Raw genomic sequence first — 126,150 nt, forward strand, 5'->3', positions numbered from 1 at the left:
ATTCAGAGGGCGTAGACTTTGGCTCTGGCTGTTGAGTTTGTCCTTTGAGTGGGAGGTTGCAGGAATGTGTCTGGGAGTTTCTGCCATCTTGAATTATGGTGGAAATCTGGTGAGGTCTTGAGATCTCAGCCACACTCTAACTGGAGTCAGAGAACAGGTCCCTTCCCATTCTGGAGCCAACCCAGAACCAAAACCATAGAGGTGGACTTGAATCAGGGGACTCACATGTGACCCCAAACAACTGACAGCAGTTTTGAGTTAGGTTCCAGCATAGGCCTATCTCTCTCTCTCTCTCTTTTTTTTTTTTGGCGCAGGCCACTTTTCCTCCTTGTTCCTCAGAGAGATGTGGTTTGAGTGAAGGACTGGGAACCAGGAATGGCTGAATTCTAACCTTGTTCACATAACTCCTCTGTGCCTCAGTTTCCCCATAAGTAAAATGGGACTAATCCTAATCCTGTTCATTGGGGGTGGGGGTTGTGAGGGTTAATTTGTGTTTGTAAAGTTCTCTGAGGATGGAAAGTACTTAGTGTTGTTGAGACTGGTGTAGGCTAAAAATCAGACTCTGTTTCTATAAACCATAGTGGGAGAGTCCCCTATAGTGGCTTTGTCTCCCTTGAATGGCTGATACACATAAGACTATCAGAGTCTACCTCTGCTGCGATTTAGCTAGAGAGTCCATTAGCCCAGGTAGTCGAGGCTCATGCTTTTGCTCTTAGAGCAAAGATCTAGATCTAGAATTGCAGCCCAAATGGAGGCAATTCTGTTTAGTATTATGGCCGCACAGCACCATCTCTCTGCCCCCGCCCCCTCTGGTCTGCAGGATTGTCCCTAAAACATAGCAGAGCCCTGGGGGCATTGGGATCCCGGCGTTCCTTGGAATGGCCCCCAAGCAGGGGAGCTGTGGGATGACTCAAGGTGCTCGTGTGGGTCATGAAGTAAAACCAAGGCAACAAATCGAATTTGAGATCAGTCACCAGAGCACCCCCCCGACCACCAAAACAACAACAAGAATAATTTGAACAACATATTTTGAAAAATGGCGTAACCTTATAGATCCTCCTGAGGCTCCTTCTCATGGAACCCAATTATAAGCTGTCAGTTCTCATTATGGGAACGAGTGAACAGCTCAGCTTCTTAGCCCCCTAAATTTGGTACGCTCCAGAGCCTCTTTGTACTTTAGGTATAAATGCCCCCTGGGAATCAGACAACTGGGGATGGGACACTAGATGGAGAGGGCTCTGAGATACTACAGAGAATTCTTTCCCGGGTGTCTGGCTGGTGGGTCTTGCTCACATGCTCAGGGTCTAACTGATCAGCATATTTGAGGGCTGGGAAGGAATTTCCCTCCAGCTCAGATTGGCAGAGACCTGGCGGGGGGGGGTTCACTTTCCTCTGCAGCATGGGGCATGAGTTACTTGCTAGTTTGAACTAGAGTAAATGGTGGAATTCTGTGTAACTTGGTCTTTAAAAGAACAGTTGAGGACTTCAGTAACTCAGCCAGAGGTTAGGGGTTCTATTACAGGAGTGGGTGGGTGAGGTTCTGGGGCCTGCGATGTGCAGGAGGTCAGACTAGATGATCCCTTCTGGCCTTGGAGTCTAGGAGTCGAAAGCATTTTGACTTGCGTGAGAAAGGCAGGTGGAGTCTCTCTAAGAAGCCAGCATGCACTGGGGCCGGCAAATATTGGAGTGCACATGCAACATGAAAACTGTGTGTTTGTGTGCACAGCTGCGTGTATTGGGAGGGATCCCTTCCAAAGATTCTCAGATGACATCAGAAGAGCATTAAATGCAGCTAAGAGCAACTGTTGTGAAATTCTTTAACTAAACCACTCTTGAGCAGAGCCCATTAATTGACTGATCTAGGAGAAAGGTTTTGGGATCCATGCCCAGTGAGCCATTAACTTATCAAAAGTGCCCAAGAGATGCTAGAAATAAAAAGAGTCAGTGTGAAAAATGCAACGATACCTGCAATCATTACTACAGAATTCTCAATGAGAACTAGTCAGGAATTTTTTGACTAAACATTTTTTCCATCAGAAGATTCTAATTGATCGAAAATTAAACGTTTTGAGGGAATGAATGGCTTGATTCTGATGCATTTTCAACTCAATAAAAGTTTTGACTAATAACAGAGATTTGAAATTGTCATTGTTTTGTTTCACCATTTTCAAAATGAAAACATCAGTTTTTTTTCAGTTTGAATGACTTTTTGTTTTGAAATTTAGACTGATTTTAGTACAGTAATAACAAAATTAAATGCTCAAAACTGAAACAAACCAGTTCAAAATGAAATGTTTCAATGGGCCTGAAATGATTTTTTTTTCCCTGCGTTTTTGGTTTGTGAAAATTTTCAAGATTTCGACTTTTCCTCCCGATTCATGGTAGGATAATTGTTTTGACATCTTGAAAATTTTCAGGGGGAAGAAAACTGTTTCCTGCCCAGCTGTGTTTCAATCACTAGTGCAGAATACCGCAAAATGTAGCTGTTATCAGCATGGCCACTAACCTGCTGTGCCTCTGCCTCTGCCTCACACTGCCTCACACTCTTGTCCCACCAAGACAAGTGTTGATAAAGTGTATGAAAGAGACAAGCTCCCTGTGGTATCTCTCAAGGGCCGGTATGGCCCATCCAGGGCTCCATGCTGCGTTTGTGGGTTTCAGCAGTGCTCGGTGCTGTTGTGGAACCCTTCCCTTGTGGCAGCCTACAATGCTCTGTGAGTTCCTCGATGGCTATAAAAGAGCAAAGTGTGACAGAATACACCTAATAAACAATGAGATGTATGTGGACTGGAGAAACACTACCCTAAGATGATGTTCATCATGCTTCTTTGGGCTAGTCTACACTTACCGTCCGGGTCGACGCGGTGAGTTCGACTTCTCGGAGTTCGAACTATCGCGTCTGATCTAGACGCGATAGTTCGAACTCCGGAAGCGCCGCGGTCGACTCCGGTACTCCACCACTGCAAACGGCGGTGGCGGAGTCGACCTTGGAGCCGCGGAGTTCGACCCCGCCGCGTCTGGACGGGTGAGTAGTTCGAATTAGGGTACTTCGAATTCAGCTACACTATTCACGTAGCTGAATTTGCGTACCCTAATTCGAACCCCCTTTTTAGTGTAGACCAGGCCTTTGTGACTATCCCCAAATGTATGGAAGAGGAAATCTGTCTTGTGAATTAGTTCACTGGCCTGGGAGTCAGGTAATCTGGATTGCAATCCTTTGAGGCATCTGGCACTGGTCACTGTTGGAAGACAGGATACTGGGCTAGATGGGCCATTGGTCTGAGCCAATATGACCATTCTGATGTTATGATGGGCATTTATGTTAGATTTGAATACCCTGGCCACATTGCGACAAGATGATTGTCATGAAAAGGCAGAGGTAAGCGCATGGAAGAACCTTTCACTTTAAAATGTGATTTGCAGCTGAACATGAAGGATCAGGGAAGAGCCCACAGCCACTTTGGAAACACCGATGGCTTGGATCTAAGCTCAACTGACTGCTCAGGCACAGCAGGCTCTGGCACTGCACGGAAGGAGCTGAATACTTACTGCAAGGACAGCTTCTTTGGAAGGGCCTGCAGCACCTTTAAAATGATCTGCTCAATGCAGAGATGCCGCTCAGGTTAGAGAGGGCAGTTTCCCAGGCTTTACCCACCCATCGGGCCCGGATGCCTTTCGTGGACTTGTATGTTGCCAAAATTAAATTGACAACACATCATAAAAGAGAGATTTTAAAAAGTGATAAAAGAAAGACACACCCAGAGAGATCTGATTTTATCGAATGCAATTTAATACAAATGCTCCAACTCCTCCTGGTGAAAGTGGCCAACAACTTTGACGTATGATCCTAGAACTACAGTCACCTTCACTCATTAGATGACGAAAGCATGTAAGATGCAATCCTGACCCTAATGACGTTGACAGGTGTTGTGCCATTAACTTCACAGAGGCCAGGAATTCACCCATGGACCCTCAGTTTGGTGTTGGGTCTTTCAAGATCTTTCTGACATACCATCACTGGAGTTAATCTAGGCATAGTTGAAAAAGGCATTTCTTTCTGCAAGGTCCATCTGCCCCATCTCTACCTGAGTAGGTAACTGGCAAACCTCCAGAGGACCAAGGTTTGGTTCAGATAAACACCTAGAAGGTAGTAGGATGAACAGCTAGAGAAGTGCTGCTCAAAACGTGGCTCACAGAAGCTTTCCTGGTGGTCTGCAGAATGAACCATTGCTGGGTAACATCACATGGCAGGGGATTGGGAGAGATGGGTCAATGGAAGAATCTTTCTCTTGTGAAGTGGCTTTCTGAATGCAAGCGCTGGACAGCCACAGCAACATAAACTTTCCAAACCTCCTAAGTCTACAGATGTGGGATGGAAACCTCACTAACCCTCACTTCCTTGCAAGTCATCGGGATATTTCTGCAGTAAGTGGATTATTTGCTGTTTAGGCTACAATTACCCTAAAGGACTCTCTAGTGGTATTTTGGCACCTTCTGGACTCAGGTCAGAACCAGAAGTACAAGAGGAGGTGACAGGAAAAGCAAGAATAAGGTAAGAAAAAAGGTATCCCCACGTTTTTGAACAGATGTTTGATTGAAGGGAGAAGGTTGGTGACACTTTCTGAGCGAGAAACCCAAATGTTGAAGTTCTTACTCAGGCAAAACTCATTAGAAAACCCCCCATTTCCCTTTACCCATCAGAAAACAGACCCCCCCCCTCCATTCCCCTTTATCCCGTTACCCATCAGCAAACAGAAACAATTCCATAAATCGGTTGTTTCTTGTCTGCCGCAGCATCAAGCTCACCTGCACTACCCCACCCCTGCTACATGCGGAGATTGGGGGGGGGGAGCAGTCCATCCACCTGTTTCCATTGGATTTCTAGTGGCCTGAGGTGTCAGAGAAACTTGTATTAAAAACAAAAATCACAAACATGTCAGTTGGGGCCAAATGTGACCTGATGAATGTTTAACTCTCAGCCATCACCACAACAGGCAGAAGCTGCAGAGCGCTACAAAAGTCTCCCTTGCTTCCTTTACAATACTAATGGGACACTGAGCATCCTCTGGTCCATTAGCTGGAGCTGCAGGCACGCATCATCCCCAGACACTGTGCCACCGCCAAGCTCTCCATCTTCGGGGGCTGCTGGAGCTTGGAAAAACCAGCCCAGATAGAAATATGCTTCCTCATAACAACAGTGACTTATCGATCTTGTCTGCTGGCCCTCGTTTCCTGCCGTTAATGCCTCTGGCACCGCCCTATCGACCTGCAGCTGGGCCAGCCTGGGTGCGGGGAGAGGAGCAAGAGGCAGAGGCAACCCCCTGTTGCAGAAAGCGCCGCTGGCTTCTCCCCAGCACCACTTTCAGCCCCCATTGTTCCCGCCTCAGCCCAGATGCTCCATCCCCAGCCCTTCACCCTCTCTGCAGCTGCATGCTGCCAGTCTCAGCTTGTCCCGCAGGCCATATACATTACCTCCAGAGCTGCCTCCAGTCCATAGGCCTGGATCCCTGTTATAACCTGGGCTGGTATGGACCATTACCCAAGTGCATCCCTGTGCACCCCTCTCCCCCACCCACCCCACATTCTCCCCACACTGCAGCCTTGCCTGCCCCCCTCCCCAGCAATACCCCATCCCCACGCTGCAGCCCCACCTGCCCTGCCCCCTTCCCAGCAATACCCCATCCCCACGCTGCAGCCCCACCTGCCCTGCCCCCCTTCCCAGCAATACCCCATCCCCACGCTGCAGCCCCACCTGCCCTGCCCCCCTTCCCAGCAATACCCCATCCCCACGCTGCAGCCCCCCCTGCCCTGCCCCCTTCCCAGCAATACCCCATCCCCACGCTGCAGCCCCACCTGCCCTGCCCCCCTTCCCAGCAATACCCCATCCCCACGCTGCAGCCCCACCTGCCCTGCCCCCCTTCCCAACAATACCCCATCCCCACGCTGCAGCCCAACCTGCCCTGCCCCCCTTCCCAGCAATACCCCATCCCCACGCTGCAGCCCCACCTGCCCTGCCCCCTTCCCAGCAATACCCCATCCCCACGCTGCAGCCCCACCTGCCCTGCCCCCTTCCCAGCAATACCCCATCCCCACACTGCAGCCCTGCCCCCTTCCCAGCAATACCCCATCCCCACGCTGCAGCCCCACCTTCCCTTCCCCCCTTGCCAGCAATACCCCATCCCGACGCTGCAGCCCCGCCTGCCCTGCCCCCCTTCCCAGCAATACCCCATCCCCACGCTGCAGCCCCACCTGCCCTGCCCCCTTCCCAGCAATACCCCATCCCCACGCTGCAGCCCCACCTGCCCTGCCCCCTTCCCAGCAATACCCCATCCCCACGCTGCAGCCCCACCTGCCCTGCCCCCCTTCCCAGCAATACCCCATCCCCACGCTGCAGCCCCACCTGCCCTGCCCCCCTTCCCAGCAATACCCCATCCCCACGCTGCAGCCCCACCTGCCCTGCCCCCCTTCCCAGCAATACCCCATCCCCACACTGCAGCCCTGCCCCCTTCCCAGCAATACCCCATCCCCACGCTGCAGCCCCACCTGCCCTGGCCCCCTTCCCACCAATACCCCATCCCCACGCTGCAGCCCCACCTGCCCTGCCCCCCTTCCCAGCAATACCCCATCCCCACGCTGCAGCCCCACCTGCCCTGCCCCCTTCCCAGCAATACCCCATCCCCACGCTGCAGCCCCACCTGCCCTGCCCCCTTCCCAGCAATACCCCATCCCCACACTGCAGCCCTGCCCCCTTCCCAGCAATACCCCATCCCCACGCTGCAGCCCCACCTGCCCTGGCCCCCTTCCCAGCAATACCCCATCCCCACGCTGCAGCCCCCCCTGCCCTGCCCCCCTTCCCAGCAATACCCCATCCCCACGCTGCAGCCCCACCTGCCCTGCCCCCCTTCCCAGCAATTCCCCATCCCCATGCACCAGCCCCACCTGCCCTGCCCCCCTTCCCAGCAATACCCCATCCCCACGCTGCAGCCCCACCTGCCCTGCCCCCTTCCCAGCAATACCCCATCCCCACGCTGCAGCCCCACCTGCCCTGCCCCCCTTCCCAGCAACACCCCATCCCCACGCTGCAGCCCCGCCTGCCCGGCCCCCCTTCCCAGCAATACCCCATCCCCACGCTGCAGCCCCACCTGCCCTGCCCCCCTTCCCAGCAATACCCCATCCCCATGCAACAGCCCTGCCTGCCCTGCCCCCTTCCCAGCAATACCCCATCCCCACGCTGCAGCCCCCCTTGCCCTGCCCCCTTCCCAGCAATACCCCATCCCCACGCTGCAGCCCCACCTGCCCTGCCCCCCTTCCCAGCAATACCCCATCCCCACGCTGCAGCCCCACCTGCCCTGCCCCCTTCCCATCAATACCCCAGCCCCACGCTGCAGCCCCACCTGCCCTGCCCCCCTCCCCAGCAATACCCCATCCCCACGCTGCAGCCCCACCTGCCCTGCCCCCCTCCCCAGCAGTTCCCCCTGCACGCTGCTACATCCAACCTCTTCCTCCTCAAAACAGCCCCAAGCCCCCCTATGCTGCTACAACCTCCTCCTCCCCACGGCTCGGCCCCGCCTCTTTGATCCTTCCTGGGCACAACCACCCCCCACTTTCCTTCCCAGCTCAGCTCAGCTCCTCCCCAAATCACGCCCCCCTCCCCGCCCGGGTCCTCCAGCGCCTCCTAAGGGGGCGGACTCTCTGCAGCAGCAGCTCGGGTGCATTGGTCAATTTTCATGTCAGTTCCCCCCCCCCCGTCCCCGGGGGCTGTGGTTTCCTCTTTGAAATTGTTGCAAGTTTGAGGCGGGGGGGAGGCAAGAGCCGGAAAGTCTGGAGGTGCCCGCAGGAAGGGAGGGGTCCGGGCCCAAAGCGCCGCCCCCGCCTCGGTCTTGGATCGATCGAGCTTTGCAGCACGTGGGAAGCAAAAGTTTTCCTCCCCCCCCCGCCCCGCTGCCCGCCGCTGCTCCCCGCCCCGGGTGCCCGCCGGCGCAGCAGCTCCCCGGGACCAGGCTCGGGCGCCTCGCTGCGCCCTTTGCAGCTGCGCTGCTCCGCCCCGGGGACTTCGGGGCGGTCTGTGCCCCGCTCCCCCGCGGGCTCTGAGCAGTGAGAGGCCACCGGCCGCTGGGGGGAAACAGCCGCCCCCAGCCAGGGGCACCCGGGGACGGGAGGAACCTCGGGGATGTGTCGTTCGCGGGCGGCGTGTTCGAGCTTCGCCCGGCGGCTTTAGCGGAGGCGGGGAAGCGCCGCGGCTCCGGTCTCGGCATGGGGACGGGCATGTGCTCGAGGCGGCAGAAGGGGCTGCTGCAGACCGGCTTCTGCCTGGTGGCGGTGGCGTGCGTGGGCGCCGGAGTTTTCACGTACGGTCACCTGCAGCAGAAGGCGAGGAGCGCCGAAGCCCTGGCTCTGAAATTCAAACAGCAGCAGGAAGCTCTGTCCGCCCAGCTCCAAGGTGAGTGAACCCCCCCCCACCCCGTGCAAAGTGGGCAGCTGTAGGCTTCCCCCGCGGCCCTGCTAACAAGTGTTGGCTGCTGGTTGTAAACGGGCTCGGCTGCTGGTTTAAAGGGGGTTAAAAAGACACTGCTCCGGTCTGCTGCTTTTTTAACCTCCCTGTCTGGAAATAGGCTAACTGTGCATCTCAGGCTCTGTCTGCTCACAGCACTAAGAGTCCCCTGGGTCTGTGTTTAATTGCTGAGTTCAGTTACAGCTAATCTGCCCTGGTTTGTGTCCTGGTAATTTCTTCCGATCATTGGCACAAGCTTTATGTAACTTTATTTTTTAATTCTATCAATTGACTCTTATTTCGCTAGGCAGAATCAGACCCATAGTACCCAGCCCTTCTGGATGAGGAAAGTTAGGTGCCAGGATACCGAATTGTGGGAGGGAAGATGCTTTAAGTTATCATAACATCCGCTACAGCTGTTTTGAGCAAAGAAACCCCTTGAGTTTAGTGAGAACATTGATCTGCTGTTCCTGTAGTGTTCCTGCCTGTCTGTTTTGTTGTTGATGGATGCTAATATAATGCCACAGCAATGAGGCGTGCTTAGGCGGAATTGACTATGCCGGGCCCATCCCTGAAATCCAAAGGGAAATCGCTTTTGTGGGGCTGTCTCTCTCTCTCTGTAATTTTTCCAGAAGGACCACCCACTTAGACCGGCAGAGTTTCTGTCAGCAAACTTTTCTAGCAGCAAACTTTTTAAAAAATTTTGTTTTCCCCCTTTTCCTTCAAAAAAAACTCCAAACTTGGGAATATTTAATTTTAGCTACTGGAGAGATTTCCCAGAATGGCAGGATGGAAGACGCGTGTTGTTCTTGTTCTGAACTCTCTTCCTTTTCTAGATTCTGCATTCTAGACTTTTTGTGTCTCTGCTAAAACTAGAGCTCCCAGTATTAACACCAGCATTCTCCCTAGGGCCTGAGCCAGTCTGTATCTTTGTTAGATTTAGGTAGAGGGATTTATTCCTTCGAGACCAATTCTCTGGAGCCCAGAGCTCTGCATCTGTAGGGTGGACTCAGCTATGGAATGAATGCTCATAGAACACATTTCATATGGCTACACGCCACTCTATTCTGGTATCTCAAGGACAAGAGAATCACTTAAACATATTTCTTGTCATAAATAATAGACTAGATTCTGGCATGTAAAGCCGAGATTGTTCCTCGGACTCAGAACAGTTATGACCTCCATCAGATATAAAATTATATCTTATGGACGGTAGCCTGCATTGCTAAGAAGGTCTACTGGTTCCATCCCTGCCATTGCTTCAGCATAATCCTGCTCAAGGCATTTTCTTTTCTGGGTCAAATCTTCCAAAGTATGCGCATGCTGCATTGCATGCCCGCAGGTGCCACTGTGCATGTGCTCTGCAGAGCTTTGCATGCAACTCAGCACATGCTCTTCTTGCAGTTTGGACTCCGTGTTCCCATCTGTAAAATGGGTAGAGTGACTTTTCACCTGGGTGTAGCAAAGTGTAAATCTATGGAGTGCTGTGTATGTGCTCAGTACTTACAGTTCGCTTCTGTTTTTCCTGCTAATCACTTGTGGCATTAAGGCAACAGCTACAGGTAGTGCCTCCAGCACCACCCCACTAGAGGCCTCCCACGTGGACCTCTGATCAGAGGCAGCTGGGTCCAGATAGAAGGATCAGTAGTGCAGATATTCAGTCCACGTTATTTCTGCTGACGCTCACCATCGGGGTGGGGTGGATGTTAAAAGAATAAGTTGAGACCACCAATCTCTGGGACCTGGTTCTGGGAGCAGGACAGAGGAAGTTACTGTTATTCCACTCAGAGAAAGTTTGTTTAGATGCGTGGACAGGTAGCAAGTAACCTGGTCGCTTTCAACCCTACCACTAGCAAATACAGGCATTGCCATGGAAACCTTTCACATTTTGGGAACATTTTGTCCAGTTATTTTAAGAAAGATAAAAGTTTGATTCAGATTCTGCTGGCGAGAGAGTCAGAACAGGCTGGCATCTGCAAAGCTGTCAGCACTGTTCATAGGTACCTTCAGGTTCATTGGTAGTTGCACATCTTGCTGTCTAATCTCATGCTGTCTTCCCATACCTCCACCAGCAGCATTGGGCTGGTGCTTAAAGCCAGGGAGTGGGCTCAGGGTTTCTGGGGGCTGTACCCAGCTCTGCAGCTGTCTTGCTCTAAGACTTCGAGTGTGTCGCTTTACCCGCTCGGTGCCTCAGTTTCCCCCATCTGTGTGTAAAACGGCGACAGTATTTCACAGGAGGCTGAAGCAGGCAATGTTTATCCAGCACTCTACATAGCTCTTCCTGTCTCTCAGGTACTTCCTGTTCCCTGCATAGCCAGCATAGCAAGTGGCCAACACTTCTGGCTCTCCTGTAAATAAAGTTTTAAAGTGGAACGACAGGCCACAAATTATTGCCAGGGGAAAGTAAAGCGAGGGGAGGAAATGAACCTCTACTCCTTGCAGGGCTGCCCCGGAGCCAGTGACGCGTGGCCCATGTTATGGCCTCTTGGTTGGCACAGGGAAATGTATCTTCCCTTGCTCTGCTGTCAAACAGGAGCCAAGCAGCTGCTGAGATCGCTTTGGAATAAAATGGGCAGGGTGTGAACTCGGCTGCTTGTATCAGAAACGGGAAAGGAAGAGAGGGAGGCTTTATAAGTGTGGGGCTGCCTCCTGTCTGACCTAGTCTTGCTGCCCCCAAGCCAGGGCATGAACCATTGGGGCCCCCTGCAGCTGTGACCTGTGGGGCCTGAGGGGGAAAGCTTGCCTGCTGCTGCTCCGGATCCGAGGCACGTCTGGTGCCTGGGGGTGCTGGCGTGCGAGAGAAACTACAAGGCCTTCTGGCCCTTGGCTGGGCTCAGCTTTCCTGTCAGGGATGAGGTTGGGGGACCCGTAGCGGTTCAGTGCGAGGCGGTGAGGGGATCACATAGGAGCACTCTGTCAGGTTGCAGCCTGGCGTGCCCTGCCTAAGATCTCGTGCCCGCTGACGCTCCAGCTTCCCCCACCCCAAACTAATGCAGAGCCCTGAAGTTTTGTGGCAAGTGGCTTTAAAAATGCCTCGCTTTTGCCTCTTACCTCTCTCTTCTGTGTGTGTGTGTGTTGGAAGGTTTTAGATGCTCTTTCCCCATGACCATATTGACGGTGGAGACTGAGACTGGTGTGATCTTGTTTCAGTTATTTTACTAGCAAATGGTGCTGTCGGAGCATTGGAACAGAGGGATGGGAGGGATGTACTTACAACCCCCTCTGGTTCTCCCTGACCTCTGCCCTGTGGCCTGGCACATACACACACACACTCAACAGACTTCTGGGCGGAAGAATTCTCCATCTCTTAAAGAGCCGCCATCATACACGGGTGACAATAAGACTTTAATACTCGTACCCCAGCCACTGGGCATCTGTCATGTGTTTTGTTTCCTTTGCCACCACTCGTGATTAGAAGGAGCTGCATGGTAATGCTGGCTCTCATTCTGGTTTGTAATCTGCTGCTCCTTCTCCCCCTCCCGTCCCCATGTGTGATTTCTTGAGAGCGGCTGCAGTTTGGTGTTTTGGGAGGTGGAGGTTTGCTACGCCAGAGATGGCGCCAGTGTCACAGGCAGTGGGTGGTGACGTGACTGAAGCAATCTGGCAGGAGGACTCGATTTGATCTCTGTAGAGGAGAGAGCGGCAGAGAGAGAAGCTACCTGAGTGGTTAGCATGGGGGGTGAGGAGGAGGGGCACGGGACAAAGTACTGCATTGAAGTTTGTGTGGGACTTCGTGTGCTGTGAAACTGCCTGAAGTTTGCAGTTCTGAGATGTATGTTTGGTATCCTGTAGTCGCAATTGCTGCAAGCCCACTCATCCTAGCAAAGCACGAGCCATGGCTGGTTATTGTAACAAATCCAGGGCTACCTTGGAAATTCGCTGCCAAAGCTTCTGCTCCAAAGCCACTGGCTTCTTACTCCAGACTTGAACATAGAATCTCCATTAGCTGTTCATGCTGTAGGGCATAGGACACACAGCTGAATTCCTGATTCCTTCCAGTAGAGGTCAGTAAGCTATGACCTTAACCAGGTCATCCCATAACATTTGAAGTCTGAAACTGTAGATTTTTATTAAGGACAAAACAATTTGTGTCACCAGGTAGCTGAGGACATGAAACAACTTGTCATAGGAAAAGATGCACCAAGATTAACAGCAGAGTCAGTAAGGTGTCAAGGGCGCTCAGATCTGGCCCCATCTACACAGCTCATGTATGTTAGTATTTCTAAGCAAATCCTCCAGCTCAGGGGAATGTGTGTAATGGCAGGAAATGATTAGGAAAATCAAGTCCATTCTTTTCAGAAGTTCAGGGCTTTACATTTTAGTTTGCTTGGCAGCATGTGACACTGCTTTAGCCCTGGAATTCTGGCTAAACTCCAACTCTGTTAATTACAATCCGACCTCCTTAAATACCCTGCTGTAATTTCAACTGGCTACAGAGTTCTTCACTTCCTGCCCTAGGCTGCTATGTAAAACTACTCTGCTCTGTTAAACAGCTGCTGTATTCCACCTCGGAAATGGGTGAAGTGATCCTTCTCTACAGGATTTACTTCCCGGTTTGTGCAAAGCTTAATCCCTGTTTACAAGGTTCTGGTAGCTTTGCGTGAAAGGTGCTCTGGAAGGCCACGTTTGATCCTTCTCATTGGCTGCAAGGAAGGCTTACCTATCTCTTAAAGTACCTGGCCCTGGGAGTCAGGAGCTATGGGGTTTGTGTTTGGCTGTGCCACAGAGTTCCCGTGTGATCTGCAGCATGTCATTACCTAGAGATGGCCCTAAATTGTGACGTGTGGATTAGGATTTTTGGATCTGGGTTTCGGTTCAAGTTTGTCACTACATATAGCTGCTCCATGTCTCAGTTTCCCCGTTTGCATCATGGAGATAGTAGCACCTCATACCTTATGGGGCTGTCAGAGCAGACCTATGTTGCACAAAGGACATGGCTGAGTGAACACTTGGGTATCGCAGAACACATGCGAGTGTCTCTTCTGACATGAAACTTCCCTTGCGTGGTGCACCATGCACTTGGTTCTGCTGTAGTTCCTAACAGCACCGTGCTGTTTAATCAGAGTTGGGGGCCTTTGGTCTTGTCTGGGCTTGGCTTGGCAGCTGTTCCCACTGTTAGAAGGTGGTTTTGAAGTGACATATAAAGAAGGCGTCTGATTTTAGGTTTTAACCAATTAAACACCGATAAAACACCCTTGATTTAAAAAAAAAAAAAGTGTTTATCCAATAAACACCAGAAATAGTTACTTGTATCTAAGGGCTTGCCTGCATGGAGCAGTAATATGTTCTTTGGGGGTGTGATTTTTAAAGCGCATGAACATGCGCACTAATTGGTCCATGTAGACCCTGCTGGTGTGCGCTAGAAGTACTCTAGTGTGCTGTTTGAAAGAGTAGTATGTTATAGCACATTAGGGATCAATATGAAAGATTACTCATTATGGGTGTATACTACTGTCATGAGCAGTGTCTATAATACACATGATTATACAAAGAGAGAACCTTGAAAACTCCTGGTTTTGGACATCTACATAAAACTCAAAAATTGCTAAAAATCCCCCAAAGATGAAATGCATAACCCCTGAAAAACAGAAGCCTGACATATAAACACGCCCATGTGGTAGGGGTTTGTACTGACTGTGTCCAATATTGACCTCTCAGGTCAATGCATCTTGATGATCCGTTGATTACGTCTTGAAACTATCCGTGTTCTTGGAACTAGCGCCACTCACTGAAATACCCTCATGCAAAATACTGTACCCAGAGGGGACAGTTCCTCTTTGCTGCTCAAGCAAATGTAATGAACTTCGATGTGAAATTGTGAATCAGAGGGATCCTAAAAACCAGCGGTGCCATCGCTTGCCGTCTTCCAGGCGTCTTCGTTGCTAGCCAAAGCAGCCACACCTTCTTCCTGCTGGAACACCATGTCCAATCTCCCATCCCACCAAAGAGTTGTTACCATCCCTGGCTGCGTCCCGGTTTAACTTAGACTGGGAGTTCCTTGTGGCAAGTGAGAAACTCGCAAAGAAGGCCAGTGCAGAGAGGGCCTCTGGAAGGTGGCTGACCTTCTTCAGATGAGAGTGTCACTGACTGAGGCTCCTTCATGTGGGTCTGTGTGTTGACCTTGGCTTGGAGTGAGCAGGGCAGGGAGAACTCCTGCCCCCCCCCCCGGGTGACCTCTCGCTGAGGAAATAGCTGGATAAGTGCTTCTAAAAATATAGTTGTTATTGAAGACTTGCGAGTGCTGTGCCGGTGTTTCGGCTGGCTGAGCCACTCCAACAGAGGGGGGGCCTGCGTCGAAGGATGATTTCAGGCCCTCAGGGTGGAAAGTTAAACAGCAGTTCCTGGCCTGAGTTACGAAGAGCCTGTTGAAAACTGAAAGGATCACTCTTCTCCCCCCCCCCCCCCCTTCCCCTTCTAATGTACAGTTTTTCAAGAACCAAACTGACAATCAAGCAGCTGTGACAGTGAACTTTAACGCTTCCTGATCCCAGTACTGACAATCCCAAGGGTTCAAACATTATGAGGCGGGCCCCAAAAATCACAGGATTGACTTGAAAAACATGACAAGTTTTACACTGTTTGGGTTTCTGAGCCTTGAGGTTGCACTCAGGTCATGCTTTCAAGCTTTTCCCTGTAACCATGAGAGCTAGAAACTTTAACAAGGAGCTGAGATTCTCACCTAATCATCTGACTCCAGGAGCTGGGGCTTTAAAAAAAAACAAAAACCCCACCAGATAAAGAATCATGGAAATGTCAGGCTGGAAGGGACCTTGAGAAATCATCAACTCTAGCTCCCCTGCACTGAGGCAGGACCAAATAAGCCTAGACCATCCCTAACAGAGGTTTGTCCAATCTGTTCTTAAAAATCTCCAATGACGGAGATTCCACAACCTCCCTTGGAAGCCTAGTTCATGGGTTGTAAAACCTGCAGGGGAACGATTTAAAAAAGAGCCAAGCATTTCCCATGTTCTCAGGGTTGGCTTAGCGTCTAGGCCACAATTGACCTGACAGTGTCCTGGCAGAATGGACAATGCCTTTATCTTCAGTGGAGTCTAGAAGCACCAACCAAGACCGGGTCCCTATTGTGCTGGGCACAGAATAAAAGACAGTCCCTGCTCTGAAGAGCTTACAGTCTAAATAGACCAGATGGCCAAAGAGAGAGTTATCCCTATTATATAGCAGAGGAATTGAGGCACAGAGAGACTAAGTGATTTGGCCAAGGTCATACAGGGAGCCTGTGGCAGAGCGGGGAACTGAACCCAGGTCTGAGCCCTCACCCAGCATCTTACCCACCGGTCAAACGACTTCTTTATGATGTGAGTAGTAACCGACCGTCTCTTTGCTCTGTCGCTGCTGGGCTGTCTCCCTTGTCCCCCTCTTTCATGCTTCACTCAGCCACGTTAGCAGGCAAAACCTTGCTGGCAGAGTGAGGCCGGCTCCAATTTACTACAAGATTTTTGTGTTGTTGAATTGAATGGGGCGGGGAGGAGGGCACTTCTTACTGAACCGTTCTGTGGTTCAGGCGCGTTGTCGTGGGCCACGGTGCTGAGGGCTCTGCCAAGAATGAACAATGCAGGGGCTGTGCAGCATTGGGAACGGAGGCTCAGCGAAGCTGCAGGGCCTGGAATAGTTACAGGGACATGGAAACATTCGCAAAGGGTTGGGGCTCAGCTGCCTCCGCCTGCCCAGCTGTTTCAGTCACCTTCTCCCTATCAGCCACACTCCTTCAGGGGCTTGGAAGGTCCTTGCTGGTCCGTTGCTCCCATTGTTGATCCTCCCAGAAATACCCCGAGCGATGAGGATTCTGTGGAAACTCTATGCTGCCCAGCAAAACTTGCATGGCTGCTGTGTTTGCTCTGCTTACTCCCCGGGCAGAAGCCTTTGCTTATACACAAGTTCTGTCTGCCTGACACGGGACCAGTCCCGTTACTTCTTTGGGCTTCACTCTCGGGACCTTTAAAATCAGAACTTGTTGCCAGTTGATGTTGTGAAGGCCAAAAGTATAACTCTGTTCAAAAGAGGATGAGAGAAGTTCATGGAGGGTAGGTCCATCAATGGCTATTAGCCAAGATGGTCAGGGACGCAACCCTATGCTCTGGGTGTCCCTAAGCTTCTGACTACCAGAAGCTGGGAGTGGCTGACGGGCGATGGATCACTTAATTGCCCTGTTCTGTTCATTTCCTTTGAAGCATCTGCCTCTGGCCACTGTGGGAAGACAGGACACTGGGCTAGATGGGCCTTGCTCCGACCCAGCATGGCCGTTCTTACGATACTCGCCTGCCTTCACAAAGCACTTGTGGGACCTGAAGCTGACGTGTTGCAGAACTGCAGAGCGTGAGAGAAGCAGCCTGGCAGGGCTGCTGCTGGAGGGGTCCCCTTCACTCCGTTGGCTGTGCGTGCCCAGCGATTCTGGGGGCTGTGCGTTCTCACTTCGTTTTCTGCTCTCTGAGGGACCTGCCCTCCGGTTGGCTCAGGGCTCAGTAGATGTTTGAAGCAGGGAAAGTGGTAATTGTTTTTAACACAAGCTGCGCTTGGCTCTGTTGGCTTAGCTAGAGAGGAGGTGAGGGCCAGTGGTTAAAATGCATGTCTGGGCATCAGGAGATCTGGGTTCTAGACTGGACTTTGTCACTGACTCACTGTATGATCTCTGGCAGGTCATGTCCCTGCTCCGTGCCTCACCTTCCCCAGTTGAAAAAAAAGACGTAGCTCGGTCTACACTGAAAACTCAACAGCTATGTTGCTCAGAGCCCCGAAAAATTTTGTGCCCTGAGCACTGTAGTTAGGTTGACCCATCGCCCCCCCGTGTAGATTTGGGGATGGAGGGATTTTTCTGCTGACCTAGCTGCTGCCTCTTGGAGAGGAGGGTAGATGGACCTACATGGATAGAAAAACCCCTTCTGTCGCTACAGGAAGCGTCTACAGTATGGGGTTACGGAGGCCCAGCTGCAGTAGTATGGCCAGAACTGAGACTTAACTTACCTCCCCCTTGAGCGTGTTGCGAGGCTTTATGCATTACGTTGGAGGTGCTACAAAGGGGCCAGGTGAACGTCTGGTCTAATGAAGATCAGCGAATTTCACTCAGTGATTTCTGCATCGAGCCCCTAACTCCTGGCTGTGCTAGAGCACGTCTTTTAGGGAGGCTTCCAGTCTTGATGTCAGGACTTCGGAGTTGTAGGTTAAGCTCATGTCTATGTAATAGAGCCGTGTGTGTGTGTGTGTATACACTCCCCTGTGGGTGTATAAAATAACATACACCGACATGTACGTAACCCTAGTTTGAAGCTTAGCACAACTGGGTGGCTGCACAATAATATTTTAGACACAGTCAAAGCATTCCTAGCATTCCCTCTGATTCTGAGTCTCTGCTGCCACGTGTCCTGCATCCGTGGTATCCTGGCACCAAGCAGGCTGTGTGTATGGGAGGCTTTTGGATGAGGCGGGTGGGGGGAGGACATTGTTTTTGCCCACTGCCGTGTGATCAAGCAGATGATGTGACAGCCTTTCAAGATTGATTATAGACATCTGGGGATTTGGGCTGTGGCCTGTGCAATGTGTTGCAAGTGTGTGTGTGTGTGTGCACACACAAAAGGGCCCAGCTGTGAAAGGATTTTCTTTGGAAGCAGCTGTTTTATCCCCTCTTCCACCCAATCACAGCCCAGCACCATGCCCCAGCCTGGCCACGTCTCCTTTCTGGAAGCAGGGGGTATTAGCGAACCAGGAAGAGCTCTTGGGTAGCTTTCAGATTTCAAACTGGATTAAAATCATCATCCATCAGGAGGTTTCTTTGGCACTTTATCTGTCATGTGGCTGATACACAAAACAATCCTTCGCTTTCCCTCCGGGTTACCCTGTGCGCAGCATAGATGTTCTTTTGTGCATGCAATGGGAGAGCAAGCTGGCTGGCCCATTTATCCTGAATGGCTTGTGTCTGCTTTAGGACCAATTAATGGGTCGGGGAGTGGGTGGGTGGGAGGAAGCATTTGTCTGGCTGTCTCCTGCATGCTGCTGACACAGTTTCAGAGCAGCTGACCTGGGAGGCACTGGGCAGCTTGAGTCTTGCCGTGGATTCGGCCTGGAGCTGTTTCAGATTTGCGACAGATAGGAAGCATATGATTTAGCTGGCCAAAGGAAAACAAACTCCCAGGCTTCCTAGCTAAGGCACCAAAGCCGGCCTCCGTTGTGATAGAGGAGCATCTCCTTTGCAAACCTCCAGCCCAAGCAGCTCGTTTGCTGATGCTACGGCACAGGGCAAGGTATCAGAACCTGGAGAGAGAACTAGTTTGTATCCAGCCTCCGGGCACTTTTAATGCAACCGTGATTTGCTTATTGTGCATACATAGCAACTCGTCGCACCTTGAATGCTCCAAAGCATTTTACAAGTTGGGGTCTCTGTAGAAATAATGCATCTAGGGATCTTTCACCTGCCACTTAAATGCAGCCGCCTATGCTGTTGAATGCAGTAGCTGCATGATCAGTTGGGAATAGTCTCAATTGAAAGTACGGTGAGTGGCTGCTTTTAAGGTAGAAGGTCAAATTGGAATCACTCAGACCTCAAAAACTAACCCTCACCTTTTGTGAAAAGTCTTTACTGATCACACATGGTTGGAACATTCTACCTCCAGTAGCGCAGTGCTCCCCCAACACCATGCTGGTTCGATGCTCACGCAGAGTTCGTCCTACCAATTCACCAACACCCACTTTGTGCTGCACCCAGGATTTCCTTAGCATCCTCCCAATCCAATTATTGGCCTGGCCTGGCCTTGCTTAGCATGAGAGATCTGGTAGGGTTGCAAATTCTCATAGCCCTCAAGTAAGCCCTGGGGCATCCAATGAAATGCAGTGTCTGTGCGCTGGCTTGTTTCCACTGGAATCTTCAGTTCAAATCCTATCTTGGGCCGAAAGTTCAAATAAACGTGGTTTCCCTGGTCGTGCCCAAAGCTCCGATGGTGCGGCCTGGAATGACGGGTCCTCTTCAGTGGGAGGGGACAGAGGATTGGAGCAGCTGTAGGTCAGTGGAAGCTTGTGCAATGAAGACTCAGGTCAGCACTCTTGAGGCTCATTTTAGAGCAATCCCGCTTGGGATACAGTGGGCCCATAGTAGATTGACTGACTGAGCAGCATGACTTGTCTTCTGGACAGGAAATACTTCCCTCCACCCTGTTCCTTCTGTCTCTTGACCAGGGGTGGCTCTAGGATTTCCGCCGCCCCAAGCAGGGCGGCATGCCGCGGGGGGCACTCTAGCGGTCGCCGGTCCCGCGGCTCCGGTGGACCTCCCTCAGGCGTGCCTGTGGAGGGTTCGCTGGCCCCGCGGCTCTGGTGGATCTCCCGCAGGCATGCCTGCGGATGCTCCACCGGAGCCGCGGGACCAGCGGCCCCTCCGCAGGCATGTCTGCGGGAGGTCTACCGGAGCCGCGGGACCAGCGGCCCCTCCGCAGGCATGCCTGCGGGAGGTCCGCCGGAGCCGCCTGCCGCCCTCCCGCTGGGACGCCGCCCCAAGCGCGCGCTTGGCGCGCTGGGGTCTGGAGCCGGCCCTGCTCTTGACACACTTGCATGGCTCTCTCGCTGTCTTTCATCATGCTCTGTCTTCCTTTCTAGGAGTGTGTTTTTCCCCTGCAGGAATTTTTGTCAAAATCAACACTTTTTTTAAAATGGTTTAGAGCAGACTGTGATGAAAACAGCCTTTTCTGTCGAAAGAAGGTTTAGGCGATACTTTTCCGACTAGCTCTAGTTCCGAGCATGTCTCTGGCCACGGGTCTACTGTCACACCCTTGATTCCCCTTCAGTCTCTCTCCCTTGGCCATTCCTCAAGGATTCTCAGAAATGTTCAGCATTGGCCTAACTTTGCAAAACTCCCATTAATTCCTGCGGGAGCAGAATTGTGCTGGTGCTGAGGGCTTCTGAAAAGCCCACCTAGGATTTGCCTTAGCTGTTATGAACTTGCCGTTATTGCTAACGGAGTTCGTTCTTGATGGTTTTTTTTAAGGCTGTTCTTTTGTTTCACACCCTGTCCTTTAATGTCCCATCAAATGTAATTGTCAGGCACCTTTGATCTTATTCATTGATATACGCGGGGGTGGGGAGGCGCGGAATCGACCAATCCTTTAAAGACTTTGTTGCAGATGTGAAATTGCTCACTAGACAGATGCTCTTAGGAGATGAAACTCTTTGATCTCTACCAGCGTTGAGCTGGAAAGTCTTTTACTAGGTTAAGCTGATGACTTGGACCACCTGAACCTGGAGGTTGGACTAGATCATGACAATGGTCCCTTCTGGCCTTGGCATCGATGCACCTATGAATCTGAGCTATTGGTTGCAAATCCGTTCTCTGCCTGTGGCACGCAGTAGTTGAGTCTCCAGAGGGCTGGAACGCTTTGTTTGAATTCTGGTTGTTGGGCTTGGTTTGTGGGTGCTGGGGGGTGGCCTGTGTTATACAGGAGGTCAGAGTAGAAGATCAAGTCATCCCTTCTGGCTTTTAACTCTCTGACTCTAAAAGCAACCACATATGTAATCCACAAGTGCTACAGTTCCCGTTAGTCCGCTCTGGGCCCCGTCTATAACTGGACCCTGGTGTGGCTAGACTAGAAACTCGTATCATTGCCCCTCTTGCCTGGATAAAAGCAACGCCCGCAAAGAGGCGCTCTGGTTATTCACACACGTCTGTCCATTGGGCCCATTCACTAAGCGCACGGCTCTCTGTGTTTTCCCAATCCGTTGGAGTGGCAGTGGGCCGATTGGCCCTTTAAAGAGAAGCTTATGAAATACCAAGTAAAAGTTGTTCCTGCCCTGTAGCTGGGCCTCGTATCCCCGCTCCCCATGTCTGTGTGGGCTTTCACCAGCTTCCTTGCTGTGCTGGTGGGTGAAGGGAGGGAATGAACCGAACAGGGAATCATCAAGTGATCCATCCCCTGTCGTCCAGTCCCAGCTTCTGGCAAACAGGCTAGGGACACCTTTCTAATTGCTGGTAACCAAACCCCTGAGGCCCCACCCCTGCCCCAACTCTTCCCACAAGGCTCCACCTCCATCCTTTCCCCCTCTTCCCCCTGCACCCCATCGCTCGCTGGATCGTCTCAAGGAGCCTGCCTTCAGGTAGGAGGTGGCCCCAGCTGAGCAGGGGCTGGCGTGGGTTAATGACCCAGCACTGCCCCACGGTAACCGGACTTTTGGTTCAGGTGCTATTTAGGGTTGCCACGTCCCCTTTTTGAAAATCCGAGCACCTGGCAACCCAAAATGGCACCCAGACACAGACGCCAAAAACCAGACTGTCTGGGTAAAAACCGGACAGGTGACAACCCTAGAGTGCAGGGATTTTTTGCTTCAGAGGGACCCAACAGTGACTGTGATTATGATTGTGAAGGGCTCCTTGTTACCACAGTCCACAAAAGCATGCGCTTGGGCACAAAGGGTGCTTCACGGTCTCAGGGAATCTGTACCATTGACTGGCTGGCAAATGGCATGTGACACTTATACTCAATACATGGCATCCTTCAGAAAGCCATGGCTCTACTGGAGGGTCTGTCCAACAGTGCAACTAATCCTCTAATACAGTGGTTCCCAAACTGGGGTTCGTGAACCCCTGGGGATTTGCGAAATGTTACAGGGGGTTTGCAGGAAGAAAAATCCCTAATGGCAGACAGAGCTGTTCCTAGGGACCTCAGGCAGCACGGAGCCAGCAGCCCAGAGCTCCTGGACTTCCAAGAGCTAAGCAGATCAAAGCGAGCATATCTATCACACTTCAAGACTCCTTATAAGAAATGGAAAGGGAGGTGGATATTTTTTCCTGTTTTTCAAATTAAATGGGCAGCTAGTCTTGTTTTTTAAATTATTATGAAGAACAAGTTTACGCTTTGTTGTAACGTGCGTTGTTTGCCTGGACTGCTCAAGCCCTGAATGCTTGTGGAGGAGGAACTCTTTGAGTTGGCTTCTTAAATCCCTTCATGCTGTTTCACATCTGATACTCCTTGGTGAAACGTAGGAGTCTTGTCTTATAACAGGCTTAGTCAATGTGATACAAGCTACAAAAGTGAGATCTTGGAAGAGTGTTGCCGTTTTCATAATGTAATAAAAATACTGTAATGATAAATAATAATAAATAGTGTGTAATAAGCAAGTCATAAAATCAAATTTTATATTTCCAGGATCACTGATTTTATAATTTATACTCAGGTAAAGGAGAAAATCCCTAGAAAGATTCATTTTTAGGAGGGGGTTCGTGAGACTTGACATTCTAGTGAAAGGGGTTCACAGGTTGTTAAAGTTTGGGAAGCACTGCTCTAATACCATAGCGCGCATTTCACCATCCCTGAGAGTGGGAATCCTCTCCAGGATACCCAGAGACAGAGCTGCCAGCAGCCTTTCTGCAAACTCACTGGCAGGGTGGGGCCTTGCTTGTAGAGTGGGCTGCACCCTCTGGTACGCTCTGGCTCTTGTTTTATTACTGACGCCAGCTCATCGGTTCCCCGGCGGTGAATCTCTGACTTTGAAACCTCGCTTAGCCAATGGGACACCCTCAAGGGCGTCCTAGAACTGAAAGGGCTAAATGAAGGGAAATCTTCTCCACGTCCTCAAATGCCTGTGGGGCTCTTTCTGCTCTACCCGCTAATGGACTGGCCAGCTGGGAGCCTTAACGAAGGGTAAGGTCTTTATTCTTAGTTGCAGGAGGATTTTAGCAGCCGTTGAAGTAACTGCTAGTGCTAGCATTGGTTAGCTGGGCACTTACCACAGCAATTCATGCGGCTGTCCCACAGTGCCCCATGTCCCTGCCCCTTGGAATCAGTGGTAAAATTAATTCTCCCCCTGCTCTCGCCCCCTCTTCTAAATAAATATGTAGGTAGCTTGACCAGTTTATTTTTAACAAGAGAAGTTGTTTCCAGCTGTCCCCAATACCTTAAATTCCCCATCTGTAACTAGGGTTGCCATCTCTTCAGGTTTCCCCAGGGTTGTTGCCTCCCAGATCGCTGTCTCAGAAATCTGTCGGGGTGCTCAGTACACACTGCCTGCAGTCCAGTTTTATGGGCTCAGGATTATCCCAGATGTCCTGGAGTTTTTTGGGGTTTTTTTTCGTATGTACATCTGAGATGGCAACCCTATCGGTAACCTGGGGATAATGCTATTATGACTGGCTTTTGTGGGTATGCACCACTGCCCTCGAATGCATGGAACAGGAGCTGCTTACACGTGTCATACACTCTATACAGCTCAAGAAGATTTTCCATTAGCTCAAGTGGTGGGCTTCTGGAGCAGGAGGATGAGTGTTGTGACCACACTGCTGCTGTGATGTTCTGAATGGTCATGATAACAACCAAGAAGTTTCTAAGTGACCATAATTTGTTACAATATTCTGCCTACTGCATCACAAGGGTATTGTTAGTATTCAGTTAGTTAAGGGGCCACAATTAACTTACATTTCAATCTGTGTGAATAACGACTTTTCTAAGATGGAAGTTGTTGGGGAATCGTTTTCTTGAAAATAATCAGTCAAGATTTTAAAACCCATGTGGAAAAGTCCATTAGCATTTAATAAGGATGGAACCAATAAGGTTCTATAGAAGTTAGGCTAAAAAGCTACAGAGTTAATATCCATTGTAGAGAACTTCTTAAACCATCTAACAGAATTAAATGGAAAATTCTACTCTTGCTTCAGAATTTGATAAATCCGTTTGCAAATTCTATAGGAAGATTATCCTTCTTTATTGAATTCTTGAGGTGTTTTCCATATTTCAGTGATTGTCTGTCATTCTGAAGGATCCTTCACAAGTTTAAACAGATGGAGATCGATACTGAGTTGGTGTAAAATGTCATTGCTAAATCAGTGGGGTTATTAAAAGTTATACCAGCCAAGGATGTGCCCCCTAGTGAGCTAAATGATTCTTGGACACACATTCGTCTCTGGGGTGGAACACAGCAGTTGTTCAAACAGTGCACAGCAGCACTACGCAACAATCTAGGACAGGAAGTGAAGATGCCTGTATCCAGTAGCCTGCAAGTGGCCCTGATAGCAGCTGGGACCTCTACATGCTACTGTAGAACAAGTGTTACAATTCAGTCGCTGAAATATTCAGTCAGACCAGAAATGTGCAAAGAGTGAAGAAGCAGCAAGATGGTTGTGTGACAATGACATGATTTTACAAAGGCCCAGTATCTGATGACCTGCAAGGCTGCACTGGCTGGAGTTATACAAATGCCTTCAACACCAATCAACTTTAGGTCTGGGCTTGTGATCACAAATGAGCGCTGTTAATGCAGCCTTACCTGGTCCAGTATATTTTATAAATGGAATAGCCCCAAAATGCCTGTGTCGTCAGATGCTCCTGGTGTGGTGCTCTGCTCTGTTCAATGTTGATATCAATCGGCTGCGTGCGTGTGTTCCCTCTGTGTGCTGCCCCAGCTCTGCGCAGATCGCTGACACAGCAGACCCCGAGAGAGCCCCCAGTGACCACAGACTCTGATAAGGTATGAAGGCACCTGGCCCAGGTTTATTGTCAAACAAAGCACAGTAATAGTTCCCTCTAGACTGTACTCTACAGAACATACTACGAATATGTGCCCCCTGGCAATGGACTCAGCTCAGTCAGTGGCGGGACTTTCCACTGCCCCCTAGGCTGGACAAAGACACTGCCCCAGGGATGCATTCTTATACACAGGTACAAACAAGTTACACCTCACTCCTGACGCATTGAGGTACAACCCCTCTACGTAGCAAGGTGCCGCCTCTCACCTTGTACATGTTGGTTCAAACAAAACAACTCCGTCCATCATATTACCCTTGTGCCTCGTCTTTAGGATGGGTCAGCCTGTTCCTTGTTATCTGTGTGGAGTGTACGAGTATGCGAATGTTCTGATATCTGGTCTCCAGTACCTTTTAGGTCTGTCTCTCTTTGCAGCATCCGCCCTTTTCTTGCCAGCTTCTGTGAGCAGGGCCTGCCTCTGCTCACAGCTTAACTCTGCTTTATGTTAACAAAGACTTGACCATTACTTTAGTTCAGGCCTTAGGTCTCATACCGGGCCACTGATAAGGGTTTATGTTTCAAGGCCTCATCTTACTACAGCCTGATCATCTGGTAAGATTGCCAGGAAAGTTCACTAGCCTAAGTGCAAAAACCTACTGGATATTTTGCTCACTGGTCTTTTAAAAAATAAAAATAAAAAAGGCTAATGGCCTCAAGCAAGTGGGTAAGGCAGACGTCCCTTGATCTTGCGCACACAACCTGCAAGCTCTTGGAAAATAAAGACAATTTGAGTTGCTAGGTTCGGGCGGAGCAGCTAGGAATGGCTGGGTCTTGGAGCCAGCACAACAAGTTGGAACAGAGCCTAAGTTCAGGGGATGTTTATTCCTAGGATTGGAGCAGCTTAAAGGAACCTGTCAAGCTGTGGTGGTTTTTTAAAAATTCCACCACTTTTTATATCCCCTTGTGGGCTGGTAAACAAGGGGCCATAGGCGGCAGGTTTGTATAATTTTTGGTGGGGCCCAAAATGGTGGTGCCCCCCCGCTCCCGCCCTGTAAGCCGATATAAAATGAAGCTACAACGCGTCAGCGCCACAAGATTACAAGGGTCAATTAAAAGTGGAAAGTCAGAAGCAGCACTTGCCTACTTCAATATACGGTATTATATTTTGTTGCATCTGTTGTGATGAAGTGGGAATGTTCTTAATATTTTCTCTGAATACTGTGTGGGTGCCTCAGTTTCCCCTGCAAGATGCCAACTGAAGGTGTTGGGGACAAAGAGATCAGGTGGCCTCCTTGTCCAGAAGAGACACAGAGGCCAGAGGAGGGAGTGTCAGTTTGGAGCTGGCTGGGGAAATTGGGAGAGACCCAGAACTTGGTTCTGGGCTCCCCACCCCCCAAGATGGACCTGACAGAGGGGTTCTGTTTTCTGTACCAACAAGCTCTGTTTAAACTGTGTTCCCGTCATCTAATAAACCTTCTGTTTTACTGTCTGGCTGAGAGTCACATCTGACTGCAGAGTTGGGGTGCAGCGACCTCTGGTTGCCCCAGGACCAGCCTGGGCAGACTCACTTTGGAAAGTGCATGACGTGGAAGGGCATGCTGAATGCTCCGAGGTCAGACCCAGGAAGGTGTAAGCTTCTTGCCCTGGAGACAGTATGCTCCGAGAGAGGAGGCTCCCCCAGAGTCCTGACTGGCTTTGTATGGAGATGTTCCAAAGCATCACAGCATCCCCTTCCACACCGTGCACTTCCCAGAAGTCCGCACAGGCACTGACACTCCCTCCTCCGGCCTTTGTCTCTTTTCCAGGCATTAGGAGGCCACCTGATCTCTCTGTTCTCCAACACCTTCAGTTGGCACCTTGCAGGGGAAACTGATTTGGGAGAAATGAAGTAAAAGCTGCCCAAACCGAGCTTGAGCACTCCTGAATTTTGAGGTGTTCAAATCTGGAAGGCAGGTGCTGGGGGTGGGAGAGGGCTGTGGGCTCCATGGGGGAGCATGGCAGCAACTGTCTGGAGCTGCATGGAGCCAGATACGCTGGTGGCACAGTAAGCGGTTTGGGGGTTGGAGAAGAAGTAGGGAGTTCCGGGGGGCAGTCAAGGGACAAGGAGCAGGGGGAGTTGGATGGGGCAGAGGTTCGAAGGGGCAGTCAGGGGACAGGCAGCAATTGGATAGGCATGGGAGTCTAAGAGGTTTATCAGGGGACAGGTAGGGGGTGCGGTCCTGAGGGGGGAAGTTGGGTGGGGTCTCAGGAGGGGGCAGTTGGGGACAAGGAGAAGGGAGGCTTAGATAGGGGCTGAGGTCCCAAGGGGCAGTTAGGGGCAGGGGTCTCGGGAGGGGGTAATTGGGGAACAAGGACCAGTGGGGCTTAGATAGGGGGTGGAGGTTCTGGGGGGCAGTTGGGGCAGAGGTCTGGGGAGGGGGCAATCAGCGGACAGAGGCTGGGATTCAAAGGGCTCTGGGCTGCTGGCAGCCGCGGGGATCCCAGAGCCCTTTGAATCCCAGCCCCGGCTGGGAGTCAGAGGACTCTGGGCTGCCTGCAACCGCAGGGAGCCCAGAGCCTTTTAAATCCCAGCCGGGGCGGGAATCAGAGGGCTCTGGGCTGCCCGCTGCGGCGGGGAGCCCAGAACCCTTTAAATCTCAGCCGCTGCTGGGATTTAAAGGGCTCTGGGCTGCCTGCAACCGCGGGGAGCCCGCAGCCCTTAAAAACTCAGCCGCGGCAGGGATTTAAAGGGCTCTGGGCTGCCTGCAACCGGGGGGAGCTGAGACCCTTTTAAATCCCAGCCGCAGCCGGGAATCAGAGGGCTCTGCGCTGCCCGCTGCGGCGGGGAGCCCAGAGCCCTTTAAATCTCAGCCGCGGCTGGGATTTAAAGGGCTCTGGGCTGCCTGCACCCGCGGGGAGCACAGAGCTTTTAAAATCCCAGCCGCGGCAGGGAATCAGAGGGCTCTGGGCTCCCCGCCGCAGAAGGCAGCCCAGAGCCCTCTGATTCCCGGCCGCGGCTGGGATTTAAAAGGCTCTGGGCTGCCCGCTGCGGCGGGGAGCCCAGAGCCCTCTGATTCCCGGCCGCGGCGGGGATTTAAAAGGCTCTGCGCTCCCCGCGTTTGCAGGCAGCCCAGAGCCCTTTAAATCCCAGCCGCGGCGGGGCCTTAAAAGGCGCTGCGCGCCCCGCGGTTGCAGGCAGCCCAGAGCCCGGTAAATCCCAGCCGCGGCTGCGATTTAAAAGGCTCTGCGCTCCCCGCGTTTGCAGGCAGCCCAGAGCCCTTTAAATCCCAGCCGCGGCCGGGAATCAGAGGGCTCTGGGCTGTCTGCTGCGGCGGGCAGCCCAGAGCCTTTTAAATCCCAGCCGCCGCCGGGAATCAGAGGGCTCTGGGCTGCCTGCAACCGCGGGGAGCCCAGAGCCCTTTAAATCTCAGCCCCGGCTGGGATTTAAATGGCTCTGCCCTCCCCGTGTTTGCAGGCAGCCCCGCGCCCTTAAAATCCCAGCCGCGGCTGGGATTTAAAAGGCTCTGCGCTCCCCGCGTTTGCAGGCAGCCCAGAGCCCTTTAAATCCCAGCCGCGGCCGGGAATCAGAGGGCTCTGGGCTGTCTGCTGCGGCGGGCAGCCCAGAGCCTTTTAAATCCCAGCCGCCGCCGGGAATCAGAGGGCTCTGGGCTGCCTGCAACCGCGGGGAGCCCAGAGCCTTTTAAATCTCAGCCGCGGCTGGGATTTAAAGGGCTCTGGGCTGCCTGCAACCGCGGGGAGCCCAGAGCCTTTTAAATCCGAGCCGCGGCTGGGAATCAGAGGGCGCTGGGGGTCCCGCCGCAGCAGACAGCCCAGAGCCCTCTGATTCCCAGCCGCGGCTGGGAATTAACGGGCTCGGCGCTCCCCGCGTGTGCAGGCAGCCCAGAGCCCTTTAAATCCCAGCCGCGGCTGGTTTTTAACCGGCTCTGCGCTCCCCGCGTTTGCAGGCAGCCCAGAGCCCTTTAAATCCCAGCCGCGGCTGGGATTTACATGGCTCTGCGCACCCCGCGTTTGCTGGCAGCCCAGAGCCCTTTAAATCCCAGCCGCGGCCGGGAATCAGAGGGCTCTGGGCTGTCGGCTGCGGCGGGCAGCCCAGAGCCTTTTAAATCCCAGCCGCCGCCGGGAATCAGAGGGCTCTGGGCTGCCTGCAACCGCGGGGAGCCCAGAGCCTTTTAAATCTCAGCCGCTGCTGGGATTTAAAGGGCTCTGGGCTGCCTGCAACCGCGGGGAGCCCAGAGCCTTTTAAATCCCAGCCGCAGCCGGGAATCAGAGGGCTCTGGGCTTCCCGCTGCAGCAGGCAGCCCAGAGCCCTCTGATTCCCAGCCGCGGCTGGGATTTAAAGGGCTCTGGGCAGCCCTGGCGGCGGCGGCAGCGGCGGGGGGGCGCTCCAAGCAGGGGAGAAAAAACATTGGTGGGGCAGAGCCCCTGCTTGGGATTTATTCATGGGGCTAAAGCCCCAGAGCCCCATATAAGTCGGCGCCTATGCAAGGGGCTGGACTTGGTCCCTTCCCATTCAGCGATACAGGGTGTGGGATTAAACAGCAGCCTTGTGGTTTTTTGCTGGAAGTTTCTTGCAGAGAAATACTGTTGAGCTTCTCAGGTAACTGCATGCGTCAGCCCAATGGTGAGCCCCAGGCTTACGTGCTAGCTGGTGATTAGTGGAACCTCCTTTTAAAAATCACTTTCTGTTTTTTTTTTTTTTTTTTCTTCCTTCCTCAAATACATGGATAATCCTGTCTGACCCAAAGTATCTCTAGCACTAAGAACAACTTTTGCATTCTGTGTGGATTTAAAATATAGACACATGCACCACCCAAATCTGCTGCTGTTGCTTCTAAAGTGTCTTAGATCCAGGTCTTAGTGAGGATGGGTTGCACCAGTGAAGTAGTGAACTGTGGGAGAATGGGTCCTCCATGTTGTGACAAGGCACCCTTGTGCTTGTTATCTGGTATGTTAAAATTCGCCCACCATGTTTGCCTCTTAGCAGCTGAACAAGAGACCTTATAAATGTGTCTGCTCACATCAGCCAGGTATAAAGAGACAGTCAGGGCTTCTGCAGACACTGAGTCTGTGAGGCAGGGACATGCTTTACGGATGAGCAAAACGAGGCAGAGTTGGGTTAAGAGACTGGCTTGGCCTCAGACAGCGCTGGGAATAGCACCCCCGAGCCCTGACTGGTGCCGTTGTGTCCTCCTTACTCCTGCCCTTTAACACTTTCAGAAGAGCAACTGAAATTGGTTTGAAGTAGCAGTGAGTGAATGAAATTGACTTGAGTAAATCAAATCAGCGAACGCTATTAGTTTGTATAGTCCCTTTTTCTGACCCTAACCGTGCTTGACACACACATTGTTCACTTGAAGTCAGTTCGGGTTTCCACGCTGGGTGTGTCTGGGGAGGGTTTGCTGAAGAGCCGGCTGCGTTTCAGTGCTGGCTGACATGATCGCTGTCTAGCTGGAAAAGCTCCTTGGGATGGTGCAGGTTGACGGGCGGACAGAAGGCGTGTGTGTGTGTGTGTGTGTGTGTGTGTGTGTGTGTGTGTGTGTGTGTGTGTGTGTGTGTGTGTGTGTGTGTAAGATGTGAGCTGGAGCATTCTGTGAACTGAAGAGCAGCCTTGGTAACTTATTACGAAGTAGGACTTTGTTACGGGTCGCATCAGAGGTATAGAAGGATTGTATAGCTCCTTTAAATATAATCCTGCTTTAAAGGATAAGGAATCCCTTTTTAAACCCAGTAAAAAGCCGCTGTTAGCTTCTCAGCATTAGAGAGAGACTCCTGATTCTTGTCACTGGGAGGGGTGAGAAATGGGGAGTGTGTGACTGTGTTTCTGGTGCATTTAAATCAAAGCCACACCAGCTTGATTTCCCCCCACCCCCTGCCCCAGGGACACATCCTCAGCTGGCGTAAATTGGTGTAGCTCTATTGACTTCAATGGAGCAACATTGATCTCTGCTGGCTAGGGATATGGCTCCTCAGAATCTAGGGGTGGTTCTCAAAGTAGCAGTGGATTTGTTCCACTCCGGCCTCCCCAGTGCGAGAGCCATTTCTCCATGCAGCAAAGGAGCAGCAGTGCGGGATCAGCCACAGGGGCGGCGGGGTGCTGTCAGCCTGTAGGGCGGGGGTCGGCAGCCTTTCAGAAGTGCTGTGCCGAGTCTTCATTTATTCACTCTGATTTAAAGTTTCGCGTGCCAGTAATACGTTTGAATGTTTTTGGAAGGTCTCTTTCTATAAGTCTATATTATAGAACTAAACTATTTGTTGTATGTAAAGTAAATAAGGTTTTAAAAATGTTTAAGAAGCTTCATTTAAAATTAAATTTAAAATGCAGAGCCCCCCAGACCGGTGGCCAGGACCCAGGCAGTGTGAGTGCCCCTGAAAATCAGCTCGCGTGCCGCCTTCGGCACCTGTGCCATAGGTTGCCTACCCCTGCTGTAGGAGAAGAGCTTTGAGAAGGGCAAAGCGATGCATCACCAGTAGCCCAGGGGTGGGTAAACTGTGGGCCGCAGCCGTTATAAACCGGCCCGCGAGCTCCCGCTGGGGAGCGGGGTCTGGGGCTTCCCCCACTGCATGATTCTCTGTCCCGCTTCAGGGGAAGCTCAGGATGCGTCCCCTGCACGCACTTGTACTCCGTGGCTGTGGGGAGCAAATGCAGGGGAATGCATAATTGTTTGGCTGGTTTATGTCATGCTTTCCCTGTCTCTTTGCGTCCCCAGTTGTGTACGAGCACAGATCACGGCTCGAACGATCCCTGCAGAAAGAGCGAGGGGAGCACAAGAAGACTAAAGAAGGTGAGTCTCTTGCGCAGGCCTAGCAGAGGCCGGCAGCAACTCGGATAGTCTCGCCAGGGAATAAAACACACAGCGCCTAGAGTGGTTTCCACCTTCACAGCACTGTTCAAAGGTTAATGAATCCTCCCAATGTCTTCATGAGACGGTAGGTGGGAATTATCCCTGCTTGACACGTGGGGAAACTGAGGCAGAATGGTTCGTGCCTCACCCGAGGCCACAGAGGGAGGAGGTGGTGTGGGATCAGGGATTGGAACTCTGGAGTTAATGGCTCCTACTCCTGTATTTAGTCCCTGTCTAATCAACCCGTCTGTCTGGGCTCTTGCATTGACACCTGTGATGTAATATCTGGGTTCTTCAAACCCATTAACTAAACCCAGCACTGGACCATGCCTCTTCTTTCTAAATAGGTAAACTTTATGGCAAGGTGAAATAGCTTGTTCAGTTTCACAAAAATCAATACAGCTATTACAGGTTCAGTGTTTGCAAGGTGCTCTGAAGATGTGCAGCTACATAAGTGCTTCTTAATAATAATAGCATTATTGCAAGCTCTTTGTTATCGACATCGGCTACAAATTGTAAAACCTCCCATTAGCTTGAAATGCAGAGATGAACATGTCTATTTTTAAGACCATGAAATTGAATAGGAAATAAGAAGCAAAGGGACTAGAGCCTGTCTCTCATAGTAACGCTGAATGCTGGATGGCAGATCACTTTAGCCCTGAATGTTGCTGGCAATTTAACAGCTTGGTTTGTATCATCTGTGGAGAAATACGTCTCTCCCTTTTGGCCTCATTCCTAAGCTCCCTGCATTTCTGGAAACGTTGACATGTATCAGCCGAGTTTGTCATGAATCTGTGGATAAATAGTTGACTCAAATGTTGAATGTCTGTCTTCTAATATTTAGATTTCTTTCATAGTTTGTCAGCGTTGCTCTAGGAAAGCAGGCGCCTGGCAAATGGATCGCTGCAGAGCGTGCATGGACTCTGAATGGCTCAGGGCTACGTGCATCTTGGCTCTGAGAACGCTGAGGAGCTTTTCCCCATGACTGGGTCCAGTAGGCCATTTATTTCAAGCAAACCTCACATTGCTCGTGAAGTGAAGGACGAGGAGCGCTGTCTTTAGTTAGCCTTCACCACGCACTCCCCATTGTCCTGACCTGCTGTACGCGCTGCAATTACTCGGGTAGCCTCCTCTTGGGAAACCATCTATAGTGAGCCATGTAGTGGTTTTGTGACTGGGGCACAAGGAAGTTGGCACGGTTACTCCACGAGGATCTGCGAGACCAATGCGTTAACTCCCTGTACCCATCCTTTCCCAGGGGGGGGTTGATTACCATTCATTGTGTTGTGGTAGCACCTGGGAGTCCTGTTCTTGCACCACGATCCCCTTGTGCCAGGCGTTGTACAGACATAGATCCCTGCCCCAAAGAGCTCGTGCACTGAGCTGATGTGCTGCTGTGCCCTTAAAGTGAAGGGCGGCACGTCTGAAATATTGGGCTAGAGTTTGCTCAGCATTTTGGGGGGTAAAATGAAAAGCTCCGCCCACAGAGCATCCCTGCAGAGTGGCATGTGCTTGGCTCCCAGTGACACAGCAGTTGGGGTCAGTTCTGTTTCTCTGAAGCTTCTAAGCAAGTTGGGGGCATAAGTTTCATAGAGCTATTACCTTGCCTGACCAAGATACGGGCCCCTTTGCACTCTACGCAACAAATGTACAATCTAAATAGACAAGATGGACAAAGGCTGGTGAAGGGAAACTGAGGCACTATGTCAAGAAATGACTTGTCCATGGTATCTCAGCAAGTCGCTCACAAGGAATAGAGCCCAGGTCTCCTGAGTCCCAGTCCAGTGCCTTATCCCCTGGGCCGCTCTGCCTCCCAGCAGTAGTGATTTACACAGCCTTCTTGGGAGTGAGAGCACAGAGACGGAGTCTTGGTGGGGCTGCTCTCGCAGTAGGAGGGAGAAATCTGAGGCACACTGGTGCTCCCAACGGTATCACCCCCTTGTCTGGTGCTTCGTCGGAGCTCACTTCTGATCTCACTGCAGCCCTGATGACTAAGCTGAGCAAGGGAGGGAATCTCTGGCTTTACAACTGATTGGACAAAGCATGGGTGCTTCTGGCCCTGTGCTGGTCGCTGCAAGCCCACCAATACGTTATGGGGTCTAACTATTCTGTGTTAACTCCTGCTCCCCTGATGTGGTACCTTCAGCAAAGAGGGCTGGCACTGTCAGATCCTGGTTGCTTAGGGGAGCTGCGTCTCTCCCAGCAGGGACAGTCCTCTGGAGAATGCAGGGGAACCTCGGTGGTGGGAATTTGGGAGATGCATGAGAGCACCAGTGCCACGTTCTTCATGGAAAGGCCCTTCTTATTTGTGTGTTTGATTCAGAGGGAGGAGCATGCAGGCAGACACCAAATAACTGAATCCCTTTCCCAATTCCAATAACAGATTTACAATACCGTGATCGGATCTAGTTAGTACCGAGGTGGGGTGAGGAATTCACCTAATCTCCCATTCTAGGAAGACACAGTGTAGCAAATAAATGACGTACCTTTGTGAGGCTTGCAGGAGCCAGTGCTTCCTCATTGGCTGGTGCAGACAGGACTGAATGCAGTGCTATTTACGCCTGTCTACTGGAGTTGGGTTGCACGTGAAAATAGACTCATAGACTTTAAGGTCAGAAGGGACCATTATGATCATCTAGTTTGACCTCCTGCGCAATGCAGGCCATGTGTGCATCTCGCTTTGCTGGACTCTTATTTACATCAGAGTATCCACCAGGCAGCTCAATTAGAGGCCCAAGCACTGGAATATCGGGGGATGCTGCAGAGCAGGACAACGAGACGCGCTAGCAGAGCTGCATGTGTGGCCCCAAGACTGGACTAATGGGGGATGCTGCAGATCGGGGTTGATGGACATTGCTCGAAGCGGGCAAGGGGACGCAAGCCTGGAATAGCAGCTTGGTGCTGTAGGGCCAGAGTGGAGTGGGCACTGAAGGGAGGTGAGAGGTCATGGGAGCTTGAGGAGGCCAGAGCCAGCAGCTGGGTCCCTCGCTTGGCATAAGCAGTAAAGCCTCAGGAAAGGACAGGCCCTCTTTTTCAAAGGGCTTTCTGGGTCGAATGCAGCGACGCTTGTGTTTTCCTTAACCCTAGACACTGTTGTCTTCATGTTTTGCCTCTTGCAGTGGGTTAAGTTGAGTCTGTTTGAATCATTTTATTACGATGTGTTTTATGGCAGGGCCTAGGGACCCCGATCAGGTGCTGTACATGCAGTATAATGACTTTCCCTGCCCTAAAGAATTGACAGTCCAGCCTTCCTATGTAAGTCGTGTCTGAGAGAGGATGAGATGTCCCACGGTTCTCTTTGGACTCTTGGAGCTGGCTTTGGCTCACTAGCCACAGCCCTTGGCGAAAGGTGTGCGAAGAGAAATCAGTTGGCTGTAAAATGCACTGCTTCCTCCACCTGTGTATGCTGTAGCTGTGCCGCTGATGTTCTCCTTCAAGCCCACAGCCGTGCTGGGAGAGATGCCACTGTGTAGCTTTAAAATGTATTTCTCACTAGCATCTTTCGTCTCAAAGGGCCCCCAAAGAATTGCGCAATCTTTGCACCGCTGAAATGCTGCCATCTCTGGGGTGCAGCGTGGCAGCCATCTAGAACACTGTACTGCAGTGGGAAGAAGGGAAATTTTGGCCATGGCAGACGGGTCTAATGGAAAGTACTTACACGGTCTGTGATTGCACAGAGCAGAAAAGACCTCAGTGTTCTTTAAGTCTCTTAAAAGCTTCTGCATTCCATTGGGCTGTATCACAGCCTTTTGTCCGGCTAGGAGTTTTTCCTCCTCCTGAAAATCTAAAACACATCCTTGTAAATTCCATCCAATTAAACTCTCTCTTCTTTTTTCCTTTCTAGATTTTTTGGTGTATAAATTAGAAGCTCAAGAGGCACTCAACAAAGAGAAGGTAGGTGCAGTACGTCCCTGTGTGTGTTTGAGAGAGAGAGAGAGAGATGTCCTTTTAGTATTTCCACAGCTGCACACCAACATACAGCTACCCAGAGGGAAGTGAAAAAAGACTCATTGGGGATGATGCTGGCTAAACGGTATATTTGTTTTTAATGAAGAAGTTAATAGGGTGTATTTGTGAGACACTCCTGTGAATGTGAAGAGCATCTACAGTTACTGGGGAAAGAACGACAAGGAATCTTGATCCTCATGCTTCAGGGCTTGGGTCAGGAAGAAATGCATCCCTAGGGGGTAACCCACTTACTTTAGATTATAGGACTTGTTACTCCCTCCCTGAAGCATCTGAAATTGGTCACTGCTGGAAACAGGGCATCAGAATAGGTGGAACATTTAATCAGTTCTTCTGTGACTGCTAAATACCATGCAGCTACAGAATTAGTATAGTGGATATACTTGCTAAATAGACTGATGGCTACGCAGCTCCATAGCAATTGTGTGTGGTGATATTTTGTGCCCTATTGAATATATAATTTGAGTTGTGGGTTAGAAGATAGCAATAACTATGCTCTGTGCTTAGTTTGCAATTCCATGGTGCTGCCTGTGATCTGTCCCGTGCTATTTAAAGCTGCCCAAATGCAGATCTGAGCAGAGAAGCTTATGAAAAGGCAACAATTCTGCATCTTGTTCACCACCTGCCCCCTGCAAGCTCTGAGTTTTCACAGGGAAAAACAGAATCTGGGCCCTGTCTTCTGGACTTGTCATTGCCAAGAAGGTAGAGAGGAGTCAGAGAGCTTTGGGGTGCTAGGAGCAGGGACCAATGGAAGGGTGCAGGGCGGAATGAGAAGTGCATGAAAGAGAGGGAAGGTCCACGCTTGAGGGAACAGGGCGTTTGGGTAAATGGCAAGAAATCCTCTCAGGTAAATGAGAGCCAGGTGGTGCCATTGAACTGTACATGTTGGAGAGACCATGTTGCCTTCTGCTGCCACACAAGGAACACAAGTGGTGGAGCTGCAGGCAGATGAAATGGGTCTTGGTCCTCGTCAGCACACTAACTGCCCTGGTTTGATTTAAAATCGAGTTGGTTTAAAGCAATGCAAATCATTCTCTGGGCACGTTACGTATCTGTAAACACATATCTGGTAGCTGTGCCCATATCCAGGAGTTTAAACGGATGCAGTAAAACCAGCGCAAAGATTGGTTTTTAGTTAAATTTGGTGTAATTTTCGCATGTAGGCGAGGGCTTAGGGCTTGTGTTGTATCTCTCTCCCCCCTACGGCTCGTTAACAAAAGTTGACAAGAGCCGTCATCCCAGTTCTCAGGGAATTCTGTCCTTTACAAAGCTCAGGTGCGAATCACAGGCCAGCTAGAATTACTCTGCATTTACACCAGAGGAATGAGAGCAGAATCCTGCCCCTTAATTTTAAATAACTTCCCTGTCTGCATCTCAGTGCATGTACTCAGGAGCCAGATTCTGATCTCACTTACACTGGTGTAACTCCATTGAAGTCAGTGGAGTTACTCCAGTTTTATGCCACTGTGAGAGCAGAATATAATCCTTCATTTTCTTTAAACTGGAAAAAATTCCTTGAAACCAATATCTTTTGTGAAACGGGCAGGTTCGATGAAACACCTGCACTGAAAAACTTCTGGTTTTTAAAAAAAAGTTAAAGCCTCTCATTTCAATATTGTCAAATCAGAAAGTTTTTTGAGGGTTTTTTGGTCTCGAAACAACTTTTCACTTAGAAATGTTAGTAAATTTTACACTAAATATTTTAATCAAAATCAAAATGAAATGTTTCAAACTGATCAAAAAGAAATATTTTGATTAACCCAAACCAAAGGGATATTTTTGGATTTTTGGTTCACACAATTTTCAAGCTTTCAAGTTTTTGTCCAATTTGTGATCGGACTTTTTGACATTTAAAAAAAAAAAAAGTCTTATGGGACAGGAAAACTGTTTCCTGCCCAGACAAAACTAGTAGTTTGGTTATTTTAAACTAATCCATTCTAGCAGCACTCCCTGAGAAGTGACCCTTCTAGGTTAAATGGATACATCGCATAGTCTTATACAGGAGACCAAACATCATGTGCGTTGATTTGCATGTACTTTTAATGGCATGATTATGTAGCCACGCTGATGTTTGTGTGTGGTTTTGATCTGCTTCTGTATCTTCTGCATTCTAATGTTTTTATGTATTTGTTACAGCAAGATTCTATGAACAGATATGGGGCCCTCAGTTCACAGCATAAGATACTGAAGGTAAGTCAGTGCATGACTGGTGAAAACACACCTGTTTCTGCAGTGAAGACATGGCCGGACAGATTAACGTCGTGCCCTTTTAAACTTCCAGAACTGTCTGTGCCTGGCTTATACCATAGATCTTACCCTCCTATTGTGACCCAATAGGGCTCATGTTGGAAACAACGAAGCAGTTCTTTCCCCCTCACTTTGAATCCGCTCAGGCTTTCACAAAAGGTTTGACTAACACACAGGTGCTGGGAGACTGTGCTGTTGAGTAGCTAGAGCAGCAGAACTGGATGTGGGGGCTCTTGGCTTCCAGTCTCATTTCTGCCAGTGACTTGCTGTATGATCGTGGGACGTCATTAATATCTGTACCTCTGCACAATGGAGATAATAAGCTCATCACCGGAGCATGAGGTGGCGTAACTACTGTGTGTAGGGGTGCGTTGGCTGAAGGGGGCTGTGTAGCTGGTTCCCAGGCTGGCTGTAGGGGTGCGTTGGATGAAGGGGGCTGTGTAGTTGGTTCCCAGGCTGGCTGTGGGGGTGCGTTGGATGAAGGGGGCTGGGTAGCTGGTTCCCAGGCAGGCTGTGGGGGTGCGTTGGATGAAGGGGGCTGGGTAGCTGGTTCCCAGGCTGGCTGTGGGGGTGCGTTGGACGAAGGGGGCTGGGTAGCTGGTTCCCAGGCTGGCTGTGGGGGTGCGTTGGATGAAGGGGGCTGGGTAGCTGGTTCCCAGGCTGGCTGTGGGGGTGCGTTGGCTGAAGGGGGCTGGGTAGCTGGTTCCCAGGCTGGCTGTGGGGGTGCGTTGGATGAAGGGGGCTGGGTAGCTGGTTCCCAGGCTGGCCGTAGGGGTGCGTTGGCTGAAGGGGGCTGTGTACCTTGTTCCCAGGCTGGCTGTGGGGGTGCGTTGGACGAAGGGGGCTGGGTAGCTGGTTCCCAGGCTGGCTGTGGGGGTGCGTTGGCTGAAGGGGGCTGTGTAGTTGGTTCCCAGGCTGGCTGTGGGGGTGCGTTGGATGAAGGGGGCTGTGTAGTTGGTTCCCAGGCTGGCTGTGGGGGTGCGTTGGCTGAAGGGGGCTGTGTAGCTGGTTCCCAGGCTGGCTGTGGGGGTGCGTTGGACGAAGGGGGCTGGGTAGCTGGTTCCCAGGCTGGCTGTGGGGGTGCGTTGGATGAAGGGGGCTGTGTAGTTGGTTCCCAGGCTGGCTGTGGGAGTGCGTTGGATGAAGGGGGCTGTGTAGCTGGTTCCCAGGCTGGCCGTAGGGGTGCGTTGGATGAAGGGGGCTGTGTAGTTGGTTCCCAGGCTGGCTGTGGGGGTGCGTTGGCTGAAGGGGGCTGTGTAGCTGGTTCCCAGGCTGGCTGTGCGGGTGCGTTGGCTGAAGGGGGCTGTGTAGCTGGTTCCCAGGCTGGCCGTGGGGGTGCGTTGGACGAAGGGGGCTGGGTAGTTGGTTCCCAGGCAGGCTGTGGGGGTGCGTTGGATGAAGGGGGCTGTGTAGCTGGTTCCCAGGCTGGCCGTGGGGGTGCGTTGGACGAAGGGGGCTGGGTAGCTGGTTCCCAGGCTGGCTGTGGGGGTGCGTTGGATGAAGGGGGCTGTGTAGTTGGTTCCCAGGCTGGCTGTGGGGGTGCGTTGGACGAAGGGGGCTGGGTAGCTGGTTCCCAGGCTGGCTGTGGGGGTGCGTTGGACGAAGGGGGCTGGGTAGCTGGTTCCCAGGCTGGCTGTGAAGGTGCGTTGGATGAAGGGGGCTGGGTAGCTGGTTCCCAGGCTGGCTGTGGGGGTGCGTTGGACGAAGGGGGCTGGGTAGCTGGTTCCCAGGCTGGCTGTGGGGGTGCGTTGGATGAAGGGGGCTGTGTAGTTGGTTCCCAGGCTGGCTGTGGGGGTGCGTTGGCTGAAGGGGGCTGGGTAGCTGGTTCCCAGGCTGGCCGTAGGGGTGCGTTGGCTGAAGGGGGCTGGGTAGCTGGTTCCCAGGCTGGCTGTGGGGGTGCGTTGGATGAAGGGGGCTGGGTAGCTGGTTCCCAGGCTGGCCGTAGGGGTGCGTTGTTTGAAGGGGGCTGGGTAGCTGGTTCCCAGGCTGGCTGTGGGGGTGCGTTGGACGAAGGGGGCTGGGTAGTTGGTTCCCAGGCTGGCTGTGGGGGTGCGTTGGATGAAGGGGGCTGGGTAGCTGGTTCCCAGGCTGGCTGTGGGGGTGCGTTGGATGAAGGGGGCTGTGTAGCTGGTTCCCAGGCTGGCTGTGGGGGTGCGTTGGATGAAGGGGGCTGGGTAGCTGGTTCCCAGGCTGGCTGTGGGGGTGCGTTGGATGAAGGGGGCTGTGTAGTTGGTTCCCAGGCTGGCTGTGGGGGTGCGTTGGACGAAGGGGGCTGGGTAGTTGGTTCCCAGGCTGGCTGTGGGGGTGCGTTGGACGAAGGGGGCTGGGTAGCTGGTTCCCAGGCTGGCTGTGAAGGTGCGTTGGACGAAGGGGGCTGGGTAGCTGGTTCCCAGGCTGGCTGTGGGGGTGCGTTGGACGAAGGGGGCTGTGTAGCTGGTTCCCAGGCTGGCTGCTGTTCTGTATCACCTATTTGACAGGATGCCAAGGAGCTGTGGTCTGGGTAAGGAGGAGGTGCCAGCACCACGGGATCTGGGGGTGAAGCCATTGGTGCTTTTCTGTTGCCCAGCTGCCCCATTCTGAGAGCTGTTACGGGCCACTGGGAGGGCATAGGCGCTACAAGCAATTATTGTCAATGAACCTTCCATAAGGATAGCTGCACAGGAGGTGCTGATTGCGCCTGACGTGTCATTGTACCTCTAGGTGATGGCTGAATGCCACGGTGATCTTGAGTTAAAATTAGACACCCTGGGCCTGAAAGCTTGATTTGGGTGAAGGAGAGGGTGCCCTGTCTATCTGTTATGAGGGCTGCTGCGTGTGCAGAGCCGGATAGGGCCGAATCAGTTAAGAAAACAGCTGTGTCAGCAGCACCTTCCCTTTCTGCAGTTTCCTTTCTGCCTACAGGCCTATCGTTAGCTGTCTGTGTTAGATCTGTATCAACCTGCGGACTGCGTTTCGCTGTTGTGCTGGAGGAGGTGGGCATGGGCTGGGGGACATGACCAGATAGAAAAAGCTCCACGGTCCTCGGTGGCTAGTCGTCCAGCGCCCGCCCCACGGACAAGGTTGGGGACCACTGCCTCACTAGGTGTGTGTGAACTGTTCAGAGCGGAAAGCCCAGCTCTGTGTGTTCAGGACTCTACCGGGGGCTGCATGCCGAGCGAGAGGTGGGGTGGAAGCTCTTTGTCAGACGAATCTGGCTTTGCAGCGTCAAATGTGAGGAGGGAAATACAAATTTTCACAAGTTTTACACAAAAATAAAAGATGGGCATTTTGTCAAAATTTCCCCCAAAACCCAAAATTGGAGGAGGGGGAATTGCGCCCAACACCACAGAAGGGCCTCCTGTCTTGCCCAGGCCTGTCTGGGAGCAGAACTTGCCCAGGACAAATGTCCCTTTGTCTTTTTCCACACTCGGGTTGCTCCTCTCCATCATCCCCCCCTCCCCTGCATTCCACCTGGACCCTGGAACACTCTCTGCCTTCCTGTGTGAGAGGGCAGCATATAAAAATGTTCCTTAGTGCTGTTACTGCACCGCCCAGCTGAAGATTTCAACCTGCTTCACAAATGGGAGGGAATTAAACCTCTCAGAATCCCTGCCAAGTAGACAATATCCCCTCTTCCACCGAGGGGAAACTGAGGCCCTCTTCTGGCTTCCTAGAGGAAAGGGCGCATATATGAGAGAAGCCACCAGCTTGGCTCACGGGCTGCTGCTCCCTCTGTATCTGCGTGTGATACTCATTTGTAACAGGAAATGAGTCTCCTGGTGGAAGGTGTGTGGCTTTCTCCCCAAGTAGCAGCAGCCTGTGACCGTATTGCTGCTGTCTCATCTGCGATGTGATTTCTCATGACTCTTTGCATCTCGAGTGGAGACTGAAGTTTTTTTTAAAACGTTCATCAGAAGAATGCACCCGTCACCATTTACTGTCTGCAAAGGCGAAGAGCTGGATTTGAATGAAAGAGATTTGTAGACCAGGACCTCCTAAAATTTGCCATACTCTGGGAACTTGCAATGAATGGCATTTTCCTAGCACTCATGGTACAGGGCATGTATTATTTACCTCTTCATTTTTCTAAACTGACATTTGCAGAGCTGCTTTGTACGCCACGAGAGAACTGTTTATTTTGTACTGCATTTCTCCAGTGCTCTCCAGAATTAAAATTGCAGCTGGCAGAGAGGTCTCGGGCACTGTACACCCTCTGAGCAGGAAAGTGAATGTGGGGGTCTTATGCCGTATTCCACATGGCACAGATCAGTGATTCTCAACCTCTCCAAGACTAGATGTCTTGCTAAAAGATACACCCTTGCTCAGCTGCAAATTGAAGGACTTGATGTAGGGAACACTGAATAAGTTTTATGATAGATCCATAATACATCTTAAATACTTTATGGCTTCCATTACCATAATACCTGAGCACTTCACAACACTTCTCTGAAGTAGGAATGGATTAGTGGCCCCCCCCCTTTTTTTTTTACAGGTGGGAAACTGAGGCACAGAAAGATTCAGTAACTTTCCCTGGGTCACACAGGAAGTCTGTGTCAGAGCCAGGAATTGAACCCTGGCTGCCAGCTAGTGCTCTAACCACTGGACCATCCTTCCCACAGGTCAGATCTTTAAAATCAGTCTTTGGTCAGCAACCCAAAAACTGAGCAAAAAACTTGTCCTGCAACCCACTATGTTTAAAATAAATAAATCAAGAAAAATTGATCCAAGGCTAATGAAATGTCAGTGTAATTTAATCCAAGATGCATCTCTTCGTGAATTCCTTTTAAAAATAAATTTAATAAAAATGAATTGTAAAAATTTAGTTTTATATTAAGTCAATCAATTATTTTAATGTAAGAAAGTAATCTCAAACTATATTTGGCTGAAATCACATTAAAAAGGGACATACGCAAGTCCACTGTGAATGTATTAGAGAAGGATTGCAGCTAAATGTGCTAATTAATTATCGTTAATGTGAAATGTGAGCTTGCTTGCAGTACATCATGTTCTCTGTTCTATTGCAATGCACTATTGAGTGTGTTCTCAACCCGACTTGTGCCCATTCCACAGCAGAGAGAGGAGTCTGTTATAGTTCTCAGTTACTGGACTTTGACTCAAATTGTAGAGAGTCATGGCTCAATCCCTGCTCACAACCAGGATGGTGGTGGTCATGCTTCTTTAACACGTGGTGTTGGATCACTCTCCAGGTTTAAACTTGTTCCTGTATTTTTGTCTATAGGAATTGGGTGAACATGAAGCCGAAAGCAGCAGTCAGACCTTCTGGTTAAGACCTTCTGTCTCTGGCTTCAAACTTGCCCCTGGCTTCTCTTTCTCTTGCTGAGTTTATGCTCAATGCCTTTTTCCACAGGTTGGAGCATACCACGCTCACTCGGGCCATGCAGTTGCTTTTGCACGGTCCCAGAAGCTCTGGACACTGCAACCCTGTTGGAGCTGTTGAGGGACCCACTTCCAGGCTGCTCCTGGGACTTGAGAAGTCCTCCTGCGTTTATAAAATGAACCATGTGGCATGTATGCCAGACTTCTGGCTTGGTACACTGCAAGGTGTGAATCCTCAGTGTACTTGTAAAGGGTAAAATGGCAACCGAGACTCATGGCTTCTCTCCCCAACATTGACTGAGGTCTCAAGCAGGTTTATTTAACGTCACATTCCCTATTTCTTGATGTTTCTCACTTTTGAGTTACAAGCATTTTTAAGCCATTAAGTTTGCTCTAAGCAGAATATTTTTCCGGAGGCTGATTTGTGGCTGACCAATCCCCTGGAGCATGTACGTTTTTCAGTTACTTTGGACCCCCTAGTAAGCCTTGTGTTCACACAGCATTACAGTTCTTTGTAGCTTATTTAAAATGGCAGGCAGGGAAAGATGCTCTTGTGGTGAAGGAGCTGGACAATGGGCCTGTCTACACTGCAGAAAAGGGGTGTGCTTCACTCAGAGTGGTTAACTTGGGTTACAATAGCAGTGAGGACGCAGCTCAGGTTAAAGGCCATAGAGCAGCCTGGGGCTCAACATGAGCAGCTAACCCTGGTTAAACGCCAAGTTGCCATCTCTTCACTGCTATTTTAACTCAAGTTCACTCACCCTAGTTAAGGACACACCTCTCTTGTAGTGTAGACATACCCTGAGACTCAAACCTGGGTTCAGGTCCTGATCCTGCCACAGACTCCCTGGGTGACCTGGGCAAGTCGATTAGGGAACTGAGCAAAGAGAGACTATCTCTGTAAAATGGAGATCGTAATCCTTCCTTTGTCTGTCTAGACTGTAACTGTTTGTGGCAGGAACGGTCTCGTCTCTCCTCTATACAGCGCTTACAGAATGGGGTTCAGATCTCAACTGGCGTCTCCAGGTGCTACTGCAATACAAATCCTAAACCAGCATTGGGACAGCGCTGTGGATTATGGGATACTATTTTCATCCGTAATGTATGTATGTGAGGACTTCTGTGGCGTCTCTCTCTTTACCTTATTGCTCTGAGTAAGATTGTTCCGCAGGAGACGGGTTGTGCTATGGACTTCCCACAGATCTGAAGGCCCTATAAAAGTACGTCCCATTGTTCTATGAAGCCGCGAGGGTGATGCCAAACACTGATGGCATTTTTAAAAAGTCATTTAGGGGAAACAAATTGGAATTACTGCTGTAGCCCTGCAGAGTTATTGTACTGAAGGGCCAGGAGTTCACCTGCGAGCCGGTCGATTTGTATATGTAATTGGTGCTGGCAAGCTAAGTGTGGAAGGACTCCATGGGTTACTATGGGAAACCAAAAGGAGGTGAATTCTGGTTCACTGGGTTTGAGCAAAAGGATGTCTCGGCAGGTTTTGTTCTCTAGTGTGGGGAGGGCAGGGAGACGGAGTCTGTTCTCAAATTATTTCACCCTGCATTTTTGAAACTCCCCTCCCTCTGAACCCAGCCCCTGAGTCTCCTTAGGGCCCCTGGTCCCTGTGCCCTCGCCATTGTCTGGAGCAGAGCTGATATGTGGCCTGTTGGCCGTACGTGTCACCCACGGGTCATATTGAGGCAGCAGATGTGGGACTCCCTCCAGCGCTGAGCCATCTGTACTAGTGGAGAGGGGGTCCCCGCAAGGGATTCTCTAGCAGTTTGGTGCAGTGGCGGAAAGCAGCTAGCAGGTTTGCAGAAGGCAAACCCAAAAGAGAACAAAAGTAAATCCCCCGTGCAAGAGCGCAGTGTGTGCGCGCTTGGCAGGCAACGTCGGGACGCAAAATGGCAGCAGGAAGGGGAATTTGTCCTGTTTAAAGGCGCGGGACTTAGGAAACTTGGCTTAGCAGATCAAACTACACACCCCGTGGAAACCTCTTCTGTCCTTCCGTGTAACATCCTGCAGTGCGGCAGGAGCTCTGGAAAGGATGTCTGGGTTGGTGCAGCGTGCCACATGCATAAGGCAAGGGAAGGTCATGGTCTTTGGCTGGAACGTTGGGTGAAATCCAGAGCCATGTGCCAGACCAATGAAAACGGAACGTAACGCAGCAGGCGGCCACGTGGGGTGAGGAGCGTCTCCAAGAAAACACGTGCTAAATCCATCTGCCGGTTGGAGACTCTGGGACAAGTAACGGCACTCCCTCATGGTTAACGTGCACCATGCGCTGCGCTAAGCTGGCTGGCTTCCATGGAGAGACTCCAGTTCTTTCTTCCCCCTATTGTTACTCAGAACAGAGAAGTTTTCCCCCTCGGCTTCTCGGGCCTCTCCTCCCCCAAATCCCTCCCTCAGCGTGGGCTAGAAACTCTCTCCTTGACGTGTCTGGAATTTTTTGGTGCCTCACTTCAGGAACCAACTTCAAGAGGAATCCTCCACGCTCTACCCCAGGGGACAAAGAACCCCTGAAAACAGATCCCCGTGTCCCGCTCCTCCCCTTTGTCAACCTCCAGTGAGATGACAGCGGGAGGTGCAGGAGGTAGCCTGCTTTCGTTGGCAGTAATATGAAGTTTTCTGGGCTTAAAGGGCCAGGCAATTTTGTGGCTTGTTGCCATTTTTATGATGGGGATGAGTCAAAAGCCTGGAACCAACCCCCCCCCCTCCCCCTCCCGCTCTCAGGAATTCATAATCCCATATGGGAACTTCACAGCCCCAAACGTCACCCGGGGCAGCGTTACTTAGTGGTTGGAACACATCAGAGGCCTGAATGAAACAAGCAGGCGGGTCACAGTCCCAGATCCCATCGGACAAGCTTTGATAGCCCGACACCCACCGTTGTGAGTGGCTCTGACTGCGGCCTTCACAACCTCAGCCAGGAGGCCGGGATTGTGTGGCGCATGGAGCCTCAACCCTCTCGCCTGCACACGTTTCCCTCCAGCTCCAGGGCGTGTGTGTGAAGTAGAGTGTGTGGGTGAGGCGTGTCGGTGGACAGAACAGCTGCCTGCAGTCTCCTGGGTTGCCAGTCCAGCACCGTGAGATCTGGGTGTTGGGCACTGGAAATAGGCCAGGGAATAGCACTGCAGTCATGGAGCTGAGGGCACTTCAGCTTGCGGTGTGGCTACTGAAGAGCAATGGGGTTGTTACTCTGTAAACTATTCTAGCATGTGCCTAAGTGGGGAGAGGGCCAGGAAAAATACAAGCGTTGAATGGACTTTTGGCTTTAACTCGATTCCTGGTTACCTGGGTGCCAGGGGGACTTTGGAGATGGGGGAGTGAGGCTGAGATGGGCTGCAGAGAGGGCCCTGTACTGGATAGGTGTGATAGAGGTGGAACTGCAAAGGCGTGTGCTGCCAGTGCTTTGGAAACGTCCTAACAGAGGGAATCAGACAGCCACGGGGGTGGTGGTTTGCACCAACCCTGAGTGTTGCTTTTTTTTCTCTCGTTCAGAACCAGCACGAAGACGTCAAGAAACAGCTGCTCGACCTGCAGCTGCAGCACAACAGCTTGAAACTAGAGCATCGCAAGACGCTGGAGACCCACAGCCAGAAATACACACAGCTGCAGCGGGAGAAGGAGAGTGAAGTCACGGGTTTGCAGGGTGAGCATGGCGGGGAGCTGGGCTGGAAGGGCGCTGGGAGGCGAAGGTGTAACTGACGGCCTGGGTGTGGGAGAGGACGTCCTTCCTCCTGTGAGCTCCCTGCTAGTTCCCTTCCGCAAGTGCTAGAAGGATCCTGAACAGAGTACGGGCTAGTTGGGCATCCATGTATATGAGAGGCAGGGGAGGGAGGCTGGGGCAGTAGAGACAGAAAGCTGTGTAATGGTCTATATTCAGGGAGTTTGTGTCCGTTGGTTCCCAGTGTCCATAGCGCACACCATCCCCATTGGCAGTCTCAGCAGAGAGGCCAAGGACGAACGAGTTCAGGCTCCACGACTCTCTCTCGCCGCAGGAGGTTCGGGATGAATCCTGTTGCCATGGGACAGTGGGGAAGCTTGCCTTGGTGCCAGCCAAGCAGAAACTGTCCTGTGGCTAAACAGACGCTGTTGGACCTACCGTTCTCACCCACAGAGCTGAGCGAATAACGGAGTTTTTGGCTTATTGGCAATTCCGAAAATGTGGTTTGGGTCGAACACAATGTGTCATGCGACCCGAAACAAAAGGCTTGGTCTCCATTTTTGAGTGGGTTTTACGCCTTTTTGGAATTTTAAAACTAATGAAAGTTGAAGTTTCAAACTGAAAATGTGTTTAGACTTTTTTTCTTAATTTGGGGTGGGGTTTTTTTTGTTTGTTTTTACGTGAACCATTTGGTGAAACGGACACACACAATGTTTCGGCGTTGCCACATCTGCATTTTTTTAACCAAGGGGTGGGGGAAGTTTTGGATAAAAAATTTCACCCAGCATTAATCATGAGCACCAAGTGGGATCCCAGTTAAGGACCTTCTGAGTAGAATTCTGCCCAAGGGTGGCCCCACTAGTCTAAGTGGTGAGTGTTTTAAGTTCAGCAGAAGTTGTATGAATTCCACACTTCCCTCTTTGTGTCTTGGTATTGCTGCCACACCCCTCACCATGGTATCTGGGGCCATGTTCTGTTAGCCAGAGTCCTCATGGTGCTGCCTGGTGAGACCCTGACACAGTGGAAGGGAACGGCTAGCTCTGGAGGATCCTAAGGGTTCTCCAATTTTGGATTTGGACGCATTGAAGTGCTGTTGTGCTAGCCAGTGTGTTGCCCGTGTGGCAGGAGCTTCTGCTGGAGCAGAAGGCTAGAAACACACTGTGGGAGGTCTGGCTGGGATTCTCCGTGCCTGTGTCCCATGGTACCCCTGTGTCCTACTTTCTCTGAGCACCATCTGCATATCAGCATCTGAATTCTCGCCTCACTGTTATTCTCTGAGGAGCTGAAGGCCGAGCCCCCATATTCTTTCTCTCCTGACTCCAGTTTCCTGTCTCTTGCTTCACAGTTGGCGGTTTGATCAACTACATGTGCTGAGTTTGGTTCTGGGATGCTGTACACAGTATAACGCTCATGTCCTTCAGAAGGGTGCTCAGCACGTGTGCAAAGAACACTTCAAAACGCCAGCTAGGTGGACCCTTTGCCCTCTGGCTTATGGCACAGGGCCAGGGGATCAGGCTGTTTTAACCTTGCTAAGTCATGGTCATCGTCTTTCTTGCCACTTCCCTGTTTGAGGCTGCCATTCACCCACATTTTCTCTTTCTTAAGAATATCATCAAACAGACTTGTGAATTGCTTAATGGCGTCTCTTCTCAATGATGTTAGTGCATCCAGGTCAGCTGGCCTAGGGGTTTTCTCCTTTTTCCTTTTCCTACGTGCTTCTCCAATTTCCTCCTCCTGCCTGCAATCTGTCGTGCCTCAGTTTGGCTCATGTGTTCTTCCCCGGTCATTTTCTCTCTTGCTGCATCTGACTTCACTAAACCCACGGACACAAGGGGAGCATCACCAGAGCGCCATTGAGTCATGAGCATTACCTGTGTGTGGGTGCAGTCTGGTGACAGCATCCAAGGGCAGTCTGAGATCATGTTAATTCTTCAGTGCTCCGTGTGCAGCTTTGGGTTGCTGGCATGTAACGGTAGAGAAAGGATGGCCCAGTGGTTAGGCCCTAGCGTAGTGCTTGGAAGACCCAAGTTCAATTCTCTGCTCTGCCACAGACTTCCTTAGCCTCAGCTCTCTTTCTATAAAATGGGAGTACTAGCACTGCCCTACTGCCCAGGGGATAAATATGGAAGGAGTGTGAGGAGCTTAGCTGGTTGTAATGGTGGGAGGCCAGTGTAAGTCCCTTCATAGAGCAGACCTTCAAGAAGTGACCCAGGCTGAATGCTGTGAGCAAAGAGACCTGGGCCTCAGGCACTGAGTAGAGTCAGGGTTTTATCCCAGTTTCAGAACATTTCTCCATTTAGTATTCATGGGTGGTCCGGTGGGTGTCCCAGAGGCTGGATCTGGCCCGCCGGATATTTCTGTCCAGCCCCTGAATGACTTCCAGCTGTGCTGGGACATGCTCCGGTGCCAGGGCACGGCACAGCTTGGAGAGCGCAGGAGGAGCTGGTACCGTGCAGCTCTGCAGATCACTGCACCCCTGTTGAAAGCCCCTTCAAACTGTGCTGCACCCCCGTTCCCCATTGAAAGCCCCTTCGAACTAGCGTTTGAGCCGCTGTCAAGATAAAGAGTGTAGATGAGTAAACCCCAGCCCCTGGTGACAGCCAAAACCATGGTGAAACCCGGGGGTTTGGCTAACCAGTTGCTTCCCTCTGTGGATTTTAGAGGTTCCTTGGAGCTGGAGCTCAACCTCTGGAGCTCCCTAAGCCATGCAGGGGTGGAGTCACAGGGGAACAGAGTTACTATATTTGCCACAATCACAGGGGATATCATTTCACCCCTGGTTAAACTGGAACTCAGAAAATCCAGGTCACACTGGTTTAATATTTTGAACATTTTTGGCCTAAATCACTGCCCAAAGGTCCCCAGTCAAGATCAGGGCCCCCTTGCGCCCACTCCCTGCCCTGATAAGCTTAGAATCTAAATAGACAAGGAGTAGGAGGGGAAACTGAGGCACGGAGCTTGGAAGTGACTTGGTTGCACAGCAGGTGGGTGACAGAGCTGGGAATAGAATTAGGGTTTCCTAAATCCTGGGGCCAGTGCTCTACTCACAGGACCACAATGCCTCTCCCTTTCATTTCATTCAGCAAGGAGAGTAAAACTAGATTAGCCAGAGTCACTTCCTGCTGCACTAGTCTAGCATGGCAGCGTTTGGGTGTCCCGCATTACAGGATGAGATTTAAATGGAATCTTCTCGCTTCCCTGTAAACTACTTTTTCGTTAAACAGTTTCTGTTCGGATATTAGGTCTCATAAATTCTAGAAGCTAAATTTGGGAGTAAATGTAACCCTCCCTTTTTAATTAGTGGTACGTGTATATAAAACTCTTCTAATGGCAAAAATTGCTGCAGGGAATGCTGATACCTCTAATTCCTGCAGAGCATATCTATTTAGTTCAGTTTTTATTGAGGTCGTGAGATTTTTGAGGTTAATTTCTAGACCGTGGATTGGGTCTGAGAGAGTGAAAGCTGCTGGTGTGGTGTGTTTTTTTTAAAGGATCACTGTAGCCTAATATTTGAGTAATGCTGCTAGGATGGAAAAAGAAACCCTACATGCAAGCTAAACAGATTACCCAAATATTTGATTCCATCTCGCTCTTTGAAACACACAGCGAAAAACAGAGTGAGGAAAATGATCTTTATCAAAGCAAAGGGGGAATAAAACTCAGAAAAAAACACTTAGGGGTGGGAAAAAAAATCTACTCAAGGAATCTGACTTCAGCCTGAGATAATTGATATTTAGTGTCCATCTTCCCGGCTGCTCGTTCACTCGGTACGATATCGTTCCTGTATTATTAACTCTAAGCTGGCTGGTAAATCTTTCCTTTGTGGGAAGGGTGGTGTTTGCAACCACGGTCTATGAAAGAGCATAAGTGATCCCTCTGTAATTGAAAATAAAGGAGGCATCAGAGCGGCAGGAACCTTTTTGTAACGCAGCTGGAAACCAGGTGGTTCTTAGCAGGTGTTGTGACGAGAATTACCCACTCTTGCGCCAGGGAGGTGGTTCGAACAGGTGACTGCTGGCAAGGCAGCTGGGTTGTGTTCTCAGTTCTGTGGCTCATTTGTGTCACTAGTCACTTTGCTGCTTTGTGTCTCTGTCTCCCAGCTAGGAGCATGGAGATACTACGCACTTTTGTAAAGCCTTTTGTGATCTTTGGATCACTGCATACTGATTCTTCCAAGACCTCCGAGGCTTGCAAATACTGCTGAGCGAGCTGGGCTCTGCTTCTCTCCCTCTCGCCCCAGTTCCCCACGCACACCCCCACTTTATGTTCCCGGCTGGTTTTTTTTCCACTCCCTCGTTATAGGACTTTACGTGTAGTAACACCAGGTCTCTCCCTTGCAGCCCCTTGCTCTAATCCACACGGTTTGGCTCTCTCCCGCCATGTGGAGCTGCCCCTTAAGCATCCCTGCTTTCTGCAGATTTGACCAGGGTTGAACTTGCACTAGAGAAACGCCCTAAAGACAAGAGGTGACATCCTGGCCCCGCTGGGTATGTTCACACTGCAGTAAACCACCCGTGGCTGGCCCGTGTCCGCTGACTTGGGCACAGGCTGCAGGGCTAGAAAAACCGCAGTGCAGACGGTCGGGCTTTAGGCTGGAGCCTGGGCCATGAGACCCTCCGCCCGCGGGTGTGACACACGCAGTGAATAGAGACACCATGGTAATTAGAAAGCCCGATAATCTCAAACAGAAATCTACCCTGCCAATTCAGCCTACAGTGCAGTGGCTGTATGGTGAGTGGAAATACCACGCCCTCGCTTGGCATGAGGCCCCTCAGATCTGTTTGCAGGCTAAAATACACACCAGGGTAGGTTTGAGGTTCTAGTGGTGTTTTAATACAGCCTCAGGCAGAGCCCAGAATAAGGCTGGCACAGTCTGTCTCTTCCCTTGGGGATATAGTCAGTTCCTATATTCAGTGCAATGCAGTATGTCGGATTTGGTGCCTGGCCTTTCATGCATTAGTGAGGGTATGAAGAGTTTGCAAGGAGTACAACCCTGATGCTTCAGGGCATAAGCCAGCCGCTGAACAGGCTAGGAAGTAAATTCCCCCATGGCCAGGTTAACCAAGAACTTCCTTCTCCAGGCTTTCTTGTACCATCCTTTGAAGCAACTGATTGTCTGAGAGATTGGAAACAGGAGGCAGTGCTGGCTTGGCACCCTCGGTCTGATGTGCTTTGCAGTTGCTGTATGTGCTTGAGGGTTGACCGTACTCTGTCACGGATGCCCTGCCTGAAGCGCCTTCCTTCCAGAGTAGGGGCTCTGGTGTCACTGCCTGCCTGCCAGTAAACAGCAGGAGAATAGCTGGGGTGCAAGTGAAGGGAAAACGTCTTATTCTGACCTAGCAAAGGGCATAAATATGGTGACTGCCCCTGGCCACCCCCTGCGGCCATCTGGTGTTTAGGTCCCTCTCTAGAGGAGGGAGTTACTTGGGTTGACTGGAGGGGCTGGTGGCTTGTATCTGAGAGGCTGCCCCAGTGGTGCCTGGCTAGTGCCAGCTGATCTTCCTCGTGCTTTGAGAGCCCCGGCATTTCCATCTGGGTGAACGGGATCCGAGCGAGAAGCTGCACTTAGCCAAACCGTTGTGCTCACCTGTGTTCTCTTTCTCTCCTCTTGCAGATACTGTCTTCAAACTCAGAGAGGAGAGCAAGCTTCTCCGGCAGGCCCACCAGGATGTCCACTCTCAGCTCCTTGATGCTCAGGTAATAGATGCTGTGCCGTTGCTGGGCTCGTAACAAGGTAGCCTGAATGCAACGGCTTGATCCTGAAGTCAGACGAATGGTGTTTGTAACCGGCTTAGAGCAAACACGCCAACTGGATAAGGCTTCCCAGCTGCAGAGGGAGTAATGGCAAGAGGCCTTGTGCTTGTAAAGCCGGTTTGGCCTAGTGACTCAGTGCACATAGACCTTAAATTGGAGACTGTGCCTTGCTACCGGCTGAGATGGGATGCGGGCTCTCCTGACCTTAAGGTTTCCCAGGGCTTTCCACTGTTGTTGGTTTGTGCCCTGGCCTCTTGACCAGCACTAGCGGCTTTCTAAAGCGATGTGCTTGCAGAGCGCTTTGAGAAGGTGCTGTGGGGGGGCTGAGCAGTGGTCTCATTTGAAGTGTGTGGATACTAGGAAGGGAGGGGATTTGTTTAGGGGAGGTCACAGGAGGTGTGGATGAAGCTGAAGACAGGGGAATGTGAGCAGAGCATCCCAAGAATGAAAAATGTCCCCCAGGGAATAAACTCTGAGCTGGAGCGATGGGAGCATCATCCTTGGAGTGCTTTCATCAGCCAGAGCACTAGGGAGTACTGTAGGGAACGGCTCTGCACTGGCTGGGGCATGGACGGATCTCCCAGCTAAGGCTTGTCTGCGGAGTCAGTGGCATGTGCTTAGTTGCACCGCAGAATTTCCTGACTCTGCAGGTGGGATACCTGAATGGAAAGGACTGATTGGATTTCATGCATAGACTGGGAGGTCAAATGAAAACGAGGGGTGAGGACTCCCTGGCATCTTCCAGAGGTCGTTTGTTATTAAACGGCAGAAAGAAACCCACCTTCTTTGCTCCCAGTCCCGAAGAGCTGGCTGCACCTGGACGGAAATCTGCCGCAACCTGGGCACTTCTTATGTTCAGTAACTCCCCAAAGTTAGGGAGATGATACTTGAAGGAATCTTCCATTCCATTCCCGATGCTCGACCTTTTTGGTTCTTCCTAGGAGGGCTGCAGCACATCCTCCACCTCTGAGCCCCCAGCCTTTCAAAGGGAACTGCTGCTCCCTTACTACCTTGATGGATCATTCAACGGGGAAGCCTCTTGCCAGCTGAATTTTCTTTTTGCCTCCTCTTCTGAGGCGGGGAAGACGATATCCAGCCCCAGTTCCAAGATCAGCTCTGCCCTCCCTCCTCCCACCCCAGCTCGGTTCTGTGGCATTGAGATACGCAGCCTTCCAGCTGGGTGTGGGCAGTTCAGTGCAACGGGAAACTGTTCCCCTCTGATGCTCTGTGTGCAGTGACTTGATGGTCTCAGCTGAGGGGTCTGCGTTACAAGACCCATGCTGCAACTGACTCTACTCGGTGCCCTTCTTAGCAGCCTCGGCACAAAGATGAGGGCTGAGGCCGGTCTGGAGGGAGGTGTCAGGGAAGGGTGCTCCGATACTGTCCATGTTGTGTCCACTTTTTCGCCAAGGGAAGCTGTCAGTCTCCAGGGCTGCCCCGTCAGTGCTCTTCACCAGCACTGAATTCACTGGAACGGCTGTTTGTTTTTCCTGTCTCCGTTCTAGGGCACAAGTCTCAGTTACACAGTTCCCAGATTAGGCAAGGGAAGCAGCTGGTGTGGTTTTAATGCGAACCATCCAAAAGTGTCTGGCAAGTCCCCCAAGGATCTACTTACCTCTAGCACTCAGCTCTCTGTATTATGAAAAAAACCTGCTTTTTTTTTCCAGTCTGAATCCTTCGGAAAGAGCTTTGCAGCCTGTGTTCCTGCAGGGGCTTGGTGGGGTTTATTGTACGGACGTTTTCCCCTGACATCTTTTAATCCTGCTTATCCCAAACTGACCCGACACCAATATCATCCCAGAGATCAGAGGTTACACTGGTCTGGGGCTGGTCCTGTTAGTCTTGGGACTCATTCTGGGCCGATCATGCTGCAAGAACGGGAATCAAAACCGCGGAGCCAAGTGACCCTTGGCTTTGGGGGGGGAATAGATTCAGGAACATCTGCCTGTAAGGGGATGAACCAAAACCCTGAGCTGGGGAGAAATCTGGATCTGAGCTTTGGGGGGCTGAGGCCCATCGCTATACTAGACTAAGAGACCAGTATGGTCCTGACATGGTTTGGGGTCCCCTAGTATTAGGGACAACTGTTTTGCACTCTTAAAAGGTGCTAGCAGGGTGTGAGACCACTGACCGTGAGATCACGGCATTCTGATTAGTAGCTTGCTTCCTCCCCAGCCACTGGAGTTCCAAGGTATCTTTGCTAAAATCTTCAGAGACCCTGCTCTCAAATGGCCTGACGTCTCCACTACTAATCCTAGCTCTTGATGCAAGCAGCTCTTCAGAGATTTGTGTTTTCATTAGGTGTTTGCATGATGCATATCACGATGGGGAGCCCGGATCCCTAATTGAGGTCCATAGACACTGCCATAGTGCAAACTGCTGAACTTCTCTGGCTGAGATGGCTGCAAAGGTGCTTGGGTTGGTGGAGCAGGACAGATGCTTTCAGGACCAGTAAATCTCGCCGAGCACTGGGCCGGGCCAGTCCTTGGAGTCGCAATGATCCCTGCTGCTTGGCTGAGACAGTAGTAAGCATTAACCAACCTCTCTGTGGGTTAATTCCTCCCGCAATAACCAGCGTGTGTCATTAAACCCAGATCTCAGGATCATTTCCATCCCAAGTGGTGTTCAGTCACCTTCTGCCAACGGCTATCAAATTAATTGCAGAGAGAAATATCGCCGGGCAGTCCTGCCTGGATGAGACGGGGACACACTTGGGAATGCAAAGGGTAGAAAACGTCTCTCTTGCTGCTTCGTGCGCTGATGCTTTTGTAGAGGGGGCCTTGGAAGGGCTCCTAAGAGTGACACCAACAGCGTGTCATTGTTGAGTGTAAAAGCTGTCGAGCGGGGGTTGAATTTCTGGGGCAGAGAGGGAACCCTGACAAGCAAGGAGCATGTAACGCATGCAGGTTTCCTGGAGAGGCGCTTGCGATCAACACGGCCCCTGAATCCCAGCACGTTGCAGGAGTCCCACTGCTCCAAGATGGGGCTGGGGGCCATGGGGCCCTCATGACGGGCAGGCACTGCGTTTCCAGTGAGGCACTGTGCAAATCTGGATCAAGCTGGGACTTTGCAGATTACGGAGGAAGAGGAGAGACCGAGGGGGAGATCAGTGTCTTTCTGAGGCCCTCAAAATGAGCCAGACACTCCAGCAGCTTTGTCAATATATTTTCTGAAGTCATGTCACTGGCTGGATTAACGTATTCTGTTGCTAATTAACAGCCTGCAGTCAAACACTCTCCTGGGCTGTGAGCTAAGCTCAGAAGCGGGGAGCTGGCTGTGGTTGGATGCGGCTGACAGCCGATCCTTCCCCTGAGCCAGGCGCCAGGGTTGCCAAGGGCTGGAGAGGAGGGGATTTTTCTTCCCCTTATTTGCAACGTTGTTCTTGTCTCCTGGCCTGCTCTGCTCTGGCACTCCCAGGAGCCATCCAGCTTCACGAACAGTTCATCGCTTCAGGTTAGTTACCTGAAGCCAACGCTGGTTGTTGGCTCAAGTCCTGGCCGCTGGATCCGAACGCAGTCGCTCTGACAGCTGTTGGCTGGCCCATGTGACATTTCATTGGATGGATGAGGGGGAATCTCAGTAAGTTTCCCCCTGGGCAGGTGCCCAAACAATCACCAACATACTCAGAGACTAGCCTGGTGGTTGAACTGCCTTCCCTGCCTCCTCGCGGCTGAGGCGTGGTGGTGGGACGGCTCCCATGGGCCCGGTCCGTGATGTGCCCAATCTGGGAATAAATAAAGGACCTCAGTCAATCCAGCACCCTCCACTTCTGTCCCTCACTGTTTCACAAATCCATGCAGAGCTCCCCTGGGCAGCATCCGCTCGTTCCTTCAGGGAGCGGTGGGCGTTGTCCGGAGTCCTCTGCTTGGGGTCTCCAGCTGGCACCCTTGTTTTGACCCTCACTCCTGTGCTGGTGGTTGTCCTGAGAAATCAGCTGGGTCCTGGTGCTGGTGCCCCGCCCTCAGTTGTGTGGGCAGGGCTTTAGTTTTGGGTGGGCCTAGGCCCTCCCTCCCTCCCGGGATTCAAATAGGCCAGCACCCTTAACCAGCACCAAAACCAGCAGCTGATGCAAACTTCTCCAGACATGTGCCCTCACCCTACCTGGCAGCACCCCTTCTGCAGACTGAAATGCAGCTCAGCCTTTCCACTCATTCACCGGCTTGGCCTCTTTACCAAAACTCTCAGAAATAGCCTCAAATGTGGATTTAGTGGTGTGGGCACCTGTCCTCTACGAAGCAGACTGAGACCAAGCCAGCTCATATAGGCCATTGAACAGCTGTTGGAGGGCGACAGGTTTTCTGGAGCAGCCTGGGTCAAAACCCGAGGAGCTACCGGCTCTGTGTCCATTACCAGTCACCCTTGTAGCTAAAGTATTCTTGTCTGGCTCACTAAGAGCTGAGAGCATCTGCACCTTGGCAGAGAATGCAGGATGAAGGGTGAATTATTCTCTAGCTAAGCACCTCTTGAAGGCTCTTTTGTGGATTCTGTGCTGGGGATATAACAGCAAAGCAATCAGAAAATCAAGCATATTGTGTGTCTGCGTGTGTATCTCTCTCACTCTCTCACACATAGACACCCCGCCCCCCTTCTCTCTGACATTTAAAAAAATATGTTAAAAGATTATTACGGGTGCAAAGTCAATTACTTGGAAACTAGGAGATGCCAGAAGCAAGGCTGCCCGTGTTACCTTATTTCACCCCCTTGTGCTGTGTCCTGTGGAAAAAGGAGTTTGTGATCACACGGCAAGAGACTCTCATAATGTGTAGATGCACAAGGGGGTTGAATTTAGGTTGCCTTTGACTTCACTGGGCCCAGGATTTCACTCTTGGTAGCTAAGCAAGCAGATTCCCTGCGTCCGCCAGCAATTCTTTCTATTGCTGCAGTGCTGATTTGCACCAATCCTGCCTGCCTGCTGCAGACGACAGGTGAGCGTTTATGCAGAGGGAATTTACCTAGCGTGCTCGTTGGCCGAGGACTGCAGCGCCCTTGGCATGCCTTAGTAAATTGACAGGAGCATTGAGTAGCTGGTGTTCTGATCGTACAGATGGGTGAAATGAGGCCCAGAGGGGCGAAATGACTCCCACCCAAGGCCTTGCAGAGTGAATCAGTGGCTGAGCTGGAGCAGATCCCAGGAATCGATACATGAAGTCCTCCGTGCTAGACTCCAAATAACTTCCCGTAGATCATAGTCTAGTTAAAACCTCCCCACTGAGTGCCGGGTTTGCTAGAACGAAATCTTTCTGGTTTGTTCTAATTTAGCCAATCTTCTCCTACCAGCTGGGCTGATCCGCTGTGTCCTGCAAGCCAAACCCCACCTGCTTTCCCGTGCTGCCTTGTCTGTTCTTCAGAAACCACGCACCGCCACCTCTGAGGTCAAAGCAAAATCTGAGCACAAAGGAGAAACTTGAAATCAACCATCTCTGCTCAAGGAAGTTTCCTCCCAAACTTTCCTCTCTGCTTGGAAGACTTACCCCCCAACCCCGCTTTGGCAACCAGATGCGAAGAATTCCCCACCCCTCCTCCCACACAGACTTCCCCAGGAATAAAACCGAGAGGAGCATCCAGCCCTTCCTGAAAGGCTTTTTCAAGCCCTTTCGCTTTCTAGGGTGGGGAGGGAGGAAATGAACCAATAAGCTGCAGCAAAGTGAAAAGTGTTACGTTTGCCTTGGGGTCCGGGGGAATCCGTTTTCACTGAAGTAAATTGAATGGTCAAGCAGAATTAAGCCAATTATTGGGTCAACCCCTCTGAGATGAACACGTCCGCTGAGAAATGGTTCCCTGGAAAAGAGCCCGTATGGACGTGTGACCCAGAATGAAAGGGACCAGAGGTGTAAGGGCAGAAGGAATCTCTGTTCTGCAGCGTAGGCTGTAAAGTCGGTTTCATGGGTCAGCATTTCCGATGTAAAAAACGGATGGTAAAAGCTGGACGCCATCAGGGTAGGGAAACACTGAGTCTGAAACGAGGGACAAACGGGAGCATGACCGTGGCAGAGACTAGCTCTTCTTGGGGGCTTGCTGCAGTCATTGATGGGGTGGTGCTGGACAATCGATGTGAATTCTCTCCAGCCCCTTCTTGCACACGAACGCCCAGCCCAGCCGAGAGGAGAGCAGGACTCTAGTGATGGCTTTTCCCAGTGGGGAACTATTAACCCTTTGTCACCCGAGTTTTTATTTGCCCTTCTCGTTGCCCTAGACCCAGATGGAGGAGTTCAGGCAGCTCAAGGAAGCTCTGCAGAAGATGCCAAGTTTCAAGGAAGTGGGACCGGCGAAGGGGCACGAGCAGCTCCGGGCAGTGAAGGAACAGCCCCCGGTGCCGGGCAGCAACCATTTGCAGCTCTCTAGGCAGAAGGTACAGTACCCTGGCATTGGGCCTTGCTGGGTCCAAACCCGGGCAGGTGAAGTCTCCTGGGAGAGGAATGCTGCTTGATGGGGTGGCTGAGTACCTGGGGTTAATTCTCCCCCTTTCCCGCTTTCCGTAGTTAACGCAGCCTTGCAGAATTCTTTCTTCCCTCCTCCTTCCAGGTGTTTGCAGCCAACGGGGCCAAAATGCCGCAGAGCCCCATGGATCAGGAGAAGCCCGCTGGTGGGAGCCTGATGAGACCACAGATCTCGGGGGTCAGGAGCCAGGGAGAGGGGACTCTGCCCCAAGGCCAGACCTCGCATAATAATGATGGCCCCAGGCCTCAGAGCGATGTGCTGTTCGCCCATCCGGCCCCACTGCAGGAAGCCAACCCACCACCAGCAGCCCGGCCGCAGGGACACGGGGACAGCCCTGTGATCCGCTTCACCCGGACAGTGAACAGTGTGCAGAATGGGAACTCGGTAAGTGGAGTGTGCAATCCAGGCCAGGACTTAGGGAGAGCCTGTGACACTAGACAGCACAGTCTGAGAGCTAGGGAGTGAGAGAGAACCCCAGGGTCTGTTGGGATCCAGCAGCCTCTTTTTAAATTTGGAAGGGAATCCAGCCTGCCTGGAAACCAGCCCCCTGTCCTGGGAAACAGACGTCGTTCAGCACAAAAATGAGTCAATTCCTGCAGTCTGTAACGAAGCAGCGGCACCCGCAGCCATACACATGTTACGCACGGTGCAGACCCTTGGCAGAGGCATGGTTGCCCGGGAGGGGGGGGTGTCAGAAAGGGCAGTTTGCCCCAGGCTCCCATGTGAGGGGGCCCCCACACTGAGTGGCCTTGTGACCCGTCGTGCAGTGCCTCAGCGCCACTCAGCTTTGGCTCCGTAGCTCCTCCATCATGACGGAGGTGCCGGGTCAAATTTTGGTGAGCGGCATTGGTGGCACCGCGATCCCACGAGCTGGGTCATGGCGACCAGAGTGGGGAGCCAGGCCCAGCCACCACTGCAGGGTGAGTGCGCCCCAGGTGAACCATTTCCGGGGGTGCCCGTGCCATGAAGTGTGGCAAACCTTGAATTCTGAGCAGCTTTGCACTTGAATCTGACCCATTTTCCTAAATGTTAATGTGCACCCCATGTTTTCCAGTCCCTGGAACGCTGTGGCATGGTTTAATGTGCTAATCTGCAGCGACTGCTGCCCCTAGATTCATTGCAAAGAAGCAGGGTGTTTTTATTTGTGTTGGTCGTGAGAGATGACTTTTTTCCTCCCCCGGAGTCTGCTTATTTTTGGTTTCCAGCTTTGATTTTCATTTGGAGATTTCTTCCCTCTGAGCTGAAGGGAAAGGTGAATCCCTCTCTGGCTCAGTCTTCAGGAAATGATCCTTTGTGAGGTGTTTGCATTTCCTCTTCCCTGGGTGTTCTCCTCCAGGGGGAGAGTGCTGACTTCTGGCCTGAGGTGCAGCCAAGCAGGATTTAATGAAGTGATCAGACTGTTTCCGCTTCTCATTTTCCCAGTTCTCTCTAGAGTCTGATTCACTCTCTTTGCAGACTGCTGGACAGTAGTACAGAGAAGGGTTGGCACTTGCAATCCCATGGCAGCAGGGATTCCTGCTCCTTGGAGAATGCTTGCTCTGCAAATAAGAACATAAGAAAGGCCGTACCGGGTCAGACCAAAAGTCCATCTAGCCCAGTATCTGTCTACCGACAGTGGCCAATGCCAGGTGCCCCAGAGGGAGTGAATCTAACAGGCAATGATCAAGTGATCTCTCTCCTGCCATCCATCTCCATCCTCTGACGAACAGAGGCTAGGGACACCATTCTTACCCATTCTGGCTAATAGCCATTTAGGGACTTAGCCACCATGAATTTATCCAGTCCCCTTTTAAACATTGTTATAGTCCTAGCCTTCACAACCTCCTCAGGTAAGGAGTTCCACAAGTTGACTGTGCGCTGAGTGAAGAAGAACTTCCTTTTATTTGTTTTAAACCTGCTGCCTATTAATTTCATTTGGTGACCCTTAGTTCTTGTATTATGGGAATAAGTAAATAACTTTTCCTTATCCACTTTCTCGACATCACTCATGATTTTATATACCTCTATCATGTCCCCCCTTAGTCTTCTCTTTTCCAAGCTGAAGAGTCCTAGCCTCTTTAATCTTTCCTCGTATGGGACCCTCTCTAAACCCCTAATCATTTTAGTTGCCCTTTTCTGAAACTTTTCTAGTGCTAGAATATCTTTTTTGAGATGAGGAGACCACATCTGTACACAGTATTCGAGATGTGGGCGTACCATGGATTTATATAAGGGCAATAATATATTCTCAGTCTTATTCTCTGTCCCCTTTTTAATGATTCCTAACATCCTGTTTGCTTTTTTGACCGCCTCTGCACACTGGGTGGACATCTTCAAATAGTTCACCCTGGGTGTCTTCATCTAACCTCATCCTGGCTACCCCTCTTTGCCATCTAGCTACAGCCCAGAGGTGGACCTAGGGCTTCATCCGCATACTAGGAGGCGCCTGTCCGTTTGCTCCAATGGGCTTTGGATAAGACCCATAAAATCCCAGGGTATCAACTACAGGCTGGTTCTTCTGCTGTGCAGCCAGTGGAACTGACTCCACCATCAGCCACTGGACAGGGAATAAGTGGGTGACCAGCCAAGTCCTCTACTTCTCCTTTTCATTCATCTTGCTCCGGAGGGCACTGCTCAGCCATATTTATCCTAGTTATTCACGGCCTTGTCTATTGCATCTGAGCACTTTGTAGCCATCATGAATTTACCTGCCCCCCCGGAGGAGTATGATCATCCCCCGCATTGCAGCTGTTGCAGAGAGACTGAGAACCTTCGTTCCCGAGCTGCCGAGCGCCTGCAGCTCCCATTGCCTTCCCCCAGCTAGTGACTCGCCTGGTGTCACACAGCGAGTCTGCGGCAGAGCCAGGAACCCACATTTCAGGGTCCCACAGTGATGGGCAGGTAGAGCTAAAACCGCTGCCGTAGCCCGGTGTAGAGACGCGAGAGGTGAAGCTGGGCATTGGTGTGTGCGGGAAGACCGGAGACGGGGGGGAAACATTCTAGAGCGCAGGTGGGGGAAAGAGGCACCAGAAACCGTGTTGGTCCCTGATCAGTCAGTGCCTGTTTCTCTCTCTGTGCATCGCTGCAGGCATCTTTTATGCAGCCACTGGTTGGGGAGCCCCAAACTCTATTTATCTTTCAAACCACACGTGGATGTGGATTTTTCACGGCTGGCCTGGTCCAGAAACACTCCTGGTCTCTGCCTTGGAGGAAGGACGTCCTGTGTGGACTCAGGAGGATGCTCCAGTGACTAGGGCCCTGGCCTGGGACTCGGAAGAATGGGTTCAATGCCCTACTCTGCCACAGACTTTCTGTGTGACCTGGGGCAAGTCACTTGATGCCTCAGTTCCTCATCTGTAAAATGGAGTTAATAGCAGCACCGGCCTGTGTCCCAGAGATGTTGTGAAGATGAGTAAGTGTTAATTACATCCTGAGAAGCCAAACCACAATATAATAATACTAATCGCAATGTAGTTACATGGTAGTTACTGTACCCTTATTTTAAGGTGTGACCATAGGCTTGCCCTTTTGTCCCATGGACATTGGCCTGCTGAGGACAGGGCAAGTACATTTCACATAGCCTGCCCGACAGAAGGGTATTTTTCTTCTCTCTCTGGGACATGAATTACTTTCCTTTGCTCAGAAATGGTAGCATGGCTGGCAGGGAATGCATCTCCCCTGCAGAGCGATTCCTGTCCTAATGTTCCCTGATGAAAGATGTGATCCAAAACCAGGAACCTTCCAAACCCGAGGCGGCCGTGAGGGTCCGAGTGGCCAGGTAGATTGTACAGCTCTTTGTCCTCTCCGCAGGATGACAAGGTGGTGGTGAGCATTCAGGGGAAAACCAGTGAGGAAAACCATGCTCCCAGAGGGGTGGTGCCTAATCTGAAACGCCCATCTACGTTGGAGAAGGAGGCGGCTCCAGCCAACCATCCCTCGGCAGGGAACAAACCGGCGCAGATGCAAAGGTTTGTATTGCAGGGCTCTCCTCTCCCCCTCAGGCTTCAGGGGGAAGAATGCTACAGAAGGTCATCAAGACTGGCCCATTGAACTCTTCCCCTTGCTGGGATGTTCAGTGTTATCTTCCTTATAAAGAGCTGCAAATGAAGACTCCAGGTCCCAGCATGCTCTGCTCTTTCTTGATTTGCCAGTACAACATCCATCTTGCTTCAAGCTGCAGGCCACTTGTGTCAAGATGCAGCACTGCATGCTGGGACCCATGGCCTGGTGGGTTCCATTTCCATGTGAAAGGGGAGGGCAACAGGGCGCCATGTTGCAGAACTCTCCGCGGGCTGTATTTAGCCAGCAAAGTGGGCTTTGGCTACCAGTCCTGTAGGTGTCATGCAGTAAGGAGAGACTGGGGAGCTTCTGTTGAGCAGGGTGCAGGGCATGGATTGAGTCTTAGCCAGAAGAAATGGCAGTGCAGAATTTTGAGTGGACTTCTGCCAACCTCTCTGCAGTGGGGAACTTAAAAATAAAAATTGTGTTGTTTAGCAAGCTGAAGATATACAGCAAAGTGGAGGCCAGACATTCTCAGCAGAAGGGCTGTTAAGGGATCCCATCAGCTTCTCTAATTAAGAGGTGTTAAGCTGTGTATTAAAGCTGAGGCTCACTCATTTTTCCACTGATTAATCAGTAATCCGTCAAGCTCTGTGGGAACAACCAAAGCAAGAGTTGAAAGCTTGTCATCTTCAAGGTTATATGGTAATGGAGAAGTGGCAGGCGACTGGCCCCAATTGAGATGCTGACTTTTCTCCTGGCTTTGCAGCCAGGTTTGAGGTGACAGTTCTATCCTCTTCTCATTTGTGGATTTCCTTCCATCTTGTGGATGGAGGTGTTGCTTGGGTCCATGTCTCTGTCATGCCAGCAGCAAAGCTTCTTTGAAGAGCCTTGCATGATTGTAAGGTGGACACCTACACCTTGTCTACATACAAATGTTGCACTGCTTTAAAATGTTTGTTAAATCTCTTTGAGTTAAACTCTGGTGCATTCTCCTGAGTAGATGCATTTGAATTGTTTTGCAATTGGCTTATCTCGACTTTAGCTTAATTCAGTAAATGTAAACCAATGGAATTATCTCCACTCAGTGGCTTGCATGGCTTTAACTAAAGAGATTTAAAACAGGTGCAACTTCTCTTTTTAGGTGAGGTCTTAGTATGGAAATTTTCTCACCTCTTGGGGGCTGTAGTTTTTATTCGGCAAATGCAGAAGGCCTCTTTGTACATAGCAACCTCCATCGCTCGGCCTTCATTCCATGGTATAAGGGAGAGGAGACGAATGCTCTCTGGATAATTTACAAATAAAGGTGGATTCAGAAGTAGGTGGAGACTGTTACACTGAGATCATGAAATGGATACTTATTGTTTGTGTTGCACTCACGCTTAGGAGCTCCAGTCAAAGACCAGGACCCGTTGTGCCAGGCGCTGTACAAAGAACAAAAATACTGCCCCTAAAGAGCTGATCGTCTGAGTGAAGGACTCTGCTGAGCAGGTAGCAGAATGAGCATTCTGCATGTGAAAACACTTTCTGATACTGCAGTTCTTCCAAGTCTGGCTATGATGAAAGATGAAAAGAGCATCTTTCTCGGCTCATCTGCTCCCTACAGGTTACATCTTCTTACTTTATTGAAACAAACAAGATGTGGCTCCCGTTAGATCTGCAGATGCAGTCAAGCCGGGGGAGAAACAGCTTCTGAATTGTCAACTGAGTTCTGATGGGAACAGTAACAGTTCAATTCCTGCCCGTTGTTCTTGTTCACTTAGATGCCAGCTCCTCAGGGCAAGCACCACCTCTTATGTATCTGTACAGCACCTGGCCCTATAGGGCCCTGATCTCCGTCTGGTCCTCTACGTTCCACTGAAACAGCAATTGTACTAATAACCAATGGAGTTAAGAAGCAAAGGGGATGCAGAGCAACGAAAGTCGGTGGAGGTGGGTGTCACTGAAGGCACCAGCGCTATATGTTGTTGCATATAACACAGAGGGGAGTTTGTCACCAGTAAATAAGTCAGAGCACACAAGTGTTGAGCTGTTTGGCACGTGGAGACGTAGGCCGCAGCATGGCACTGACGGAGCATTGTCCCTGAATGGATCTAAGGTCAAGAAGTCGTCAGAGCAGCTAGGGACTGTCATGTTACCTGGACAGTGTTTGAGGGGGTGGGGGAACATCAAAGTGACATTCTCTTGGAGATGTCAGTGCCAAAAATAACACAGCCTGCCAGAGGCAAAGAAGCCATTTGTCCAGTGTAGGATGGGGAACTATTGCAGGGGTGGATTAGATCAGCAGATTCCAGAGAGGCTCTTGATGGTTGATTTACATTTTGATTGTTTCTGTGGTGGGTGATCCGGGATGACATTCTGGCTGTGGTTTCCTTTCTAAAAGCTTGCGCAGTGCTGCGTGCTGGCTTTAAATGCAGCAGCAGAGCCTGGTGGGAACAGGCAGAAGGGAGGAGCATGCAGAGCTGCTGTTGGTGAGCCCAAACCACTTCCACACAAGGGTTCGGGGAGGACAGACAAGTTCTACAACAAGCCAGGAACCAAATCCTAGAGTGGCTCCAGTTGGCTAGGCACCAAGAATTCTGGGATACGCACCCAGAAATCCTTGCACCAGGCACAGGTAGCTGCAGCCCCGGTGTGGACACAGGTATACAGAGTGTAGGCACGTTTGGCATAGCAATGTGGATTCTTGGAGGCGGGCTTAGCTAACGTGCTCGTGTGTGCATGAGCCAGGACCCAGAGCAAGCCTGCAATGTAGACACATAGGTTGGATGCGCCAGTCCCACTAATTTTAATAGCAACTGGGTGTCCAGATCTCTCAGGCAGATTTGAAAATCTCAGCTGGCATGTGCATCTGAATCGGAGATCTCAGGCTGTATAAAAGAGGAATCTGAATGTGAACTGAAGCCGTTTTTTGAGGTTTTAAAAGTTCTGGTAGTGCCCATCATTTTTCACTCCTGAAAGTCTCCATGCCTCTGGGGATGGGTGTTGGAAGTGGTAACCTGTTGCAAGCATTTGTAGCAGTTCTGGAGAGTTTCCCCTGCTGCTTTCGAGGAGAGACAGTGTTCAGAGAAGCAAACTGGTCTTTTGGGGGCTTTTCCTGCATTCTGAACCTTTAAGGTTCACTCCCCAAAATGTGAAGGAGTTCTTCAGAAATCAGGGCCGAGTTCAAGCCTAGTGTAGGTAGGTGCCACTCGAGTGGATCTCAAGGTCTGGGTTTGGCTCGTAGTGTGTTCTAGATCTTCAGAAGTGTGAGGCTAGGTGCTTGAGTGATTCTGAATCTTATCCATTGTGCTGCGTTTCTTCAATGAGTTGGGTGGAGAACAGCCTCCTTGTTGGAGAGGTCTGGGCCATCTTTGTACCCTACATAAAAGACACTTCCCTCTGGCACTGGTTGAGAATATCTGCATAGGTATCCTACCTTAAATCCCCCTGTACAGTCCCCTCCACAACCCATCTCTCTGCATCTGTACTGCACGTTTATAGACAGGGAGTGGAGCCTCTGACTGGCCATGTAGAGATGGGCTCCTGAGCCCAGTGGTTGGTACAGATACCATGCAGAGACGGCAGCATTCAGGAGAAGAAGGTGCGTGGCATTTGGCATTTCTCCTGTCGCTGACCATCATTAAAGCCTTGTTGTGCCAAGAGGGAAGCAGGCAGACAGACAGTGATTCCAGGTAGCAACAGGAGCATGTTTGAGGCAAAGCATTCACAGGGAGGGATCAGACTCCCAGCCTAGCTCATGGCTGGCCAGAAGGAGCTGCCCGCACTTCTCTGGAGCTCAGAGGCAGGCTTGCAGGCTGGTCACAGAGATCGGGCCTTAAAAGAGACGGACCCCCCCCCCCCCCCACGCCAAATAGACTTTCACCACAGCATCTGTCACAATTACTACAAACCGCTTATGAGAGAGATTGTATTAAAATAGACCAGCAAAAGGCTCTCTGCTGTGCCACACTGCAACAAGTTCCTTATATGGTAAAAGCTGAGCTGTCTGGCACTTGACCAGCCAGAAAGCTCTATAAACCGGCATTTCTGATCTTCATTGAAAGTCTGGTTTATAGTCCGGTTGGTGCGGGGCCAGCAGGCTCCCTACCTGGCTCCCTGGAAGCGGCGACATGTTCCTGCTGCTCCTAAGCGGAGGAATGGCTGTGGGGGGGCTCCGTGCGCCGCCCCAAGCGCTGGCTCCACATCTCCCATTGGCTGGGAACTGTGGCCAGTGGGAGCTGCGGGTGGAGGCGGCGCAAAGAGCTGCCTAGCCGCACCTCCACCTAGGAGCAGTGGGGACATGTCACAGCTTGCGGGGAGCTGCCCAAGGTGAGCGTTGCCCAGATCCGGCACCCTGAAACCTCTCCTGCACCCAACCCCCAGCCCTGAGCCCCTTCCTGCACCCAAACTCCCTCCCAGAGCCCACGCCCAGACCCCCCACCCGCATCCTGAACCCCTCATTTCTGGTCCCACCCCAGAGCCTGCACCCCCTCCCACACCCTATCTCTCTGCCTCAGTCCAGAAAATTAGTATTCCGTCGGTAAGTATAACTCTTAGTGAACCAGAATATTTGACTAACTGGCAGCCCCCTATCCCCCAATATGCCGGATGACAAAACTTTTACTGTATCATTACTTCTCTTTAAAAAGGCTTTCTACACTCGTCGTCCAAAACTCTACAGTTCTCAATAATGATTCTTCAGAGTTTGGACTCATTATTCTAGAAGACTGTGGTACAAGCAGCATTATTACTTTACATAAAGGTTGAGACATAAAGAGGACTTTTGGTTTGGTATTTTTCCAAAAAGGCAAATTTATGCCTTCTAATATGTGGGAAGCATGAAAATGTATCAATTTGGAATTATCCATATAGCAGTGGCAATATTTTCTAATTTATCACAGTGCATGAATAACAGATTAAAGCCGTTCTAATAATAATACATTGCATTTATAAAGCATATTTTATTTGGCATTTGTGTAGCACATAAATTGTTCTGTAGCTTTTCCATGTAGCTTGCAGCGATAACTAATGCAATCAGCTCCTTTGCCTGAGATGTACAATTAGGCAGGAGTTTTGAATGTGTGGGAGGTGGGTTTCTTTTTGTTTGTGTTTTTTTTCTTTCCCTGTTTGCATTTAGATTATGAAATGCCAACAAGCTGTGTGGCTTGTTCTGTTTTTTGTTTCTTACTTTGCTGCAGCTGGCAAGACATTGTTAACAAAGTGAATGCCCGAATGGACGAGGAACAAGTGCACGGTTACCCAAAGCACCTTCACTTTGACACCAGATCTGAGCAGAATGGCAATCTGTTGCTGGCCAATCAACAAAGAGGGGTGGAGCATCCGATAGCCAATCGGGAAGGAGACAAGGAAGGGACAGATGATGAGGAACTCGAGATGGGTATGGTTTCCATAACGCAGTGAAGTACAGTAATGACCTATGCTTAGCAAGGGGTTGCTTTTTGAACAAAGGAAGTCTCTCAAAAACTTCAAGAGAAATTTTAATTGGAAAATTTTGTCAAGAGATATTGTGTATTTTAAATAATCCAAACTTGGTCACTTTTACCCAAGTTTCTAGTCCCTTTTGTTTCCTCTGCCTCATGCCCTAGCTCGGTCCTGTTTGGATTCTCAGCGTTGCAGGAGAATGCTTGCAGCCCCCAGTGTCTCCAGCATTACTACGTGCACTCCCCGAGTGTTCCTGGGAGGACCCCCATTCAAATACTGACATGGCCCACCCCTGCTTAGGGTTAGCACCGATAGACTCAGAGCACAGGTAAACCAAGGCATGTGTCATTGCGAATGAGGTACAATTGCTAGGAGTTTTAAAATCTCTTCTCTTCCCTGCCTTGCAAAGTGCAGTAATGGAGCCTGGCTCTGGGAATCCCCTGACATCCTCCCTGCTGCTGTGTCCGGGAGGAAGATGTTAAATCCGCAGTCCCCTTATGGATGACTAAGGAGTTTGTTTTCCTAGGGATGGAAGGAGAAGGGACCCACCTCCGGTAGTAATTTACAGGAGAGGCTGTCATCTGAGGAGTGCACTGCATCATCTTATCCGGGATAGGGCGGCCCTTTCATCCAACCTTGACCTGTCCCCTTTCTCCAGGCCATGTGCATCATATGTACTAAAGCAATATGCACACAGGTCGTGGCACTTTGTTTCCCGTCTATAAGAGAGGGATGGAGAATCCCCTTCCATTGTTTCTTGCAAGACTTGAGTTCAGTTTCCCATGTGATTTTCATTTTGCGTGTTTGTTTGTTTGTATTTTGTTTGGAAGAGGGATTCCAGTCTTAGTCATGGTGATGAATTTCCCAGCATCCTTTGGGGGTGATGAGCAAGCCATTTCAAAGGCCAGCTAATTCCATGAGTCAGTCAGACAACTGCAGCCATCTTGGAAGACTCAAACTCTGAGCAGCTGGGGGAAACCAGCCCTCAAACCATTTGGCACATGTTAGAATTGTACCCTCTGCTGCTCCAACTGCATTCAGACTCCCTGGACTGGCTCAGCCATCTAATAATGTATTTGCAAGTGAAGCCATTAAAAAGGGACGAAGGGGGAAGCATTTGACCTGGTGAGACCCATCATCAGGCCAGGAAACTGGTTCATGAATAATTCACCAGTTGAGGTTTGTGAGGGAAGAGCTTTTATCTCTGCTTCACTTCACAGGCATAATGTATAAATGTATCCATAATGTATAAATATTGTTAAGCTGAGGGTTGGGCGATCATACCGCCTCATTGTTGTCATGCTGGACAGCTTCGGCCTTCCAAACAGGGGAATTGGGGGAACAGTGAATTTCCCCTTTGTTTAGCGATAGCTGAAACAATAGAAGATGACTTCCTAAGGACTAGACTGCTTTCAAGCCTGGGCAGTGTGTGAGCCATGTGGTCCAAGGAGTTTCCTGGGGATCTGATAACAAATGCAAGGATGAGGGATATATTTGATTGTAGCCGTGCATCTATGTGCAGGAGAGAAGCAGCAGAAACACCTCAAAGAGTGAAGGCAACAAGGAAGCCCCAGAGACAGCGAGAGAAATGTGTGACCTTGAGGGGGAAAAAACGAAAGTGAGAGCTTTTGAGCAGAGTGCTGGCTGGAAAAGGGCTTGGAACTGTGAACAGAGAAACTATCTCCCTGCTTTTTGATTCCTAGCATGTTCAGGGAAACATGTACATTCTTTGTAAATAAACAGGATTGCATCAAAGAAATACCTGACTCCATCATCAATTTCTGTCCCTAACTGAAACAATCTACAAGATCCCAAATATTGATTAACTTCTCGGGTCTAAAAGGCTAACTTTGTTAATTACAGTAAGAATGCAGATTTGATCAGTGCAACCGCATGGGGTTACTAGACCAAGCTGAACTAACAAAGTCTCTGTTGCCTTTGGTCAGTGACCTGTATCTAAGTGTTACGGGGATTCTGAATGAAATATTCCTTAGACAGGTTGGCTAGTAGGTGGGGCAGGAAGTTTAGGAGTCAGGGCTCCTGGATTCTATCCTAGGGATCTGGGTTCAAATCCTGAGTTAGATCACAAGCGAAAATGAGTTTGGTGGTCTCAGCCTGAACTCTTGCCAGTGGATGTTGGTGCAGTTTTCATTCTCTGCTCAGGAAAGGGCTCGGATTAGGAATAGCGGTGGTGGTGAGGGGCAGAGGTGCAGATCGGTACAAGTAACAGAGCCGTAGGTAATAAGGCCATAATAAAGATAGGGAGGAAAGGTCTAGATCATTGGGTCAGTGCCCTTCCAGTGCAGGAGAACCTCTCAGATATTTGACATGTTAGATATTAAACTGATCCTGTGTCCAGACAACTGGACACAGAGAAGCGTGGGGGTTGTGTGAGAGAGAAAGGAGAAACCATGTTCTTGTTTCCAAGCCCAGATGCCTTGTCCCTTCCCATAGAAGGACCCAGCTGGTATTTCATCTTTAAATGACCTGCTTTCAACAGGTTCCCCCAGAAGAATCAAACTAATTGCCTCAAATCAAAGCAAACTCCTCTTTGAAGGAAACAGGCTCGCACTGCGGGGGTGCGGATGGGGGGAATGTTGGGACCAGCAGGACTTGGCCTCCATGTCTTAATTGGGATTAACGCCCTAGGGAACGACTTTACGGCCCAGGCCATGAAACTATCTAATTGGAAGCCCTGTTGCCTCTTGGTCTCTTACTTAATGTTTCAAGAGGGAAAACTTGGCTAATGCTGATGACAGACAGCACAGAAACACGGCCCCAGCTCCCTGCCCCCGGCCTTCGTTAAGGTCATTCTTGTCGAGGATTGTTAGGAGAAGGATAATAAATGATGCACTGTCAAAATGGGCAATTAGTCATCAGCTCTCTTCTCCGCCCCGTGCCCCCGCCCCCCGCCGGAGTCCTGAGAAGCGTCTCAGGCAGGACTTGTTTTCTGTTCCTTGTTTTTGCTATTAAAAAATGCATCCAGGCCTCAAAGACGCTGGTTCTAATGCAGCCAGACTTGGACCATGAGCCTGGAGGGAGAACCATCTCCGCATCCCAGGATTAGAGACTACAGTGAATGAAGCTGTTTAATTTTTTGGCGGGGGGGGGAGTCACTTCTGAGTGGGGGAACCATCCTGGAAACTCAGCTCACTATTCTGTTAGCACCCCGTGGTTCCTTCCAGCACGCCCTGCTTTACACCCCCGAGTCTGCCTTCGTGTGGTCACCAGGATTCTCATTGGGATGTTCTTCACAGCTCATAAACCCTGCTTCTAACTGCCCGGAGCCCTATGGGCTGCCTCTCCTTTGTGCACCCTCAGGGGACCTGTGCGTTGCCTCCTCGGTTCTCCCAGCTCCTGCCACTTCGGGGGTGAAAGAGTGGGCGTGGCGCCTTGCATTCCCTCAGAGCGCTACAGATTGTTGCTGCAGCCGTCTCTTGGGGCATACTTGCCCTCTAGGTTACACAGCAGGCCAAACAGGGGCAGCCCACTGCTGGAGGCTGCTTTGCATCACCCATATCAACCTGCTCTGCTTGCCGCTGCAGTGGTCAGCATGACCATTGGAGCCAGCGCAACCAGATGCTGTAGCTGGACCTACTCAGCTCCAGATCTGGTGGGGTTTGGGCCTCCCTCTGGTCAAAACAAAGGGCTGTGCAGGGTCCAAAATGTATGACGGGAGAAATAAACATAATGAGCCACCTTGCTTCCCCCAATGGACTCTCTGTGTGGTTCCCCTTTCCTCTCTCCCTTGCCACATGGAGCACCGGCCTTTCATTTTCAACCGCCATGCGCTGACAAAGGGCGAAGTGGCACTGACCTGTAACCCACCGTGGCACAGCGGGGCCGGCAGCGATTCTCTGCCTGGCTGCACAACTGGGTTGTTTCCATGGATACCACCCAGCCTCTGCAGTAGCCCAAGGGATAGAGAGAGAGAGACTCATTCCTGAACGTACAGTTGAGTGACTGAGCATCCGGTGGCTCAGTAAGCCAATCGCCCTGTGGTCTGACTCCAGCTACCTTGCCACCTAACAGGAAGTAGAGGGGTGTCATTGGCACATCAGGGATCATTAAGCCTCCGAAAAGGCGGCCTTACAAATCCCTTGCCCGTAAAAACTGTTACTGTTACGTGGAGTCGTTTTTCTTGCAAACTTGACATGGAGAACAATGAATCACGGCCGCTGTCTTACGCAGCACACAAGACTGATGCCAAGATTTGAACCCTGAGATGATGTACCCATCCCCCCAGTGTCGCCCGTCTGTGCAGTGTTTGTGGGAGTGTACATTTGCTTTGGTGTTAAATGTCTTTTCCACTCTTCCCCACGTTGTCAGTGGTCAATAGACCCAGAGGTTTTTGTGTCATCAGCATGTACCTGCACCATAGATGCCAGGCGAGGTTTTGGCAGCTGGGTAGAGGGGGTTTCTGGCCCCCACGAATATGCGGGAGGTGGTTTTGGATTTTGGCACCGAGGAGGCAGTGGAAGTGCCTCTGCTAAGCTGGGGCAAAGGTGACTTCAGATCTTGGAGGCAGGGGACTGAATTGCTCCTTTTCCTGTTGCCCTTGACCGCAACTTGCTACCCGAGTGCTGTCCTTACATCCAGCCGTGGCAAATAAGCACTACTATTATTATTTAGATGCTACTAAAGTGGTCATTGACGAAACAATCAGTGTTGACATTTTAACATACCATCATTAGGCACCAGGATTAACCCTTTACAATGAATGGGGAGCAGTTCACACCCCTCCATGCTATTGTGTCAGGCTGTCTGCAGAGACAGGCAGACAACACTGCATCAGCTTCCACGCTATACCTGTTCTGGGGTGTGGTAACCAGCCTGCTCTCTGGTTCCAGTGATGCTTCATCACAGCCCAATGCAGTGTCTTTCCCAGGTAGGCACGAGTGATCAGTTCACTATCTTTCTTTCTCTAGGAGAGAGAGAACTTTCCACGGCGTACAGGGCCAAATGGTCTCGTTGCCAGTGCCCTGTGGGTTTTGCTGCTCCCTGGATGAGCCTTTTGGTTGGCTGGATTGACTCATTTCATTTTTCTTGCAGATGCTGGGATGATCGAAAGAGAAGAGACTATGCACATGCGAAAAGAGGCGGTGGTCCAGGAGCCAATGGTAAGAGAAGTCGCCATGATGTCATCACTCGAATCTGACGGACACCAAACTCGTCTGTTCAAGCAGAAACTTTCCATGCAGCCCACGTAGCATGTCATTCCCAGATCTCTCTCACCCCCGCCCCCAAGAGGGTGGTGTTTTAATGAAGAATAGTGGGTGTTTTCCTAGCATCCCTTCGAGTGCTAACAGGAGGTATGGTCAGCACAGGGTGAGCGCTGGGAGTTCTAATCCCAGTCCCTGCCATGAGTTCTCATCAGACAAGTCACTTCTATGCCTCCGTTTTTCCTACCCTAAAACCAGGCAAAATTACCTCTCTCTGATGGGTGTTAGGCGGAGCAGAGCTGGTCAAACAGAGCATGTGTGGTATGAGGGGAGGGGGGGATCTTTATTTGCTGTTTGATGACATCTTGTATATAGTCAGTTGCAGAATCTCTCACCTTGGGGGCCACAAACCTGCTGTTTCAGGGGCCCTGAGCACCTTCCCTTTCCCATATGGCTAAATAGGTCCCAGTTAGATCTCTGCTGTGTGGATGGGGGGGGATCCCGAGGAGCGGGTGCTGGTTGTTGTATGGAAAAGGGGGTTGTGGTATGGAAAAGGACCAAGAACCGCTGCCCTAGCGGAAGGAGGTTGTTTCAACCATCTGTAAAGCTGATCAGATCGCAGGGAAAAAAAAATATACTGGCACATCCTTTTCTCTGACACTCTCCGGGAGAGGCAAGGCAATGCACTGACTGGTGTTTATGACGATGGTCGGGCTAGCTCGGCTAATTCACTGGTGGTTTGTTAAGTGCTCTGAAGGTGAGACGCGCTATGGAAGTGCCAAGTGATATTCGTTCGGTAACCGATGTCCATTGGGAGAGCTTCAGCTCCATTTATCTCCCTTCGCTTAGCTTGGAGAGGCTGAAGGAGAGAGCCCAGGCTCCCCTAAGAGGAGCAGTAACTTCAGAGAGAAGTGATCTTCCCCTACCCATTTCTATAGTGTTCCCCTATGACACTGGCAGGGCCTAGGCCCTCCAGCCTGTTTGACTTTCCTTTGCCCACCGTGATGCCTGCAGGTCCTTGGGACATCGCACCTTTATCCATGACCTTGACTCATGCACAGGCTTTCGCCTTTCTCTGCCCTCCCTAGAGGAGAGGACGTCCATGTTTTCGTTGAGGATGCCAGCTGATAATTCTCCCCCCACTCCCCCAGATAGGAGTCAACGCTGATCCAGCTGCACTAGAGGAAACAAACTCTTCCCAGGTGACCTAGGAGGAGAATACCAAAACAAAACCATGGCAGATATTAAGCACGGGAGATGATGGTGCCTCCTCTCCCTCCCAGTCCATTCTTTTATTTCAGTGACAGGGTATGTTTCTAGCTGATCTGCTACAAGGCAGAAGTCTTGCATCTCCCACAGCCTGGAGCTGTGTGTCTGCCTCTCTCTGCCGGAGCTCAGGATTCGATGTACCTCCTGAGAACATCTGTGCCAAGGAAACCATCCTGGTTTTTGGTTCCCGGAGCTTTAGATCTGAAAGCATCACGCACATAACAAAGTGTAGAGCATTGTGTCAAAAGGCAGATTTGTTTTGGCTGAAGGCAGCTTTTTCTTCTGAGGTCGGTTTGATAAACAGGGAGTACAGCTTCCTCCTTTCCGGGGGACTGATTTAGGGTCATCGCACCTATTGCCAATGAGTTGGTTTGCCTCACAGGCAATGAAACAACTTTCTGATGTGAGGTGGTTTCCTTCCTTTGGTTGCTAAAGATTCCAGGCAATGACTTCCTAAGAACTTCATTAAGACTCAACTTCTGTTGAGTGTTTCTTGGTTTACCAACGTAGCTGGACCGATGGAGAGACCCACAGGATAGACACACATAATGCCATGGGATTTCAGCAGGGGCAGAAAGTGAGATGAGGGGGGCAGATTATTGGTAAGAAAAGAAGATTGTCTGTTCTTGCTAGGCCCCATCACCTCCTTTAGCCATAACTTCTTACAGTCTCATCTGAGGAGACTCTGATCTGGCGAAACCCCTGAGATCCAGCCTGAGGAGGACTGCTGCAGTGAGGTGGGAAGCCTCCTTCCTGGAAGCTGGTGTCCCCAGCTGTAGCTTCTCCCACTCATTGGCCTGGGCTTAAGTGCTGGAGAAAGCCAGCTCGTATTGGCCACCGTGTGTCCCGGGTGTGGGGGTGTTGGGTGCTCACAAGAGGTTTCTCTCACCCAGATGCCTGATGATGCTGCAGACCCTGCTCAGGACCCCAATAACCAAGGGGAAGATGAGTTTGAGGAGGCCGAGCTGGAGAGGCCGGATTTTGAGGAGAAGGTGGTCCAATCAGACAAATACAAGGAACCCAGCGTGCTAGGGAAAGAGGAGACAAAGAAGCCACTGAAGGTAATGTAATGTGATGGGGAAGCCATTTCTGCAGGGAGGGCTGTCAGGGGGTTGATGAAGAGGGTTCTTGGCCCTACAAGTGAGAGGAGGAAGAGGATACATGCCCCCGAAGAGAATTTTCACCCCCAAGCCCCAGTGCTATATTGTGATGGGCTGGCAGTGAGGGAACCCTTCCCCCATCATCTCCTGCTCCTGATTCTGGGCAGCTTGTGGCTATGGAGTTCCAGCTGGGTCACGACCAATTTTCTTTTGGCTTCCAGGAGCTACTGGCAAGCTGCCCTTCTTTCTCCCTCTTCCACCTGCTCTGAGGCTGACATGGAAGCACCCCACAGCACCTGTTCTCTGCCCAGCTATTGTATAACATGTCCCACTTGCTCTTCAGCCCGTTCCGATGCCACTCTGGGAGCTGGGCCTCCCAAGACCGTAATTCTTCAGGGGGCGAAGGGAAGGGGGGCAGAAATGTGGTTGTAAGGTGGACTTTATTCCAACTGTGGCCACTTGCCACCATTGGCAATAGGTGTAAGCACAGGAGGGCTGAAATCTGGGAATCCTGGCAGATGCCATGTCTTTAGTGTTAGAGCCTTAAGGGCCCCGCGGCTCTCGATACGCGCTCCTGAGCTGATGCCAGGTCTAGAGAAGGTAACTCAGAAACTTCTCTCCCCTCGGTCTCACAACACAAGAGCCAGGAGACGTTCAATGAAACTAAAAGGTGAAACATTCAAAACGGATCAAAGGAAATCCTTTTTCACGGACTCTGGGGCAATGAGCGCCACAGTTTAATCCCCGGAAGCTAAGGCCGTGAATTTAACTAGACTCTCAAAGGGGAACTGATGGAATATCCTGGTTTGTCACACTTAAGGACAATCAAAATTCTGGAGAAATTTGATCTTTTACTTTGGGTCTTAAGCCAACTTTGCACGATTAGAATCCAGGGTGAGATCTAATGTGGGGGGCTGATTATCCCCCTCTCTGCCTACTTCAAGATTCTCGCGCCTTCCTCGGAAGCAGCTGGTTGTAGCCATGGTCAGAGACAGAACACTAGACTAGTTGGATCTTGCTTGGTCTAGTTTGGCGATTCCCATGTTTCTGTGATGTGGACTGGTGGCAATTACGTTGTGCGAGGGAGAACTTTGTCTCCAAGGAGATGCTAGCTTGCAGAAGGAAGCCATTCATTTTGTAAAGTGCTTCTTGTTGTCTGGAGTGAAACTCTGCAGCAGGGAAATATTAGCTTCTTTTGACAGGCTGCCGAGAGTTCTCTGTGTCGCTTGTTTTTAAAAGCAGCATTTTATCAGTCAGGCTCTAAACTGATGATTGGTAGCAAGTCTAAAATCACTCCAAACCAATAGAACAGACATTGGAGCAAAGAGCCCGCCGCTGCAGGATTGCATCCGCTGAATAAAACCCTCCAGCTCCTTAGTGGGAAAAGAATTTGTACCTTAACTATTTGTCTTTACACAGGGCTAGGCTGAGCTGTTCACGCTGTTTGGACAGAGCACAGGTACCTTAGGAGGAAAGACGTGAGGGCGCAGGCAGTGAGAACTTGTGCAAACTTAGCACTCCTTTGGGAGGGGAATTTAAACTCCTTCATCAGCTTGGTCAGTTTCTTACTAATGAACTACTGGATGGAATCAGAACTGCACAACTGTGTGTCATAAGTCCTATATGGCTCATAGGAAGCGGTGATTCTCCTGTAGTCCAAGTGGGAGAGGCCTGTGCTTTTGAGGAAGTTCTATCCCTGCTGTTGCCGTTCTGTTCTGAATGGTTGTCATTACGCGTTTGTTACAATCTATATTGCAGCATCAAGACACTGCGGCAGCCAGAGCTGCATAAGCACAAGGTATAAATAGAGCATTGGCAGTCAGATGGCTGACAAGAAAGGATAAAGTCAGCAGCCCTAGGGAGGACAGAACTAACCAGAGGCCAGAACTCTCCCCGTCTGTCTTTTTTTTTTCCCTCTTACCTTTCTTGTTTGCTTCCCTTTCTCTCTTACTGGATCTCCCCACTCAGCCTGCTCCAACCCACCATGCGAACGCTGCAAACCTTAGCACAATGCCTGGCTTCTGTTCCACCCGCTTGCTTTTCTGACTGGGGCGGTCAGCTGGGTTTGGTGTCGGAGCACTGCTCCCTTAGGCTGTAATTAGCTCCCTGCTGGGCCCAATGGGGAGGGTAGTCGCTTTGGGTCCCATTTGCGGGGTCTGGAGGGCGGCATGTGTCGGTGCAGCTCCGGGCAGGAGCAGGTGGCCGGCTCACAGCTCAGCCCGTCGGGTGAATGAGGAGGTGCTGAATCGTTGCCCCGAGTGAAGGTCTGTTAATCAGGAGCTGTATCAGCATGGCTGAGTCCTTCTCTCTGGGAGGTGTCAATTATCGGAAGCATTAATATTTCATGCTCGCCCAGCAAGAGGTTCCAAGAAAATCCCCCTCAGATCCAGCTCTGTTGGTCTCTAACTCTGCGGCTGGGCAGGCTGCTGTGGGTTGAGTCAGGCACAATCTGCCCCTGCCCGATACCAGTCCTGGTGCTCTCCTGAGCCAGGGCCACTAGTGCCAACCTCTGACTCAGTGGAGGAGCTGGGCCTAGAACCTGGTGTCTTCGCTCCCAGCCTGTTGGCCCATGCTGCCAACAGCAAAATAATGAACAGCTGAACCGATTCAGCCAGGATGCAAACCCATGAATATTCCCAAGTGAGCAGGGAGCCCTCAGCCATTGCTATTGAGAGGAGAATGATCCAGTGACTTCCCCCCTCCATGGACCCTTTCTCTCATGGCCACGCCCTGTTTTAAGGGGCTCGGCCATGGTGCCCTGCAGCAGCCCGGGCTCCTTCCCTGCTAGCCTGCAAGCAGGCAGTAGCCATGGGCCGGATCCTCAGCTGGTGCGAATCACCGGCGCTTACCTGGAGTCGGAGAAGCTGCGTTGATGGCCCCCAGCTGAGGCTGCGGCCCTGCACGTGGGTGGAGAGTGCTCGATCGTGACTCCCCCTTGCGCTCCTGTTCGGAGACCTTCTCGGTGCGAGCCGCTCAGCCCGGCGGTTTCCCTGGGTGAGGGGGTGCTCTGCAGCCCTCCGTGCACTAGGAAGGCTGAATTGCTGTGTGTTTTCTCAGGCTGCCTCCCAGACAGCTGCCATCGCTCATTTTAATGGGCAGCAAATAGAAGGAATGGTCTTCGCTGCCGGCTCCTGGCTGGAAGGTCTGCACTCGGCTGTGCTTTGCTAATGTGGCTTGGGCAGCTGCAGTGGGGTGGAGGAGCAGGGATCGGTGACACTGTTCTCCCTGCTGTCGCCTAGAGCCCAGAACGGCTCTCCCCTGGCACGTGGATGCTAGCTCCCCTGTACGATTGCTGCCCAGCTTTGCCAACGAGCTTGTTCTCTCGCTTTCTAACAGATGCTTCCCCACTGTCTGTAGGGACTGTTCAACCCAGGGTGGCTGCTTGCACACCCGGGCTCCGTGCAGAGCTCTGACACAGAGCTGATCCCTACCGTGAGAGCGCTCCCATGCACAGGCAGATGCAAAGGCGGGTGGCAGCTGGGAAATGACTTGGCAGCTTCCATCTGCCCCCTGGTTGCCTGCAGGATAAAGGGGACAGAAGCGTTGATTGGGGACAAGCACCCAACAGAGATGGGGTCACCTCTGATGTTCCAGGGTCTTGATTCAGCAGCCTCCAGACCTGGGGCTCTAATACATGAAAGTCTGTGTCTCCAAAGTGGCTTTGCTGCTCTGTCAGGGTTGGGGTTGGGTGGGGGGTGCTTCTGGGAGCTTTAAACCAGGCCGACCTACCAATGTCTGCCCTCCTGTGTTTCCAGGGTGCCGCTGGGCCAGACAAAGCCAGGGAAGAGCCAATGGACGACTACCAAGAAGATCAGGAGCAAGAAATTGTACGACACCGAGGTTCCTCTTCATTTCCTGTTCGGTCGTGCGGCTGCGGGTGTGTTTGAGACCAGGAGCTGAGCCTGGTGCAGTGGTTGGCCAGACGTGTGCGTTGGGACAGCCGTTAGGGGAAAGCTCACAGCACCCTAGGAATAGGAGTCAGGCTCTTTGGTACAAGGAACCGTGCCATTCTGCAATGTAATGGGCTGAGATTCAGGAAAGCTGGGTTCTATTCCTGGCCCTGCTGGGTGACCTTGGGAAAGTCCCTCCCTGCTCTGTGCCTCAGTTTCCCTATGTATAAAATGAGCATAATGATACTGATGGGAAGTGCTGTAGAGGAGCTAGGTGGCATTATTCTCCGATGCCGTTGTGCCGCACCTAACAGAATGGGCCCCGATCCCAGCGGGAGCCCTCGGGTAGTAGCGTGATGTGTGCACACAAGCCCTTCTTTTCAATGGTGTTCAGCACTCCCCAAGCTGTCCTTTTCTTCAGTTAGCCTCGCTGGTGCTCAGCACCTGTGCAAATCAGGCCTTGGCTGATAAATAGGATGAACAAGGCTTTTAATTTTGTTAATCCTCATCCCCTCCCCCCCACGTAAGTAATGACATACACAAGCTGTTGCAAAGCACCGAGGCCATACAAGTGCCCCCTTGCTGTTCAGGGGCTTCCCTTCCATCCCCCACCCTGATCAAACCAAGCCCCGATCCTGCTAAGAGCTCTGCATTCAGGCTCAGCACCCGCCAGCAGGGAGCCCCATGCAGGAGTGGGGTCCAAACGCTCTGGCTGCAACAGTGAGGTGGGGGTGAGAGGAGATAGTTCATCGAAATCTCAGGATCGGCCCTTGTCATCTCCCCTCTTTCCCTGGTAGTTTGATCTCCACAGCGAGCTGAATCCTGCCCCCTAGCAGCTCACTGAGCACGGCCGAGATGCCACTTTTGGTTTAAATTGTCTAATTTGGGGAGCAGAGTTGGAACACCGCCGCCCCCCAATCTCCTCGGTGCGTCTCTGCCTGTTGCATTTTGCTGTGGCATCTGTTTATTCCGGTTATTAATAATGGATGGGAGATAAGTGCCTCCAGCAGAAACCGTCCCCTCTGGGCTTCTGCCCGCTTTCAAAGCGGAGCGATTACCTATCTTCAGCTACTTCTTGTTAACTCTGCCGCAGCCAGAGCCAGGAATCCCAAGGCTCCTTCTGGGGATGCTGACACTGCTGATGTAAATGCATGATCAGTGGTGAAAAATGGCTTGTTGCTATGCAAGCTGAGAGAGGTGGGTGACTGGATTTCACGCCTCGAGCCATGAAGGCCCTGAGTCAGCAAACACGCAAGCATGTACACAAGTCAGTGGGGCATAAGCACATAGTTAACTTGGGTGAACAAAACAAAGCTGCAGATTTCGGAGAGAACCATCCTACAAGGGGGGTAACCTCTCTTTCTGACTGGCCTGTGTTTTCAAAAGTGACCTGTGATCTCGGGTGCCCAACTTGAGACAGCTGTAAAGGGGGGGGGCTGATTTTGAGCCTGTGCTGAGTACCCACCCTGTGAAAATCAGGACCCTTTAAGGGTCTGAAGTTAGGCAGTCTCTGTCTCAACTCATTTCCGGACAATTTAGGCCAAGGGTTTTATGGTGCGTTCTCAGGGCTTAACGCTGTCTGAAAAATGTAGCGGTAGTGGTGATGTGTGTCATCGGGGAGAAGCAGATTTGGTAAGACAATGCTTAAAGTTCACCCTTCAGCAACCCAGCTCAGTGTAAATTGTTTTTTGCTGGGTCTGCAACCCTTTGCTGCCTCTCTTCCCCAGCTTCCCCCCCCCCCATTTAAATGCTGGCTGGTTTCTATCACATCTATCACTGGGCTACATCATCTCAGAGCCAGGAATAGAACAATGAGAGATTATTTTCATGCCAGAGGCTTTTTAAAATAACAGTTTTTGGTGGTTCTTCCTGTGGTACTACTAATAATATATAATATTTGTCTTCTGGTTATGGACCTTTTAAGGGGTCACATTTTCAAAATTTTCTCCACAGACAGGAGGGCTAGAAACTTTTTTTTTTTTTTTTAATTAAAGCTGAGGTTCACACCTAATCACAGGACTCCGGGAGCTCGGGCATTGTCAGAAATTGTCAACACTACTGGCGAGTTTTATTTTTGGTGGTTTATTTGCCCTGCCCTTAGGCCAGTTCTCAAATGTTTGTACCGGTGACCCCTTTCACATAGCAAGTCTCTGAGTGTGACACCCCCCCCCCCTTATAAATTAAAAACACTTTTTTCTCTATTTAACACCATTATAAATGCTGGAGGTGAAGCGAGGTTTTGGGTGGAGGCTGGCAGCTCGCAACCCCCATGTAACAACCTCCTGACCCCCAGTTTGAGAAGCCCTGGTTTAGGCAGTGACCGCAGCCATGTCAGTTTCATTTCTGATTGTAGCCATGTTGAGTCACTTTCGCTGCCTGGCACTATGCACTAGAATAACCGGATTGTTGCAGCCATGCTGGCAGAGCTTTCAATTGAACCATTTCCATTTAACTTCAAAAGAGAGACGATTGCGGGAATGATTTTCCATTTAAACGGGGATTTGTGTACGTATGTGTATGGGGAGCTGTTTTATCAAGATCTAAGTTTTCGTCCCCAAAATGAATTCAGTATCTAAATCGCAGCACCCTGGCAAGCTAATTTTGCCTTGGATACAGCCTCCCTGAGGTCTTTGATTGCGAAGAGCCAGGGAGATGCCCTTTGTTGCTGCCTGTGGAGTCTTCTTGAATTTTTACTGCCATTTGATTTGTAACATTTAAATGCAATTTCCACTTCAAAACCATGAAAAGAGGGATCTCTAATTCTGAGGCGCAAATGCGAGGCGGGGAAGGAGGAAGGCTTGCCAGGGGGGTTAATGAGCAATTTCTCTAGATAATGCCCAGCTCTCCTCACCTGCTCCATGCTGTGCCTGAGAAGCAGCCATCTGTGGAAGCTGGATGTGTCCTTGCCTGCGGGGATTCTGAGGTTTCCTGGCTCACATTTAGGGAAATGAATGACCTTCTGCAATAGCAGAAAGGGGCCAGATTTTCAGAGGCCCCCCTGAACCTCAGTGGGAGCTGTGGGTGCTGAGCCCTCCGCAGATCGGGGCGGCTGATCCCAGTCTCATGGAAATCGGTGAAATAACGCCCTTGACTTCAGTGGATACTGGAGCAGGCCCCCCCAATCTGCCAGTCTTGGCTGGGTTTGAGGGTGGCACATGGAGGAGCGCTGACCCCAGCTCTGCAGTGCGACTTCTGTCATGGAATAAATAACCATGATAAGAGGAGAGCAGCTGGAAAACGTGAACCCTAAATGCTCCAAAGGCAAAGAAAAAGACCTCACACTTATGTATTTTTAATCTCATGATTTTTTAAGCCAGTCTCATGATTTTGGGGCCCCACGTGATGGTTTTGGATCATTTAGGGTGGGCAGTGCTGTTCCCCTTAGCGCCAGCTAAACCAATGCAGCGTCCCCTTCCCTCCCTGTCTCTGGCTAGGGGAAGCTTCAGTTAGCGATCTGTCCCAGTGCTGCATCCTGCCCCTCCCACCGCCATCTCCTGCCTCTCTTTTACCACTGCCCTTTGGCTGATGGGGTCCACTTGCTCCCCTGTTTTTACTTAAGAGCTCGCCCAGGGATGGCCTTAAGCGCAAGCTGAATAAACAGCTCTTTGGGGCTTGCAGTCGACAGCCAGATCCCCACCACTAACCCTGTAAAAGCTTGGGATGGCTTGTGCGTAACACCATGCATACTGTGAGATCAGCCCTTAGCCGTAGCTCCAGGACCCTGGCCCTGCGACTGCGTCAGAAGGGAGCCCTCAGCCTACCATCTCCACTGAGCCCATTGAACGTTCTCTCATGGCATGTAAGAAGAATAAATAGTTGTTAATGTCGAGCTCTTTTCATCCATAAATCTCAAAGCACTTTACAAGTGAGGTCTCATTATTCCCATTTTACAGATGGGGAAACTGAGGCACGGAGAGGCAAAGTGTCACCCAGCAGGCCAGGGGCCGAGCTAGGAATAGAACTCAGATCTGCTGATTCCCAGTCCAGTGCCCCGAACACTAGGCCCCTCTTGCCAGATGCAGGGGTGGGCTTCCTTGGCTCAGCAGGGGCATTATTTCCTAATGTCAAATGACAGTGTTACGTGAGAGGAGGCTGTCTCTGGGGGCGTTAAGATATTTTCCTCTGTATCAGAGGTTACATGTGCGGCATTTGATTGATTGATTGGTGATAAGTCTGTGGGCTCAGTCTGAAGTTTGGAGGGAGGAAGGCAGCAGTCCTGCACAATATAGGACATGAGTTTCGCTGTTCCTCCCTGCGGGAAGGGTGGTTGCTGGGAAAGGAAGGGGCATGACCGAACGTGGGGTATTACTGACCTCCTTTGCTCCTCTCCCTGCCCTTTGTCATTGACTGCACTGCTTTAGAAAGCTTTTCCTGTGGGCCTGGGTAGTGTGACATAGCCTGCCTCTGTCTTGGCGTCATTTGGGTTCCTCATGGGACTCCCCTCCACACACCCCCCCCCCAAAAAAAGGCTATTCATTCACCATCATCAGGGTCACTTCCTCCCTTTGTAGCGAGAGCTAGCCCTCGCAATCTCAGTATGCTGCACTGGAGGTTTCCTGTAGTACCGTGCGGGGCAGCTCTGCAGTGGCGCAGCAGCTCAATAATGGTGCGCCAGCTCAATGTTCGGTGGGGATGGAGCCCTGGCATTCGCTCAAAAGCAGCGCTTCCCAAACCGCATGGAGCTGGTGGTTGTTGGAGACCTCATGAGGCTGGCTCCTTTTCTTTGACTCCAGCCACTGAATTGCATTACAGTGTGCTGAAGTACAGCCGAGTGGTGTTTTCCCATGTAAGTGCTGTAGTTGTCACTGGGATGTTATGTGATGGCAGATGGGAGACAATGGGGGTGGGGCCAGGAAATGGGAGGGGGAAAGTCCCCAATGGAGGGATAGCTCAGTGGTTTGAGCATTGGCCTGCTAAACCCAGGGGTGTGAGCCCAATCCTTGGGGGTGGCCCATTTAGGGACCTGGGGCAAAAAAAATAGTTGAGGATTGGTCCTGCTTTGAGCAGGGGGTTGGACTAGATACCTCCTGAGGTCCCTTCCAACCCTGAGATTCTATGACAATCTCTGTTTAGATGTTGGCCCCAAACAGAGGTTTGCAACCCCCTGAGCTAATGTGTGTCTAGGAAGTCAGTTCCAATAGCCTCTAGGCAGCAGATCTGGAGTGGAGTCTTTCCAAAGCCTGGGGGTAGGGTTCTGAGCCTGAGCCGTGCTTTGTACCCGATTCAAGCGGGCCCGCGCGGGCTGGGATTTGAGAGAGGCCTGGAAGCACTTTTTGACTCTTCTGCTATTTTAACGGCTCAATGTGCTTGTTAGAAACTGGGTCAGAGAGCGAAGCTCTAGGCCTGGCTGATTCAGTGAAGCTGGAAGGGAGTAGAGAGCAGGCGACAGCCAAGCCAGCAGCAGCCTGTCTCCTAGAAACCGATGAGGAGAGAGAGACCAAGCTGCTGGCGAGCGTCATTGGTAATAAAAATCTACCTTGGAGCCCCTCCCTCTCCTCTGCCCCAAAGCGTCCCTGCTGGTCAGCCTTCCGGGGGGAGAAAGCCCATCCTGCCTGTCCCGTGTGTGTGCTGCTGGTGGTGGGGTGGGGATGTCCATGGTGCAGGAAGCAAGTCGCCTCGGGCTTCAGCACAAGGCTTGTAACTGCTACGTCGGCGCCAGATGTGGCGTCGTGTTCAGACGGGCCCAAGCTGCGTCTGTCTCTCCCTAGCCTGCTGCCTGTTCAGTACCAGTCCGGGCCCACCAGCATAATGAGCAGGTGCACGGCTGCATGTAAGCACCCTGCAGGGGAGAGAGTGATGCTCTCACAGGCCAACAGCTCTAATACAGCTGGTGCTCAGGGCCCTAGGCTGCCGGGAGAGGCTCCCCCTGTGGAGCTGGGGCCAGCCCGAAGGTTGCTGAGCTCCGGAGCAGTATGAGGCCCTGGGATGTTTTGTTTGTGCTGAATCGTGAGTGCCGATCTCTGAGTAGTTCGGCACAAGCCAAGTGCCACTTAGCGCTACCCCCATTTGCTTGCAAGCTGTAGGTGGTTGGGTATCCATGCCTAAAGATGCCAACTAAGTGCATCAGAACCCAGGGAATGACAGAGTGTTAATTGGCCAATTAATTGTAAATCACAGCCATTTAATACCCTGGGAGTCTATCCTCTCCCACCCTTTCCCTGAATCCCAAGTATATGTTCTTCTATATGTCTGCAGGAACTGAGATCATACTCAAGTAGTCCTTGAAAAACAGGAGGACTTTGGTCAGTTCGCACCTGCGGGGTTCATGCAGTTAAATCCTGGGGGATGTTAACTAGCTGTGAATTACAGCTAAATGGCCAGTTAGCACCCCTGGCGCTCCCCCCAGTCCAGAGTATTGTGCCCTGGGACCAGCTCCCTGTGAGTGTGGCACAGTGCGACACACAGTAAGGGCTTGATGCCACTTAAAACACTGCAGCTTCACTGTTAGCTTCAGAGTGGACCCTGCCTAGGCCGGTGGGAGGGTTTCTCCTGTGGGAGTAGATGATAGCGCTGTCTACACCGGGACTTAGGTTGGCTTAACAACGCCACTCAGGGGGGTAGATTTTTCACACCCCGATCATACCTCATTTTCTAGTGTAACCTGGGCCTAAGAGATGGTCCTTGCCCCAGAGACCTGACATCTAACCCGATGAGGCAAGACACAGGGTGCGAGGGAGGAAGGATGGTCATCCTCATTTAACAGGTGGGATAGAGACTTTCAGTGACTTGCCCAAGGTCACCAGGGAAGGCTGTGGCAGGGTTAGGAATCAAACCCAGATCTCCTGGATCCCAGCCCACGTTAACTGGTAGCGAAGTCACGAATGCTGGCGACCACTTAGCTGACTGGGTTGGGCTCTTGCTTTCTGTTCCGTGTTGATTTCCCCGTCTCTCCTTTCTTCCTGCAAATAGGAGGATCACGGAGGGGAGGTGGACGATAACGAGGACCTGGAGCTAGTGCAGGAGCACAAGGACCGTGGGGGCGTCCCAGGAGCTGAGAGCAAGAAGGACGATTACTACTGAGGGTGCCAGCGGCTCAGAGCGCCTGGGAGGAGAATGGCATGTTATGGGAGCAGGAGGGAGGAGTTGCAGGAATCTCCTCGAGAGACTTGGCTCCGGTATGACCTTCCGAAGGCGAGGCCGGAGGAACGTGTGGTCAGCCCACAAGCAGGCCGCTTCCAAAGGCACATTGTGTGTGTGTTCCCGGTGCAATCTTGGCCACGCCGCCCGCTGGCAGAGAAAGCAGAAGTGCTCTCCGACCCCTGGCGCGGCCACATCCTGCTGCTTCTTTTGGGGGCGCTTATTGATCCCCCCCCCCGTTTATTATTCCCCACTCCCCTGTTTCAGATGAAGGTTTTTTTTGGTTTTTTTTGTTGTTCATTTTTTTACTGCTTGGGGCACGGGAGAGGCAGATGTCTGCAGAACTACGAGACACCAGTGGTTGCACTGGCCCAGCCTGCTGCCCTGGACTCACTTGGCTGATCTCTAATACAAAGGAATCTCTTTATAAATCCTTTGGTTAATGGTGCTTCTTTAAAACGACGTCTGTTTGCTATCTTGGCTCGTGCCTCCGGCTGCAGACCCCACCTAGAAGTGGTGTTGCTAGGAAAAAAGGAGCGTCATGGTTGTTTAAACACTTGGGGTCCATCAGCAACTGACCAGCTGGAGCCCAGAGCGGGGGCAGTGGGAGTGGAAACTAAAACAGAACTTTGGGCGCAAGGGGCAAATATCTCAACTTGGTAAATTTTTGGGTCACTTCTGGTGGCTTGATGGGATCCTGACCCCGCTGGGGACTGGGGGTGCATGGGTGGTTAGGAGTGGGGGAGGGTTATACCAAAATAGACACCCAGGGTGGATTCATTCATCTGTCCCCTGACCAGAATAGTCAGCTGAGTTGAATGTATCCTTGATAAATCTCTGGCAAAGGGTAGAGGCAGCAATCATTTTACCACTTAGCAGCTGCCAACGTTACCAGTAGCTGGGTTCTTCCTACGGATCCGTGGCTAGACCCGTACGACCTGCTGTCCCACTGGTCCCGATGAAATGCTTGTGGGAGGCAGGAGCAGTGGTGAGTCTTACTGAGTGGAGAGAGTCATCTGGGGTCGGGGCAGGGTCTGAGTAGGACACACTTTTGCAGCAAACCCCTCACTGACATTTTTGGCTAGTTTGAACGCTCTTGTGCATGGTTTGGAAGGGACCGTGGAGGGGAGGTGAAAAAAGCCAGCAGTTTGACTACGGCAAACAATGCTAACCTCCCTGGTGATTGTACAATCATCTTCCCCCCTCTCCTGTACCATCTCCACCGAAGTATTCCATTAACATTGCTACTGGCCCTCAGCAATATTGCAGGAAGGTGCGTTTCAAAACAACATGTTAGGGAGCAGATGTACATAAGAACGGCCAGACTGGGTCAGACCAATAGTCGATCTAGCCAGCGGTATCCTGTCGTCTGACTGTGGCCAGTGCCAGGTGCCCCAGAGGGAATGAACGGAGCAGGTAATCATCGAGTGATCCATCCTCGGTCTCCCATTCCCAGCTTCTGGAAAACAGGCTAGAGACACTTCAGAGCATGGGTTTGCATCCCTGCCCCTCCTGGCTAATAGTCATTGATAGAATTAGATAAGTTCATGGAGGATAGGTCCTTTTTTAACCCTGTTATAGTCTTGGCCTTCACACGAAGTCCACGCGGGAGTGTGTTCTCAGGGAGATATGGACCAATCACTCCCCAGGAGCCTACTTTTGAATTTGTTACCAGGCATTCACTTGCTGTGAGCCCGACATTGATCTTGGATTTATTATTAGAGCAAGCTGTACCGATCCACGGACACTTCTGTCAGTGCTATTCAGAACTTCCTGGAGATGGTGGGGATGCAGCTTAGCTGCTCCCGTTCCGAAAGCACAAGCACACAAACATCCCCGAGCCCCCTCTGTGCCAACCCACAGAGGACGTGAGTGGTTATAGCCACCAGCGAAGACACCCTGACTCTTCAGCTCATGCTTTTAGCTCTGGAGGTGCCCAGTTCAGTCCCCAGTGTGTCAGCCAAGATGGTGGCCATTGTATCCCCTCCCACCCAACTCTGTACCCTGGGGGGGGCTAAATTGTGTTCTGTTAAGCTCGTGCACCCCCACTAATTGCATAGGTGTGAGAGCAGAATTTGAGTTTACCATGCCTTTAAGAAATCCTATTCCCCGATTTTTCTGTCTGTCAAAATAGCTGCTATGCATTAGTCGAATGAAAAACAGCCTGAAGTTCACAGGAAGATGATGTGGCACCTCCAGACAGCCCCAAGCCGTTCTCAGCAGAAACCTCACTGCCGGCCAGGGCAGTGCTCCATGGGAATGGAAAGGGGGGCTGGTTAGCAGACGTGCTGGGGCTGCATTAATATCTCTGCACAGCGCGGAGCTGCTCCCCTCTCCTCGCCACACACCTCTCGTAACTGGAGTACATCCCCCTTTCCAGCCATGCCCCAGAGACCTGCAGCCAGATGCTGTTCACTTGCTCACAGAAGTGAAGCTTTAAGTGGGTCTTGGGGTTTGGTGTTTTGGTTTTTTTTTTCCTGATCTCTGTGCCTAATTTAGAGCAATTCCACAAAACCCCAGTTAATGAGCATTGCTCCTCAATCTCTCTGCTTTGTACAACTCAAGCAACGTGTCGATATACCCTGCTGTTTTAAATATTGGGGGGAGCTTAGTTGGGCACCCGTATAAATATTTTGGAGAGACAAATTGGAGAGACAAGCGGGTACCTTAGCTGCCCGCCTCAGCAAAGAGGCCAGGGACAGAATGGCAAATTCCTTGCGTCTAGTAAGACAGCTTCTTACGCCAGGTTGTCCCCGGAGGTCAGGGTGGAGGCACATTAGCCAAGCTCCACTGCTGCCGGTGCTATGTTCTCCCTCTGGATGCCACACCGTGATCCGTTAGGGAGAGTTCAGTGTAAACTCCAAAGGAACAGGCGTCACCCAGAGTGATGTGGATGAAACAGTTAACAGTGTGCCTACGCTCTGCCTTATCCTCCTCCAAACCCTGCTGCAGGAAGCAACACGATTCTGTCTCCACCGCCTGCTATAAATAGATTCATCAGAGGAGAACGTCTCTGCCCAGCTGCATCCCAGTCAGAACCATCCCTAATTCTCAGCTGGGCCCCAAGAAAGTCGTTGTTCCACGAACCAAGATAAGATCAGCAGTGACTCGTAGGGTCTGTGGTGTGAGGGTTTCATCTCTGCATGCCCAAGTCGGCAGCGTGAGATGAGTAATGCCGGTAGCTTCCTACTGAACTTTGTTTCTCCTCCTCCATTCCTTTCTCTGTTCTTCACCAGTGGCTCCCAGATGGTGGGAGTAAGGACAGGCTCCGCTAAGCGCTGAAAATAAACTCCTAGTAGTGATGAGACCGGTGTGCTGATCTAGAGAGACTCAGCAGAGGTTATCTAAATTAGGAGGCTAATTCCCTGCCTGCATAGCAGCAGCGAGTAATCTTTGAAATTATGACTTGGAAGGAACATAGCCACTCCAGCCCTAAATGCAAGGCTCCCTGCTAAGAGAATGCATTTAACAGCCAGCCATTGTACGTTGGTCTCTGCTGATACCTAAGTAGCTCCTCTCTGTGGACTGTCTAGCAAACCCAGGTGTGGGTCTAAAATCTACACAGCATTGTGCTAATTTTGTCAGCCTGGGGTGATGTGAACCCTAATTGTCTGGATTATAGCCAGCTGCCTCCCATTAAAATACCTCCTCTAGTGTCCCCTCTAAAATGGGGTCTGGAATAGGAGGTGTATTCTACTCCTATTCTGCCCTGGACAGAAAAAATGGAAAAGCAGCGAACTGGTGGGGATGGATACATGTGTGTGCAAGAGCACTAAAGCTTGTTTGAAGGCTGCTTAAAAGCAGATGATGGAGCAAAAGGTTTGCCTGCGCAGTGTGGCCTGAAAGTTTATGGCAGATTAAGGACAAGCATGAAAGTACATTTAAATGACTGAGGTGTCAAGGGAACAAATGTTGAGCCAAAGCTTTGGTTCAAAACCTTTCATGGCAAACCAACCTAGCCAGCTTCCTGGGGAAGGCACAGAATCATAGGGTTAGAAGGGACCTCAGGAGGTATCTAGTCCAATCCCTTGCTCAAAGCAGGACCAATCCCCAGACAGATTTTTTACCCCAGTTCCCTAAATGGCCCCCTCAAGGATTGAGCTCACAACCCTGGGTTTAGCAGGCCAATGCTCAAACCACTGAGCTATCCCTACCCCCCCGCATGCCGGGGTTAGCTCTTTAACCCAGTCAGAGAGGATCCAGGGTTCAGTCCCGTATATAGCTGACTGGCTAGTGCAAATGGGATACTGGGTGGCCCAGCTCAGAACTCCCCGTACTCCCATTTTGAACTTGAGAGGGCCTGTTGGTGAAGGTGATCTGGGACACTCAAACCGGAGCCCACCAAACCCAGCTCCTGGTCCTCAACCAGTACTGAACCAAGAGTTAAAGTTAGCCCATGATGTCCTGTGGGCAAGTCACGTGGGGGTGGAGAGGGCACTGGTCCGGTTCTTTCAGGCATGTGTTTATCAAGACACTAAGGATTATTATGCATCCTGACCAGACTGCCAGGTGAGGGGCTCTGCAGTGTACGTGCAGGTGACAGATGTCTTTTAACCACATCAAGCAAATGCCACAGTTTCAGGACAACAGATGCAAATGGATGGACATTTGCTGGATGTAGGATAAGATGTTTCCTGATGTAAAGTCTCCAATTGGCTGATTAAACATGTGTCTCAGGAACTGAAGCAAAACATTTTGTTGTTTGTTTTTTTTCCCTTCTGGCCATTCCAAAACCTGATCAAAAGGGAGCTTGGATTTTTGTAAACAAGCACATTTCAGGGTTGGTATGAGGTCAGAGAGTTAAGTGCAGCTTCTGTCTCTGATATTGACTTTCACTTGCAACCTCACTGCTGGAAAAACACAGGCACAGCACATGGTCTAATTCGCCTCTCTGCAAATTTCTCCTGCCAAGGGGCTGTCTAGGCAGGGCATGGCTTTTAGCTGCCTCTTCCTGGCCACAGCCTCACAGCAGGGTTGCAAAATATACAGTCAGCCTCTTACTAGACAGAAGGCAAAAAGAGACGTCGAAAGGAAATAAGGTAGGGAAGGAACAAGAGACACAAGCGAAAAGGGCCACAAAGGTTCACAGCTCAGGGGGCGTCTGGGATTTAGCCAAAGCCAGGAGAGGTGGCGAAGTCAGCTGGGTTCTTCTCTCTGGCCAGGCTGTGTCTCAGGGTCAGCACAGTGCAGGCCCAATGGAAGCCTGGGTCCCAGGAGGCGGTGAGGGCAGCAGCCACCATGGTGAAGTTGGTGCCTTCTTGTTTTCTCATCTTTCATTCCACCAGCACCTGTGTCCACGTCTCTCCTAGATGAAGGATGCCAAAAGGGAGCGGTGGGTGGAATAGCCCGTCCTCTCATTGTTTTGTCCGCCTAATTTCTTCACACCAAGTTTGGGTCACTGGTTTCCAGTTTTATGCTTCTCTTGTTTACCAGGCATGATCTTAACACAGTCCTTGAGCTATAGCAGGAGGAGTTTTTTTGTTGATGACTCATTTAGTCTGTCTACCTTTTGCACCTTTTTCCTTCAACATTTGTTGTTACAGGTTATTGTGACGCTTTATGAACTTTCACTCACTTTTCACAGTTCAGCTCCCAAACAGGGTCAATTTGTAGGCCCGCTGATCACAATAGCACAGTGTGTTGTCCCCTTGAAGAGGACTTGAACTCACAGCAACGTGTTCAATTGAATGCTCAGCCAGAGGTGTTACATAATTAAAGGTTGGTATAATTGTTCTGGAAGGAAAACTGTCCCCTCTGGAAGACCGTCATATACCGACAATGCTCTGAGTTTCAGAGCTGGCTGGCAGAGTACCACTGCTCTGGGGTTTAAGAGGGGAAACTACCATGCATAGGTATAAAGAAATTGTAAATAACAGGAGACCACTCCCCATGACTCTTTCCAAATTCGCTATGAGCTGATTCTGTACTCAGGGGTCTCCAAAGGCTCTCCCCTCAATGACTAACACTTCTAACAACCTTTCAGCCAAGGGTCTCCTTGGGAAACCCTTTACTCACGCAGAGCAGTATTTTACTCAGCGAGTACCCTCACAAAGGGTTCTTTGTGCGGTTAAAGTACTGTTCAGCATGAGGTAGAGCAGCTGAATTAGGCTCAAAGGAAGCAATACTACAATATTGGCCACAGAGTGGTTAATCAAAATCCTTAGCAGACCTGGACCCCTGCTCTGAGGCATTCAAGGGCACGTCCTTCTACTGCAGTAGACTAACAGGACTTCTCTGGTTTGATTTATTTCCTCTCCCCCTAGGTTTTAACAGGGACATAAAATAAGGCCCAGACTAGGGCCATGTCTACACCGCAGGGACTCCAGTGGCGTAACTATGGCAAACTTTGCAAATATTCTTTAGTTACGCTTGACAAGCCGCCTGTGAGGCAGGTACAGGATCACACCCTTGACCACCAACATGAAGCCAGCTTTTGAGTGGAATCTGTTTTAACAGCAGACAGAAGTGCTGCACAGACTTCAGGGAGGCAGGATGGGAGGTGGAATGGGCTCTGAGCCCCTGCCAGACACCCCCATCTTTTATGTAAAGTGTTATCAGGTCCTTAATGCCAATAAATTTTCCTCAACGGGCCTCTGACCTGAGATGAGGAGGCACCTCTAGCAGCATACTACGCTCTATTCCCATCCTGGTGTAACGGGTCAGTGCTCACTCAAAATGAAGTGATCTCCTACAACATGTGTGAACGCTGCCTGCTTAATCTGCCCCACCTTGTATTCCACTTACTCGTATTTCCTTCCCCAGTCCTGCAGAATAGCTCTGTGTAGCTTGAAAGCTTGTACATTTCACCAACAGAAGTCGGTCCAATAAAATATTACCTCACCCACCCTGTCTCGCTGCTATCCTGGGACCAACAGGGCTACAAGGCTGCAAACAACAGTTAAAAAGGTAAGTCACTCAGAGAAGTTGGCTCAACAGTAGACAATTTGGTCATATAAATGCTCAACACATTTAAAACGAAGCTATATTTTAATAAATCTCAGACAGGAGTTAATTATGCTTTGAACGCATTCAACTAGCTGCTTGAATTCAGGCCAAGTCATTTTCTGAGGCAGTAAAATACATTCAATCAAACTTCAGTGCTTCAACTTTTGTTATACATCAAACTTTCACAAGCTAGTAAATGTTCCTCGTGGAAAAAGCATAAAAACTCATCTATCCAGATTTCTCACTCCTGTATTGTTTATATTAGGATCCATTGCTTGCATTTTCCATATTACATTGTTATTTCCACTTAAGCATTTGTTGCACGTTCTGCTGTTAACACAAATGTCCCAACCACATATATCAGTCATTCTGCACAACACAGCTAAGATTCCCTTTTCTTCTCATTCAAATGGACGCTTCTGACCACTTCCTTATAATAACGATGAGTCCGGTGGCACCTTAAAGACTAACAGATTTATTTGGGCATAAGCTTTTGTGGGTAAAAAAAACCCATTTCTTCAGATGCATCATTCCTTATAATGGCTTTTCATTCTCATTTTGTGCCCTCCCGTTTGCATTCTGGTCTCATCTGCTTCAGCCCATGCTGATTTTTCCCTGCATTTGCCAAACATTGATTCCGCCCCTCCTTGCATTTGACAAACATTGATTTTTCCCTCCTTTCTGTGTTAATTAATCAGAAGCCAATACTTCACCTTGATGTTTCCTCTTGTGTGTATGCGTGTGCAGCATTACTGATGATGTAATTGATGCTGTCCATAATATATGCATGCCAGCAGGGGCAGCACACACATTATCTGTGACAAGAAGTGGTAGCTATTTTTAAAACCCAATTCTTGGCATCAAAAGCAGCAGAAATAATAGACAAAGAGGCAATATAAATCTCTATATATGGACCATATCATTATTCACTAATGGTGTAGGATGGGAGGCAGAGGAAGAAACCATACGTTCTCAGCACCGTATATTTAATACTATACAGCTTATACCATACATTCGGAGAACGGTCACTGTTATATGGGTGATATGGGCTGAGTGAGTTAACGTCACTAAAGAAAACATTCAACTCTTGATTAGGGACCATTAACCATATTCTTGATCACAACAAAGTTTTTCTACAAACGGTAATTTGAAAATTCTTCCTTGCAAGATTTTGCAATGATGGGGCCAGTGTTGGACCAGGAAGTATTTCACAGTTAAAAAACAATAACAAAATGAAGCCTCTTGTCCTTCAGCAATATTTATAGTCTCCCTTGACTGGTGGAGGAGGGGAAAGTACAGTAGTAACTTCCGGCTTCTCTGCTGCTTTAAAACCTCTTAAGACTCTTCATAAAGTTGTTTATAAAACAATTGGAGCAAATGATAGCGTTGGGTGGAGTCTGGGGTTAGGCAAGATTTAGAGCAGCTTCCACCACTTTAACTGTGCAAAGGATCCTCAAAGAGTTGAGGTTACGTGTGTATTTTTATCATCCTTTATTCAGGAATCTCCTGCTTCCGCATTTTGACAAAGGCAAGAGCGGCAGGAACACGCTCCCAGCATAAATCTTTCAAGAGCTTTCTGAAAGCATTATGTGGTCAAGCAAGTGTGCCTGGTGTTATGTCCCCACCAATGGTTGTCTTCACTTTCCCTCTGTATTGCAGAAAATGGCTGACCCCAGGAGACTAAGTGAATGGATGAGTCCTTCTGGCGACTGGAAGTGGCTTCGGTTTACAAGTCTCTCTGGGAGTGTGTGTACACTGGTAAAAATCCCACAGCACCGAGTCTCAGAGCCCATGTCAGCTGCCTCCCGGGGCTCAGCCTGCAGGGCTATGACATGTCAGTGTAGACATTCGGGCTCTGGCTGGAGCCTGGGGTCTGAGACCCCAGGTGAGGGGAGCATCTGAGAACCCAGGCTCCAGCATCTTCACTGCAATTTTCAGTCCCGCAGCCTTTAACCCTGCCAGCCCCAGTCAACTGACCTGAACTCTGAAGCTTGGTGCCACATACATTTTATTGCAGTGTAGACAGGACCCAGCTTCAGCCCGAGCCAGCTACGGGAGCCAACCACAGCCATTTATTGCAGCATAGATGTATCCTGAGCTAGCAAGGGACTGGACTGCATGCCTTAACGAGTCCTTTTTCTTCTCTAATTGCTATGGTGGGTGTAGCCAAGCCATGCCCCTCACTGCCTTTCTCCCAGCCTGTGTCTGACTCAGTTTGTCGTGCTCAAGTCTTCCCCCCACCCCATTCCTCTGCAGAAAGGCCAATAAACCCTACCTGGCCCCCAGGCCCATGCTTAATGAGATTGAAATTCTAAACCTGAAAGCATAACCTTTAGTTTATAAGAAAATCAAAACAAAAACACTTCCATGACCAAGATACCACTCCCTCACCTTGATGTAGCCTGATCCAGGGGGCCAGGACACCTGGGTTCTATTTAGGGCAACCAGATATTAAGTGTGAAAAATCAGGACAGGGTGGGGAGTAATAGGAGCCTATATAAGAAAAAGCCCCAAATATCAAGACTGTCCCTATAAAATCGGGACATCTGGTCACCCTAGTTCTATTCCTGCTATCCAGTTACTGTGTGGCCCTCCGACAGCATTTCAGTTTTAACATTGGGTCAATATCAGTGTGGTCCAAGCAGGGTTAGGTGATGGAGTGTTAGAAACACCTGGCAGCCTTGCAACCTGTCTCCACCAGAGCTCTCAATGTTGCTAATGCTGGTGGAGCTGCATGAGTCTGAGCAATAATGGGAAACTTCCTACAATTTTCCCTAGAAAAGGGCCCTCAAACAAACATTTCCCATCCAGTACAGTGCTGTCAATCAATGGGATTACTCTGGGCTACATGGCAGGAAGTGCCAGCTGGACTGGGCCTACCCTGTACAACAGGGGTTCTCAAACTGGGGGTTGGGAGGTTATTACATGGGGGGCCATGAGCTGCCAGCCTCCACCCCAAACCCTGCTTCGCCTCCAGCATTTATGGAGGTGGTAAATATATAAAAAAGTTTTTAACTGATAAAGGGGGTCACAATGAGAGGCTTGCGCTGTAAAAGGGGTCACCAGTACAGAAGTTTGAGAACCACTGCAGCAAAGGGATGAGGGCAGAGCTAAGTGCGAAGAACAGATCCATAGTGATACTTCGTTCCAAAGGGAACGGAATTCCGTTACTCCCCATTTCAGTCACAGCTCTGTAGATTTTAAGGGCCAGATGGGACCATCGGGTCATCTATTCTAACCTCATTCCTAAGCAAGGCCAGAGACTTTCACCCAGTTACCCTCTGTCAGGCCTGGTAACTTGTTTGACTAAAGCACATTGTCTAGAAAGGCATCCAGCCTTGATTTGAATCTACAGGAAGAAAACTGGTCCATATCTCCTCTCATTGCTACCGCTAGCAGAACTGCGCAGGTGCAGGGATACTTTAAAAGTCAAACACAGATGGAACTTTTGGGTAGAGGCCCCTGACTTCATCCCTCTCCATAAAGTACAGTGGGTGTTGATAGGATCCAAATGGGGGGTGTCAACCCTTTAGGATTGTCCTGGAGTCTTTAATTAAAGCTTAGGTCATGTGATGAAACCTCCAGCAATAGGTCCAACCAAAACTGGGAACCCTCATCCAAACGTATGTGGGTCTGATCTAAAACCCAGTTGAAGTTAAGGGGAATCTTTCCATTGGCCTCAAAGGGTGTGGGATTGGGTGCTTTTTTGGGGGGTGGGTTGCGGGGGACCGGGGGGGGGCAGGAGCGAGCCTTATTTCCCCCGTCTTGAAAGCCTGACAGTGTTCAGTGCCTGCCTGCAGGACGCGGGAGGGTCTGAGCTATTCGTTGCCTGGGCTCTGGTTTAATCACCCGCTCTCCCTTCGGCTTCTGGCTTCATCCTCTCCCCATTCGCGCTCTGCCGAAGCGCAGGGCAGGCGGGTTTGTGCTCCGCAGGCCAGGGAGAGTTAACGCCGGAGCCGGCTCTCCATTGGCAGCCGGGGGAAGCAGCCCGGGGGGCGGCGCAGCCCTTTCGCTGGAAGTTGGCGGGTCTGCAAGGCGCCTGGCGCCGCTCCGGGAGGAGGCAGCGACCGCTCCCTGCACCGGAGACTCCCGGGGCCAACTTAGCCGACGCTGGCGGAGCGCGGGCGCGCTAGGGGGAGGCTCCTTTCTGGGCTCGGCGCAGGACGCTCCCGGCCGGGCTGGGATGCCTGGTCCCCGCGGAGCCGGAGGGAGTGAGCTGGCCCGGGAAGCGCTGCCCCTGCCCGCCTGCTAGGGCTGCCGTGCCGCCCGGCCCGGCCCGGCCAGCATGCTCCGCCCGGGCACGCTGCTGCAGTCGCTCGCCCTGCTCTGCCTCTGCCCGCGCCGCCCCGGGCACGTCTGGGGCAGGCTGATGGGGGGCTCCGGGGAGCTGGCCGCTGCCTGGGACCCGCCGCCGGCCAACAGCTCCGGCGCGGCGCCCTGGTGCCCCTACAAGGTGTTCAGCGAGGGCCAGGCCGGCGGCCGCCTCTGCTTCCGGAGCCCGGCCCGGGACTTCCAGTGCCCGCCGCCCAGCTGCAGGGCGCACCGCTCGCCGGGCCGCGCCCTGGTGGCCAACGTGCTGCGCAACGGCAGCGTCCTGCTGCAGTGGGGGGCGCCCGGCGGGCCGGGCCGGGACCTGCGGGGCTTCGCCCTCAACTGCTCCTGGGACGGCACCTACACCCGCTTCCACTGCGACAGCGTCCAGCTGGGGGCCAGCTGCCGGGACTACCTGCTGCCCGAGGCGCACGGCAGCGTGCGCTACCGCCTGTGCCTCCAGCCGCTCTACCGCGCCGGCGGCCCGGGCGCGCTCCGCGCCGACTGCGTGGAGTTCAGCCTGGAGCCGGCCGGCATGCGGGACATCGTCATCGCCATGACGGCCGTGGGGGGCTCCATCTGCGTCATGCTCGTCATCATCTGCCTCCTGGTGGCCTACATCACCGAGAACCTCATGCCGCCGGCCTGGGGCCGGGCCGCCGCCGCCCCCGCCCCCAAGCGGGGCACGTAGGGCAGCCGGCGGGGGGCGCCCCAGAGCCGGCGCCTGGAACCGGCCCTAGGGCGCCCTCTGCAGGCGGGGGCATGGAATCTGCCCTGCAGCTCTAGAGCCCCCAGCCTGGAGCTCCCTCTGCAGCCAGGGGTCTGGAACTGGCCTCTAGAGCCAGGGGGCTGGGATCTGTCCTGGAGCTCTAGAACCAGGGGTGTGGAACCACCCCTAGAGTCCCAGCCTGGAGCTCCCTCTCCAGCCAGGGGTCTGGAACCCGCCTCTAGAACCAAGGGGCTGAGATCTGCCCTGGAGCTTCCTCTGCAGCCAGGGGCCTGGAACCCACCTCTAGAGCCAGGGGCTGGAGTGCCCTCTGCAGGCAGGGCCTGGAATCTGCCCTAGAACTCTAGAGCCAGGGGTGGGGAGCCACCCCTAGAGCCCGGGCCTGGAGCTCCCTTTGCAGCCAGGGATCTGGAACCCACCTCTAGAGCCAGGGGGCTGGAATCTGCCCTGGAGCTCCTTCTGCAGCCAGTGGGGATGGAACCAGCCCCTAGTGCCTGGGCCTGGAGCTCCCTCTGCAGCCAGGGGGATGGAACCAGCCCCTAGAACCGGGGCCTGGAGCTCCCTCTGCAGCCAGGGGCCTGGAACCCTCCACCCAGCTGGGACATGGTGGATCCCTCTCCATCAAGGGTAGTGATGGACACTTTTCTTCCTAGCTGACTCCAGAATGCATATTGATCACAGTGCTGTAGGGGGTAGACTTTGATTAAAGCGTCACTTTGGGGTTACCAAAGCCTATAACTTTAATATTCCTGTTAGCGGCGACAAGGACAACTTAAATCCAGAGGAAACCAGTGCCATCACCCAGAGCAGATCTGCAGCAACCTGAGGGACCTCAGTGCCATTGTATGACTCAAAGATCTTTAGAGTTGTATGCGGTATTATTTTCCATAAAGGACTTTCTATAGATCAGTCTTAACTAGACCAAGGGAAGTTTTAAATAGCTAAAGAAAACTGTGTTTAGAAAGAAGCAGGGGAGAAACAGTCACACATTCAGGTGTCTGAACATCAGTGGTCTGTGATAAAGAACTTATACTGTGAAATATTTGTGAGGTATGTCATTGTGGTTGGGCATGCTCATGCAGACATTACTAATAGAAAAGTAAGTATTGTTATGGAATCCTGAAAGATTGGGTTATAAGCAACCTCCGAGATAATGTTGATGTGTGCATTTTATTGTGATTTTTTAGAACTAAACATTCCACAAAGAAAGTGTGAGGAGTTGGGGCTATGTGCCATAACCTAGATTGTTGCATTGTTTTGCAGTCGTGTTACATAGGAAAGTTCACAGTAAAATCGAGTAAGTTAGTAATAGGATCAAAATTAGGCATATTAATTAGTGCTGATTTAAAGCATTCAGAGATATAAGCCTGTTCTTCAGCACATATATCGTTAGGTACCATCTTTTTTGTGAAGTTGTTTTCCTTCATTTTATTTGCAGACCAGTTGTTAAAATACCAAGATCTTTTTGTTTTAATAGCAAATTTGCCAAGTGTATCATGTAAAGGTTTGGAATTTTGTTTTATATTTTTTGTAAAAAAAAAAATTTAAAAAGCAGCTATTCTGCCTGAGCCATACCCAGTTTTCAAACTTAAAATATCTCAGTGAGTTAAAAATAAAAATCAGGTATCTGCTTGAAGTGCCAGCAAAATTGCAGTTTTGAAAGTGAACTAACGTATTTTCAGAGGCCTCAAATAAAAAAAGCATTTAAACACATGTTTAACTTTAAGCATATGCTTAAATCCCATGGATTTAGATGTGCTTAATTGCTTTCCTGAATTGGAATGCTATCCTGAAACTTGGCCAAAGAGAGTAGATCCATAAAGCTTAAGAAACTCTGGGGCTGATGCAAAGTCCACTGAGCTGAGTGGAAAAACTCCCATTGACAGCAGTGGGTTTTGGATCAAGCCCTATGCTAAGCAGCTCAACAACTCAGGGGCACAGACCTGTCCCTATTGAAATCAACAGGAGTTTTGTCATTGGTTTCAACAGCACTAGGCTCTTTCAAAAGTAACAGTGTTTTTAGAAAAAAACATTGGCTGTAGCCAATGTGTCTCAGGTGTCTGCCTGCTGCAGCTTAAAAAGGCCAATTTAACGGAGTCTGAAAACTGGGATTCATAATGGAAACATGAACTGAGCTTTAATTATAATGGTGTGAAAAATACACAATAATAACTACTGTGACTAGTCTTCGCTTCCCCATCTTTTATTAATGCAATACACCTTTGTTCCACTAAAGTACCACCTCCTAAACTCTGAATTCTGTTCTGTAGTGGCTGAGTATTTTTAATATAGGAACACTAGCTGTAATCCAGTCACTCGATGCTACAGTAAACTAGGAGTTTACTTAAACTCTAGTATTCATTACATTGTGCCTTAGTATTGAAAGTTTGACCCATTAATATTGGCTTTTCTGTTCTTGTTGTAACTGTTAGAGGAACATGTGTACCTCTCACAGTGTTTGTCTATTTAATAGGAAAATCAACCTAGGCTAGCTGAATATTACTTGAATTTTAATATATATTTAAAATAGAGTAAATTACCTTCCTAGATCTTCTGTGTTAGTTTTTGTTTAGTATTGCCATATCACATTAAAAAATAATGGTGGGGGGAAATAGGGTTTATGTAACAGCGTATTATTAATAGATCACGTATGAAACGAAAGTGTTTGTCTGAATAAACAAATATGTTTATAATCAGTAAATGCCCAGTGGGCATTTCTTAGGTAGTATGGACGACCTAAAACTTGTAAGTAGATGGCATATGTAGAAACCCTCTAGGATCTGTTTAGTACAAATATTGTATTTTATCAGATGAGCACAGCCATACTACAGACTACATTTCTCCCCCCCCCCCCCCCCGTGTGTGTTTTTAATCCAAGAAGCAAACTTATTTCCCTTAGGACTGAAATAATTTCAGGGTGGTCAGGAAGCTGAAGGTCTGTATTTTGTCAGACAAAAATACCTCTCTCTTTTTCATTATTTCTTCATGTTTTCCTTCTAACGAGAAGCTTGTTGTAAATTACACTTCTTCCCTTCATGAGTTTCTTGCCTCTGAACCTTGGTTTAAAACCACCTGACAGTATTTAAAATATAATTGCAATCAGGGGATGAGCCCTGACAGACAATTTCATTCACGTTTTTCCCCAGAGAGAGAGAGAATGTGTGAAATAATCTGAAATTAGTTCAAGGATATTAAGACAAGTTGTACCTAGTGGAGTCATGTCATCCTTTGTGTAAATCCATTAAATTCAGTGGATTTAAGCCCACAGTGAATTTGGCCTAGTTTCCTTTGAAGGCCTCGCATGCATCTACCCTATGGTCAATCCTAGGCAGGATTAGTAGAGTGGAACTAATATTGTACATTTCTATCCATTTCCGTCACTCGCTGTTGCTGTCTTGTCCTTCATCTTGCCATGAATTGCCAGACTTGAAAGTTAAATGTATAACTAATGAGCCTTGTATCACCTTGGAGTTGACCTTAATGCATTAAAAGAACATAATATACACGTTATAGGTTCTGACTGATACCTTTTTTGATCAGGTGAGTTAGAAGTCCTTTCTGATTCACGTAGTGGATAAACCCACCTAAGGCTTGTCCTAGTTATATTGCTTGCTGTAAAATTATTGCAACATTGTTATACAGGTAGAAACACATGGAATTTTTGAGCAGCTGCCTTATGGAAAACATTGCCAGCATAACACTTCTGCACAAAGATGCCCCCCCGCCCCCAACATACAGGGTTTCTGTGCACACCTTTTATTTTTCTTTGTTCTTGTTCAGTGCCCCACATGTCTACGAACCTGAAACAAAACCCAGTGAGGTCAATAGAAAGTCACCCATGGACTTCACTGGGCTTTGGATCGGGCCCTATAGTGCTGCATCTGTTGTGTGCTTTTCTCAGCAAATTAGTTGTAAAAATATTTCCTTTAAAAAAAAATTAACACTGGTGGTTCAGCTGTACAGCAAGTATGTTCTCAGCTGTGCTGGAACTTTCAACACCCATATTTTTGGTTTGATTTCTGGCCAGTATACTAGAATTGCAGCGGTGCTTCATTTGAGGATCTCAAGTAATTTGCAAGCAGTTGTAAGTATTTTTATTACCATTTTAAAGATGAGGAAACTGAGGCACAGAAAGGTTATTGAGTGACTTGTCCAAGGTCACACAGAACTATTCTGGCAGAACCTGGATTAGAATCCAGACTATCTGACTTCTAACCTGCTTTTAATAAATAGAATCAGCTTTAACAACTGTTTTATTTTCCAAATAATGGGCCGGATCCTCAGCTGATGTAAATTGGCATCGTTCCGTTGAGATCCAGGGAGCTATGCTCATTGACATCAGCTGAAGCGGTGGCCCAATCCATTTACTTCTTACTTGGCTTGATATTCAATGTTCCATTCAGATTTATGTGCCGTTTAAAATAAGAGCATTAAAAATTAACTATTTTCGTTTCTCATCATCCATCATTGATGAACCATAGTTTGGGACAAACATTACACAATTTCTTTTCACATATCTTCTCCTTGAGCTTCTTTGTAAAGAGGGGATCACAGTAGCGACCGTATTTTAATAAGAGGAGTTAAATACATGCGCTAAAGACTCTGAACACACTACGTTCCCTACTGAATCACTTTCCCCACTAATAACAACATGGTCAAAACAGCCCTGTCTGGTAGTTCATCCAGTGCAGTCCCCACCCCAAAGGTGGCTGAATTTCTGCAGTGGGTGAAGTGAACTGTTATTTAGGTGGAGTGTGGTAATACCCCTAATCGCTTTCCAAGCACTGAGGGGGAGAAACAAAGCCCCTGCCCCAAAGAGATTGCTATCTACATAGGTAAATCCAGCATACAGGTAATGGCCCCAGCCCTTCAATCAGATCTGATAGTGCTGATCTTTCCCCTGTGAGAGCCCCACGGAGCCAAAATGATCAGTGTCTCTTTTGTTTTGAAATAGAAACTATCCCAATCTACCCTTTTAATGGGACATTCTTAGCTCCAGACCCAAGCCTCCTACAACCACAAATGACTTTTTAATCTATGTACTCACAGAACCAGCTCCTGATCTCAGTTACGCTAGCAGAACAACATCAGTTAATTCCTAGATTTATGTGTGGCTCTTTCAAACAAGCTGCATTGGTAGATACTGGTGGGGAAAATGCACTTGCTACAACATCTTCCCCCCCATAAAGAGACCCTCTAGCAATGACATCTGCTTTTGCGGATTGCATTTCTGCAGCATGTTGGGCGGGAGGGGTAAGAAACAAGAGCAACAAGATGTACTACAAAGGATTAATCCTGTTGTGGGAATTGCTGCAACTCTCAGAAGGTTTATCTTATCAGCATTACATTCATTTCTATGCATTATGGATGGGATGTGTAAAACAATATCGAATGGCTTCTCATTGGCTTTCAGTGGATTAAATCTTGACAATATATTGCGGCGTTGGGGCAGGAAAAATGAGATAATTCTCTCCCTTTGTATATGGTTAAGCAAAACAAGAAAACAACATGTTCAATAATAACCCATTTGCAATTGATGGTTTTGATTTTTTTTCTACAGCATGAATAAGGAAATTCCTATGTAGCAATAATGGGGATGTTACTTGTAGGTGCCTTGATAGTAATTGGATCCAGACAAACTGGATTGTATAAAATGGGGCAATGAAATTAAACATTCTTAGCCAGCTTATGCTGCAGGGGTATGATTGATCTTGTTCCATTTCAGACAGTTCTAAAGAGCTGGGGCTAGATGCTCAGCTGGTGTATCTCTGCACAGTCCCATGGACTTCAATGGCGCTGTGCTGATTTACACCAGCCAGGGAGCTGACCATTGTCTATTAATATTATGGAGGGAAAATGGAAATAGCTTCTGCTGTGTTGTCTCTGCCTTAGCAACTGGGGTGTTAAAAATCCAAATGCTGCAGTCGAAGGGGTGTTTGGACTCAGGGCTTAGCTGCTACTTTTCCACACAAATACCCTGCAGTCTGCAGGCCACGTGTGCAGCTGTTAAAATAGGATGCGGCTGAATTATGCTTGCAAGCAAATTTTCTCTGTGCCCGTGTGCTAAATGGGAGAAAAATCGGTATTTGCAGAAAGGCGAGCAAATGGAACTTTTCGGACTGACTTTGCCTTTGAATCATCTCAACTCCCAGGCAGAGATGGCCTCAGCTTCAGGCTAAGGTGTGTTGGTTGTTTTTTTTAAATTACATTAGATTTTGTGTTACATTAAAGGGAAAGTTCAATGTGCTTTGCTTCCCTGTGTGGTGAAGGGAAGGCTGGTACTTTGCTTCCATGGATACCTGGAGTAGTAATCTTGCAGGGTTGCAGACCACTAGGCTGTTTTTCACCAAAATGTTGTAGAAAGAAGAGGGGGTGGGGAGGGGAATGGTAGATAACAGCTACCTTGTCGTGTTCCTGTATAAAAGTCCTGTTGCAGGCCAATTGTGAGCAGATGCATCTTCTGTCCTCCCCCCAGTGTTATTTGCACTCTCTCTTTGAGGGCCACCCAAGTTGAAAAACGGATCCAGTCTTTGCACTGTTTTCAGGGCAGTGGGGGTTTTTAAGCTTCCCTTGCAATGTCCAAGCCTGTCTCAACTCAGACCTGGAGAGATTATCACCAGGGATGAAAGAGGGACCCACAAAAGCTTATGCTCAAATAAATTAGTTAGTCTCTAAGGTGCCACAAATACTCCTGTTCTTTTTGGGCCTCTTTAACTCATTCAGCCCTTGAGTAGAGAGAAGAGGGTTTGGTTGACCAGACCCCAGGTCAGGGAGCTCCGAAGAAACAGAGACACTCCAGGAGGGCTTTTACTTATTGATTTGTTTGTTTGTGTCCTGATTGTAAAATAGAATGGAAGGAAAGGCAGCTAGAGGCTGCGAGATCAAAGAAGGATGATCTTGTAATTAAGGCACTGAACTCAGACTTGCTGTGGCGGGATGTACCAGACCCTTCCTGGCCCCATGCTGGAGCCCTCGTCACACCCGATGCAGTTTCTGGTTCTGCCACAGACTCCTACCTTGGGCATGTCTCTTAATCCCTCAGTGACCCAGTTCCCCATCTGTGAAGTGGGGATGATGATAGTCCCTTTGTCTGCTGTGTCTAATTACAGGGACCAGTCCTTACAGTGTGTGTGTACAGCACCGAGCACAATGGGGCCCGAATCTTGGTTAGGGCCACTAGGCATTACCACCATGATGGTTCTAATAAATTGGTGTCCGTTTGGATTAAAGCTTGATTACCCAGTGGCAGTGATTTTGCATTCAAATCTGAGCCTCCTGAGAACTTTTTCTGCCCTGCCCTGTGACAATGGGTACGTTTATTGCAGAGACAATATTCTGCCTCCAGTCCACATGCACAGGGCTCAGGTTCTCCACAGCCAGGCATCCTGAAGCTGGTAGCACTGGGTGGCGTGCAGGGGCGGCTGCAGGCACCAGCATGCCAAGCGCGTGCCTGGGGCGGCAAGCCACGGGGGGCGCTCTGCCAGTCGCTTCGAGGGCGGCAGGCAGGTTGCCTTCGGTGGCATGCCTGTGGAGGGTCTGCTGGTCCCGCGGCTTCAGCGGACCTCCCGCAGGCTGCCACTGAATCCGCAGGACCGGGGACCTCCCGCAGGCAAGCCGCCGAAGGCAGCCTGCCTGCCGTGCTTGGGGCAGCAAAATTCCCAGAGCCGCCCCTGGTGGTGTGTACTTCAGGGTGGAGTCTGGCCTGAGATGCTTTAGCAGATAAGTAACAGCAGCCAGTTAGGACTTGATCCACATGGAGAGGTTTGATCCTTCTATTATAGGTACTTCTCTGGACCCCGGCACCGCAGTCCCCGAGTGCCTCACAATCTTTACTGTATTTATCCACATGACACCCCTGCGTGGTAGGGCGATGCATCATGCCCATTTAACAGACTTGAAACTGAGGCCCAGAGCGGCTTTTTAAAGGGACTTAGGTGCCTTACTCCCATTGAAAACTATAGAAGTTAGGTGCCTAAATACTTTCAAAAAATCTCAGCCTAAGTGAGTTGCCTGAAGTCACCTAGGAGGGCTGCGGCAGTGCAGGGAATTAAACCCAAGACTCCCAAGTCCTCAGCTGACCCTGTAACCACTGGACCCTACTTTTTCTCTGCTGACCGAGGTGGAGCTGCCATAGTGGCAGGGCACAATGCCATTTCGTCGGGCAGTCCAAACCCTGTGTGCGCAGTTTATCTAGTCCCTAATAGTGCTTGCGCCGAGTTGTATTCCTCTACCTACGCGGTAATGCACCCACTATTCCTTCTCTTATCGCTCGCCCCAGAAGAGATGCTTGTATCATTTATTTGCTTGGCAGGCTCATGTGTTTGCATATGATGGGGCTGGTGTTCCCTACCGATAGTATGAAGATGAATGTGCTCATTTTCCTGCAGGCAGGTTTCCAAAGCTCGGTGACTGAAGTGGAAATGTCTACTGGGAAAGAGGCAAGAATCTGCTTACAGCAGCCCAGCAGAGTTGGGCTTTTTCCCCCCTTCCTCCTCCTCCTCCTCCTCATCCCAAAGCATCTTTACAGACATGGGGAGCAGAACAGCATCACCGTCCATTTCTGTCCAGGGCTTTTTCCTCCATTGACCCCCATCTGGCCATGTCCCCGTGTACCATGTCCTGCCAGCTACTCGGTGGTCGGCCTCTAGGTCTGACTAACCTTGGTTGCAGTTGGATTATGTTATTAGGTATCTGTCATCTGTTTATCTTCTGCAGTGTCCCCACCATCATTATCTTTTCAGTTGCAGCCAATCCTGTACCCTGACTTCACATTCTATTCTCCTTCTCACATCTTCATCTGTCTGAAGATCATTCCACTGTACACCTGCCGTCTTCCGAAGAACTCGCTTCCCTACTGCCTCCAGCTTTCTGGCTGCTGTTTCATTTAATGCAGCTGCTTCCAGACCGTAGAGTAATACCCTTAATGCACTGGTTTGATACATTTTCGTAGTTGGTACCAAACTTAATATTTTTTCCCAGTCCATAATTACATCAACTTTTGTGCATCACTTGTACCTAAAGCCCATCTCCTTTTAATCTCATCCTTGTTGGAACTGTCGGCACTGAGCCAAGCTTCCTAGGTACACGTACGATTGACTTGTTCTAGGATTTCACTGCTGCTGCATTTCAACACTTCATCTATTGTCTCTTTGCTAAGATGCAATCACTTCTTCTTGGCATTTATTGTAGGGCCAAGGCGACCACACCAATTTTCCAAGGTAGCAAAGAGGATCATCGTTCCTTCAAACATGTCTGCCAGTTATCATCTGCATAAGCTGACCTCTAGATCATGCCCTCCAACCATTCCCAACGTCCCATTTAAGAACATGGTGAAATGCGATGGTGATTCCATGTCACTTTGCCTTACTTAAAACTTTGGCTTGACCCAATTGCTTAATTTTTCACCAATTCTTATGGTGCTACAGGAGTGTTTGTATATAATTTATAATAACTGGAATTTCATATGATTTTACCACTTCCAATAATGCTTCTCTCAAACCAAATCACTTTTCATAGCACCCTCCAACTGAGGATCTCAAAGCACTTCATATGCGCGAGCAGAGTAAGCCTTGCAGCTTGAGGTGAGTTGGTCTGGATAATTATTCCCAGAGGGGGGGAGTGAGATACAGCGTCTTGTCCAAAGATGCACAGAACTCGTTAGCAAAGACAAGGATAGAATCCAGCAGCATCTTATATAAAGGGCTTGATTTGACCACCTGTACTCATGCTGAGCAGTCCCTTTGTTCTCGAGCCATCCCACTGAGAGGCAGTGTGGTGTAGTGGGTAGGGCACTGGCCAACGACGCAGGGTTCTAGTTCTGGACCTGCTGTGTGAACAGGGCAGGTTACGTCTCCTCTCTGTGACTCTGCTTCCAGCCTGTAAGCTCATCAGGGCAGGGACTGCCTCTTACTACGAGTTGGTCTCCGCTGCAGCTGGGACTGTGCTTCCCAGGGTGGGTTGACAGGTGATAGCTCTGCTTGAGCTAGCATGCTAAAAATAGCAGCGTGGCACCGACCGCACAGGTGGTGGCTCCTGAGCACACACCTAGGTGGGTTTGTACTCGGTGGCTAGCCCGAGCTGCTGCCCACGCTGTCATGGCCAAGCTACTATTTTTTTCATTTGCTAGCTCGAGTAGAACTAGCGTTTCTGCTTACAGGTGCTGGGAGACACACTCCCAGCTGCTGTGTAGACGTACCTGTAGTGTCTGCACAGGCCCTGTTCTCGAGCACGGTCTCCAGGTACTACAGTAATACAGATTGCAACACTAAAATGATTTAAATGGAGCTACTTTATGTAATAAGCTATTATCCAGTGTGGATAAGGGTGGGTACTGGTGTTTTCAATGGTGAGGTGTATGCGAGTGAGAGCTCCAACACCCACTGTCTTGGAGAGCTTGCTACCTACAAAAGGAAAAGTTGAAATACATGATTTAGCAAAGACTGGCCACTTCCACCGATAGCCTGTTTGTCTTTTGTTTCTTGCAGGCTTTAATTGCACTAGTCTCTGTTGTCCATTGAAATATGATGTCTCAATGTTATTTAATGAAATGCATCACCCAAAGGGCTCTGGCCTGGTAAATCAGCAACACACACACACACACACACACACACACACACACACACACACACACACACACACACACACACACACACACACACAGTGTGTGGCTTGGTGGCATGTTCATTTGTTCTTAGCTTCATGTTGCCTTATCTCCTCCAGCCACTCTGGGCTAATTCCTCTTTGATTGCAGTGCCACAGGCCAAAGAACAAAAAGCTGCACAGATCAGGCTCCCCTGCTAGCAAATCAGGCCGCAAGCTTCTCTGCATCTTCTCTGTTATTGAGCAATGGCAACTCGACATCATGTGTAATGCCCCCACCCCACCCCCATGAGGAGCAGCGCAGTCCAGTGAGGACCATCATGTGAGAAGGTACAAGTGCACTTTGGGTGCGGCAAGCAAAGCCTGTTCAGTAATGGATAAGACTGAAGGGACTTGAGGATCCTCCTCTTGAGGATCACTCATACTATGGTGAGCTAATGCTTTACTGTGTCTGAGCAGCTGGACAAAAAACTAAAATACTGTAAAAAAAAATCACTGAGTGCCAGGATAAAATTACCACTGTCCCATTAGTAAGAGTTCATAACAGATGTTTGGATCTAGAATTGCCATGGCTAATTGGATCAATGATCCATCTAGTCTGATATCCCGTTTCTCTGACTGGGTCCAGTGCCAGATGCTTCAAAAGATGGTAGATTATTCTATAATATTCCAACAGAGGAAATTTCCTTCCTGACCCTTGTGATTTAGAGGTTGGTTTATACCTGAAGCATGGGAGTGAGTTCCACGAATTAATTATGCAATGTGTAAAATATCTTAATGGGTTTTCAGTGGTGTAACAGATGGGGGAGAAAATCGGCTTCTAGCTGTTGATTACTAACTGAAATTCATCATCTTTTCTTTGTTCCTGCACAATGGGACTTTTCGTTGCTTTTTGAAGAACAGGAAAGCAAATATGTTTGCTGAGACCAAAACCCAGATTAAAGGATTATCTGCATCACTCTTGCATGGAGCAGAGTCAACCAAAGTACAGCCCAAATATAGCCCATGGAGTCCTTCAGTGCAGTCCCTGCCAACTGCCTTAATCTTTAAACACAGACGTGCTCATTCCCGCCCTAGGTTGCTCTGTCTGGTTCTGATCCTATCAAGCTGGAGCACTGCATGCCAGGGTTTGTAGTCTCTTGAATATTCAAGATATGGGGTGAAATCCTGGCACCATTGAAATCAACGGGAATTTTGCCATTTACTTCATTGGAGCCAGAATTTATTTTCACCCATGGTTACCTGTTGGGCAAGGGTGGGTCTCCCCTGCTAGAGAGGCAGAGACCTCTGAGTTTCTCAACAAAGAGGCTTGCGGATTACTTGTGCTTTAAAATGTGTTAAGTACACAGAGAGCCTGAAAGGAAGTGAATGTGTCTGAACAGAAGCTGGTTTCCACAGACAACAAGATTAAATCTGCTAATACACTTACTATCACCAGCCCCGGAGTCCGGCTGATGTGGTGCAGCAAAATGCGGCTAAAATGCTATTGCACGGATTAGCTCGACTTTCTAGGCTGGCAGCTGATTCTCTTCTGTGTGGTGGCAGCAGCGAATGTAGCTGCAGTTGGGCTTGGATAGGTCCTGGCTGTGGGAGTGGAGCAGAGCAGGATTGTCCATTATTGAAATGCTTAAGGAGACTAGTTTCAGGTTGTTTGGCTCATCAAAGGGAGTACGTGTTATGTGAAGCCTCCGCTCAAATGCGACTGTAAGATCTGTAACTTGTATCATTAAGTTCTGCAACCTTTTTGCAGGCTTTGTAACTTCAGTGGTTGTTAGCACAGCCTTTTACGTTTTGTAACCTTTTCAAGTTACCACTTGTATGAACATCCAAGCTTTGTAATATCCCATCACGCAACCAGAGAGAGTGTGAAGGAGGGAGTGTGTGGGGAAGATAAGGGAGTGTATGTGGGACTGGGTGGAGAGGAACTGCAAGGAGAACAAAGCCAGGAGCCAGGTGTGCCTGATGTAATCTGCCCGGAGAAGGCAATCATGGGGTGCTGTAAAGAAAAGAAGAACCTGGTATGCATGAAAGAAACTGGTCTGGGAATAGGGTGACCAGATGAGCGACATGAAATATCGGGATGCGTGGGTGGGGGGAGGGATGTGCCAGCGGAGCAACAACAACAAAGAGCCACCGGAGCATAGGAAAAATTGGTGGGGGCTGAGCACCCACCGGCAGCTCCACATCCTGCCCCCCTGCATCAGCTCACCTTTGCTCTGCCTCCACCTCCCCTGAGCTGGCTGCTGTGTCCTGCTCCCACCTCCCTCCAGCGCTTGCGCCACCAGACAGCTGATTAGCACAAGCCTGGGAGGGAGGGGTGAGGAGGAGGAATATGACGTGCTTGGGGCCAGGGCGGGGATTTGGAGGGGGGATCCGATAGGGCAGTGAGGGGGCGGGGCTGGGGGCGGGGCCAGGGCAGGGATTTGGGGAGGGATCCAATGGGGGAGGGGAGGGGCCGGGGTGGAGTTGGGGCGGGGAGGAGTGAGCCCCCTCCGCCTGTGCGCCGAGGGCAAAATATTGGGACAATTCACGTCGCGACCGAACATCGGTCATGACGCGGGACAAACAAGTAAATATCGGGACAGTCCCGATAAAATCGGGACATCTGGTCATCCTATCTGGCAATGCTTCTCAGTGAGGGACACAGAAAAAAAACTCAGTGTACATGACAGGAGCCACTCAGTTCCAGAGAAAGGAAGAAGGCGGGCACACAAGCTGCTGCTCCTTGACCTGCTCACCAGCCTGGATTCATGACCGCAGGCGGACACACCAGATCTACCACGTTTTGGCTTCTCGGCTTCCATGCTGTCTCTGGTAACTCTCCACCTGTGTAAGTGTGTGGGTGCATGAGGGTATGAATGCGGTGAATGTATGCGTGTGTGGATAAGCGCCATCTCTTTTCTATCTGACCCAACAGCGGTATTGTAATAAAACTAATACAAGTGTGACCCTGGGTTGGTGTTTAAGGAAACTGAGGTAACAGTATGGAGTCGATCTCCCATTTCAGTGGGAGTTAGGTACTTAAAAACCTTTGAGGATCTTGGCGTTAGTTCCTCTAGCCTTTCACAGCTAGCAATACAGGCTCAGTCCCTGACTTGGTTACAAGTGAAAATACGTGAGCATCCAAGTTTTAGTCTCTAGCGCACAGTGGATGTTTCCTCCCACCCCTGAACCACTCTCCAATTCTGGATCATTAGTGATCACGGATCAGGTGGTGGCCTAGGCCAGGAGTAAGGTGCGTTGATATGGAAAGGACGTTTGGACAGTGTTTGCCTGCACAATGCCCAGGGGCGGCTCTAGGATTTTGGCTGCCCCAAGCAGGCCGGTGCGCCGCAGGGGGCACGCTGCCGGTCGCCGGTCCCACGGCTCCGGGGGACCTCTTGCAGACGTGCCTGTGGAGGGTCCGCTGGTCCTGCGGCTCCGGTGGACCTCCCGCAGGCATGACTGCGGAAGGTCCGCCGGAGCCGCCTGCCGCCCTGCTGGCAAAATGCCGTCCCGTGCGCGCGCTTGGCGCGCTGGGGTCTGGAGCCAGCCCTGACAATGCCTAGGCCTAGCTAATAGCTAATAGCTATCTGCTCCTCCATTTCATGAACATCAAGTTCACCCCCACACAAAGCCAGGTGTCATTCCCAGATTCCTGACACCTTTATTTAGAGGGATAATTTTAGCGCTCACGAGACCCTTTGAGCATTGTTCCGTGACAGCCCCAAAGCTTCGAGGAAGAGCTGGCAGATGGACCCACGCAAACAGGAACTGGCTTCCAGATGGTGCTACCGGTGCAAAGACATTGAGGATTCCTAACTGCAAACTCAACATGATGTAGCAACCTGACTGGAAAACACTTCGTGTCGCACCGTTTGCTAGATACGTTTTGTGTTGCAATCATTGATCATATGGTTGGAAATTACAAAGTTACCTACTTCTGAATAGGCCTCCTCTTTGAAAACAGCTATGTGCCTAACAGAACATAGGATCAAGCTTGTCCTGTAGTGTTCCCCTCTCCTGGAGACTCCTTTGCAGATGAGATCTGCTATTGCAGGGGATTATCCTGGTGCTTGAACATTATAAACGAATAGGCAAAGTACCCAAGCAGCGTGAGAGGTTTGGGTTTGAGGCTCATCAAAAGTGTTTCTACCCCTAGTTCCCCAGATGGTTTACAAAGCCGGGTAACTGTCATTATCCTGGTTTTACAGATGGGGGAAAAATTAGGCATAAAAATGTTGACTTGCCCAAGATCACAGTGAATCAGCAACATAGCTGGGAGAGTCTCCCAATGTCCTGTTCTCTGGCCGCTGGACCACCCTGCTAATTGCCCCATTAGCAAATGCTCACATTCCCTCTAGGGCTCTAGAGGAGCAATTAAGGCTGAAAAGTGGCTGTGGGTCTAGCTCTGTAAGAGGAAGAAAGCAGGCTGAGGTCAAGTGGTGCTGGGAAATGAGCTCTCAGATTGTTCCCTTTAAAACCGTCTTTGCCTAAAGAAGCCAACATATGAGTTTAGTGCCACAAAACTGCTGGTGACTTGTCTCTCTTGAAGGATGAAATGTGAAAGGGCGAGAGCCTTGTGCTTTATTTCTCAGGGCCAACAGCACTGCAACAAAGCGGTCAGGAGACAGAAACTCAGAGGAAAGAGCTTAGGGCTTGGCTACACTTACAAGTTGCAGCGCTGGGAGTTACAGCGCTGGTCATGCAGCTGTGTAGGGCCAGCGCTGGAGTGTGGCCACACTGACAGCTACCAGCGCTGCAGTGTGGCCACACTTGCAGCACTTTCCAGCGCTGTATTGAGAGGTGCATTGTGGGCAGCTATCCCACAGAGCACCTCGTCCCGTTTTGGCGCCGTTTTGGCGCTGAGTATTGTGGGAAGGGGAAGGAAGTGTGTGGGTAATTCTGCTTCCTGTTCCAACGCCCCGTGGTGCATCGCTTCACATCCCAGCAGTCTGTCTTTCTGGCAACGTTTGGCGCCATTGTGAGTGTCTTTCTGCTCTGTGTGTGAATCGCGATTTCTGTGGGAAATGGAGCCCGAGCTGCTGAGGACTGTGCTGATGAGTGTCGCCAGCACAACACGTTTGGCAGTCGAGCTATTCCTTCAGCTCCAAAGTGACAGTGAGGAGTCTGACGATGATATCGATATCGATTCTCCTGCCGCGTGTGACACTAAAGTGCTTGTGGCATTCACGGAAATGCTCAGCACCGTTGAACGCCGCTTTTGGGCTCGGGAAACAAGCACTGAGTGGTGGGATCACATCGTCATGGAAGTCTGAGATGACGAGCAGTGGCTGCAGAACTTTCGTATGAGAAAAGCCACTTTCATGGGACTGTGTGCTGAGCTCGCCCCCACTCTGCGGCGCAAGGACACAAGATTGAGAGCTGCCCTAACGGTGGAAAAGCGGGTGGCCATTGCAATCTGGAAGCTGGCAAATCCAGACAGCTACCGGTCGGTCGGGAACCAGTTTGGAGTGGGAAAGTCGACCGTTGGAATCGTTTTGATGCAAGTTTGCAAGGCAATTAATCGCATCCTGCTAAGAAAGACCGTGACTCTGGGGAGCGTGCAGGACATTGTGGATGGCTTTGCACAAATGGGTTTCCCTAACTGTGGAGGGGCAATAGATGGGACGCATATTCCTATTCTGCCCCCCCCCCACCTGGCATCAGAGTACGTTAATCGTAAGGGGTATTTCTCTATGGTTCTCCAGGCGCTTGTGGATCACCGCGGGCGTTTCATTGACATTTACACAGGCTGGCCTGGAAAGGTGCATGATGCACGCATCTTTCGGAACAGTGGCCTGTTCAGGAAGATGCAGGCAGGGACTTTTTTCCCAGACAGGAAGATCACAGTAGGGGACGTCGAAATGCCCATTGTGATCCTTGGAGACCCCGCTTACCCGTTATTGCCTTGGCTCATGAAACCCTATACAGGGAAGCTTGACAGGAGCAAGGACCGGTTCAACTACAGGCTGAGCCGGTGCCGAATGACTGTGGAGTGTGCTTTTGGCCGTTTAAAGGCACGCTGGCGTTGCTTGTATGGGAAGCTAGACTTGGGGGAAAGCAGCATCCCCGCGGTTATATCCGCTTGCTGTACCCTCCATAATATTTGTGAAGGGAAGGGTGAAACATTCAGTGAGGCATGGACCACCGAGGTTCAAGTCCTGGAGGCTGAATATGCACAGCCAGAGAGCAGGGCTAATAGAGAGGCCCAGCACAGGGCTTCAAGGATTAGGGATGCCTTGAGGGAAGAATTTGAGGCTGAAAGCCAACAGTAATGTTTGCTGCCTTGCATGGGAGTGAATTGCACTGTTTACACTGTTATTCTATTATCCCTAAAATGATTTGCAGTGCCTCTTTCTTTACTGGGCTAAGGTATCTTTCACTATCTGCTATAATAAAGACTGTTTTCAAAGCCAAGAATTGTTTTATTGAAAAGAAAAAAACTTCCTTGACAGACAGACACAGAACATTTCATGAACACAAGAGGGCAGGGGTGTGGGTTGGTGAACTGTACAGTTACAAGTTTGCATATGTCCTGTCTGGAGTGCTGTTTAACGAATCCTGCACTTCAGGGTGCATATATTGCATGGTGATGGGGGTTGAGTACAGAGGTTAAGGGTGGTAGGTATCAGGGCTGGTTGGTGAGCGTACAGGTGTTGGAGGCAGCTGGTGGTGGTAAGAACCTGAATGCTGGGGAAAGGTGGTTTGAGCTGACATTGGGGCACAAGGCAAAAAGCTTTGGGACGGGGGGGAGAGGAGTAGCACGGTAGTGCTCTGCTTGCATGGCAACGAGTGACTCGATAGAGTCCGCTTGGCGCGACAGGATGCTTAGAAGCTGCTCTGTGCTTTTCCTTTTGGCCACTGCATTTCTCTTGCGGATCCTGCTTTCCCTCTGGCGGATCTTGCTTTCCTTCTCTCTCCACTCCTTCAATTCCTTTCTCTCTGCAGCAGAGTGATGAAGAACAGTTTTCAGCATGTCCTCTTTGCTCTTTCGGGGATTTTTTCTCAAATTTTGAAGCCTCTGTGATGTTGAACATCTGGGCAGTCCAGTAGTCAAGGTCACTGTAGAAACACAGAAATGACAACATTTAACACGGGCAGCATTGTATTCACTATCTCCAGACATGAATTGTTACACTGAGGGAGTTCTCACTTTAGCATTCTTTTCCCAAACGCATAACACAACAGAAGCCACGAAATGGTGAGTGAGGGGTGCTTATAGAGGGAGAAGTGGGGCTTGACTGATAGAGGGGAGCTGGTTGCTTCGGGTAATCTGGAGTGCTAGAGGGGTTGAGTGAAGATGCAGCTGCAGGGGTGATCTTATCTCCCTATCTCTTCACTAAAGAGTCTCCCAACATTTTTCACAGGAGTTAATCCTGGAAGATGTCTCCTTGCTGCGAGTCACTAGGGAACAGCGGGAGGCTCTTTTAGAGCAATGTGGATTCCGCCCGGGACCCTACGCGGCTTGCCTGTGTTCAGAAATGGTCCCCCCACCACTGGCAGCACAGTGGCGCGGACGCGTCACCGTCACTGGGACAAGGGACACAGTGGCTCTGCCTATAAACCTGCGCAGGCATATTGCCCACGCTCTGGATGAAACTTTTGCTGAGATAACTGAAGCAGATTACCGCGACGTGATAGACCACATCAACGGGCTATTCCACATCTAGAGGCTGGCATGCATGCAGCCATAACCCCCCTTCCTCTCCAGAAACATTTCCACCCAGAAAATAAAAGCCGCTTACCGGTAACCCGCTCCTCTGCTTGTCCTTCTGCAACTGCTGGCTGCTGCGATTGGGTACTTTCCTCCTGGCTTGAGAAGAGCTCCTGGCTGCATGCCTCCAGGGACTCTGGGGTGTCTTCCCCCATCCCAGGAGCTTCACTCGCGGTTTCCTCTCCCCCCGCCGCCTCCGCCTCCGCCTCCTCCTCCTGTCCCCCAGCCTGCTCAGAAGTGTCCATAGTTATCCTGGGATTGGCAGTGGGGTCACCCCCAAGTATCCCGTCCATCTCCCTGTAAAAACGGCAGGTCGTGGGGGCAGCTCCGGATCGGCGATTCCCCTCTCGGGCTTTGTAATAGGCACTCCGCAGCTCTTTAACTTTCACCCTGCATTGTAGTGTGTCCCGATCATGGCCCCTATCCAGCATGGCCCTTGATATCTGCTCAAAGATATCGTAATTCCTACGGCCGGAGCGCAGCTGTGCCTGCACAGATTCCTCACCCCAAACACTGATGAGGTCCATCAGCTCGCCATTGCTCCATGCTGGGGCTCGTTTGCCACGTGGAGGCATGGTCACCTGGAAAGATTAACTGATTGCACTCCACACCTGGCTGCAGCAAACAGGAAGGAGATTTTTAAAATTCCCGGGGCATTTAAAGGGCGGGTCACCTGAGGCAAGAGCAGTAGAGTGCAAACTGATGAGCAGAGTGGCTGAACAGGAATTCTGGGATAACTCCTTATTCCCTGGAGGACACTTAAAGCGCTGGTGAGTGTCCACACCTGCTGAGCAGCGCTGGATCACCAGCGCTGCACTCCTTATACCCCTGCCGGGATGGGTTTTCAGCCAGCGCTGCAGCCAGGGAGTTGCAGCGCTGGTTGTGCCCTGCAAGTGTGGATGGGGTGTAATTGCAGCGCTGGAAAGCCTCCACCAGCGCTGCAACTTGTAAGTGTAGCCAAGAGATTAGAAGGAAGCGGGAAAGGAGCCTAGGAGGGAGAGGAGATGACGGTAAAACAGCCATTCCAGGAAGAGGGGCATGGACTGGCTGGCTAAACAGGTTTTACTGAGGAGATGAAATTAGGAAGGGAGAGGAAACTAAATCAGATCAGGGAGTGGGCCAGAGAAAGTTGATCTTTTAATATTCTTTGTTCTTCTTTTCCGAGGTGAATTTCATGTTGGTGCCAGGCGCTGGACTGAGCCATGGAGGTTAGTGTCCTCGGCCCACAGAGCACAGGTAAGGTTCCCCTGGCCTGTGGATGATGTTGTTATTAATTTGTATTATAGTAGCTCCTAGAGGCCCTGTAATATAGGGGCCTCTGTTAACTCCCTTTTGTGAAAAGATGGGGAGCTCCGTCCCCCTTATATCACCATGCCCCATTCTGGGCAGGTCCTCAGTAGTCTCTGTCCCCTTCAGGATGCTGGGGAGTCAGACGTTCTGTGGCTCTGGTGGGGCTAATCAGCCCTAGGTCTCCTGGGTTTAAGACCGTCTCCAAAAGCCCCACCCACTCCACTGGGTTCCAGCTCAGGACCCTTGTGTGGAACAGGCTGAGCCAGTCCCTTGCTGCTCCTTGATCTACCTCCTGCCTCTTCTCCTCTGTGGGCTTCCCCAGCCTCTTGTCCAGCTTCTCCCTCTTTGGGATGTTGTTTGTCTCACCTTCTCACCAGTTTGCTGGAGGGATCCTCACTCTGCAATTCCCTCTGCCCCGGCAGCTGTCCCTCCTGCCTTGCAGCCCTTTTATCCTGACCCTGACTCCCCACAGCAGTGAGTTCCACAGGTTGCCTGTGTACTGTGTGAAGAAGTAGCCAAGCCTGGAGTGTTTTTTCTTTGTAAATGAAAAAAACTTTGTTAGGAATAAGTGTAATTTTTCAAGGGATCTTTCTGCTTTTACCAAACCTGCCATTTATTTCCCCCTGGTGAATTTTTTGACATTTTCCCTAAGTGTGGTTGGGCTCTGGGAGCATTCCTGAAGGCTTTGACAGAGGCAGCTCAGGACTCTTTAATGCTGAGCTGCCCTCTGCTGCACGGTGGAGCACTTGGGATTTTGATTCCAGATGACTGACAGCTCAGCACAGCCTCACTTCAGAAGTGACACATGTCTGACATCTCCAAAGTCACAAGAAGTCTGTGCACTGCTATTAAATTCTGCACAGGTGTAATAATCTCAGCTGTTTCAGGGCTCCCTTTAATAATGGCTTTAATCTCCCTAAAAGCAGCCCTGGATAATTATGGCTCTCATAAAAATGCTGCTGTTGTGTTCCTATCTAGCAGCCCTAGAATTGCTCTGACATATTGGAGAGGCTGAAAATAACTTTCATTTTCTTTTCTCCAGCGGAACCTCCCCTCCCCCCCAAAATCAATAAAACTGACCTTGAGCTAAGAATGAGCTTTGAACATTTTATGATAGAGCCTCCCTCAATTACCCTTTCTTATTTAATAAGCAGTTTGATTGCAGGCCAGATCACACTGAAGATTATGAAAAGTGATGTGCTGCAAAAGCAGTGACAGCTCTCACTTTGTCTGAGGTTATAGTTTAGAGAGGAAGATGCAGAGAAGAGAGAGACTGGCTTTGGGAAGCAGAGATGGGTGGATACCACAAATCATTTCCCACTGGCATTAGCCCCAAAAGATCTACAAGATCTCAGAGCTCCATTCCATGGGGAGACTACGGCTGGCAGATCTGGACCCTGCCATCTGCCGTGTCTTTCGCAGATGGCGGTCCGGCTTTCCGTGGCAGTTTTGTTGTTTTCTGTCATCTAAATTCTCGTTCTTCAGAAAACCTGACAGCTGGTTCTCCGTGGATGGGCCCAGCACCAGCAACGCCCCAGGAGGTTCCTCAGGAATACGACCACGTTCACCAGGCACCTCCCTGAAACTGGACTTTTGGAAAGACTCATCATTGGATTTAGATCAACTGACAGCAACTCCTGGGCACCTGATTCTACTGCAAGGGAGGCAGCACAAAACCACCCTCTCCACAATCAGCACGAACCCATCCCCCAGCTGGCAGCCTCGGCCCTGGACAGGGCAATGGAGACTAGACTATCCTCTCGCTCCTCCCGGTCAGGAGTGGGAGTGGGGGAAGCTGGGGCTGCTCTGCCTGCTCTGAGCGTAAATAGAGGGTTTCACTTCTTGTGCTTGTAGCATTTGAGGGCCAGGGTTCCACCCGCAGGGCTGACCCATGGGGTCACGTTATACCAGCGTGACGTTCTCTGGGAGTTCTCTCCGAGAGCGTCTCTGCAACGTCCTGGGACATCCCCGCCACACTCCCGACCAGGACTATGGACGTGCTAAAGGAGAAGCTGCCCCTAGACAGTCCATTGCAGGTTTTGTACTGAGCCCAGTGCTTGATAGGCCACAGCTTTGGGGGTCTGGCCAGTGCTGTGTGAGTACGTAGCGCAGACTTGGGGGCCAGCTCTGTTCTCATTAACGCCGGATAACTCACTGGAGTTACTGCAGACTTAGACCAGCGGGACCGAGGGCTTGTTTGACCAGTTAGACCGAGTTAGTTATACTGCTATAACCCTAGTGCAGGGTGGCCAACTTGAGCCTGAGAAGGAGCCAGAATTTACCAGTGGACATTGCCAAAGAGCCTCAGTAATATGTCAGCAGCTCCCCATCAGCTCCCCCCGCTCCACTCCCAGCGCCTCCCCCTCCCTCTCCACACTTCCTGATCAGCAGTTTTGTGGCGTGCAGGAGGCTCTGGGCGGGAGGAGCGAGAGCACGGCAGGCTGAGTGGAGGGGTCGGGAAGGGGCAGGGCCTGGGGCAGAGCCAGGGGTTGAGCCGTGAGCACCCCCCGGCACATTGGAAAGTTGGCGCCTGTAGCTCCAGCCCCGGAGTTGGTGCCTAGACAAGGAGCCGCGTATTAACTTCTGAAGAGCCGCATGTGGCTTTGGAGCCACAGGCTGACCACCCCTGCCCTAGGTGGACACTGTCATCCTGCCACGAGAGGTCCTCTTCCCGGCTGAGTTTATGTAACTTGGGAAGGGATTTAACTAAACGATGCCCCCCGCCCCGATATCAGTTTAAATGTCGCACCAGATTATACCAGCTAAACCTCCCATGTAGGTAAGAGCACACACAGCTCATGGGGCCAGATCCTCAGCTAGTGTAATCAGCTCCATTGGCTTCAGTGGCGCTTCACTGATTTACCCCAGCTGAGGATCTGAGCTACCGCTACCAATTCTCAGTGTCTTGATTTAAGGAGCTCTCAGTAAATGGGAGCTTGGTCCCTCGTGACTGAATTCCCCCTCTCCCGTGTTTAGTAAAGTCTCTGGTTACCTTTTTCCCAACATACCTCTGATTTTCTAGGCATGCCAAGAAGCATCTTTGGCTGCCTTTTCCCAGTTGATTAAAGGCTCATAAAAGTGTGATATACAAACGAGGCTGTAATGAGACGTTTATGAGTTCTGTCGCTTTGAGTTAATTAGCAGACGGTTAGGTTTATCACTGACACACGGGTTTAATTCATAATCATTCCTGCTTTTTTAATAATCAAATGGTGTTTAATTAACAATAACTGGTTTTCTGAGTGCACAGTAAGTACACATTGGAGAGACCCCGTAAACAAAATATATATAGCTGGAGAGATTCCTAGAGCAATCTAGAGCAGGTCTTGGTTTAATAACAACTTGCCTGCTAATTTTATTGTGCTGTTGCACTGGGGCAGCCCAGAGCAGGGTCCGTAAGCCAGGCTCTGCTTATTGCACTCATTAAATGGCTGCAATGTCATAAGAGCAGCAATAACACCCAGTTCCACTTGAATCAAAGCGGCAGCCTGTTTCAGAGTTGGCCAGGCTGGCTTCCGTCCCTGGTTTGAAGTGACTTGGTATCAGCATGAGAGCCAGTAAGGCAAGATAGCAGCTGGTTGTGTCCTCCCTGACCTGCAGGAGATGGAGACCTACATTTCGGTTTGGACTCAAACTGAAACAAGTGACCAGCTAGGTTGGGAAGGGGCGGGGAGGTGGATGTGTAAAGGGTAGATTGCAAAGTCAATCTGCAGCAAGGCCTTGCAAAGAGTTCATTTGAAGTAGGTTTGCCATAGTGCTCCTCTCCCCGGGGAAGGCTTGCTACAGGCGATATTGATTTGTTTTTAAAGGGCAGGCGACAAATATCCCCATCAAACGTTTTCTCTGTTGCTCCCGCTGGGGTCATATGGTTTTGGCAGGCGTCAGGTCAGTGGAATGGCATTGTGATGAGTGTCTGTGAAATTGACTCATTCTCTCTGGAGCCCCGGGCCCATATAAACTCCATGTTGTTTGGAGGTCTGCTTGGCACCCTCACGTAGGACCCGCTGCTGCGCCCGTGTAAGCCGGATTGCAGGCTATACTGGCACTAAAGGAAGCATGAACTACTGATTAGCACACAGCCCGGAGGCTGGGCACCTGCATGCTTGGCGTAGCTCTTCCAGCTGACTCACTGCGTTAGCTTGGGCAAGTCATAAAGACCCAGATTCTCAGACTTATTTAGGCACCAGACTCTGCTGAAATCAATGGGAGTTAGGTGCCTAAATACCTTTGAGAATCGGGCCCATGGGCCCTGTGCCTAAGTCAGTAGCCAGACTCCCATGACCTTCAGCAGTAGAGGAGCTGGTTTGCTATATCTTCGCAATGGCCAGTCCTTCCAGCTGGTGAGTACCCCCTTCCCGGGGAGCCCTCCTCTCCCATTGCTGGGGAGCCCTCCTCTCCCATTGCTGGGGCTGGGTGAAACTTTTCCATTCACTTTTTTTTTTCTCAATGGAAGTTGTGAGGTTTGACAAACTGACTATTTTTGCTGAAGGTCTGTGATTTCCTTGGAACTTTGGATTTTTCATTGGAAGCCTGAACAGTTTTTGGAGGATCTGTTTTTGATTTATCAATGAAAAAGTCAAAACTCTCTACAGGGGGAGAGGGAAAAGCCATTTTCCGACCAGCTTTACCTGTTGCCTTTGGCAGATCAGGGGTTTGATGGGCACGAGACCTGCCAATTCCCAGGCTGGCTGAGAGCCACCCAAAGAACCTCATTCTGCACGGCCTGGCCCCCTGTGGTGTCACTCAGACCGGCTTTGGCAGCATTTTCCACTCCCTAGGGCCTAGGCACTGGTGTAAATGATGACACACAGGGTGGAGAAACAGGCTTTAAGGAAACAAAACCCTGTATTCCCCCAGCTGTGTCTAACCCCCCCCCAGCCCCCGCCATGATCCTCCTCCCTTCCCTGACTCACCCAGATTATCCCATACCCAACCCTGTACCCAGACACCCCGAACTCTGGAAACAGAACGCAGAGCCTTGGGTCCAGCTCTGTGGCAGACCCGCAGACCCCTCCCCTTCCCAGCTCCCTCCCCAGGGACGCTATGTCCACCACCAGCTGTTTGGACTGAAGACACGGATGGCGCGGTGGTTAAATCATATGATATGACTGCAGCCGGTAGGTTTCCCATCTCAAGCTATGGAACCCCTGTCCTCTGCTGCCTGTTCATTTAAGACGGTCCTTACGTGCCACGCTGCAGACACCAAGCTGGGAAACTGGAGCTGTTGTTCCGGCTGTCACGTAGGACGGGAGAGAAAAGCTGTCAACAAGCTTCAGGCAGGGAGCCGGCTCCCTCAGGCAGGAGAAATGAATTTACAGACGTTATGCAGCCAGACGGCTGCTGGCAGAGTCCAGAGCTTCCCTCAGCCCTGGAGCAGAGAGAATGCAGCTGGGAGAACAGGATTATTTTATAAGGGGGGCACCGGCTAGCTCGGACCCCAGCACCCAACAGCCAAAGGATCTTCTGGAAACACCACAGGTGGCTAGAGAAGGTGGGAGGCCAAAGCTCTGCGAGGCACCTGAGGTGGGCATCGCTCCCAATACCGCCCCCGCTGGGCAGCTGTTTTGGACGGAGAACCCGAGGTCCATTTGAGGGCTGGGAAGTGTGTGATGCACCCCCCACACCTCGCCCCCCCAGAGGATGTGAGTCTGGTATGGGCCCAAGCTGGACAGCTCAGGCTGGAGCAGCTCCTGCTTTTAGCTCTGGAGTTTCCCAAGTCAGTCCTTGGTGTTGGCCAAGATGGCAGCTGTCAAACTACCACAGGATGGGCCCAAGTGCCGTGGCTGCGTGCAAAAGAGCTCATCCCATCAGCTTGAATTCTGGAAGAAAATAAAAATGGCTGACAAGAAAATGTACCTTGCTGTCCGGCGTACTATATTTTGTAAAAAAAAATAAAAAAAAAATGAAACGTTAGTAACCCGAGACCTCACCACACCGCCCCTGCTATTAAAACTTTACTGAGAAGCTGGTAACTCTTATTTTATGGAGACTAGGGATTAGCTAAATGTGTATTAAGGGCACAGGAAAATGTTAAGCCAATATAATAATAATTAATTACTAAAACATTAAACCCGACACCATTTCTGAGGTTCAAATGGGCCCCCAAACGCCTGCAGCTTAATTCTGAAGTTCTTGTTAGGCCCATATTGTACCATCAATTCTTACGCAGAATTTCCCGCTGATTTCAATGAAAGGGTCTATTTCAAACCCACTGGTCTCAGGGGGAGACTCACCTGTATAAGGATCTCCGACTTTGCCCCGAAGAAACTATATTGCAGTACGCGCAGCCCCTGTGATTGTATGTTCCATGGATTTATATTTCACAACAAACACATTGTTAATTTACAGGCTAAGGACACAGAACAAATGTAAAAGTTAACAGAATAAACATTTAATTGTGGGCCACCTCCTAGGTTATTTCAATCAAAGCACTAGGACGAGATTCCGGGGTACAGAATTAAGAGTGGTCTGGATTGTGTCTACACCGCATGACCATTCACACTGCGCTAATTCCAACTCCACAAGTCCTGTCCCAACATGCACTGGGCTGAATGCAGAGCCTTGGATTCTCTGGGATGAGCCTTTATCTGATCCGAAGTCCTGGATGGGACTCAGGAGGGGACGTGGCCAGGGTATTCCAGAGACACTCTGATGGAACGTCATGCTGGAGCCCCTGGAAGCCATCTGTGCTCTGCACGCAGCAGCAAGGGAGCAACCAGCCCACGCTCAATCTGGGTAGCTGGACAGCTGATGCCTTCCTCAGGCAGTCACTTAATCGTTAATTACCAGCCTTAGCCACCTCTTCTCCAGCTTGGTACAAGGGCGCTGGGTCCTCATTTTAATATATTAATAAACCCCCTCAAATACTGACGTAGGGCCCAGTCCTGCAAGGCACAGGTGCCCTAAAACCCCTTTGAGTGCAGTGGGAGCAAAGGGTGCTCAGTACCCCACGGGATCCGCTCTTTAATTTGTACCTATCTTCATGGCAAATTGATTTTGCTACTCAGCTGTTCCCAGGGCTCTTAGCAGTTGATTCATCCTGGCCTTTTGCATGCAGAATTCATTCTGGTCGCTCGGCGGCCAGGGAAGAGGGGGTAGGTGTGGGCAGAAATGGTTTCCAGACCATTCTCCTGGCTGGGCTGCAGCACAGTAGCTTCGCGGCCAGCTCCAGCCTCAAACAGCGTCACTGGGAGCTCTTGAGTAATGAGCATTTTCTCGCCCTCTGTATTTTATAATTACGGAGGGAGCTGGGGAGCAGGAGCCTGCTTAGCGCAGTCTCTTCCAGCATCCCCATCCACTTCCCTTCAATTACATTAATCACTGAGTACTCATTGCCTTTCACCAATACACCGCTCCAGCAGAAAATATTAAACAACTCATCAGCTGGGTGCCTGGCGTGTGTAGCCCGGGGTGAGATGGGCCAGACAGGGCCTGGAGCGTGGGGTGATCATCTCCGCATCACATTTAATAAAGAATCAATATTTTTACTCAGGGTCTGTCTGAATTCAAATCAGAGCTGGTC

At 50.5% G+C, this 126,150-nt stretch overlaps 2 protein-coding genes across 3 annotated transcripts; both read left to right on the forward strand.

Annotated features, from left to right (window-relative positions):
- The first annotated feature begins 7,822 nt into the window (after positions 1 to 7,822).
- On the forward strand, positions 7,823 to 87,519 carry LOC123354258 (Golgi integral membrane protein 4-like). Of its 2 annotated transcripts, XM_044996097.1 has the most exons (14): positions 7,848 to 8,440; positions 31,644 to 31,718; positions 35,623 to 35,672; positions 37,881 to 37,934; positions 46,803 to 46,953; positions 52,583 to 52,665; positions 58,916 to 59,071; positions 59,245 to 59,544; positions 62,950 to 63,107; positions 68,319 to 68,518; positions 73,615 to 73,682; positions 75,887 to 76,054; positions 79,849 to 79,920; positions 86,893 to 87,519. In XM_044996097.1, the coding sequence occupies exons 1-14, from the start codon at positions 8,254 to 8,256 to the stop codon at positions 87,001 to 87,003; spliced, it is 1,833 nt and encodes a 610-aa protein (XP_044852032.1). In that variant the 5' UTR covers positions 7,848 to 8,253; the 3' UTR covers positions 87,004 to 87,519. The 2 variants fall into 2 exon arrangements, with proteins under 2 accessions (XP_044852033.1, XP_044852032.1); XM_044996098.1 differs by lacking the exon at positions 75,887 to 76,054 and having other exon boundaries at positions 7,823 to 8,440.
- A 10,058-nt stretch (positions 87,520 to 97,577) lies between these two features.
- Positions 97,578 to 102,541, forward strand: FNDC10 (fibronectin type III domain containing 10). The gene is made up of 2 exons (XM_044996613.1): positions 97,578 to 97,628; positions 98,258 to 102,541. Exons 1-2 carry the CDS (start codon positions 97,578 to 97,580, stop codon positions 99,005 to 99,007), a joined length of 801 nt encoding a protein of 266 aa, XP_044852548.1. The 3' UTR covers positions 99,008 to 102,541.
- The last annotated feature ends 23,609 nt before the right edge of the window (positions 102,542 to 126,150 follow it).

Source organism: Mauremys mutica, chromosome 21 (genome assembly GCF_020497125.1).
Source record: "Mauremys mutica isolate MM-2020 ecotype Southern chromosome 21, ASM2049712v1, whole genome shotgun sequence".
NCBI lineage: Eukaryota > Metazoa > Chordata > Testudines > Geoemydidae > Mauremys > Mauremys mutica.

What these genes read in the sequence shown, in the direction of transcription:
- LOC123354258 (XM_044996097.1), top strand. Translation starts at nt 8,254, where the DNA reads ATGGGGACGGGCATGTGCTCGAGGCGGCAGAAGGGGCTGCTGCAGACC. An exon ending in CTCAGCTCCTTGATGCTCAG is followed by an intron (nt 52,666 to 58,915) that starts GTAATAGATGCT and finishes TCGTTGCCCTAG; the next exon opens with ACCCAGATGGAGGAGTTCAG. An exon ending in GTGTGCAGAATGGGAACTCG is followed by an intron (nt 59,545 to 62,949) that starts GTAAGTGGAGTG and finishes TCCTCTCCGCAG; the next exon opens with GATGACAAGGTGGTGGTGAG.
- FNDC10 (XM_044996613.1), top strand. Translation starts at nt 97,578, where the DNA reads ATGAAACCTCCAGCAATAGGTCCAACCAAAACTGGGAACCCTCATCCA. An exon ending in CTGGGAACCCTCATCCAAAC is followed by an intron (nt 97,629 to 98,257) that starts GTATGTGGGTCT and finishes CCCGCCTGCTAG; the next exon opens with GGCTGCCGTGCCGCCCGGCC.